This window comes from Sander lucioperca, chromosome 9, assembly GCF_008315115.2.
Source record: "Sander lucioperca isolate FBNREF2018 chromosome 9, SLUC_FBN_1.2, whole genome shotgun sequence".
In the NCBI taxonomy this organism is placed as follows: Eukaryota; Metazoa; Chordata; class Actinopteri; order Perciformes; family Percidae; genus Sander; species Sander lucioperca.
The window spans coordinates 10,223,402-10,339,057 of NC_050181.1; the positions used below are offsets into that span (position 1 = coordinate 10,223,402).

General features: G+C 40.3%; 1 protein-coding gene across 13 annotated transcripts; it reads left to right on the top strand.

The window, feature by feature from the left end:
• Window positions 1–9,210: 9,210 nt before the first annotated feature.
• On the top strand, window positions 9,211–96,691 carry LOC116046013 (adhesion G protein-coupled receptor L2-like). 13 transcript variants are annotated; one of them, XM_036005082.1, is made up of 24 exons: window positions 9,211–9,825; window positions 32,289–32,502; window positions 49,210–49,423; window positions 53,365–53,474; window positions 55,952–55,966; window positions 57,144–57,944; window positions 65,918–66,214; window positions 67,404–67,504; window positions 69,103–69,288; window positions 70,676–70,714; window positions 74,570–74,753; window positions 76,277–76,399; window positions 77,633–77,838; window positions 79,312–79,485; window positions 80,757–80,966; window positions 81,498–81,718; window positions 82,479–82,545; window positions 85,358–85,449; window positions 86,690–86,858; window positions 87,702–87,830; window positions 89,805–89,901; window positions 90,934–91,059; window positions 94,012–94,065; window positions 94,673–94,908. In XM_036005082.1, the coding sequence occupies exons 2-23, from the start codon at window positions 32,427–32,429 to the stop codon at window positions 94,047–94,049; spliced, it is 3,675 nt and encodes a 1,224-aa protein (XP_035860975.1). In that variant the 5' UTR covers window positions 9,211–9,825; window positions 32,289–32,426; the 3' UTR covers window positions 94,050–94,065; window positions 94,673–94,908. The 13 variants fall into 13 exon arrangements, with proteins under 13 accessions (XP_035860975.1, XP_035860976.1, XP_031149983.1 ...); XM_036005083.1 differs by having other exon boundaries at window positions 94,012–94,050; window positions 94,673–94,850; XM_031294123.2 differs by lacking the exon at window positions 94,012–94,065 and having other exon boundaries at window positions 94,673–95,535.
• Window positions 96,692–115,656: the final 18,965 nt, after the last annotated feature.

A 115,656-nucleotide genomic window follows, 5' to 3' on the forward strand; every position in this document is an offset into this window, starting at 1 on the left:
ATATTGACTAAATTTAAGTTAATTGATTTTATTTTATTTTTGTTGATTTAGTTCATTCCTAATATCTCTCAGTCGAAAATACAACTGGAATGTGATGACTTTTCCTACGTAGCTGCTCATAACCCTAACCTTGAACCATATGTGGGCTGGAAAGTAAGAATGGGATAGATCAGCGATCACATTTTTAGACAACTTAAGAGATAGTTGTATGATTGCAGAAATGGCCATGTGAGGGTTAAATTTGTGCATTGACAGTATGGGGTTATATACTGTAACTTGGGTTTAATTACCTTGAACAGTGGACATTGGCTGACCTTAAGCATTGGTTTGCTTTTTCAGACATTCAACACATTATTTAGCGTTTTTACGTGAATGGAAAGTGTATTGACAGAAACCTACATAATGCAGCGTATGACTCATGACAAATGTTATCATTTAAAGGCCCTGCCAAAGAACCACACCCACACACGCAGGTGTGCCTCTGTTCAGGTTTAAGTTGGGTGGAGCAATGCTGGTAATTACGTGAGTTTACTTAACCACCAAATAAAGGTAGTAAAGGTGTGATTCGTCCTACCTCAACAGGTGCAAGACAACTAACAGGTGAGCGAGGTAGATGTCTATTGATACTAACAAAGCCCTGAGAAAATGTGTTTTCAACCTCCCAGTGCTTCAGCTTTTCAGAAAAAAAAACAATTAAAGACACCATGAAAAGTATATTAGGTAAGTGGAACAGAAGCTAGCTTGAAATGGGGGAAGAACTACATTCAAATTCCCAAACCACCCTAAAGATTGCTTGTGTTCCACTAACATCTATTCCTCCATGTGTTTTTGCATAAAGGATTTATTTTACCCCATTCATCTTGTGAGCTGCTTTGCAAATGAATGACTTCCAACCAACCCTTGAAAGGATAATATCTTCCTGTTTGGTGGATTTATTATTTATTGCGTCTGTGTTTGTGTGAGGGTTAAAATGTATGGTATGCGTCTGAGCTCCAGGTGCTAAAAATAGAGGCAGTCCCAGAACTCCTACTTGAGTGACAGGATTCCTTTTACTGGCACGCAAAGATGACCCATTTCCTCTTTTCCTAAAACGTTAACCACCACCTACTGCATTATGTTATGCTATACATGTACTACTTCATTCAACTATGGTATTTTATGGCAGACCAGTTGTTTTTAGTACTATATAGTTTATTCTTCTGTCTGTATTTCTTCAAAGAAAGATCTGACTTGGCGGGTGAACAGTAACAGTGTGAAGAAAACTTAACTATCAGCTACCGTTGAATGGAATCATGAGATGCTGTAAATCTTTTTTCTTCTTTCGTCGTTTTTTTCTCTGCCTTTTCACGCTAGAACAATGAGCATCTGTTTCCAATGTGTCAGTGTTTCTGCCTCATATGTGGAAGAGGGTAGACTTGCTGCACAACAACAGAGGAACAACACTTATAACTACACTCTAAGATAAATATTCACCATTGGAAAGTAAGTTAAAACAAATGTTCCTAAATGCTTTACCAAGTGCTTTAAAATGCTCAAGTATAGATTAAGATGCATTCTTCAGATAAGCTTGTTTTCGGACTGAGACATGCTGTTATTTTTGGAGCAAATCGCACAGCTGGAAAGCAGTCACTCTAGTACATTACTTTTATTTGTTCGATGTTTTCCCCAATATAAGAGCATTTTTACAGATGTCTCAAGGACAGAGCAAAGACGAAGTTCTGTGAGCCAAAAAGATCTAGAGAGGAGACAAGTCTGGATCCACATTGCTTATCAGATTGTATCTATTGTAGAGAGTTCAATTCGCTTTCTATGCTTGATCTAACTTCTGTCAGCAGAGTCTGCAGTCGACACAAGTCTCATGGGGGGGAAATGGAGGACTAACTTCCAGAAGGGAGAATATACTTACGGTTCTGTAATTCAAAGCCACCTCCAAAGCAACTTTAAAGGACCAAATTAATAATTGAGTATGCTGTCTATACTGTATGACTAACTATGTACCTTCCAAATTAGCTTGCTTTTGCACTCTGCAAAACCAAATGCCTTTCGGGGGACAAATACAGTTAAAAGTTGAAGTTGTAGCTATTGTTTGAAAACATTTTTGTAAGAATATAGGCTAGTACTTATTTTACTGAACACAAGACATGTCGTTTAAGAAATAACAATTTTCTGTGTGTCTTTTAGGTAGCCCTAAGATTGGTTTCACCAATTATTTGTAAGTTCAAACTTGTAAACTAGTTTTTACTAAATGTTAACACACAGTAACTGCTAGATGTTACTGATGTTAGCTAAAACTAACCTAAGCTTGTGAGTGAGAAGTAAAATAAGCAATATGACATATGGTCAACATTCCTGATTTAAACCTTTGATTGAAAATATGTTAAAAAGCAATGTAAACTGGGACATTTTAAATTACATTTCACAAAAATAACACAATGTACCGCAAATTACAAAACATTAAGCTGATACCATCAGGCTAATTGTCAGATACGTTGGCATACTTAAATATTTTCCACTCATTCTAAAATGCATTCACTGCCAACTCTAAGACACAGATTTCTCCATGGATGCATGTATTATATAACAAAGTAATACTTATATCAAATTAATAAATTAAAACGAGTTGCGACACACAAAACAGTTCTCATGATTACTTCTTACTAAATATTTCTTCCAGTAACTGCCAGGAGTAACTGTTGTGTAACGTTAGCTAAAATTAACATTAGCTTGTGAGTGAGAAGTAAAAAAAGACAACATGAAATATGGTAAACATTTCTGACCTGACACTTTGGTTTAAATTTTATTTTGAAACAGTATAAACTGGGAAATTTTAAATTAGTTTTCACGAAAATAACACAATACTTCAAATTCAAAATCGTTAAGCTAATAACATCAGGCTAACTGTTACTTTTCCACTAATTCTAAAATACAGGAACACTACTAACTCTGAAACATACTTCTGGGTGCATGTTTGAAATATAACAAAGTAATTTACATTTATAATAGGTTGGCAGTTAGGTTTATTATATTCCTTGCCCCCAAAAACTGTTATATTAAGTAAGTAAATTACGTTATGTCTGTTGATTGTGAGGTACTACAGATGTTTCCTGGTAACTGATTTACACATTGTCGCTGACACATTCTTTATGTTTTTATTAGTGGAAACTAGCTGATTCAGTGAGTAAGTTTGAAACTATCTAGTAGTTCCTAAGAACTTAGGAAAGATATACACACAATTAAAGTAATGGATTTATGAATAGCTGGTGCAAACCAATCCTCCTGGTCCTCATTGGATTAAGTCATTGTCTTATCGTGAATGTGGTAGAGTTCACTTGTGGTTGAGCCTTTTAATTGAGCCCATTCCATCATGGGAACTGTCATTACAAGACCATCAAGATCATAATTCCCACCCTTTTTCATGCTGCCCTATGATTACAAAACTATAGAAAGCTACTCCATACAATATCGTGCTGGGAAATGGATGCCGCAAAGAATTAGCTTCCTCTCAATGCAGAAAGAACTGTGTTTCTGTCTGTGAGGAACAAGAGCATTTGTCAATTCCCATAGAGAATGCTAAAAAAAACTCAGTTTCGATCCTTTGATTTCTCTTTTTTCAATACCTTTTAAGCTCTGAGATTGCCTTTGAATTTGCGGCTTTTGATGTTAATGAGTAAAAACACCTAATAATTACTCGAGACATATTTACCGCAGCAATCCCAGCTACTCTCTTATTTACCACATGAATGTTTGTTGAAACACCCCACATTATTACATGAGGTTTTTGCCATAATGTGAATGGCACATTTGGAGGAAAAACACACACACACACACAACACACAACACACGAGAAGACAAAATCAAAAAGAACATGTAGAGGTGAAGGGACTTGAATTCTGACACTGTGTCTCTCTGTGAGGTCTCTGCGGCTGCAAAAATACCACAAAAACGCTACCCCCAAAAAATGTAATTATCACTCCTATAATCCAATTTAACATCTGAAGTTTGGATTCACAAGAAGTGGAGTTGACTTTGTGTTTGAAGGCATGTGGGATTTTCTTGTGTTTCTGGAGCTTATTTTCAAGTAAAAGAATCAGCAACAGTATTATAATTCCGACGCAAAAACTTAATAACCAATCAAATGAATAAACATCTGTATGTACATAACAACCTAACATAACCACAATGTATTCTCACAAATGTTGCATGTGTTGCTGAACAAGGTAAGCCAGTTTGTTTCTGTCCTACATTAAAGCAACACTAGAGAACTTTTTCCGCTTCGGTCCCCCTACAGGTTGGAAGCGGAATTGTCCATTACATTACATTATGCAAGTTCGCCAGATCGGGTAGCGGCTCTGTAGTTTGAATGAACTGGACAATGTAATGTAATGGACAATTCCGCTTCCAACCTGTAGGGGGACCGAAGCGGGAAAAGTTCTCTAGTGTTGCTTTAAGCTATAATGCAGAGAAAAGCATGAGCAATCACAGGTGAAGTAATGTTTATGCATGGATGGTATTTATTCTCCCTAATGTTAATTAACACAAATTGAGTCATCAAAAGCTATGGTCAAATGTGGAAGTTAAGCTTTGACAAAAACTGAGGGAAGTATACAGGAAAAAGGGAGCATTTTGTTTCGGCGCTGCTATAATTTCAATGTGGATTAAACTGGAGGCTCATAAAGACCTATGATTTACAGAATGGACTATGTTCTAATGATGAAGTCTGATCTCTCGCAGTGAAATTTATTTACTCTCTTTAGATGAGTCAGCAGCAAAAATGAGTCTTGCTTTTTAGCTTTTTTGTGCTATTACTAGGGGTTTTGATTGCACGATGAACGCAGACTAGAATGACAGGCTAAAAAACAAACCCAAAGCCAAGCATTTTCTGACAACTTCATCTGTCCTCAAAAAAAGAAAAGACGAAAAAACAGAGACAAGGGCCGGCTGTGTGTATTTACATATATACTGCATTGACCACAATGAATAAAACACCAGCAAGCCAGGCTCTCCTGGGTCAGTTCAAATGAAATAGAGAGTTTACACTTTCAGTAGTAGGCCATACATAAACATTGTTTCTCTAAATAAGAATATGTGCCAGGGGATCAGCATCATTACATCTGTTTTCTTTTTACTCTTCTATTCTTTATTATGTAAAACTACGCCTCAGAAAACATGCGAGCTCTGCACTAATCCTCTCACTTTCCACCTGGTGAATTTGACCCAAATTCACATTTCCCCTATGTGGCTAGGGGACTGTTTTTTATTGAAGCCACGTGTAACGGAGACCACTGACCCGACTATGTACTTTGGCTCATGAGAGGAAGAGAAGAGAACTGATATTTAGGACATTAATACTTCCACACTTGGAGATTTAGTGTTTGTTCTTAGGCATACTTTTCTCAAGCAAAATATGTCCTATGGCAGAATTTGCACCACTGAGGTAGCTCTTTTATTACAATGCTGAAAAGTAACAATCTAAAAATAGGCATATTGGGGAAGAATGAAAGCCTCTACTCACAGTATAATATCATGTTCAAAAGAAAGCTGCATGGGGTGGAACTTTAGAAACCTGAGGAAAATGTTACCATAAACCTGCTTCCAGCTGGGCAGATCATTTTCCTTCCAGTACATTGATTGTTGAGAAATGACAACAGAAACTTCACATGATATTTAGAGGTAAAATGACAGAGCTCAGACAGCATTAAACATTGCATTTCACATTGGCAGAAAGGCGTCAGTGCAGAGACATGCTCACAATGAGGACACAGCTGGTAGTACAGCACAGGTAGACATTACACCTTTCATGAACCATTAGTAAGCTGTGTTACTTTGGCTTATCGCAGGCGTAATGGTTTCTATGATAGCCTCAATGGGGTGACTGAATACATCAGAACATTATGAAATACATTTATTTCTTCATGTTTTTTTGTTCCAGTTATTCCAAGACAGAAAATATGTAGCCTGCAGCTGGCATATCCGGAGCAGTCAACAAATCAGGACTAAATAATTGGGGATCTGCCGTGCTTAAACACGCTGTTGTCCAGTTTGTCATTGAGATTATATCATATTTGTTCGCAAATGGCAATTTAATGCTAATGTTTTGCAGCTTACAGTAAAATCCTAATGGGCTTTCAGCTTTGAAGTGTAATTTCATCGACAAACCCAAATCATTTCCAGTCAACTCAGTTATAGTTGCATGTTTTTTGGGGTGCCAAGTCAGTTACAATTCTGGTCTCCATTCACAACCGTAATATCAGGATTCAATTTACCCCTTTTCCATTGTAACCAACAGAGCGCAAACAGAGTGTGCTTTAAAAATGATGGCAGAGTCAGTGCGACAAAATTCCTATTTGCATCATAAATGATTTATTCAGTTAAATACAAGCATCTGTGGAAACTGTGTCAATGTATTGCACATAAATATATCCATAATGGTATTTTTCCATTAAATAAAAAACACACTGACCAAAGATATAGAACCATAGTGTGAAAAAAAATCAATATTCTTTAAATATTCCTTTGAAGACTTGTAATGTGCCTGCAGGACAAGATATTGGCCCTTTTGCACTTGTGGTATTTTCTTTTATCTCCTAATTATCCTTACAATATTCAAATATGACATAATGCAGTTTATAGAAATGTCTGATCCACCAAGCCTTTTTAAAGAATAAATATTAGACACTCAACATCTTCCAGCTCAACTTCAATAGATATGAAGTAGGTTGTTTAGGATGTTTAAGTACATATTTATTACCTTACATAAAAGCATCACGTGAAATACAACCTGAATTTGGAACATGTTCTATTTCAACACATTTGGACACTATAATATTACAAAATGATATTTATTTTACCATTTACATGCCATGCTTTTCATGGATTTTCATATTTTAGCCCATTTACTACAAAAGCTGTACACTGTATATCAAAGCTAACCAATTTATAAACACGCTACTATATTTTAGAAATTTGAATGTATTCATTCAACCATTCCTGGCAGCCATTGTTTTTTATTCATATTCGTATAGAAGTCAGTAAATAAACTGAAGCTTTCTTTAGTTGTGCAACGCATCAGTTAACATTAAGACTGCAGACATTTTTTCCTTTACATCACATTATCGTTGAGTGGTAATTCACTTCAATGGCGGATTGATTTAAAAATCTGCACTACATTACCTCGCAAAAATAATATAACATTGGCAAAAATGAATACAGATTTGTTGTTGACTGTGATGGATTATTGCTCAAGCTAGGCTCAAGAGTTTGATACCATTCATAACGTACAGAAATGAATGGAAATCAATGGCTGCCTGAAACATTAGGAGAAATACAAACATGCATTGGAAAATTGTTTAAAGTTTACATGATTTGAACTTTAGGAAGTAAAACTTGCAAACACAGTGTGGTCTTTTACGTTTCCACATGTGAAACAAGTAGTCATGTTTATACGTAAATATACTGCAAAATGGGGGTATAATCGTGAAAATTATATTCATGAATGCATTTTATCTGTGAAGTGAAAAATACACTTCGATTTGATGCATAAAGAGAATTTTTAATATATAAAAAGCTGCGTGTTTCCAAAGAGTGTTTTTTGTGTTTTTTACATGACAACATTTCTAAAGGATTGTAAATTAAATGTATTTAAATATATCCATGAGATTTCAGTGGAGCATTGTGAAATTCCGTGGTCTAAAAATCAAAATTTTAAGTGAGGCACTGAGCATTGAAATGTCTTGCCATTAACATATGGATGAACACTGAATGTTTGAACACAACATGTATCAGCATCTGCTTCCGGATTGAATATCACTATATTCTGGAAGTTTAGGTGCATGTTTGTATGAATATGACTATTGGATTTATTTTGTGCAAGGTAAAGGTTGAGGGTTAAGCCTTGTGATTGTATTGCCGTTTTCCTTCAGCCAGTACTATTTACACTGTACATCTTACATACTTGCTTGCTGGTTATATTGTACATGCCATAGTTGGAGTCTTTCTACACATCACACTTACATTACTGACATACCGTAGCTGGATTAATTTGTTTCATATACTATGTTGGTTATTGTTTAGACTGTAACCTATATCACAGTTACATCCCTTCTCACTATCTCTCATTGGTTGATTGTGGTTGACATTTTCATTATCAACTAATCTTTTTTTTTTTTTTCTTACCAATCGAGGCATCATTTGATCTATGAAGAGAAAAATACTTTGCACATCTATTACATGAGACAGGTGTGTAGGAGAGGGACGAGTAGGTCAAAAGTTGCAAAGAAACTTCTGCACACTGTCTAATTTACAAAGATAATTTGGCATTTGCCTGATGAAGGTCTATGACCTAAACATTGCCATTAAATTTATCTTTGCAAGTTAGACCAAAAGCCCAATTTTAACACCTTGAAATTGCTTGCTTTGTCTGATCAACACTCCAAAACCCAAAGATATTCTGTTTAGTGTTAAATTAAGACAAAGAAAAGCTGCAAATCCTTACAAGTGATAAGCTGGAACAACAGAATGTTTGACTTTTAAAAAAAATATTTTTGTTGCACATTCATTTTTCTATCAATCGACTTCATCAATCAGCCGCTTTATATTTTCAGCTCTACTAAACTGTATATTCACTCATCGTTATATACGTATATCTCCGTACACTTTGCTGCTGTTGGCACCATCTGATTATATGCTAAACTTTTGTAGAATAGCTACAAGAAGAATTTCAAGTGCTGAGATGAGGATTACCCTATCTGGTAACAAGACCCTGTTACATATACCCCTTCCACACTGAGAGCTCAAATACTTTTTGTTACAGAAATACTTCTGATAAAAAGGTGATTTTCTTATCACCTTGATGCATTCTACTTTATCTGTGGACTCACCCAATTAAAAAAGTCTTATTTAAGCCTCATTATAGCAATGTTTTTATCATCATTATCAGTAACATGTTTTTGGTAGGCTAATGAATGGCCTTGCACTTTTTTTGCCTTCCTGATTAAACTTGGGGCATCCTGATTAAAATACTGTGCAACATGGGTTGGAGAAAACACACCAGAACGTGTTGTGCTTATGCACGAAATCTGACCACACGAGATAATATTAGCTTTAATACGGGCTGTCATAATTAGCATTAGGATCCAGTCCGTGCCTTGCCAGTAATCCGCTTCAGGTTTTGTGTGCTGCCCTCTACAGCCAGCTGCTGCAGAGCAGGGGACCGGTGCGCCGTTTCTCCTCGCCTTGTTTGCCTCCAGTCCGGCTGTAGCTCCGACTGTCTGCACGGCGTGTGGATGAGTCGCAGAGGTAACAACCGGGAGCGCACCGAAAGCTAGACTGAAGAAGTCATATTAGCCTATATCTCTTCGGGCTGTATATGTGAACCAGGCCGCTGGAGACCTGCAGACAGACTTGACGTACTCGGGGTTTGATTTTGTAGCGAGACTGGGGTGCATCTCGTCTCCTTCAAGTGCTCCTTTTTTAAGCAGTCTATCCGTAGCGCTCCCGTCCGAAGGAGCCTTGGTGCACGCACAAGAGGAAGGAGGGGGGGAGGTAACGATCATTACTTTTGGACAGACTCCTCGCCATGGAGCTGTTCGTCCGGTCTCGGGCGTTTTGGCTTGAAGAGGAACAGATACCTGCCACAGGAAACCCCACCATCTGTCCACTGTGAAGAAAGTGGAGCATGCAGCCGAGCCCCAGCCGTCATTGTGCGACCCGCTGCTTAGTTTCTGGGGGCCTCTTCTGAAAAAGGGAGAGGAGGGGGGCTCCTGGTGTTGATCTGAAATTTAGCCTACACTTCATACCGGGATCCATATTTTGGCACGGCGTACCACAGTAAGTAGCCTTTAAAAGCGGATGTTTTGAGTCTTTCAAGGGAGATGCTGGGTTATGCCTCTGCTAAATCAATACCATGTATTTACACTCAGGATATCGTAAGGCAAATGTCAGAAAACGGGCCCGCGGGCTCCTCCAGCAGTTCAAAACTGTTGTTATGAGATCAATACATAGTATATAAAGTGCATAGTATACGATGTTATTCTGTAGTGTCTGGAGCCTCAAGACTTTTGATTAACATGAAGTTGCTTGGCTATTAAGGTAATTCCATGTGGATTCAAGTATATCTCTATTTAATTTAAATTAAAAGCCCACTGAAGGATGTATTCTTTTGTACGTGATAAAAATGTGTGAAATGCTTATGTTATCTATATATTCAAGGTGTTTTCAGGTGTTACACATTTGATTATTTTGTATGTAAGATGAACACTCTGACAAGGAAAGTCCTGGATATGGATAAAAAGCAAAGCCAAATGGGAGTGGATTTATAAAATAATCAGCATGATAAAATGGTGAAAAAAAGTAGAGCTCACACAAACATCTCCACCCAGTTTCAGGACACCAGGAGCTAAGTAGTTGGATGTCAGTTACTGTCTTCCATTTACTGCTCCATTTTGCGGCTATAAAATAAGATCATTTCACAGAGCATGTATAATTCACAGAATTGAGCCAGCCATGTGTGATGATGACACACACACACACACACACACACACACACACACACACACACACACACACACACACACACACACACACGCACACACAGTTTTTACAGGCGAAGGGACCTTATCTCAGTCTCACATTAAGCTTTTAGAGATAGGGCCGCATAGACTTCAGCTAGAAACCCCAGGAGAGCATGACTGTGGCGGACTAAAATATTAAGGTTAAATAACATTTACACACAATCCATACTGTCAATGCCATATCAGGACAGTGGTGCAACCTTATATAAGCCATACTGGCAAGTTAGGAAACTGGGAGCTTCCCCCTGCATTTACTTATATAACAGCTTTCATGCAGGGAAGTATAGATGACGACTCTGTCCAAATCCAGTTGTTTTTGGACATCAAAGCAAACCAAAAGCATTTTTCTGTTCAGTTTTGATCTAAGAAAATGGCAACATTATTTAAGACATATGCACAGTGTGAGACATTTCCTCGCCACCACACAAATCCGAGCATTTTCTGACCGTGGCGGGGAAGTTTTTCTGTCATGCCAGCCATTTTGGAGGACTAGATAAAAAAAGTCTCCTTAGCTGGGATGATGTTGAATGTGGCTGCTTGATAATGAAACGCCTATCAGTGAGTCCTGACGATGAAAAGGTCCCCCTGCCAATAGGCCATAATAGGATGTTTTACTGGTGAATGTAGATGTTGCACTTTGAAAAAAATCCTCCTCTGCATTTCATCTAAGTCTATTTCTTGAAGCAAATGCTGGAATAGTGGATTTTAGGAATTCAAATAGAGGAGGGGGACAAATGTTCTCCCTCCCTCATCCTCCTTCTCCTCTCCACCCTCTCCACCTTCACTCCATCTCTCACCCGCCCCTCACCTGCTGGTTTGGTCCATTTGTCTGTGTTGTCTTGGGAGGAAGTGCCATCTCATCTCACATTGCGCAAATGGTTTCAATGCATGCTAGTGTGAATTCTAGCGGGTTTTTCTAGCTGCCAATTTCCATATCAAAGTGTCTGCATTTCAATAGGGAGAACTTGAGCTACCAGCCCCCTTCTTCTAAGCAGTTTTGTTGTGATAGTGTTGCTGGTGGTGGTGGTGGAGGCTTCTGACAGGATTGCTGGACACTGCAGTTGTTTGTGAGTGTGTGTGTGCGTGTGTGTGTGTGCGCGTGTGTGTCTGAGAAGCAAGTGTTTGTGTTGGAAGCAGATTTAGTGTGGATTGGTAGAATTTCTTGGCCATAATCTAACACCAGAAGCCATGTATTTAGCGGAAATGTTAGACGCCGTTCAGGGACGTGGTTATGTTAAGAAGATTTTGTCCTGTTAAAACATTTTCCCCAGTATTCCTCAGCAAGAGCATACAACATTAAAACAAAGAAAGGTCTGTAGTGTGTTATTTTCAAGAATGAGAACCCACCGCGTCCATGGCGGGAGAATAAAAAGCATAAATAACTTGATGAAAATCTGTTTACATGTTTTGACTGGTATTTTAGCCGCAGCATCTCAAATGCTCCAAAATAAATCATTCTTCAGGTGTAAAATAAATGACTTAATTCCACATTCAGTGAGTGTAGATGTAAAGACGCAGAGCATTCAAGCTTTGTGAGCGACTCTGAGTACCTAGCAGTGTCTGATTGTTTTTCTGTCGCAGAGATAATATTTATTCCCCATTCTGTGCAGCTGTTGTTTGTCAGTGAAAGAATGCGGCAAGACACTGCTTATTTTGGTTGTCTTGTGATACATGGCATAATATTCTCTGCAATTTTAGACAGGTTTAGTAGAAGAAAATAGTCATTTTGAGTGAGCACAAAGATAAACGAAGAATAAAAAGTGCTTTCTTGCTTTGTGTGTGCCCTTACTTTAGAAGTAGGATCAGCATAGGTTAATAGTGAAAGAAAGTGCAGCTTGTGACATGTTATTACACAAAGACAGGGAATGTAAATGCCATTGGGAGTGCAGTAGGGGTCGGTGGTGCCTTCATGGTCCTGCTCCTGCTCCTGGGTAATACCATGAGCCAACTGCTCCTCAACCTGCTAGAGAAGAGAGCTTGCTAACATCACAAAACTTAAAAAAGAGCCAAGAGTGTGAGTTTTGAACCCAGAGAGCAGGGAGGGGGAGAAAAAAAGAGGACTTCACCTGCCATCTTCACTCACCGCGGGTGGGTTTGACAGCTGTCTTGTTCAGTTCCTCTGACACGTTCACTCTGAAAAGTTGGACAAACAAATGGACAGAGACAGGGAGTGATGAATAATGGTAGATGAGACATGATGATTGCAATGGTCTTAGAGGAGAAATAGTGCATTTTCTGATGAATTGTGTAGGCCTAATTATTTTCCCTGTTGTACTGACTTTACAACAGTCTTCTCCTTCTCCTTCTGACAAAGTCAAGACAATAGGCCTCCTTCTGCATTGTGTATGTGTAGGAGGATAGGGCAGGAGCAATAGCAAGTGTGATAAGTATGTTGAGTCGAGAAAAAGTGAGTGGAAACCACGCTGTGGTGTGTTGGGCTGAGCCTGGTTGTTCAAATTATTAAAAAGCTGCTGAAGAGGAGATGTACATGCATTCTGCTCTGTCGAGGCTGCTATCAGTGCTGACATTGGCATCAGTGCTCCTACTAAGATGAATTTCTTCCTGGGTGAGTGCAAAATGGTCTAGAAGGTAGTCTGATTCCGGAGGGGCTGACACCAAACATGACATTTACCGGTGATGCTCTGAAGAGGCACCAACCTCCCAAAAAAATATTTTTGAAACATCGAAGCTGTTCACATTTGGCCTGATAGCCAGAGAAAGAAGAACAATACACAACAGAAAAAGTGAAAATGAAGCAAAGGGCATTTTGTTTATTTAACATAGTGCTTTGGGGTGAGTTTCTCATTTAACTGCAAAAAACCACCATAGCTATTTTGTGGCTTGCCTCAGAAATAAAGAGACAGATGACTGGAACGAATGATTATGCGTTTGGGTAGTTAACACGATGGATGGATATATGTTCTCGCTTCTTTTAGCTGAGAAAATACATCTGAGGGGGGGAAAATGTCTCCCGTACTACCACCTCCTGTGTTTAAAATGACAGTTAACTTTCCCCCACTGGTTTAAAATGGATGTTTAATGATCAACAGAGGCTTGGAGCTTAGGTCTAGCAGTCACGCTGGCTCTCATTGCAGAGCCTCTGCTTAGAAAGCTACCCTCTCTGTGTGGTTAAAGGACGCTGCTGCTCAAAAGGAGGCTGATTCTTGAGTGATGGATCATCAGAGGTCTCTTTGGGATGTGTGTTAACCCTTTGGTGTGTATAGATCTCTCCCAGTTGGGAGCCGTTGGCAGTGTGTGATGGATGTGTCCCGGGTCTTTAGGCTCCATATATCAGAAGATTAGCACTGACCTGTGAGTTGTCTGGGCCGCCCTCGTAGCTTCTTCTCCAACATTGGCTGACATTAGCATATGAGGACACTGCTCTGTCTCAGGGGGATACAAAGATAGTGTGCTTTATTTGGTTCTGTCATAGTATAGGTCACAGGAAGTGTGCAGATTAAAGGCTGAGGGCTTTGTGTTGGTATTAGGTGTATCTGACAGGTCATCTGTCTTCAACTGAGGAAATGCTTCTCTCTTCTTCAAATTCTTAAATAGTATCATATAATTCTCCAGAAATTGAGGTTCAGGCCATGCTTCACTGCAGAAAAATCTCTCCCTGTCCTCCCCCGTGCTATTCATGAATCACATAAAAATGCAAATCACTCTGCTGATGTGGTGTAACATTGTTATTTCTCATTTTGCATTGAAAAGAAAGAAATTGTGTAATGTAACAGGTATACACCCAAATTCACATTTTATTTTCCAAATCCGGAGGACCTCCGCTCAAATTTTTCTATTAAATGCCTACACATGAACAGCATAGGTACATTTGCTTCCTGAGGAACCAGTTATACGCTGTATTGAAAGGCTAAATTGAATATTTTTTAATTTTTACGGAAGATTCTCTAAAATTATCATAAAATCCTTCCACATTTAGTGCTCTCATGCACTGTCCACATACATATCCAACTGTATTGCCGCATTTGTTTAGTTGTGTATTTATGTGTATAAATAATACTTTTAATGCCAATTTTCAGAGAGCACTGTATAGTGCTCTCTGAGATCTCTGAGATCACCTGTAGTCTGCCACGTCTAATGGCTATTTGATGCCTGCTTGGTGTCACTTGGTGTCTTGCGATGAAGCCAATGTGTTTTCAAGGTGAACATATATTGTCAAAGCCCTTGAACGTTCCCTGGGCCTTGATTGGCAGGCGTTGTCACAAAAGATGAGAAGTGTTGGGAGTCACACAGCAAAAATAATCTATTACCTAGGATGGCAAGCCGTGCTTTCACAACGTGTCAGTGCAGTCAGCCATCTTGCTCTTTCTCTCTGTGGAATAGTCCCTCCTCGGCGCAGCGAGGGGACAGCTTTCAAGTTTAATTTTGGTGGCTGCCATAAGTAATTTTATTGATGTTTTATACTTCATACTATGATGAGTTATCATGTGAATCCAAAAACATTTAAGCGTTCATCAGCAGCGGTGTGTAATCCGTTTAAGATTGCTGGCAGTCAACATAAAACAAGGGCTTAATATTTCCACGCAAATGGCATCCTGGCAAAAAAAAGAAAAGCAATATATAGAACCAGGCTCAGCTGAGCCCTTCCTGGTATAGTTGTGCTGCTTTGCTCCCTTTCAAAAGCCTCCTTGAGAGAGAGAGAGAGAGAGAGAGAGAGAGAGAGAGAGAGAGAGAGAGAGAGAGAGAGAGAGAGAGAGAGAGAGAGAGAGAGAGAGAGAGAGAGAGAGAGAGAGAGAGAGAGAGAGAGAGAGAGAGAGAGAGAGAGAGAGAGAGAGAGAGAGAGAGAGAGAGAGAGAGAGAGGGCTCTGTGAGTTGCAGTGAGAGAAGCAAGCTTGTTGTTGATCAGCCAAGCAAATCAGATCTTGATATTTGAAGAGTGGAGTTGTGATTGCTAATCACTCTACTGCTGAGTTTTAATTAGGAGACTCATAAGCATTATGTCGTTTCTCAGCAGAGCATAGTCAAGCATCAGATGTACTTAAGAGAACAAATAATTTGTTTTCTTCCGAGTCAGGCCTAGAAAAACAGGCACAGGTTTCTTTAGTACTATAGATAAATTAGTTATTTATTTTATGTACTTCTGTAAATAATTAATAATATTGCAGCATAATAGTATTTAATGTGAGCTTGTGTACTTAATACATTATCTTAAATCATATCATGACCTTTAGGAATAAAAAAAAGACTGATTTTGATCACCACAGCCATTCATGAATGCTTTTTGCATGTCCAAAGAAAGCCCGAATCTAATCTCAGGCTACTTTCTTTGAGATGGTGCTATAGATTGGACTGAGCTTATTGTCAATGGGTAGGTTTCTGTCCTGTGCTCCTAAGACCTTTGTTAGGACATTTTAATTACAGCAGAGCTGGATGTAATTGATCTAGGCTTAGAGGGATTTCACTGTCAATGAGAATGAGCCTGGGCGTTAATACAGCCGAGCAAATGCTTCCACCTCTGTGCTGCACTCACACAGGGCCGGTCGAGGCGAGAGGAGATGTGCCTTCTTGTTTACTTTCCGAGGCGTCTGTCTTTTATGTATAATGGTTAAATCAGCCTCACAGGGCCAGCTGAAACGTCTTCCCTCTGCCTCCACTTCAACATATCTGTTGCCGACATTGTCGCCACCTGAAGTGTCCTCTTACGGAGCACTTTTTTCATGCTTCCGTGTTGTCACCCACCATGTTTAAATGTTTATGTTGCTGTTAGATAATGCTTCCCGATGAGGGTGAATTATTGATGGCCTTGTTCGTATGAGCGGGACAGGGCAGGCTTTTAACTCTCTGAGCTGCTGGTTCTCTTAACCGGTAACTAAGGGACACCGTACAAACACCCAAAGGAATGATGTACTGGAGGAGGAAAAAAAACGGAGGCGGGGGGCTGAAAATAAAATAAAAGAAGCATGCATCCTTTACACTACTGTTGGGCTGAGCCACACAGCACAAGGGAATCTTGGCAGCAGAGAAAGGCTTTGCATCTACTGAAGCATTTTCTCAGCTTTTGAAGCATCGGATATGGTATGGTGGCTGTGTCTTGGTTGCTTATATTTGTTGCTTTATATGGGGGTACACACATCACTCTGGCTCTGCTTTTTAATTTTGTACAGACAAATGTTTCAAGTAATGTGATGTGAAGCCGTCAGGTGATTTTGGCGTGTTTGAGTGGACAAATAAACTTTGTAGCCACTAAAACTGAAATGATTAGGTGATTTCTGCTTTTCTCTGTTTTGTATCACTGTAAACTGATATCTTTGAGGTCTGGACTGTTGTCACATTGCGCTCTGGGAACTTGTGACAGGCATTCTTCTCTGTTTTCTGACGTTTTGTACAGTAAAGGATTCATCAATTAACCGTAAAAAAGATCAACAGATTAATTGATAATGAAAATAATTAGGGATGTACTGATTCATCGGGCGAACATCGGTATCACCCGTATTCACCTCGTTGACTGCCATCGGCAGCAAATAAGATGACATTCACCAATGGCAGTGGCCGATTTTTTTTATCTGTGTCATTTTGTGTCTTTTTGCGATTGGACTCGGTTGCTAGCATATGCTTCTACTGCAGCTGCTGATTAGGAGAAAATGCACTGGCTAGATACAACTTTGGCATGACATAAGAGGGCAACGGGTGCCGTGTGCATGTTACAAATAAAAGTGAGAGAAAATGTCAGCGGTGTGAGAGTATTACACTGTCTCCGAGAAAAGATCAGTGACAAGAATGTGGCATTCTGTATGACAAATAAGTGAAAAGCGTTTTTTAATTGAATGATTATTTTTGTTGGGCTATGTAAGTAGGCCTACTGAACAATTATTCTCATGGAGTAGATAGTTAAATAGCAGGCAAAAAGAAGGTTTGGAAGTAGTTTTCAAAAAAAGAATCTTGAAAGAAGGTTATATTAAAGGTTTAATATTTTTTGTATGAATCAATTTGTGCTTATTCAAAGATAGTATAATGAAATGCTACTTTTTTTTATGATAAAGAGTCCTTGGTGAGTTGCAGCCCTATAGCGGTATTTTTTTTAAAATATGGAGTCTTTGTATTGTTATATCCTTGGCAGCATAAACAATATTTATGAACATTTCTTGAAAGAAAGAAAGAATACAGCCATGAGTCTTATCTGTTTTAAACAGTTTGACCCTCAAAGACAAAGAGTAAAACATGCTGCACACACAGTGACTGTCTAACACACATAGCTGCGTTTCAGTAAAATCTGTCCTTCACCACTAAATGTACGCCTGTACACCCTGACAGCTGTCCTGATTCTTATAGCGCGCACTTTCATCATTGTTCCAATTCAGTCTCTCTGCACTTGTATGGCCCTCCAGTTTGCATTACAATGGAGCGAGCAGAAAAACATTGTGGAAATGCTGGTAAAGCGTATAATTTGGCATGCTGAAATTCAGCGGTAATGTCCTTTTAGATACATTCTAGGTTCCATTTTAACATTCATTTTAGAGATGTAGATGTTTTTCTGCCTAAAATCGCTCCATTTGCCCCTGTAAACAGTCTGTGTTTTGCCAAAAACTTACACATTTGGTGCATTTATGACATGAAATCTGGCCAGTGTTGCATTCCAAGATTGTACCCAAATTTATGGAAACTTATCTAGTTGTTTGGAGGCTACGTTGTATAATTTTGTTGTATTTTTGACCATTCTGACTTGTTAAAGTTCAGGTTGCACCAGTGAGGAGTACGTAAGAAAAGTATGTTTCAGCTTTTTCTTTCAAAGCAGGGATCAATCTAACTGCTATGAAGGAAGAGATATTTTAAGCCCACCGGTAAACCTGCAGTGGTCCATCTTTCAAAATGAAAATTAAGTGTTACAGCTGAATCAGGGGTAGTAAGTCTTAAATAATAACCCTGAGACTGTCACAGGCAAGAAAGGAAGAGAACAAGAAAGTAATTATGGACAAAGAAACAAGAACAACAAGTCCAACCAGTTCCCATTTCCCACTGGAAATGCTGCAGATTGATGCCTTTGTCTTTGTTTCCAAAGGAACAGACTGAGTGGGTGGACAAATTAATAGAAACCAATACTGAGAAAAACGACTTTGAACTGAAAACAAGCATAAAACCCGTCCAGGCCTACAGCACATGTGTGCATATTAAGTCCATGGCTCACTTCCAACTCAATGCAGCCAAACTGTAGAGCTGGACAATATGGCTAAAGGATATTAGCTTGATATTTTAAGACTTGGTGAAATACTGTATCTCTACAAAAGGATGTTTCTAATCAGAGCTGTAATTCAGAATAATCTGCCTCTAATAAATGCTATTAGATTTGAACAGGACAGTATACACATGATTTCATTCAAGATTATAAAGCATTTTAATAATGTTTTGACAAATTGAATTACAATTAACATTTTAATGAAAATAACCAAGTTATGTGGCCAGGCCAGTCCCTCCAGGATCTCTGGGAGTTTTTTTGTGATTATTACAACCCGCAATACCTATACAAGACCCAGAAAATGGAACACATCTACTTATTTTCCTGCTTTCTCTACTGTATATTTATATTATTCATATTTTGAATGTTCCCCAATTCCCAAATAAGAGCACACACACTGACATTAGCTGCCACTACTCTACATGCCATTATTTTCCCTTTCATGATTGTCTTTTTTTTTTTTTTTTAAATGTAACTAAATTTCAGTTGCTTCTGTGGTGACTGTTGAAAAGTTGAATTATCAGATATCTGTCTGCTTCAAAAGTTATAAAATATTTAAAGTGTCAATCCTTAAGATTTCAGTCCTGGTTTATTGGCAACACCAGTGGTAACAGCAAATGTGGTTTAATACTACACGTCCCACAATACTGGGGGCAGCAAAACAAACTATTGTCGTTTTAATAAAGAAGTCAGGCAATAATTGGCCTTTTTCCATTGTTCTGTGACAAACTGTGATCTGATTTGATGCTGCACACGGCATGAGTCTGTGAACAGTGAAAGTGAAAGTTGGTTACCTCGCTGAGAAGTTAGGAGTGCAGCCATCGCCTGCAGCTCTTCAACAGCTTACTGTGGCGTCTCTTTCTTGTTCCATTACTCCCTGCCAAGCGACAACTTTCGGGCCTGAAAAGTGAAGCCAATGCAGAAGTCCTTTAAACTTGTATTTTATCAAATTTCCAGCAGGGGGTTACTCCACCGGTCGCATAAAGAAGTTAGATTGGACAGAAGTCTATGGGAAAATTACCCTTCTTTTCACTTGAATTATTACAGTATTATTACATTACTGAGTAAACATTTTCCTAACAAGTTTATGGTCTCAATCGCTAGTTTCAAGTCTTCTTCAATACAGCATGATCGTCATTTTGTAAATTATGGTCATTGGTTACACTTTGCTTAAAGGTATCTACTAGGGCTGTCAGCGTTAACGCGTTAAGGGCCGACGCGATGCGATTAATTTTTTTAACTTTTTTTTTTATCATAGCCATATGCACATTGTGTAAAGCCAAATTAAAATATCACGAAGCACGTCAAGCTTGAGCTACCATCTACGGAGCTAAGCATAGTAGTACAGTTAACGTGATGCTAGACCACCGGCCCTCGGGGGGCGGGGGAGAGATGAATGTTCGGAAATAAGCGGTTGCTGTGGCCCGCCGTACAGATTAGTTTGACCAGCGGGCAGCAGCGGTGGCCGGAGCGGGCAGCAGCGGTGGCCGGAACGAGCAGCAGTGTTGGCCGGAGCGAGCAGCTGCAGCGGCCGGAGCGGGCGATCACGGGAGGACATCCTCAGCGGTGAAACGCGAACGTGGGCTGGAGTATAACCTAGCTAGGTGGAAAGCTAACGCTAGCCGGCCACCTGTTCCATGAATCCTACTTGCAAGTGTCCGCTCATTAGACAAAAACTGGACTACATCCAACTTCAACGAAACTCCCAACGCGAGTTCAGAGACTGCTGTGTTTTTGTTGTTGTGGAAACAACAGTGTACCGGACTATCCAGCCTGTTTCTCTGTCGCTGGGTAAGAGTGGAGATGGGCTGTGTTAACACGGACTTGTGCAGAAATGAGCTCCTCATTAACCGGTGAGCACTGGACGTCAGTGAGTAATCAACGTTATTTAGGAGTTACTAAACACTATATTGACTCTAGTAAGGATAGGGATTTTTAGATTTTTAGTTAGGTACTTGGAGGAATTGTGCAATAATGACAGATTCACACATTTTTCTTTTGTTTACAGTAAATAATTACAAATCTTAAAATCAAGTTCATAAAGTAACTTTCTTTGCATTCATTTGATTCCCAAACAAGATACACTGGTAAAAATTGCTTTAGATTGTTAATATGTACTTAAAAACTGTTCTGAAATGCAAAATAATAGAATTTTAATCATGTGATAAAATATGCAATTAATCACGATTAACTATAGAACTTCAGCGATTAATCGCGATTAAAAAAAATTAATCGTTTGAAAGCCCTAGTATCTACATAAGAGTGACATGACACTGTCATGAACGTGTCATAAACGTTTATGACATAACGCTTCTTTTAGTGTCATTCGGTTTTTGTCATGACAAGTTATGGTTAGGGTTAGAGTTAGGGTTAGGGTTCATGTGTCATGACTGTGTCCTGACAGTGTCATGTGTTCATGACAGTGTCATGTCACTCCTATGTAGATACCTTCAAGTAAAATGTTACCCATTTATTTTTTAAAACGACAATAAAGCCGGGCATGCTTTAGGGCGTGGCTAAACACCAACCTGTTAATCAGGAAAGAGGCTTAGCGTATCTATGGCATTGTGTTCATTAAAATAGCCGTGAACTTGTTTGCGTGGTTTCATTTTCAAACCTTAAGCCTCTTACAATGTGTTTTCAGTACATGACAATTAATTGGACCATTTTGGTTGCCTAAAAATATCTTGTTTAGCATTCGGTAGCACCTGGCCAACCAAAGCTAGCTAGCTAGCGCTAGCTGGTGGTTTAAGGAAAAGTCTGCCAATTTTCAACCAGCTCAACACTCAGCAGTAGCATAACTGGCAAAAACAATACAACAGCCTCAGCTGAATAGCATTGCCATTACAAAGCATGCAGTTATCAATTAGGATGGAGCCCTTTAGAAAACACAGACAGAAATATACCTAGTTTTTAAGCAAAACACTGAGAAACTGAAAAAAATGAAATGGTGTTATGAGTTTTGTGCGCTTGTTCCTGCATCCTGCAGAAAACAAATGTCTGCTGTCTACTGTTAAACACAGTGGTGGGTCCAGAATAGCATTGGCAGCCATCTCATGGGACTCATTAGGATTGACAATTTCTCCACACCGTTGTGTAATAGCTAAGGTGTATGAGACAATTTTACTAATTTTACTGTAGCTGTAGCAGAACCACGTTTCACGGTGGTTTCATGAATTAAATTAAATTAAAATTTAAAAAAAATGTGGAGTTGATCTCCACCTCCTTCAGCTCTCACACAAGCAGGGACTTCTTCAAGAAAATTACACACTTCTTGTAGAGACTAAAGTCACCTAGGCTACTCGTTAGCATCTTGATATTTATATGTCAATAGGTTTTCACTCACTATAGAGCTTCCACATTGATCTTTAGGGTTCCCTTTCTTTTAAAGGCATTAATCATTTTTATTTACTATCTTAATGTGGTTGTTATGTATTGTGTGAATGCAAAGTGGAAAGTAGGTCTTGATAATAATGTAGTATAATCATATATTGACTTCGGTGAATTCTATAGGATATTGTGATACCATTTTACAATATTGTGTTACTAAATTAACGATTCCAGCCAAGTTTTAATTAAAAACTAATAAAATGAGTAGTGGACATTTTTGTTTTACATGCGTATATGTTATGTTGATGCATAATATTTTAAAAGTTAATTGACTTTAATAAACATTTGCTCATTTTATGACTGCAGCTCACGATTGTTTTCATTATTAGTTAATTTGCAGTTATTTTCTCGATTTACAGCTCTGTAAATTGTTAAAAAAATAGTCACAAATGATCATCACAATTTCCCAGGATCCAATGTGACGTGTTCAAATAGCTTGTCAGTCCATATCCAACAATATACAGTTTACAATATGAAACAGAGAAAAACAACAAACTTTAACGATTAATTCATCATCAAAGTAGTTGCCGATCAATGCTCTGTTGATTGACTAATTAAATCTAATTGATTCAGCTCTAGATTATTATTGTTTATTATTTTAAATCATCTTGCACTGGTATGCCAGGTAATATGCAAAATATCTTAACTCTATGATGGTTATAATTTGTTGTTATTGAAAAAGAGCTTAATTCAATGGTATGGTCATTTTAGAGGCTGTTGTGTGATTGTTGAATTGTGAATGTGTTTTCATGTCAACAACATATTTGTATTACTATTGTGATATTGATTTCAGCCCTTGTATGTAGTGATTTGTGCTTTACAACTTCACACAACAAACTTACGCTTACTTTATTTCACAAATTGTCCCTTGATTTTGTGTATGAGTGTAACACACAAGCAACAATTCAATATTGTCACCATGTTTCTGAGTGCACATTACAGTCCTGAACGAATGCACGTCAGGCACGAGTGAATAGAGACCACACAAACTGTCCACATTTAGAATGCAGCCCATGTGCTGACCATGTATAGGCAATGCAAAGCAGACTGGATCTGGGACAAAAATGTGCTATACGTTGGACAAAACCTTAAACTTTTCAATTAATCAACTTGAGGAAGGTGATAAAACCAGGGTGTCAGTGTACGTGAAGCAAGCCATAAAGTTGTCATTGTGGAAAAACAGTCACAGCATTGAATTCTTTCCAGCTGAAAGAAACCATATATAACTTTTAATAGCTTCTAAATCAATAAGATGCATTGAGTGTAAAGTAAGAGAGTAACTAAGTGTAAATCAGAATGTCAGGAGGGCCGCATCAGCTTGTTTATGTGATGCAAAATGTCTGATTAACAGTAATGTTCTTGTGATTAAAAAGAAAGTCTCCCTATATAACACAAGACATTAACTTAACAGCTGTGTGGCAGAATGTGGGAATGGAGGTGCTTCTACTACTGGCAGATCTGAGTTAATTGTATTAGGTGAGTTTTCTACGAAAAATAACTTGAGTCAAAACAATAGAAATTGTCTTATTTGTGTTCAGCAACGAGTGAGACTCTCTGATTGTTGGAGCTTGTACCTGCAGCCTAAGAGGAGGAGTGCAGGCACTACTCAAGCTGCACAGCAAACTCCTTTACAGTTCTTTTGGGTAAGAAACAATCAACAGTATATTTCCATTTAGCCCCCAGTCAATATTCTTAAAAAAGTGACAGTGAGAATGTGATGGGGCTGCAACTAACAATCATTTTCATCATCCGATTCATCTGCATATTATGTTCTTGAGTTAATTGAATAAATACTTGGCCTATACAAGATCAGAAAATAATGAAAAACCACATTAACTCACTTAAGTCGAATGTGTCCTCAGTCCACAACCCAAAGATCTTCAGTTTGTTAAATTGAATATAATCTGATTAATTATCAAAATAATAGATTAATTTCCTGCTGACCGACAAATCAATGAGTCGGCAAAAAGTTTCAGCTCTGTGAATGAGGTCCCTATCAGCAAAAACTAAATGTGATTTTCAATGTGGGGGATTTACGTATCATTTAATTAAATAAAAAATACCATTGATTTGGAAAGCTTAATAACAACTTTCATAATAATGTGTTATTTGCTAGATTGAAATAAATATATAGATACAGGGCCTTAGTTAATTTGCCCCTCACCCACTTCTGAAGCCAAATCTACTTCCTTGCATACAATTAAAAAAAATGGTTACACCATTGACTAAGTGCTCCCCTTAAGGATTAATGGTGTTTGCTCAATTTGCATATATTTCTCAGTAAAAAAAAAAACTAACTGCTCCTCGCTTTTGGCAACAACCATGTCACTTTGTCATTGTACCACTTTGTTCTAAACCCCATTTGGATGGGATTAGTTGTATGGGGGGGAGGAGGTGAAATGTAATCGAAACTGGAAGCATGTCTGTAAATTTTGGTCCCATCTGAATCTTGCCATGTCAGTAACTTGTGCAGATTAAGGCCGGCCTAATTTGGGACCACCCAAATAACCTCTGATAAAGCCTCAGCTAGTCCCATCCAAAATCACAACTCTAAGATAATTTGCAAATAATGTGTCATTTCTTGTGGGAGGTGGGAGGGACTCTGCACACTCGTCTGGCCTTAACCCCAAACTGACATCACTCTGGTCCAGATGCAACCTTTCGTCTCCTTTTTCTGTTTTGTCATTGTTTGAACAAGTTTGCTGTCAGTTGCGGAAATTATGTTTGATCATTATGATACATCTTTGTTGCGATGGCAGCCCATGAATGGAGACTGATGAAACACATTTGTCCTTGCCTGCGTGTTTTCATTAACACTAACACGTAATGTATTAGCAGTTACTTTATGTACATTTTGCTGAAAACTAATCCAGTCTGAATAGGGATACAGTGTGTAAACATTAAGCATGGTGTCAATGCATTTCCCCCTAATAAGGTGTGAACATCAACACATCACCTGCTGGAAACATGTTGAAGGAGTGAATTAATTTGTTGTAAGTTTAGGTTCGGGGTGATACTGCTGGGCCACTCATGGTTTCTTTTATAAAAATGTGTTTTTGACATTTGAGAGAGCTGGAGGTATGCAGTGGGTGTGTGAATGTGTTTGTGTGGGGAGTGCTAGAATCATGTGTGGAGGAGGCGAGAAGTGAGGCTGTCAGTGCATTTATAAAGAGACTGATTGAAGAAGAGAAACCTCTCTTTTCCATGTCAGTGTCGAGCTGCTCTCTGCTCCTCTCCGGTGACCCTACTGCTTAACCAACTGCTCTGAGGTCAGCCATATAATTTCAATGCCAGGCCGGACTGTCTACTGAGCTCGGAGTATTAACCTGTGGCCGACTATTAGAGATTGAAACAGACATTTTAGTCATTTTCACTCCACACATTTTCAAATTTGTACTTCATCTTTTTAGCAGAATACATCTTCAATAAGCCCAAGTACCCTTTGCAAAATGTTGAGGTGGAGAATCTAAAAATGAGTGTACTACCATAAAACATTTCTGCATCGCAATTGGTTTGTGTATGTCATGATTACCAATAACTAAGTCATATATATATATATATATATATATATATATGTGTGTATATATATATATATGTGTATATATATGTATATATATATACATATATATATATATATATATGTATATTAGGGCTGTCAAATGATTAATATTTTTTTTAATCGCGATTAATCGCTGAAGTTCTATAGTTAATTGCGATTAATCGCATATTTTATCACATGATTAAAATTCTATTATTTTGCATTTCAGAACAGTTTTTAAGTACATATTAACAATCGAAAGCAATTTTTACCAGTGTATCTTGATTGGGAATCAAATGAATGCAAAGAAAGTTACTTTATGAACTTGATTTTAAGATTTGTAATTATTTATTTACTGTAAACAAAAGAAAAATGTGTAAATATGTCATTATTGCACAATTCCTCCAAGTACCTAACTAAAAATCTAAAAATCCCTATCCTTACTAGAGTCAATATAGTGTTTAGTAACTCCTAAATAACGTTGATTACTCACTGACGTCCAGTGCTCACCGGTTAATGAGCAGCTCATTTCTGCACAAGTCCGTGTTAACACAGCCCATCTCCACTCTTACCCAGCGACAGAGAAACAGGCTGGATAGTCCGGTACACTGTTGTTTCCACAACAACAAAAACACAGCAGTCTCTGAACTTGCGTTGGGAGTTTCGTTGAAATTGGATGTAGTCCAGTTTTTGTCTAATGAGCGGACACTTGCAAGCAGGATTGATGGAACAGGTGGCCGGCTAGCGTTAGCTTTCCAACTCGCTAGGTTATACTCCAGCCCCCGTTCGCATTTCACCGCTGAGGATGTCTTCCCGTGATCGCCCGCTCCGGCCGCTGCCCGGTACGGCCGCTGCAGCTGCTCGCTCCGGCCGCCGCAGCTGCTGCTGCTTGCTCTGGCCACCGCTACTGCCCGCTCCGGTCACCGCAGCTGCTGCTGCCCTGTACGGCGGGCCACAGCAACCTCTTATTTCCGAACATTCATCTCTCCCCCGCCCCCCGAGGGCCGGTGGTCTAGCATCACGTTAACTGTACTACTATGCTTAGCTCCGTAGATGGTAGCTCAAGCTTGACGTGCTTCGTGATATTTTAATTCGGCTTTACACAATGTGCATATGGCTTTCGACTTGTCTACGAGCCGTCCGGGAGTTTTGGAAAATAAAATGCGCCATTCAGGATTTCATTGCTGCTGTCTTTCTCCATCATGCCTGCAGCCAGCAGAAAAATGAATCGCATCACGTCGGCCCTTAATCGCATCACGATTAACGCGTTAACGCTGACAGCCCTAATATATATATATATATATATATATATATATATATATATAAACTATTTTGATAATCATTTAAGTATTTTTTGAAGCAAAAATAACATTAAATCACTAGTTCCAATTTCTCAAGTGTGAATATTATCTTCAATAATACCAAAGTGTATATTTTAGGCTTTTGGATGATTTGAAGACATCACGTTGGAAAATGTTATAGACAAAGCAATTATACAAATAAACAACAGTTAAACCGATAATGAAAATAATGGTAAGTTGCAGCCCATAAGTCAATATTGCTTTTACTGGATGAAGTAGACAGAGATAATAATAGTAGTGAATTTCATTATTCAGTTGACAGGGGATTTCAACTACAAACCTTGACAGAAACATCCACTTTGTGCCTTTTTTCAAGTGCCTGCTCCTCCGCACGGCTCCTTTTTGAAGACAGTAACACCCCATCCTCTCTTCATTTGGCTTGACACTAACCTGGTTGTTCAGTCTGGGTCTTCTTTGTTCTCCTTACTTTACTAAGCTTCTTTGCTCACCCCTCTCTGTTTCACCATGTCCATCTGCCCGCTGGCACTCTATCTTATCTACTGCCTCAATCATTTGGCCAAGAGCTGCTGAACACACCAACTGTTTTGCTCTCTCTCTTTCAATAAAATAGTGAAGCACTGCACCTTTTAGGGGTTTTCTGTTTGGGCTTTTTGAGCTGCACTAAAGAACATTTTCTCTTTTCAGAGGTCTTCGTTTAATGTAGAGCCATTTATTCTGAAAACAAAGAAGACATAAAAGCTGCAATTAGAGTTTTGCATATTTAAATGTTACAGGAAGTCATTCTGACCCACACCTAAACAGAAGATGTAAGAAGTTCCGTGATCTATTAACCATCTTATAAATATCTGTTGACACAAATTATTTATAGGCACTGAATCAGGCTATAATTAAGAAGGAAAAAGTAGCACACACCGGCTCATAGGAAGTAATCCAAAGCCACATTTCCCTAAAAATAAAACTAGAGCTGAATTGATTAGCCAATTAATCGATTAGTCAGTTGTAAGAAAAATAACTGATAATCAATCGTTTCTGTCTGTTTTTTCTTTTTTTTCTTTAATAATACACTAAATATATATTTTGGACTGTTTGTCGGACAAAACAAGAGGTTTGAAGATGTCACCTTGGACTCTGGGAAAGTTTTTCACAGTTTTTGTACATTTTAATCCAAACAACTAATTGAGAAAATAATCTGTTGATTAACCAATAATGAAAATATTTTGTAAGTTGCAGCCCCAAAGCAAACCATGCAACAAAAACTGTACATCAAAATGCAGCAAAGCAACATAATTTGACATCTCTAATCACGTCTTTTTGTGTTGCTATGAAAAGAATCATTCAAAAAGCATAAAAAGGTTTGTTTCGGATATGTTTTTGCTTTCAAGTTAAGGATCACAATCAATAATCACAATTTTCCAAATTCCAAATGTAAATGTTCAAAGTGCTTGTTTTGTCCAGTCAACAGTTCAAAACCCATTTCTATATATATCCATTGACTCAAAACGACATTGATTATCCAACTAGTTGTTGATTGATTAATCGACTACTCATTGCAGATCTCCTGTCATCAAAAAAGCAAAAAAAACGGTTTGTTTAGGATATTGCGTTGCTCGTAAGAGTCAATTGGTCTATAAAATGTAATTTTGCTTAACAAAATGACTTAATTTTCTGTCGATCGTCGGTTGAGAAATCTTTATTCTTTTTTTGTGTGCTGTAAACCACAGTTTACAACCTGTTTATCGTAACATGCGTGTCTTATCAACTCTGTGTTGAGAAAACACTCTGCAGACTGAGCTCGGTGTCAGCCCATCTCTGTTTCTGGCAGTTAATGGCAAGTTCACTACATCTCTGGTGGAGCCAAGGAAATGACATCATGTCCCTGTAGGGGTTGAAAGCGCAGTCCTGACAGGACTGTCATGACAAAAGAGTTCCTTGGGAACATCAGGGTGCACCGAGGACAGAAAAAAAAGTGTCTGGAGGCTGTATTTTCTTAGTTCCTGTAGTTCCCGTCTCCCACTTCTAACCCATCAACCATTTTCTGATGTTTGAAATTCCCCTCTCACATGTGTGACTTTTTTACCCTGAATGTAGGGCATGGGGGCGGGGCAGAAAGTTCCCCAAATTAGCAGTTATTCAAAGAGTGGAAGAATAATCATTGTGTTGGCAAGTTCCAGCTCAACATCTCTATTTCACTTGTAGGTTTTCAGCTTACACTTGGACTTGCGCATTAGTTTTGTTTCAGCCTTACTTGATATGTATGTATGCGCTCTTTATTTCTCTCTTCTCGGCGTTGACAATTGAAAATAAATTAACATTCCTGGGCTTTATTTTTGTCTTTTCTAAGCCTGTGGAGAAAACTTGGAGGCGCACCCAGGAGGTCAGGCCATACTCACAGGCTGTCAATCCTCCGTGGTGACCCTACCGCCCCCCTTTTTTCTCCCCCTTCCATTCTTCTCCTCCTCTGCTCTCCTTCTCCCATCCATTTAGTCCCTCCCGGTTTAGAAACTCCCAAACTCCCCCCTTCTCTCACTCGCTCTTTCACTGGACGCCTCTCCAGCTTGAGTGAGGCAGACACAAGCTTTGTCAAAGGAGACTCACATTCATTCAGCCGGCTGTTGCATACAGCCTTGTATTTCATGTGAAGACATGTGGGCTGTCTCCGTCTATCCATTTATTTTAATTATGTTTTAATTGCTTTCCGTCCTTTTTTAAATGCTTGCTTATTATTTCTATCAGGCTGATGTGAAAAATTGGCTGTGGACTGTGATTCTCTCCATTATCTTAACTGATGATAGATTTCTCTCCTTGGGTTTCCACTGTGTATGTATGGCACACAAAAGAAAAACAGATGTCGCGAATGTTTGCGTATCATTTTTCATTTCATTGGTGGTTTTCCTGTGGTCTTGTTTCCAGAAAGACATACTGTTAATAGAGAGAGAAAACCTGAGGGAATATATACTTGTATTTCTTTTTTAGCAAGAGGAGCTGAAGGCGCAGATGAAAATGAATAACTTTTATTAAGTCAGTGGTCTTCTGGTGTATATTAAATGTTTGAACTCATTAGATTTAGTGTAGGTGGTGACAGTTAGTCATAACTGTGTACCTTTTTTTTTTTTCAACAAATCTGCCTCAGTGGAGCATAATGATCATTATGCGAAGATCGCTGGCCGAGAAACAAGTAACCTCAATTCCCAGGCTTGGGGTGGGGGGGTGGATAGTAGATAATTCCTCAGCACAATATCAGAGGGGTTAACGATGCCTCACTTACCTCTTAAAATCATTTTCTGCTTGAGAACATCTCAGCCCCCCACAACCATCAGCCCCCTATCCCCTGATGTGAAATCATGATACGTCTGTCAGTGCTTGTGTAAAACATCTTAACGTTAATCGCCTAATCCTTTTATCTCAAGTCCGGACTGATTCAGTGCAGAAATCCCACCAAACAAAACAGTGTTTTTAGGAAGATGAGCATGGCTGTGTCCTCCACCAGCTTAAGGGAGAAAGGAGACATGTTACTCAGCGGGGCAACGGCTGATCAGGAGAAAGAATCCCCGGGGTGGTGAGGGCAAGTCTGCATCTGCACGGCCTGGCAGGCTCTCGCCCCCTGGTGTCTGGAGGGGCTGAGTGGCTCAGCAGGCCCAGCAGGCCAGAATGGCAGGGGGATGTCCCCCCAACAGTTTCCAATCTCCTCCTGTCAACCACCATTATGGTTACCCCATGGCCCCAGGCCTAATATTTGCAGAAGATTAATGGCTAAGGAAGAAGTCATGTGTGTCTCTGGAGATTTTGTGCTCTGCCCAATATTAAACTGGTGGCAGTCTTGTTAGAAGGCTTGAGAGTGTGAGCAGCCTCAGTAGACGTGGTACGAGACTTCCCACACAGAAGAGGTTGTGTCCTTCAATTCGGTCTTATCTGATCTGCTATGGCGCCACTGGCAGACAAACAACTGGAAGACAAATATAACCACAATTCCTATAAAAACCACCCAAGTTGTACTGATAAATTATAAGTTAGGTGTATGTGTGTTTCCTTGGCACAGACTGTGCTGCACAACTGCTCGGCTAGGGTGACCGCAAATGAAAATAAACAATCTCAGCCTGCTAGGTGCAGATCCAGTGAGCCTTTTTTCAGCTATTATCCTCCGACCAGGCATCAGTGATCTATAGAATGAATCCCAAAGTGACTTAAATTATTACTCAGTATGCTAATGTGAAAGCTTCCCATGTTTTGTGGGTTCTCATGTTGCCAAAAATATCCAAGCGCATTAGTGGGGCTCGGAGAACGATCCGAGCAGACTGCTGTGCTGCTCAAATTTAGGTTCATTATAAAATAATCAGGGTAGCTGACAAGTGGCTCTAGAGGAGCGGCATTCAGAGACGGGAAACATTCACTCTCCTCTGCATAGCGACGGCTACCAAGTGACGGATCCCGTTTACAATTTGTATCTGTGTGTGTGTGTGTGTGTGTGTGTGTGTGCGTGCATTGGGGAAATGCTGGATGGGAAGCACATGGGACTAAACAAGATACAACATATTGGTGTGAGTGTGTGTGTTTACGTGTAAGTGTGTGGATGCTGTCTCTGCAAGTGTGTCCACGTCTTCAGAAGTGCGCATGTCATTGGAATGATGTTTGTGCATGTGTGTGTGTGTGTGTGTGTGTGTGTGTGTTGTGTATATGTGGCATTTCACATGACACAACACATCCCTCCTCGGTTTTTGACTTTGGTAAGCAGCTTATCTGTCTGGTGTGTTAGTCCGTCTCAGGCTCTAACCTTTTGCTGCTTTTGCAGACAAAGGGCTGTTTTTGCCACCCCTTGATAAGGAAGGAGACAAAAGTTGCTCTCAAAGCAGCTGTTTCTCTAATGGCGTCCTGTGTGAATGTGTTGCTAGAGCAACAAGCTTTCTCCTGCGGGATCCGGGAGTAAATGGGGAAGGTGGAACAGGGAAGATTGGGAGAATGAGGCAGTGTGAACATTGTATTGTAACACGTTGCAAAGTGCTGAGCAAGTGCCGAGAACCAGGCACCCTGTATGCTTTGTTTTAATGTCAAACATTTGTGAAGAAAGTTTTAATATTTCTGTGAAACGTTTGTGCTTTTGTTTTTTACATCAAACAGCAGTCAGGAATTTTGTTGTCACGGTGGTTACATTCGTGACTACATTTAATTTAGTGCAAAGCACACGTGTAGAATCCAGTTAAAAAATGGCACACCTGAGGCTGTATTGATACTAATGATAACCTTCCATTTCCTCAGTTTTTATGCTCTTTCTGCTCCCTTTTTTCCAGATAAGAAGATGACCTGTGATGCTTCTCCGAGAACTACTGATCGTTGACATCGCTCCAGATTTCCACTCTCCCACTGCAACGCACTGAAACACTATTATTAGCCAAAAGGCTCCCTGGATTGTCTGCATACAGCGCACAATGGCCTCTGCACTGTGGAGGTGTCCGATGTTTCGCTGCCTCTTCCTCCTTCTCTTTTGCTTTCACTGTTCACAAGGTGAGTAACCATGGAGTTGAGTGGCAGAAAGTGTTAATGTGATTCTCGTCATACTTTCAAAAAGCTCATTATTCAGCTTATGAATGTGTGGAATTTAATAGCACACATTCTTTAGTTCTTCTTCAGTGGTTTTACCCTTGGAGTGTGAAAAATGTGTTTCAAAGACTGTACTGAACTCATTGAATATCTCTGCCAACCCACGGGCACTATCTTCTAATATTCACTTCCAGAACAACACTTAACTATTGAGTCTGAGTGTACTTTGAGCTACTGGAGCTGCAGAGAATAGATGCATTTTATAATTTTTTCCTGAGCAGCCAGTGTACTTGAAAGCATCAAAAGCAATGCACTTGATTCAGTGCCAGACTCGGGAACTGGGAAAGTATGTGTCAGTGTTTTTAATTGTCTGCAATGAGATCCCAAGGCTTTTTTTTGGTTCCTTCCTTCACTTTTGATGAGTACATTTGGCTATAATTACAAGTATTGTCACAAAACACTCCCGTCTGTTACATGCCCATCAAAACCACTGATGTTGGTATGTCTGCTTAATGATAATCATTAAATTTTTTTCCCCATTCAGTCCCATTGTGCCGGGAAACAAAGTAACCCAAAATCACATGCTTGTGTGCCAAGCATTGATTACAGATAGATAGTTGAAGCACATTATTTTGGGGGCTTCCTTTTCAATTTGGATTTTGCCCTTTTTCTCCCTCTCGCTGTTTCTCTTCTAGTTGTATTTTAGGTCTGGCTGTGGTGTACAGTTTGTTAACAAATATAGATTGCTATGGAGCAGGCCATCCCTGCAGTCTTTCAAGCAGAAATGCATTTTGTAGATTAGCAATTTTAGATAATATATAAAAGGCATTTGAAGAATTGCCCTCTGATGTGGCCTGGCTTAGAAACTGAGTTGAATAGTCCTGTTGGATTTCATAAAGAGGAATACTGCTTTGGTATGCAGCAAGTTCAGGTTTTGGGTTTCATTGAATGCGAGGGCTCTCAGGCCTAAGAATGCATATTATTTGCCATCCATCAATAAAGGAATGCATGTGTGTGTGTGGGTCCCTCTGAAAACAATATCTGATTCTATCCACATGCCACTCACCTCCAGCCTGTCCAGCCCTGAGGGCCTGCATCCCAGCGCTTATGATCTACGCTTCCATCATAGTGCCAGCACCGAAAACTCTACTTGATAATTACCTCCTGTCCCTCACCAGGAGAGAGTATAATCAGGTTATAGCTTTCACCCAAAACATTCCTCATGCTATGAAAATGCTCATTGACATAGCTGAAAAGAAAGGTATTTTTCTCTCTCCTGGTATTGACTTTCCTGGCCAGTTGGAAAAATGAACACCAGTCGGGCCTCTGTTTTGGCAAACTTTATCAATTTGTGCAAAATCAAATGCTAGCCCAAAAAGGATTCCCCCATAGGCCACCATTCTAAAAGAGACATCTCTAAAACGTTTGACAAGGCACCTCAACCTGCAAACAAGGTCGGTTATGACTCTTTCTAGTCTGAATTTTTAAACCATGGATTTTTTATATTTGAAAACTTCCCTCTGAAAAAAGTTATTTAAAAACATGTGACGTCACCACAATGTAAAGTCTATGGGCTCATTGGGAACTCGCAGGTGGGGCCAGCAGGAGAAACACTACTGCGCATATTCAGTGGGCCGTATATATACCCGGAAGCTTAGAAACTTTTTTGCCGTATGTGCCACTGCCAGGCGAGCAACTCCGTTGAACTGAATAGGCGCTATTTTGGGATCCGGTTTCCAGTTAATATAATACATCCATGGTGGTAACATGGATTCTACAGTCCCTCTGCCTCACTCCCAGCTGGGAGATGGTTAGCTAGCTAGTCCATCTCCCGAGCTGTCATCTGCCTCTCGGCAAAGAAGTCTCTACAAAGGGACTGAGCAGACCGCTGTACCAGTTTTCAGCGAAAAAGCTCTAAAAACCCACTGTCGCTGCCTGCTCAGCACAAAACAGCAGACCGACACAGTTAGCGACTAGCTGGTGAACATAGTAGAGCATTTAGCAGCAAAAGAGACATATATTTCCCTCAGGAGTTGATAGTGGAAAAACAGAGCTAGAAAAGAGTAATTATTTGACTTAAATTCACCTTGTTGCCAGAAATAAGACTCTAAATGAATGTTAATGTTGTTCTGTAACTGCTGGAACTGTTTGCCATATCAACTTATACTTAAGTGATGGTGTGTTGTTGTAAAAGCAGCCCTGTGTTTTGCCATTTGAATGCTTTTAATGTGAAGTAGTAAGGTAGGAAATGTTCTGTTTGCAATGGCAGTAACTTACAGCTTTGATATGGGGTAAAGAAAGTGAGCAGTAAATAGTGATGTTGTTATCAATGAGATACAAGTAAAAACAGTAATGCTGCATTACAATCTTGCTTCGTTTTCCTGTTAAATCTTTTATGCGTGTGAAGGCAATTAGCCTGGGAAAACCCTGACAAACTTCCAGCAAATTTGAGATTTGCTCTGCAAGTCAGTCTGGCCAAGAGCCCATTCAAGTCCATTTCCAATTTTTCCAAATCGAGGCACCAATCACAACCGTTGAGGCGGGCTTTACACGATGACGATAGCGCAGTGACAGCAAGCAGCTTTTTGTTTACATTCAACATGACGGTCACCGAAGCGCAGCAACCCATTGATGCCTCTCTCGCTGCTACATCACCCTGATCGTTGGTCTGATTGGTTGAAAGACTATCCAATTGCGCCCAGAGACATTTGAGCGGCGTCCGTTGGTGATGCCGCTTTGGAATTGCGCTGTGAATGAAGCTTTCCCAGACCCACTCTGAGTTACAACTGAGAAGGGTCTGGTGTCAACCAGGCTAGAAGGCAATTTGAATCCAGAACGAATGTCGGAAATGGGGTTGGATGGCATGAAAATACTATCTAACTTTAAAGAATGTCAAATCTTAGTCCTTTTAATATTTTTGACTGGGTATAATGGTGCAGGGAAAACATCACAAGGACACTTCTAAATTCTCCGTATATGCTATTTCTTGTTCTCAATATTTGCACTCCATTTCTTCTTCATCCATGTGCTGTTATATAACAGGTATATAAAATGATGCTCCTGCTAGAGTAAACTAGGTCATGCAGGTATCAGATTTGTTTTAGATGTTTCAGACCGCCCAGTCTGCAGATATGAAAGAAGACGACCAGATTCAAAGGAAGCAGCCACAAAGGTGGGTCAAGTGCACAGGCACATACCTGCTGTGACTGAATGAGAGCTGTTATCTGAGTCTTTAAAGTAAAGAAAGCCAGATTTAGGGGGATTATGTCGTAAAGTCTACTGTCAACACTTTTAGTTGGCTGTTGTGTTTAAATGCCAAAGAGAGAGCAGGCACTTTGGTTTTCATATCTAAATATTACACAAAAGGAAAGTGTAAAAGATGAAATGGTTAGTCTCATATCTGCACAGACTGGGAACAGAGTGAAGAGGCAGTGTTTGTTTAGGTCCGAGAAAGTGTTCCAGCATGGGCAGAGTGGGCAAATGACGGACATTGATATGCAGTTTTTTGAATAATCAAGTCAGAAGAAACAGAATCATGTACACGGAAAAAGGCAAAAAGGAGCAATAGATTCCCTTAAAAAAAGATTTTCTGCTCTTGTTTTTTTTTCTTTTAGTTGTGAGCCCCCCCGCTGTTCTGGATAACACACTGCACATTTCTCTCTAAGGGAGATTGTGAAATATTCCTTGGTTGAACATACCAGCATGCTTGTGTTTCTCCCCAAAAGGTTGTAAAGGTTAACAATACGTCTCAGCACAACATTTGTCTCAAGCAGTGCCATACATTGTGCTAATGGAGGACCCTCCCTCGTGCCTCACTGGCATTTCCAGTCCTGGGGTTAACTGAATGGGGAAGCTATTGTGCTCTAACTCTTCTCTGGCCCCTGGCCATACACATCCAGTCTGTCATCCATTGATATGCATGGCTTGCCATTTTATAATTCATATTGAATGCTGCGGATCTATGGCAGGGCGATCATGAATTATCAGCTAAACCATGGAAGATTCACAGATGATGGTCAATCTATGTGTTAAGAACAAGCACAGAAGAAGAAAAAAAAAAATCTGATACTATATTAGTCTTGTATGGAAATTGCCAACTGGAAGTATGTCAAGAAATAAGGCAGGGGTTCATCATATGGATTGAATGGATTTTCTTGCCACATGGAGACAGATAAATCATCACATTTGTTATTTTTATCTTCGTTTTGTTGGCATTTTGCCACTATCCCTACAGTATGCAGCTTTCCAGTTTCTGTACTGAGCACCAGATATATTTTTGCATAGCATTGCACAACAATATACTGGTTTAATAATAACTGAGGACCTGGAAAGTTTTGAATCATGTGAGAACATGGAATTGAAATGAGCCAGAGTCACATGGATCTCCAGGATCAGTATTTCACTCAGAGGAAATGAAATACAATATCACCCTTGATGGGGTCATCCTAGATTTATTGCAACAGCGATTTCCTGAGTGCGTTTTTGGTAAAGTAAAAGCAGCAAGAAATGTTTCCATCCAATATGCGAATGTAGGAGCAAAGCTCTTTTCCCTTTAGGAGAAAAGCTTGTGCTTTATTGTGTGCTAAGACATGGTTGTTGCTATGTAGCCAGCTGATGAACAAACACTTAATTTAATGGGCGAGGAGCAACAGTTTTCTGACAGTTTGATTTCATTAGTTAAGCATGTTTTAAATCTCTCTTCCTTGGAGCACCTCGGAGCCATTCAATTCACACCCCTTATGGTAACAAATTGTATAAACATTGGAGCAGATGCCTACCTCACTCTTTCCTTTCGTGAATGATGTCCGCACTTGTTTTTTTTTTCTTCTCCAGGCAGCCTAATTCAAATAATAGATGAGTCCCGCTTACAACCACAAAGTAGTTTGCTTCAGGATCTAAACTTTTGGATTTGCTCGGTGTAAGTCTGCTTCACAGGAGGGTTCAGCTGTCATAACAAAGTAATGCATTTAATCTTGAGTGGAAGCAGAAGGGTTTCAAATAAAATCAAGTCTACACTATAGAAAGCTGTAGAGTTCCTTGTGTGTGGGGAGGCGTTTGCCAACCATATAAATCAGGATCGGAACAGAGACAAAAGTATTTACAGAGGCAACAAGAACCTGTCGGATCTCAGTGTGCTTCAGTGTTCACTCAATACTTTTAAATAGCTTGGAGGCATGTCAGAACTAATATAATTTGAACGAAAAGCACAAGCGCTAAACAAACATGTAAAAGCAAAAAGAGATATAACATTTAACACCAAAGGGAAATATTGCTAAGGCAATCAAAGCAGATTGTTGCTCTAAATAAATACCTGATAAATACCAAATTTTCTGTTTTAGCACAGCCTCTACAGCTGTTTTTTCTCTAATCGTGATATACATTTGTGAGCATTTATTTGTTAAAGAGAGCTTGATTTTGGAGAGACATCGTGTGTGTAAAAGAAGACAAAGGCCATTTGAACAAAAAGCTCCTTGCTGTTGCAAAAAGAAAAAGAGAGCAAAGCCTCAATTATATTTACTTGGTGTGAAAATCGTTCAAAAATGATGGGTTTCTCTCTACCTGTCCTCCTCCTCGCTCCGTATCAGAAATGTCACAACAGCTCAGGTCTCACATTTTTGATTCTGCTGGCTATAAGTTACACAGTAAAGGCTGGTGGTAACACTAATGTTGACAGCGGGGAAAGGATGGCATTCAATTAAAGAAATTCTGTGACTTGTGTGTGTGTGTGTGTGTGTGTGTGTGTGTGTTAGTGTGCACACCGTGTTTCCGAGAGGGAGAAAAACGTACAGAAAGGGACTGGTGTGTAAATATAAGATGAAACTGTTTCCACTTTGGTTCATCTACCAATGGTTTCTCTTTCATTCCACTCACTTTTGCATGGCATATGGTCATGTATGATTCAAACCAGTGTAATACTGTGTGTTGGGTCTCGCTCTTTGTGTCTGCCGGCTAGCTCTTACTACAGGCCATGAATGCAGCTCTGTTGCTTTCACTGTATTAGTAATCTCCTCAGGCTGAGAGGCTGTGCCATAGAGCATGACCACACATTTTTTGTCCAGGAATTAAATGTCACCTAAGGGTGGGTCACCTGCAAACAAAAGGCCACCAGCCGATTTGCAGGTCTAAACAGTCAAAGATAAGGAAGCCCTCTCCTGCCGTGCAGGAAATTGAATAAGTACGCAGCAAAAAAATAGTCTGAGAAACAGCAAAGCACAAAGAACGTTTTTGTTTGCCTTGCTCTATCGGTATTGACCCCCCTCTTGTAGCATATATATCCCCATTGAGTGCACAAGGCACAATGGCCTCATCAAAGATGAGGGGCAGGAAACTGTCTGTCATCAAGATCTCCCCATCTGTGCATCTCTTATCAGTGCCCCTGTTTTCAGCTCGCATTGACCGGAATGCTGGTGGAAGGAATGGGGCAAGGTCATCACGCTCAAGCCAATCAAAGTGGTCAGTGTTCCAGAGATAGCAGCGGGTTATTGCCAAGGAATGTGCCTGGATGTTTTTTTTTCATTGACTTTCCTGGTAAATCTCCGAGAGACTCCAAACAGAGCTGTATAAAAGCCCAGAAAGGCCTTGCCTGTTGCACCGTATGTAGGGTCGCATGTGTTGTATTCATACACAGTGTGCTGGCAATGTTTTTGTATGCGTGGGAGACTCTCAACGGACCCCTCCGACCTAAAAATCAAGGTTCACATGCAGAGTGGAGACGGCTATCTGTAGGCTACTTTTTGGTAGCCTACTACCATGGCTACTATGGTACAGGAAGGTAAACATGTGACAAAGCGCATACCAACTGTGCTTAATTTTTTTGTAAAAGTCTGTACAGCAAAGTAACACACAAAACACACAAAACACAAATCGTTGTTTAAATTCTTTTACCTCTGTTGAGTTTTGACGAATGGTGATGTGAACAATGCAAACAAATGTATGGTTACAATAGAAACAAACTTTTTAGCAAGGCAACCCCCTCCAATACCAATTTCTTAATTAATAATAATTCTTTAATCATAATTAATATTCATACAATATCACTTTGTCATTTTTATTATTTTTATTTTCTATTGTATTATTTATATTTGTATGATCACTGCCTGAGAACCAAGGATTTCATTGGTATGACTTCACTTTCACTGTAATTGTTTTGCACATGACAATAAAGCGTCAACTTGAACTTGAACTACTTGATCAGATTTTGAAAACCACATTGAAGGATGCCTTCAAAATAAATTATTTTCCACTTTCAGCATTACAGTTCCATTATCATATTATTTCTCAAATTGTTTGTATGGGTTGCTGTCCCCCAACAAAAAAGATTCTGCTGTTCCGAAGGACAAAGAGGTGACAGCTCAATGCCACTGAAGTAAATAGACAAACGTAATTTTCAATAATCTATTCCTACTAAAATGTTTTTCCTTCAACCTTTTATTCAGTGAAAGTCACAACACAAATCATCAAACCCACAGCCTGCTAGTTGTAATGCTAGCTAAGCTACCATCTGTCCCTTGCCTTGCAGTTTTCCCTAGACGCGTATATCGGCTCTATTTTCTTTGAAACTGGGGTGCAAGCGCAAATGGCTTTGACCAACACATTTTTGAATTTTGTTGACCAGAAGTCCAGTCCTGGTGCAGCATAGGCAGTCTAGAAAAAGGGGCTACAGGAGGATAAATATTGTTAGCAGGAGCTTAGGATGTGTCCTAAAGCCATTTCTGATAGGGATCATCCATTAATCTAAGCCAGCACAGATGCTGTCTGTTTAATGCTAGCATTAAAAAAAGCTGAATTAGTATGTGCAATTAAATGTGCAGATGAAAAACGTATGTTAAAATTAAGGAGGCAAAACAAAAAGTTTTTTTTGTCTGTGCACCAACTAAAGCCACGAAAAAATCTTGTCGGGATGAAACACAGAAACACAATTTAATGCCAGAACAAATACCAGAATTGCACTGCGCCACTTCATCTGCATAAACACAGCACCAACTACGCCACTTCATCTTCGGCACAAGTGGGTTTATTTGGAGACACGAAAGCACCAAAATGGACTTGTGCCCAGTGAAAGTGATAGCACCATGTGTTAAAGGCTACTTCAGGCTCTGCATAAAGATAAAGACTGTCTCCTATCAGAATTGTCTGTTCATTATCGTCTTGAGGCCCTGATCTCTGTTCCTAGTCATCCTTGTAGTCTGTGGCTCATTATTCATGTAATCCGTGTTCCAGTTGCAGCTTCTCCTGACACCCTGTCTATGTGATGTACTGAGTAAGCCTCCTGGGCTCGCTCTGTACAGGCAGGGCTGGGTGGAGGAGGGTTGATTAGGAGGGTGAAATGGGGAGACTCTGCCCCAGCAAACAAGAACAGAGACACAAGCATGTGATGGAGCCAAACCCACATCCTCCTCCTTTTCTTTCCCAACTTGATCCTCCCTTTTTTCACTCTCCATCTGCACCCTGAGGGAGGCACCTGACTTATTTTGAGACGTTTTCTTGAGCGGAAAATCCAGTGGGGGTTTAAGTGCAGGGGTAAAATATGGGCTTTAAGGGGAGTTAAGCATCACTCAGGGTAGATCAAACCTGTGAAACTATAGCCCTGCTGCACTTGGGAAGGTTTCTCTAACAGTTAGAAAGAGGTGTGTTAGAGTCTACCACACCTCTTTCTGCGTGTTTCATCAACTTCCCTGCAAAAAGAGATGCAATAATATGTTAGATATTGAACAAGCAATGAACTAATTCTGTCAAAATGGATCTCCCACAGGAGCACATAGGTTTTTCATCTTCCAAGTAGATTTTTTTTTTCTCTAAAATGTTTAGCCTTTGTGACAGTTATTTGTATCTTTATGAAAGGGCTGTTTTCTCAGTAGACTATGCAAGGTGTCGAATTATACTTTGCTTTAATCCAAGTGATGTGTCCATGGACCCGAACAAAAGAAGACATTACATCTGGTAATGTCTCTGCAACTGAATTACTCTTGTCAATGTGACTTATATTAAGCACCAACCCTCTTTACATTTAGAGGATTATATGTGTTAGTATTGTAATGATGCTTCCTTGCTGGTTTTCTTTGATGTGCGCCCACAGTGTCAGGGATCATTCAACTAATCGACAGGGGAGAAAACCTTTTTTCGATTCTTGTGGCCAAATTAATTATATTTATATAACTATTATTATAGTCATTATAGCTCTGCACTTTCTGGCTTTTTTTTTTTAACTTTAGTTCTCACTCCGTTGGGAGACATTTTTCATTTGCAGTCTTCTCTGTAGCTGAGCTGGCTGTTATGTTGAACCAAAGTAATCCACCGTGTCGACTGTGCATCAGTTGTGGAAAAATTTAAACATTTTCTGCAAGTTGCGTAATTTCAGTTGTCAAAATAGAAAAGCCTGTGCATTTCAAATATTTTGTGTACATTGTGGTATGTATGTTTAAAGGAAAATTCTGTTATTTTTCAAATTGGGTCTTATTCTTGTTCTGGGTCATCACTCTCGTAATTTTGACTAATGAGTCATGGTAATTTTACACCCGTTGTAGCGATTTAAGAAATGTGACTCCGACAAACAATATAGGCTATACTGGGGAACGAGCAGCACAAGCCTCCTAAAATAAAATTATTATTTTCAAATAATTTTTAACTTTACGCTAATTATTTCAAACGCTTGTCTTTCAGTCTGGCTAAAACACAGACAGTAGCCCTGTGGATTAGCTAGTGTAGCTAGCCAAGTAGTTAGTCAAGTTAAGCTAGCTGTTTTATTAGCCAACTAGCAACTTACCTTTTCATCTGCATTTATTACTGATCATATCATTATGATTCTACTTTCACAGAAAGAAACAGATATTACAAAACATCCTGAAGGTATTGCTCAGTAATGTAAAATGCAGTTAGATTGTGTTACCTTTGGACAGAGTTAGGCTAGCTGTATCCCGCTTTCCGTCTTTGCGCTAATTCAGGTAACTCCCTGCTAGTTTCATATACCGTACAGACATGAGAGAGGTATCAATCTCCTCATTTAACTCTCAGCAAAAAACTAAGCATATTACCCAAAATGTTAAAAGTATTCATTTTATATGATTTATGTGAAATTTAAGTTTACTTGGAAAGCTCAAGGAGACTTGTGCAGCTACTCTAATATAAATTGTTATGCCAGAGTTGTGTTCCCTGAATCTTTACAATGAAGTTGCAAAGTTAGCATGACCCAGTAGTGGGTAATAAACACAATTATGAGCATGGTGCCATTTGCTGGGGGGATGCATGGGATTTCTCCCTTTGTGGTCTATATATCCCTGGCCTCTGCAGAATTATTTTTATCCCTGATGAGGACAAAATGTATCCCCCCCTCAAAGTGATCAATGCTACTTCACCAATAGACCATATATTATATACCTAAAATAGAAGTGTTTTAAAGCGGGTGAACAGTATACAGTGCGAAATAACTGATATTGCGGCTAATTTACCTATTTAATCTGGTTCCATTAGCCTTGCTTCATGCACAGCTTTTCAGAATGTCACCAAGCACAATTAGGTATGTAATATTTAAGCGTGAAAACTATAGCTAGCTAACTGGGAAAAATGAAAAGGTTTATAGCAGCATAGCATCGTATTTTACAAGACCGTCACAAAAAATCCTAGAATTGCTAGAACTGAGCATTATACCACAGGTAGTATGAAGGGCAACATCCAGCCTCAGGGGAACTCACAGTCCCAGGTGGACTCAAATGAACAACCCAGAGTTACAGGCTAACGATTCGCATGGTATTGGAAGGGGGATGTAATTCTTGCATGTTTTGTTTTGTTTTGTATGATCACAGACCCTATGTGTCCGCATGAGGAAGTTGAAGATAGGCTATTAGAGTAAAAATATTAAATCTAAGTAAAAAATTGAGGACCCTCTGTGTGTGCATGTGTGTGTGTGTATGTTTGTCTTTCAAATATCTCGAGAACTGTTCATCCAATCTACTTCAAACTTGGCTTCCTGTAGTAGTACGTTTTCCTCTGAAGTAGAAGTACACAATAAAGCGGGATTTATGCTTCTGCAGAGGCTCCACACAGAGCTTTCGCTGTAGCCTACGTAAATAGCCTGAAGTTTGTACGTGTGCATTGGTGTGTGCATTGGTGTGTGCGTCGGTGTGTGCGTCGGTGTGTGCGTTGATCTCTTTAAGAGAATAGGAGGGCCGGCATTTGTGTATGCGTGGGGATTGTGTGGACTTTAGAGGCATAGTGGGACAAACAAGTGTCTCCCCTGTGCTTTCTTACCACGGTCGGAAATCTGTAGACGGAAAAGTTAACCCTCTCCTTGATTTCATGTTGTTTATGGAGGAGAACCAGGAAATGAGTAGGGGGAACTGCAACGCTACCAAGCCACAGCCAAGCGACATGCGACGTGCGACGCTGCGACGTGTAGTTAAAATTTTTTGAGAGGTGCACGTCAGGCAATGGTGTAGGGTCTGGCGTAGGGTCCGTATCTCCACGTACCTATGTACGTACCAACGGTGTCGATTTAACGCAGAAGCATAAACTGGCCTTTAGTCAGAAGTATACAGTGGGGTTGCATATTAAGTGTTTTGGGGGCCTTATGTAAGTTATTTTGGGGTAAAATAGTTCTGGAGAAAGCTACAAGCAGCAATGCCACAGGCCAAGCAATCGGCCCATTCTACACATGCCCGTTTTGAACGGGCACTGCACTAGCAAGAATAAATGTGAGTTTTATATATAATATTACTGCAAATGCAGTGAAGAAGTTCAAGTTCTGAAATTCGTGATTTATTTTCATTAATAAAAACGTCTTAAAACATCCCCCCCTCTGTTTTTTTCACAAATCGCACCCGGATTATGAGAATACTGGATTTCGCTTTAATTTCTTCCAGCTCACCTAAAAGAGAAAACTTCCACCGCTGCATCTGTGGTTATAGGATCAAGCTTTGTCTCAATTGTCCCACCTGAGGAGTTTAGAGGCAGCAGCAGGGTCTATCTCACTCGCAATATGACAAATCCTTACTCTTAAACCCCTTCAATAAGACATGCGTCAAGGTGGAGCATGTGATTCTCTCCTTCCACCTACTGTTTTTTTTGTAAGTCAAGAAACATTCAGGAGATGAATCAGAGAAAAGGTCATGGCCATGAATACAAATGTTTTCTTTGCAATGTGAAGTAGCTCTACTGAATTCATGTATCAGGAGAAAAGAGATATGACTCAGAGTGCTTCATTTAACCTCAAATGGACTCTATCTATGTGACTCCTATATTGCCAGTTTCTATTTTAGAATACTTATATCGTAATCAAGAGTGTCTGATAGCAGTTGTCTGGGAAAGGAGGGTGTAGCCCTGGGGTTTGTGGTCTTGCCTGACACCGTCTTTAGAAACAATTCCCAGCAAGGTGGACTAGAGCGGGGACTAAAGTGTCATGGGAAATGGTGCCATATGTCCAACTAGATTTCCAGTGTTTCACCGCTTTTTGACGGTTGAAATGAAATATGAGCCCTTGTGGCAGAGTAAGGGAGTTCTCAGGGTGTTGTCTGTATTTGAAAAGCAGGTGTTATTTTGTGAATCCCAAATCTCTTTTCTCATCTCCCACCTCTGTCCTATGTGACTCTCACTTCTGATGGGCGGTCATGTACTACATTTGTAAATGTTAGTCACACATTTTGAGCAGCAACATCGGATGCCTTACAAATTTAGGGATGTGGGAATGGAAATTTTGAGTGTTTTCTTTGTACATTGTAACCCAAATTAGTCCAAGTATTTGTTTTGTCAGTTGAAAGGCATGTGCATGGACAGTAAAGTGTACTTTTGATTTATTTAATACATAAAATGTTTACTGCAATGGTCTTTTGGATAAAAAAAAAAGTTAAGCTAATTTTATTCTTTGGCCAGCAAACAAAAAGTTCCACTGAACAGATTAGAAATACCGCAGTAAAGAACAAAGGAGCTGGAAAAAAGAGGTGAAACATTGATGATGCTTTGTTGCCGAATCTTAAGATTTAAAATGTGTGTTTCATGTTGTCATCATACTTTATGAATTCCCATTGAAAATCTTCACCAGAGCAAAACATGCTGTAAGACCGCTCTGTCACTACGGATATTGGATTACGGAGGCATCCCCCGCTGTTGGAGGAAAAGCTTGACTCTAAGATCTGCGCTTTCTTCCAAAGATGTTGGCTACCAGTAATATCGGGAATAAAACAACATAAAAAGACAAACAATCTTGAAGTACTCCTGCTGTGACCACGGTGGGGGAACTCTTATTTGACTAAAGGCTACACCCTCCTTTATGCTGCAGAGAAAGCGTCCCTGTCAAACTCAAGCCCAGAACAATGGGGGCCAGCCTTGGGGAAACAGGGCCATTTGCATGCAGCTGTTTGCCGTTTCCAGGACCACAAAGGCCAATCAAAAGAACCTTAATGGAGGATGACAAGCGTCAACCAACGCCTTTGCTCTCTGTCTGTGCCAGCTCTCGCCACTCTGTCTACCCTCCAAAAATGGCCCACTTTTTTTTTTCTTTTGGACTGATCAAACATTCCTCCAGTTCTTTCTCCCACCGTCGCAGTGGAGTTTGTAGGGTTAAAGGTCGGCCACAACTACTAACGCATAGAGCAGCAAAGATGAACCTTAACATGTGTGCTATGGTCTGGCGCATGCAGTACCCAAATGGCAATATCTTGACACCAAAACCTCAATTATCTTTTCGCTTCATCTCCAGGGTTTTAAAAGCCACCAAGTGTAACTCTGTGGATGGTTTCAGATGTGCCCATCTGAGCCACAGTAGCACTTCCAATTTCAAGGGTGTTGATAGAAAACAAAATATGTATTATGAGGGATTGTCGCCAGTGAATTAATAGGCTGTCAACTAAAGAAAAAAAAAAAAAGAAACTCCCAGAATGCAACATATTTCAGTTCAAAAGAAGGCTTAGCAGGCAGGTCAGGGGGAGGAATCTGAAAAGCTACTTTCCTCATAGTCACTTACTGACCAGAATGCATGATAAGGCTTCGTGTCAACAAGGCCAGGAATAGGGATCACAGCCAATTATGGCTAAGTCAAAGTGGTTACCATGGCAATTTGACTAAGTGGTCATATAAAACATTATTCAATTCCCTCACTGATTGTGTAATGTAAAGTTAATCCAAGGTACAGACACAGAGAGAGCAGGCCATTCTCTTCTTCTTTTTACACACACGTTGGATCGTGTTATGGATTCTTTCCTGCAGTTTTCCTGACACCGTTTTCCCTGCAGCTGGTGCCCTTCTGTCGCAGTCTTCAACTGCTGCAAAGTTGAGCAGTCAAACAAAGCACAGAACGCAAGATGAAAAGCTTTTCATACCTCCCCAAGACATTGACATTTGTGCACACAAACAATCTTCCTCTCTTTTCCAAAATCTCTCAAAACTTGTTTAAACCGAGAAAATCAACACAGAAGAATACCTACATCCAGAAATCTTTGTTGTCACGAGGTTTTTCTTTCTTAGCTGTGATTAAATCCTAAAATCTTAAGCAGCATCTAGTTAAGTAAACCAAAAATATATTCCCTTGAATTCAGCTCTCATCCTTCAGAGCGAAAAATCTCCTTTATATATATTTTAACTTTTTGGACAAATGTGTCATTACTTGCCCAATTACAAGTTGACAAGACAGTCATTAATGAGACCGAGACTATACGCAGTTTGGATAAAAAGCAATTTGTTCTGTAAGCTGCTAGTACAGTCGAGATACTCCCCATAATTGATGCAGTGTTAGCCTATGACCAGATACAGCATCTATACAGGCGAGGGAGAAGCAGGCCAGCAAGGCACAGGCCCGATCAATCGCTAGACCTCCATTGACAGCAGCATGCCATCATGGAAGGCAGCTGGCGTGTGCATGTGTGTGTCAGTGAGGGTGTTTTAGCCGGAAAACGGTCTCTCTCCGCTCAGAATTTTAAAACCCCATGAAATGCATTCTTTCTGTATGCTGCCGTGATAAACCCGTCACTCCTTCCATGAGGAATGGCAGGCGGGGCAATCATTAGTCTTCGCAGTAAAGCCGGTGACTCCACTCTGTGTTTTATCATCCACCATTCTGGACAGGTTTTCTGAAAGGTTTGGGTAATTGTAGTGGTTATTGGAATAGATGGAGTGACCCCACAGCCCTCCACTTATGGTTCGGCTACACTGACGTCTCCTAATGAGGTGATAAACAGTCAAGCTAAGCAGAATCTACTGGCCATTAGACAGATCATGGCACTGTAATGAAATGTCTAGTGGCCGAATGCCAGATAAATTATACCGTTAGTTTCATATTTTCTTATACTGCTACTACTACTAGTGCGTGCAGAAGTTTCTCCTAATATGAGATGACTCCAACATTATATTCTCAACAATGTTTCACAGATGTCTGTGTTTGCTAGTATGACATGTGCAGACTGACATAGAATATCATTATAAGTGAGCCAGGCACAGCAGGCTGAAATGACTAGCAGACATTTGGGTCGGGGGTTTTAGGGTAGGAATTTCAAGCCGGAACCACTTCAGCTTTGAGCAGTTCAAACAATGCTAATTGCGTCAGGCCCTGACTGTCAGAAGTGTGAGGATAATTAGAGTGAGGGGGCAAAGTGAACCCGGGGTGGTAAGTGTTAGTACATGACAATGCTCGGAAGCCAATGGGAGCATGGAAAAGGCAAGAGGCTGAAAGGAGGGCTAATTAGGAAAGAGCAGTGCAGAAAATACAAATGGTAGCTGCCCCCTCAGGGACCTACTAGTGCTGCAAACAACGGCGATTATTGACGGTTCATGCAGCGCTCTGTTTGCACTTCTTAAATGAAACACATTTGCATGTTCTACTTAGATAATACCTAATTGTTTTCTTAGAATTGCAGACCTTTCTTTCTTTTTTTTTGTTACTTTGGATCATTTTAACCTCAGATAATGGATTTCTTCTTTTCTTCAGTTTTTGTATTGCTTTTCTCTCTCTTTGCAAATCTGCATATCTGTAGTTCCACCTTATTTGTGACATGCCATTTTATTATTTAGAAAAAGGAAATACAGAAGAATAACCTATTTCATTGTAATTTGCTGAAAGTGGGTGGACAGATTTGAGCGAAATAGTTAATTTTCTCAAAAGTAGAGCTATTTGGCTGCGCTCCCATCTGCTGTGTTCTATGTATCGATTTTTCCTCCTGTGTGGACTCCAGACTCTTCGATCGCCGACACTGTAAAATGGATTATGTTACACTCCATTCTGCTGGGATTCTGAATTTTTCTCTATCTTTCTTTACAGAGCAAGTAAAGCAAAAGAAACAAATGAGGGGGCTTGCACGACTGTAAAACAAACTATTCTCGGTCCAGATAGGTTTGGCTCCGTGGTGGATGTTCTCTAGGTGGAGGCCTTCCTGATGCTCTGTAGCCTTAGTGTTTGCTCAAGAATTTATGAGGTTACCATTGGTCTCCAATGACTTCAATTTGATGTCTTAGCCAACATCCAAGACCACAGAGAGATGGAGAGATGAATTGTTTTGTCTTTCTCCATTCCTGTATCGCGTGTAATGGCTCGTCTGTTTAAAACTGTGGTAAACATTGGACTGCCGTTGCCTATTTATTTTGTGCCAGTGGATTTTTACCGCATGATGTGTGGTCTTATTGTATTGCAGCAGTGATCCTTTTAATTTTATTATTTCTCTAAAAGTTTTGTCTCTGTCTTTGTGCCTCTGCCAGGATTCATCCGTGCGGCCTTGCCTTTCGGGCTGGTCAGGAGGGAGCTCTCATGTGAAGGATATGCAATTGATCTCCGCTGCCCGGGGAGTGATGTCATTATGATCGAGACGGCCAACTACGGCCGAACCGATGACAAGATCTGTGACGCTGACCCATTCCAGATGGAGAACGTCAACTGCTACCTCCCCGATGCCTACAAGATCATATCACAAAGGTAAAACACTGGGGAGAGGAGAGATCTTATTTCACAAACATAACCAGGAGCTGGCGAAGTATAGACCTTTTTTTTTTTTTCTTCTGCTGCCTCTAACATATCTGCATACAAAAGAAACGTTTAAATTATCACCCTGCTTGTGCAGCCACGTACATACTGGACAATTAATCAACATCTCACACCTTTTCAATTTTGACTAAATTATGTAGGTGGCGTTTTGAAATTCTGGAAAAACTGGGGCGCAGCCGTGTGGCAGAGCTCTTCACACCAGCTGTGTGTTGTTGCTGCTGTTTAAGTCGTAATCAGTGTAGCTCAGAGAGACTGCAAGTCACATGAACACCCTCTTAAATCCCTATTTGGAACATTAGGCTGGCTTTGTTCAAATACTTGTACTGGATTGAAGTGACTTTTCCTCAGGTAGTGAGCAGTGCCCATCATGCCTTTTATCCTGGTTACCCTCTCACAGGATACTGCTTTGCTGTCAAATGACAGCACAGCAACACTTCAACTCAACTGCTGCCTACCCCTAGAGGGGTGTGTATTTTTAAAGGGCACTGGATGAACTATTCATAAATAGTAACCAGCACAGTTTATCTTCTAATGCACTGCTCTCCTAACCTAGCCCCCCTTAGGCTAGCTTCTGAGCATCACCACCCACCATTGTACTCCTTTGGGTTAAATCCCTCATTCATGTCTGTATTTACTCCCATGAGGTACATCACTACAGAATAGCCCAGGAATAGATCAAGTCCTCCTGTCTTACTCTGTCTTTCTGAATTTACAGCCGAGTCCCAGTACTCTCGTACAGTAACACGCCGCTGACAGTGTTCATGCCCCTTGGTTTGTCTGCAACCTACTACATTGTGCACCACATCTGTTGACAAGTCAGACACTCACTTGCTGGAGCTGAACTTCAAACTTATCTCCATGTAAGATTCCCTGGAGGCAGTGTGTGGATGAAAGCTTTGAGAAGACTCTGTACCACAAGCCCTCAGCTAGAATTATTCTAATGATTCAGATCAGAGGAAATGGGCTCCTGACCATAATTAAAGTTGATGTGATAACCAGGGATGTTAAAGCAGTCAAAAAGCTTTGGGAGGCCGTAATCAGTCCTCCTTCAGTCTGCAGCAAACTAAAACAAGGAGGATGTTTAACCGGCAAAACATTAAGACACAGCTCTCTGCCAATGTCGGGGAAGATTAACAAAAGGCAATAGCACCACGGACAGATAAAAAAACACATTAAACAAGATTGGGGAGATATAAACAGTGGGACGTCTGCCACACAGAGTGGCAGTTTTGTTGGTTTGGAAATTGCGACGTAAGTATTCATCAGCAACCCGTTTTTCACAACAAAAGCAGCTAGACAGGAATCAATTGGATTGATTTTCAACAACATGAAAGTGTTTTGTCAAGTAAAATGTTTGATTGTAGACAAAAACAAGTGTCTTGATGAAAAATGTATCAAGGAACTAATGGCAACGCAGGTTACTGGGGTTGTTTAATATTCTGGTGATAATTCTCTCAGAGATGTACTGTAAATGGACGACATGTCCGACATCCCTCTCTGCCGACCTTGTTCCCTCTCCCTCTCTGTTTTCTACTAGTCTAGGTTAAAAAAAAAACACAAGAAGATAATCTAAATAAGGCTGTTTTGCTGACTTACATGACCTCATTTCAATGGCCACCGATTCTCTGACTCAGTGAAACTAACTGAATAAAGGGTTTTTTTTCTGTTCAGAGGTGCAGCTCTTGGATAGAAAGGAAGCAGGATTCAAACACTTTACAACCATAAGATGTGCTCAGGGCAATAGAGATTACATGCAACGATTTCAGCGGCAGTTTAAAACAGAGGAAGCGTGACTAAATGCTTAGCAACAACACCTCCCTTTTCTCCAAAGCATCTAAAAATTGCAGTACAATAAATGCCAGAGTGAATTCTTGCAATGTGGAAAGATTAGCAGTGGCAGAATAATTATTTAGATTTTTTACTTAGATGCACTAATCAATATTTTCATATTAACACTTGCACCAATTTTATGCAAAATGTAAAAAATAACCAACACAACATTTAGCCAGCTCAAAATTGATGTGACACAACAGATAAACATTGCCATAAACGCTGCTATGGGTGAAGGTCATCTTATTTGACGATAGGCCGATGGCAGTCAACAAGGCGAATATCGGCCTTTGAATTGGTGCATCCCTATTAACAATGGCTGAAATTACCTTGTGTAGTAAAAATTGAAAGGGTCACTTGTAGTCACACACCCACAGAACATTATCAACCTACTCTGCAGACACAGCTTTAAATGTCTCTTAGCTCATTGTTTAGGCAACTGCTTCAGTGAAAAAGCTCTGATACACTGACTGTATGCTACCTGCTCAGCACCAGCAACATCAGACAAAGTTGGCGGCTAGCTGGTGAACATAGTGCAGCATTTAGCAGCTTAAGAGCCAGATATTTCCTTCAGGAGTTGGTAGATACCAAAACAGGGCTAAGAAGAGAGTGAATATATTGGACTTACAGTCATCACTAGGCCAGAAACAGAACTCCACATAAACACTAAAATTGCTCTGTATCTTCTGGATGTGTAAATAGGTAATTATTTGCAAACACATTAGCCACATCAACTTAAGAGGTGATAATGTGTCAGTGTTATGTTTTTTTTAAATGTGAGTTTAAGTTAAAGTAGCAAAATAATGAATTCCATTACAAGTAAAAAACCCTGCATTAAAAGTTGTACTTAATTAAAAACACTTAAGTATTAATAGTCAAAATTAAAAGCAACTATAATGCCGAATGGCTTCATTTAAGGTCTGTATTATTATATGAATTTTATTATTATCACTGATGCATCAACATGTAAGCAGCAATTTAATATTGTAGCTGGTTGAAGTGAAGCAAATATATATAAATCTCATCATAATAATACATAAGAATGCATTATAATAAATAACTAATATAAAATATGTATGTTAAATGTTAAGTAAATGACAAGTATCCGAAAATTGTACACAAGTACAGTACTTTCTTCTGCAGCACAATCCCATTTGGCAGCGACAAAAAGCCTCTTGAATTACTAATGATTCTTTGAAAGTCATGTCCAATGTTGAAATGGATGTCCAACTTGCATGACTGCTACTGACCTTCTGAAATATTTATCTCAGGCTTGCAAATTGTTGAATGTCCTATTTTGGTGCCAATTTCTTCTTGTTTGCTTCTGTTACTGCTGACATTATTCTCAATCCCTCGGCCTCAAGAGAACTTGATTGAAGTGGAGCCAGTTTCACCCTATACAGTATTTAAACAAACTCAGTCGTCTGCTGTTCTCCTCCTCCCTCTCCCTCTATACAGTACTTGATTCTGTTAGCAACCAGAAACATCTACACACACACACACACACACACACACACACACACACACACACACACACACACACACACACACACACACACACACACACACACTAACTTTGCAATTCACACATCCGACTGTTAATTAACAGAGGGACATTATTTCGTACAATAACCTCACAGAGGAGCTGCTCCGTTTCACCAGGGGCCACCATTCCAGTCCACACGCATGTCACCGCCACCTGTTTTATGTGCTTTAATGAACGTCTTCCCTTTCAATAGTGGTATGAAGACGCTCTTAAGGAAATGCCATCGCTAGTTCCTTACATGCCTTTATCTGCTCGCTTAGTCATTATCACATTCATTTATATTATTTATACGTCCTTAATGCTTTCATTCCTTTCTCTATTTGCCAAGGTTTAAACTAGAATGCATATGTGACAGTCCTGGCTGGGATTTCATCAATTTCTTTGTAGCTGTAACTATGCACTTTCCCCCCCACTCTGTGCTGTTAATGTTGTCTTTGCCGAGTGCTCTTGCTGTGGGTAGTCATGATGAAATCTCTGGTCAATCTTTTTTTTCTAGGTGCAACAACCGTACGCAGTGTGTGGTTGTCACTGGCTCTGATGTCTTTCCTGATCCATGCCCTGGCACCTACAAGTACTTAGAGGTCCAGTATGAGTGTGTTCCCTATAGTAAGTATCGCCATCCAAATCTCATGCTGAACTCTTATTGTGTGTTTTTAAGTGTCTGTAGACTAGACAGATGAGCTGTAACCACAGTCTGTATACTCTTCAGTTGCAAGTGTATTTTCTTTTTTTTTTTTTTTTTTTTTTTTACAGATGATACTTCAACCGGAAGACTAGCATTAATAATGATAAATTAAGTTGATGCATTGAAGGGTTGCAGTCATTAAAAAGGGTTGGTTCACCTAAATTACAAAAAAAGAAGTCTCAATTGCCTCCAGTGGAATCCAGCCATGCAGATAGTTTTGGTTTAATTTGGGCAGGTTTTGAGATATCCGTCTTTAGGTTTGGGTGTTGATAGCTGCTTCCTTTTTTGATCTAGTTCCCGGTTGGCTATTTACCCAAGACATTCTTATTGGACCGTATTATTAATAATAATAATACTAATAAGAATAATGTGTACTTTATAAATCCTGCAATGGGAAATTACATTTTATATTGTTATTAATGTTTTAAATCAAACTTCTGGTTGTTTTCGTTAATGTGCTCTTTACAAGCTAGTGTCAGCCAAAGATTGTTTGTGAGGGAGAAGAATCATCACCCTTTGACTGCGAGTAGACTAGATGTTTTTGTAGTTCAACAAAACCAACTTCGATCATCAGGAAGGGTTCTCCAGTTGTAAAAATAAGGTGTAAAATAAAGTAGGATACACCGGTTATACAATAAAACTGTAGTGTTTTAGTGTAAGTGATAACAGATTTAAATCAAATCTTTGAGTTTAAGTTATACATAACTTTAGTTATTTCAAAATGTTGAAAGCTAAACCTAATCAGATTTGGAAAGGGATTAGAAATCATTCAAATATAAGATGATTCAATACTGCATTTGCATTTAATACAAGATACAAGGTGTGAGATGTGAGATGCCTGCCCCGAGCACAATAGAAGTAAATGGAATTTGTGGTTTATAGTATGCGGTGGCCACGACATTAGAAAATTGAAATTCTCAATGAATCTCAACAGCAACATCTTCTTCAGAAACAGTGTTCCTGTTACTCTGGATAATCCAAAGGACTCTCGTAAAAAAATGATTGGAACAACTTTCTATTTAAGAACTCGTCCCTATATTTGTTTGTGCTGTGAGCAGCACAAACAAAATTCCATTCACCTCTATTGTATTTGGGTGGTGGAAGAAATCTCAGAGGCAGATATTTCCAAACCTGGGCAAATACAACCAAAACTATCTGCATGACTAGAGAGCACTAGGGGTGAACTGACCCTTTCTATAGCTTTAATAACAATTTGTTGCATTTTGCTGACATAATAAAGAATAGATTACAAAGAAATGGGTACATTTTAAGCCTTAGTTTAGTAAAAGTACATTGTGTTCACTAATGTCCTGTGGAAACATACTACAGAGACTTGTAAAACAGCATAAGTGATAATAATCATAAAAGTTTAACCAAATTCCTGTAGTCTGTCACAGATCAGCTTTAGTGTTTCTCTGTGAACATGATTTAATTAAATGTACTGTAGAGTTGGTTAAAACTGGCACTATATTAAACCCTGTCTTTGGTATGTGATATGAGTTAATCTACTTTAAAAGGGTGTTTTAGAGTAGTTTGTAAGAGCAGCTTTAGGCTTCATTCCTGTCTGTGAAAGTACTTAGTATTTAAATTGATGAATTGTAAACATTTTCAGAAATATTCACCCTTTTTTTCCTCTTCTTTCAAACAGACCTCCCTTTCACCTCCTGTCCCCGACTAACCTCTGTGCTCTCATTTTTTTCCAACTTCTAATCTTTCACATATTGTCTCCAGCCTCTCCCCCACTCCACCCAGAGTTTATGCGGCTTCAACAGTCCACTAAAGAAACTCCATATTAGGCCGACTGCTCATCAGTCATCTCGTGTGCTGTTGCGCTCTTTGGCTCATTTAAGAGTTTGTAACATTAGCACCGTGTCAGGTTTTACGTGTGTGGCCGAGCAAGTTTGGAATCGAGTTTTGATTTGTGTTTATAAAGTTTGAATAAACTCCACCCTCAGTCAATACATGCCAAAAATAACTCCAGTGATGTTTCTCTAAGAATGTTATCCATCTAAATATGACCAGGAGATGTTTTTTTTTCTTGCCACTTAGGAGAAGCATTTTTAGAGGGATTTATACTGCTTTTACATCAGCCAATGCATTATTTTGTTGGCAGTTAAAGACTGAGCACTAAGAAGGAATCAAAAGTTAAATGCACTAGAATTCATGGCACATAGCCTGTCTCCAGCCATAACTTGTCTGTTTTTATATCCTAGGATGAGCGGCCGTTTCACTAACAAACACTTTTTTTCCGAGCTCTTCTTCCCAAAGCAGCCCTGCAGTTCATCTCATGGTCATATCCTCCAGCTAATTCTTCTTTTTGTACCTGGTAGTTGACTCATGATAACCTTTCTCTCCCTTTTGCACTCTTTTATGCTTTCTTTTCCAATGCCTGAAATAGAAGTGGAGCAAAAAGGTAAATGAGTGGTCTGGTCCTCCCCCCCCCCTCTGGCTCCTTGTTCTGTGGTGTTGAGTACAGCTCCCCTCACATCTCCTCCCCCTCCTGATTGCCTCTCCTGTCAATTCCTAAACCCATAGGAGGATTGTTTGCACCCATGGAGTCCAAATGAATTTCAGAACAGAATTTCAAATGACATCCACGGTCAACGGATGTAGTTTTTTCCTTGCAATTTGAAAGAAAACACCAACTGTTCGCTGTTAATTTGTTCCAGGGACTCTTGCCTAGCACTTTTGTTAACCCTTGAAGAATGATTAGTTATGTGTATATATTCTTATTTGGCAGTCTTAGTTTGCTTGGCCCAACTTCTGCTGCACCCATAGCACGTGATGTGAAATAGCAGTGATGGCTGAGTGAGATTGGCACAGACAAAAAGAAAAGTTTGAAAGGAAAACAAGAATTCATTGTGTCCCTTTTTAGCCAGTACCAATTAATTTAAAACCGTCTAAATGGGAACAGTGCCACGGCCTCCCTCACCCATCAGTGGTTACTCTTGTGTTCTGCCATAGAAGTAGCCTAGTGAAAATCCTTTACCAATGTTGTTCGATCTATTCCCCAACCTCCACGTTCATTTTACCTCTGCTTTGCTGCCGCCACCACCATTGACAACCTGTTGTTCGTTCTTATCACAAGAGGTGAAGTCTGTTCCCTTTTCATTTTGGTTTATGACCTCAGTCATGTTAGAATGCATGTGCTGTGTGTCCATATACCCAGCTGTTCATGTGGCATTTGACGTCAGAGACAGGCTGGTATTTAAGTTGTGAACTCTACTTCCCCCATTTCCCATGTCTTTTATTTGCAGGATTTTTTACCCTTTCTGTTCACATTTTGTTTTGTTTTGTCCCTGTTAGGATGTAGCAGCAGACCCTTGAGATGCAAGTTCTCTTAACGTCACACACATTTCTCATTCCGAATAATCACTATGACACGTCCGTTTATTTAATTTTTTCCCTATCCACTAGCAATAGTACAAAAGCACTAGTTAAAACATTCCTCCAAATTCACAATCCCTGATCTTTTTTTTATCCCGTACTGTTGTTGTACAGCAGCAAGAATGATGCGTGTCAAATGTGTCACGTACGTTTGAAACATTTTACCTTACTGTATTTTCTTTCACTCTCTTCTTTGTCACTAGTTTTCATTTGTCCCGGGACTCTGAAGGGTGTAGGAGACGCCACCTTCCTGTTTGAGGCAGAGCAGCAAGCGGGATCGTGGTGCAAAGACCCACTGCAGGCCGGTGACAAAGTCTTCTTCATGCCCTGGACTCCGTACCGCACTGACACCCTCATCGAGTACGCCTCTCTAGAGGACTTCAAAAATGGTCGCCAGACCACCACCTATAAACTGCCGCACCGTGTTGACGGAACAGGCTTCGTGGCCTACGATGGGGCTATCTTCTTCAACAAGGAACGCACTCGCAACATTGTCAAGTTTGACCTGCGCACTCGCATCAAAAGCGGCGAGGCTATTGTTAATAATGCCAACTATCACGACACCTCACCTTACCGCTGGGGTGGCAAGACGGACATTGACCTAGCAGTAGACGAGAGGGGCTTATGGGTAATCTACGCCACGGAGCAGAACAATGGGCGCATTGTAGTGAGCCAGCTCAACCCATACACTCTCCGCTTTGAGGCCACATGGGAGACAGCGTACGACAAGCGCTCTGCCTCTAACGCCTTTATGGTGTGCGGTGTGCTCCACGTGGTGCGCTCGACCTACGAAGAGAACGAAAGCGAGGCCAGCAGGAGCCAAATTGATTACATCTACAATACCAAGCTGAGCCAGGGCGAGTACACTGACATCCTCTTCCCTAACCAGTACCAGTACATCACTGCTGTGGATTACAACCCCAGAGACAACCAGCTATATGTGTGGAATAACTTTTACATCCTGCGCTACGACCTGGACTTCGGGCCACCGGATCCTGCTGAAGGTGAGAGCTGCTCCCATTTTTGGTTTCATTCACTTTCTTCTTTTTTCTAATTGATGTATTGTTTGGTTGCAGCATGGCATGTCACAGATGGCTGCCTTTTAATTTTGGATGCAATTCAGAGGTGATAGAGAAAAGGGGGTTGTGTTAGTCTTGGGGAACGGGCTCATTTGCAGACAGAAATTCCAGGTTCACCTTGGAATGAGGGATAGCTCCTAGTGGGACTGCTCCTCTTCAGAAACCCGTTTCTTTATTACCATGAGGCAAGCTCAGGCACTCACTCCAGCTGAAGCTTGGACCCTATCAAATCCTTTAATCTCTGGCTTTATCTGAAACCATTATGAATATATACATTTTTTTTTTCTTTTTTTTTTTTTACAATAGTTAAGGAGGAAAATAGCCATCCTGTTGTGGCCGGATATTTTTAAAGCACCTGGCTGAAGTGTGTGAGTTGTGTACCACATGGTGAATCAGTGTAGAAGAGTAGCTGGAAAGAGAGATCAATTACAGTGAAGAATTGTGTCAGGCAGTTCGAGAGCTTACATTAATCTGTGAAGTGTTGAGAGGTGACATATATGTCATCAGACAGGGACCTTACATTAAGATGATAATGGGCTTAATTACCTGACTGCAGCCACCTTATCCCACAGAGAGTCTCCTGTGTGAAGTGGGGGAACAAGGATCTTGACTTGATCTCTAGTTATGTTAGAAGCTCAGGTTGCCCCCAAGCGCTGGTCTGAAAAACGTTATGATTTTTAACTTCTGGATATTCGGGAGGGGTGGCCAGGGGGAAATCTGATTCTTGACTTGAGCTGTTGAAGGGGGGTTAACATTGATGTCTCAATGGCGGCTGTGTGCTTCTGAACTCTAACCTCTTGTCAACAAGTCTGTTTGTTTTCCTGCCATTCCCTGGAATCTCCCCAGCACGATAACTCGATACCCAAGGGGTGGGGGGGTCTGTTTGTTAGAACAGATGAGTTTGTGTCTGTTCTGCTGAACAACCAAAGCCTCAATTAAGAGTATGTTAGAGGAGATATGAAAATTACTCAAACTTTAATGAGTTCTCCATGCATCCAAACTGCCTGCTCAACTGTTCACGTCCTGATGTATGTTAATGTAATTAACAACTGAATTATCATAATTACCCTCCTTGTCTCAAAAGAGGCTCAGGGAGAGGAGGAAAGTGGCCATCACAGAGCATTTTCAATGAATGGTTTAATGTGCTCTCAGCTAGCGTAAAGCCTCGGTAAACATTAATGCCACATAGGCTTAGCGTTGCCACTTGCATCAGGAACAGTGCGTTTAATCAAGGAACCCAACAGAACATAGTTGTTGATTTCACTAATTATTCTAAATACCCGTTTTCGTCCGCTGTTCTGTTATTGGGATCTAATCAGAAATGCGTCCTTGCAGCAGAACTTGTCATGGTGTATAATTAAGTGTATGGGACAATTTGAACTGCTGTGATCTCAAGAAGGAGAGATGAGTCATGACTAGATGCCACGTCCAGCAGTAGCACACCAGGCTTTGTGAATGGCACTTGAAAATAATTGGTTCTTGTTTATTAGTTTTTTTTTTTCAGATCTACACCTTAAACGTCTTTACTGTGTAGCTATTAGAATTTATTGCTGCCTATGATATGGCGTTGAATTAAACAACCTATTCTGCAGGGTAATCTAATGGTGCTGAAATAATGTCTCTCTCTCTGAAACTGAGGGGCACTTGAGGCGTAAAGGAAATTAATTGTGCCCATTAAGATTCATCGACCACAGAGAGTGTTACCTCGAACACCAAACCCAGTGTATTTCTCTCCTTTGTAGAACTTGTGTAACACAATGAGTGTCTGTGTCCTTTTCTGTCAGAAGCATCAACCTTGGCTGTAATGCTCATCCAGAGAGGTGCTAAAGTGTCTGCAGGATTAGGGGTTTATAAGGGAGTTTTAGCAAAGTGATCAAAGCAGAAAATAATTGACCTTAGCAACTTGTCTGCAGTTTCCTTTACCTTGTGTACAGTGTTTGTAACACTGCAGGTGTCTTAATTCTGGCCCTGGTTGAGGTGATTAGCTAAGATCTTTTCCCATATTGATCTTTCTGCTTATTGTTCCAAACAATTCACACGCATTTAAAGAAAATGTCTACGCCCTGCTAATGCATTGTGAACACAAAACAGCAATGATCAATACTTAAAGAGTTCACCTCCTTAGAGGTGCATGCCAATAAAAAGCACACCAAAGCGCCCGGCGTTACAAAACTTAGAAAGACGTCAGTAATGTATTCTCTGTGATGTGCAAAGGCATTAACTGGTTTCAGTCCAATGAATTAAAAACAAAAACAATCAGAGGAGCCGGCAATCACCAAGAGCATTTCAAACTAACAAGGAGTGAAAGGAGAAAATTAATTTGTATTTGAGGTAGTATTGATCTGAGGTCTTAAAGACAAGGGGCATAAAATGAATGGCTTTGTCCAAAAGGCTTTGCCCACTGCCGTAATCCAGTAGCAGTGAGCACAAGTGGGCTCTACGCTGAATTGAAATGTGAAGCAAAACCACTATTTCATATCCTGCATGCCACATGATAGATATCTATCATCACAGCACAGTTTTTTGCTCAGCCATTTTGTGGCTAAACTCAGCTGTGCACCTCGCTGCACTTTGGCATGCTTTTATATCCCTGAACAACGTCTCCAGGTGAGCCGTCAAGACAGAGGACATTTATGGATGTATCATGCACTAAGCCTGTGTTCCACCCTCTGAAGCATGATGTTCGGCAGCAGAAATAGAGGCTGAAGTAATGGAGTCAGGAGATTTGCAAGAGCTCTAATTGTTCTGCTTCTCGCCATGCATCAACGCTGGCAAGATTATGGCAGGAAATTATTTAAATTAGACGTTATAGGCCTAGACGACAGAGTTTTAGGGTGTTTTTGCTCTGTATATTTCCTTATTTCGGAGTGTATTTCTGTCTGCACATATATGTTTCTGTCTGCATGCATGTGTCTTTATTGTGAGCCACCTTCCTCTGACTCAGACCGTCTAGTTGTGACTATGCTATGTTTGCTGCTCCACAGTACCCAGTTTCAGGCCTCATAAATTAACCGCACAGGCACAGGATATGTCCGGCAGAGGTTTTTCTATCTACTGCTCTTTAAAGAACAAATGTCAATTAAGCAGTGAGGCCTGCAACAATTTCTCAGCGGCTTGAGTTTTTTTCATTAAGCAGAAATAAAGACATATTCCACAGCTTTGGATAAGAAACGGCAGATGAAGTGTCTTGTGGCCCTGCACCTTCCATGCCAAGCCTTGTACTCCTATCACGTAGGCCTGGATGAAGCAGAACAGCATGAGCGCATATAAACAGCCTAATGTAAAATTCATGTCTTCTGGGACTTTCCCTGTCATTAATTACTAGCACTGGCTCTAGGTAAAGAGGCAAAAAAGACCAACTGTAGCTCTCACACAGTTCTTATCCTCTGATACAGTCTTGTTATTAAGTCAAGCTCAAATGCACAATGAATAAAGATATATGAAGACCCACACACATGGAGTCACACCATGTCTTTACTTATTGTGGTATATCGGGAACCGTCAGCATGGCAACATGCCTATTTGTTTGGTTAAAGCAAAAGTTTTGGACATTTTGGTAAATACGTTTATTTGCTTTCTAGGGGAGAGTTCAATGAGAGGCTCAATAAAACTCTCATGTCTGGACAGTACATATGAAGGTACCAGCAGCTTAGCACAAAGGTAACAAAATCAATTTACCAGAACCTAAAGCTCACTAATTAACAGTGTAGGGCAGTATTTGATAACTCAGTAATGTGTATGTCGTGATTACTTTTTTAAGGTACAGTTACAGTTAACATTTAAGATAGGTGTTCATGGTCAGTAAATACCTCCAAAATGTAGACTATTTGTTAAACTGTGTTTTTTATTTTTATTTCTACACATAATGTAACGATTACTTTAGCTTTTGAGTAATTAGTATTAATTAGTTTTTCAATGAGTAATAAGTAATTGATTACATTTTTCAAGTAACTTGCCCAACACCTTAATTAACACGTTATATCTTGCTTGTTTAATCCGTCCAAAAAACGTAGTGCAACAACCACAATTCACTGTTATACTGGGGGTTATGTTCCGGATGTTTTCTTAGCTCTGAGCAGTTGCCAGGCAACCACACTACAGGAAGAAACTGGGCCTGGCCAGGAAAGTTTACGGCACATAACCCACCATAAAACGCTAAATTGTCATTTTTACACTTTTTGTACGCAATAAACAAACAAGATATAACGTGAGTTTTAGAGGTACTGATACTTGGATTTTGTTATCTTTGGACAGAGCCAGGCTAGCTGTTTCCCCGTTTCCTGTCTTTATGTTAAGCTAAGCTAACCAGTTGCTGGCTATAGCCTTATATTTTCCATACAGTATATTTACCTTGCTCTATTGTTGTTCCTGCATTTGGTCAAGTTCACAGTATGATGAAAAAAAGAAAAACTGTCACAGCTGTGTTTTTTCTTTTTAATGTGGATCGACAATAGGAAGTTCGCTCACCATTTCATACAGTTTAGATAGTATGCAGCTCACTCTGGTGCTTTTCAGTTCGAGGACAAATTCCAAAGGAAAAGAAAGGGGACTGTAGCGCACATTGATTGATTGATTGATTTTCACCCTTTAATAACTGAGCTATGCTTATTCGATATTTCCTTTCAACTATATGTGTCTATTTGTCATTTTACTGGGAGAATTAGCCTTGTAGGTGATTTATCTTCAAAAATGTAAACCAATTAAGAGCAGCTTGATTTGGCTGGTATTAGACGGCTTATGATCCATTTATCCTGGCGTTTAAATGGACAGTTAAATAATGTTTACTGCTCTGACTGTGTGTGTCATTTGAGATAAAATGTTCTTTTAGTGCAGCAGTGTAAGCTGCAAAAGCAAGGACAAACAGAATATCTAGACTTCCAATCATCTGATTATGGTTTAATATTTTTTTGTCATCTTCCTTGCAGATGACTCTGGGGGCTATGAAGTGATAAAGCTAATTCTGCTTCATCTCTGATGTCTTGATTGATGATCTTGCATAATGGTTTTCCTTTCTTTTAGTTCTGTTTTAATTTACACACTCTGGTTTCGACTCTGGTGACAGCCATTTGTCAAGTGTTTAATCTCAAACTCTTCCATTATTTACAAGAGGTATTATTCAGCATATGGCAACAATATGCCTTTGGTGTCAGATTGCCCATAAAGAGTGACTTCACTGCCTCTTGAGAGAAATGGCAGCTAATTGGTGCAGCCCTCTCTTGGTTGAGTGCCATCAGAGGACACAAGGATCTCACTGGAGGGGAATTTGCTTTTCGCAATCAAAAGTAAATTGTAGCACGCATGGTGCAGAGACATCAAATAAACCCACATATGCTTCGACATCTGACAAGCACATTACTTGATGTAGTATTAAATAAATATGATGTTCTCGATGGCTTTAACAATCACACTCTGATAACCCAAGACATGCTGACTGTAAAAAGCCACAAAGATTGTATCTGGTCTTAAAACAATCATCGACCTAATTAAATTGATATGATTTCATGATTCTGCATATTTAAAAATCAGAATTTTTCAAAAACTAAAATGATCATATAGAATATAAAGCTCATTAGGTTTTATCTCCATTGGATTGTGTGAGTGATTAAGATTAACTACTATTTATGCTTTGGTTTAATTTAAATATTTTCTCAATCAGTATATTATTCTAAAATGTCAGAAAATAGTGAAAAATGCCTACCACAACATCCCAGAAACCCAAGGCGATGTCTTTAAATTATTGTTATTTTCATTATCAACAGTCTAAAACAGAAAAAAAGCTGAAAAATTGTCATCCGATTGTTAAAGCTAGAAGAGGAGAATTTTTTGGGGGGTTTTAGACTCTTGTTGATGAAAACGGTCATTTTAAAGATGTCTCATTGGGCTCTGGGAAACTATGGTTGACATTGTACACAATTCTGTGACATGTTATAGACTAAATGACTAATCAATAAAATAATCGTCAGATTAATTGATAATGAAAGTAGTAATTTGTTGCAGCCCTAACATGTACTGCAGCATCTCTGAAGTAATTGAACTGCTAATTTTAATATATGCAACAAAAAAAAAGCGTTTGCAGAGACAAAAAATGCCAAGACAGAACAAAATGTGTCTCTGTACAGTATGATAATTTATGCTGAAGTGTGGGTGGTAGAGGGCTTTGAGCTCATGAGTTAAAGCAATGTGGTCTCAGGAGCAGGTTATTCAGGTGATGCAAATTAGGGCTCATATTAGCCAGTGAAAAAGCAGGAGTTTGCTCAGGTATGGAGAGGTTTAATATTCTCAAACCCAATTACACTTGCCCTTGTATTGCATTATATGCGTATATTGAATCAACAGAGTCAGCCTATGAATCATCTCTTTTTTTCCTGATTCAATAAAAAATCTTCACTGGCAATACACAACAAATTTGAATATATATATATTTTTTAGAATATTTTTTGGGCATTTCCGGCCTTTATTTGACAGGACAGCTGAAGACATGAAAGGGAAGAGAGAGGGGGAATCACACGCAGCAAAGGGTTGCAGGTCGGAGTCGACAGCGGCCGCAGTGTCAAGGAGTAAACCTCTATATTTAGGCACCCGCTCTACCAACTGAGCTATCCGGGCACCCATATTTGAATATTTAAAAAAAAAAAAAAGCGACATTTTTTGTTTGTTTTAATCTTTAATTTTTAAACTTTATAAATATTCCTACTCGTGAAAACCGCCCATGTCAGCTGTTACTTATGCAACCATGCTGGCCAACCTGTGAATGTGTGGGTGACAGAAACACAATGACTTGAGTGTAAGTTAATTAGCTAGGGTTCCTGCCAGGGGAAAAGGTCATTGAGTAAAATGTCACAACTACAGCCAACACTGTAGGGTGGTTTGGAGTTTATTTTTTTTTATAGTAAGCATCACAGGAACACTGTTTCCTCCCTGCTGTGGCCTCCAGACCTCATCGCCAGATATCAGCTTTGTAATAAACACAGATATTTCACTGGAATGAAAAAGCAAAGATTTTCATGACTGGCTGATTAGTGTGAAACATGAAATGCGGGCTTGTGTCACCGTTTTCTCTCAGGAAATGGAGAGATATGTGTTGGATGATGGAGTGTCAGATAGGATGATATTGCATTTTCCCAGAAGCACCCAGGGAATGTGAACACTATAGTGCCTTTCACAACAGTAGACCTCATTGTTGAAAGCTGCTTTTATCTCTAAATACAAGCAGGTGGTTGTGAGTAAAAATGTATGATCATTCATACAGAAGAGCACATACAAACATTCACTGTGTTTTCTTTTTGTATTCACATTGGCTATTTATACTGTATAAAATATAGATAGATTATATAGATAGATATAGATTTCCTATTTCTGCTCTCATTTCCTAGTTATATCCAGGCTCTCTGCAGCAGCTATCCATCTGTGCATACCCAGTGGTTTTAAGCAGGAACACACCTGAGCAATGGAGCAAACACAAGCACTTACACACGTCCATGTGCATCGCTCGGAGCAGTGCAGTTCTCCTTCTGCACACTAGCTTTATCAAAGTGCGAGAGATGAACTAGGTAGAAAAAAGTTAAACACAGACAGGCTTTGTCTTCATTGTTGACATTTAATCAGCCCATGGTACTGATTCTGTTAGAAGGTAATCAGTGTTTTGTCAAAGGATGCCCGACCACCACTGCTTGTCTTATTTAGGGGCTTAAGTAAACTAAAACTAGCAAGAGATAGATGTGTCGAGCTGCACGAAGCTTTTAATTTCCAGGAATTATGGGCAGCAGTAACTCTAGCAATACCAACAAGCCACGGGACTCCAAACAGTTGCAGTTCCCCTACTGCTGAAAACAATGGGAGTTCAAGGCAAGGACATTTATGACTCAGGCTCTAACAGCTTCACTCTTCTTTCACTCTAGTGCCAACCAGTGAAGATTTCTCGTTCTCGTCATCCATACCCAAGACTGTTGTGGTCACCACCACCGCTGTGTCCACTGTGAAGAGTCAGGGCGACACCACTGTAGCAGGAGCAGATCCAAGAGATGGGAGGGACCCGTTTGAGGACAATCGTGGCTCAGGTACAGCAGAGCCCACCGTCCCTGAGCTGCCACCAACACCCAGACGCTTCTGTGAGACAACCCGTAGGAGAGCCATCGACTGGCCCCAGACCCACACTGGAAGCACTGTGGAGAGGCCCTGCCCCAAAGGGACCAGAGGTAAGCCCACTATCTGTGTGTTAGTGTTTGTTATTACACGGCTTGGTTGAATACTTAATTCTGAATCAATCACGGCATTCTGCCATCTGCTAATTCTGTAAAACCGACCGTTGCTAAGCATAACAGACAGTTGTCATGTATAGCAGAGCATTGCCATGGGCGCAGTTCTGATCACTCTGGAGGACATCCATCAATCGGTAAAAAGAAGTCTGGTTAATTTATCAGCTGTGTAGGGAAAACCCCATGTCGGGGTCCTGCATCACCCTGTTGGGGTTGTATTCGCTGTAATGACCGCCTCGCTCTACATTATCCCTTACAAACATATTAATGTTATAACTTTATGTAAAATGTTCTTTAAACTTACACTGTATTCCATTAAACCTAAATGTAAACCTTTTCTACCCACTGTTCTGCCTGCAGGATGCTATATATATTCTATATAGAACATCCATGGACTGCTTATACTACAGCTTCTGTCGTTGTCATTTTCAAAAACAGTGGCGTGTCATAAAAATATAGTACCAACGTCCACTGTTTACTTATTGTCTGAATTATATTCAGACAGTATATTCACAGTTATGTCTGACATTTAATATAACTTCTGGAAGTGTAGGAAGTCAGCAGTAAGGGGAGCATTGTGCTGTTATACCCCTTCAGTTGACAATGATACTCACACAGGAATCTCTCATGAGATACCTTAACACCTCATCACAGAGACTGACAGAACTGTCAAAATATAAAGCGGGGCTATTGGAGGAGGAAAGCTTAAAAGAGACAATGTTTTGACTGTGGGGGTGAAAAGGGAACACATCTTGGATTACATACAGTACATTATGTTGTTGCTGTTGTCAGTGGGGGGGGGGCCTTCTATTTTTTATTTAGACATACATGCATAGCATTAAAAATGTTTCCAGACAATAACAAACCAGAGTCCACTGTTTTGTTTTTGTCAGTTTTGTCCAAACTATGTAGGAACCTGACAGTGTTATAGTATGCCTTCTATAATTTGTTTTGTTTTATTTGTGTTAATTGTACAAAGCAGCCTTTCAGATTGTTAGAAGTGGTTGTTCCTGCCAAACAGTTTCCTGCACCAAAGAGTCGATGTGAATGAGGGATCAGCAGAAAGAATTGTATTTGAGCAAGGTTTTGGCTTCTCTCCAACTGTTGTGTTTATTGTGTGGTACTGCAGGCATCGCCTCCTTCCTCTGCACTGTGACAGGGACCTGGTGCTCCAAAGGCCCAGACCTCAGCAATTGCACCTCCCACTGGGTGACTCAAGTGGCACAAAAGGTAAAACAGTAATGTGTCAATTACAAAATATAGCAGCAAACAAACATGTTACACGCCTCAAATCAAACATCTAATAGCAATGTTTTACCCGTTTGCTTGCTCAGTTTATTTTTCTTATACCAGCAGAGAACTGGTCAAGGGTAAATATCCGAGAGAGAAATGACTTAGAAATCTAATGGACGCACACAGATAACAGTTTCAGAAGGCTGAAAGGACCGTAATGCAACACAAACGCACAACATATTGAATTTTAAGGAAATGATTTCTCTTGAACTGAAAAAGGGATTGCACATGCAGCAGGTTCAGAGAGGGTTTCTGGGTGCTCGCAGTGGGCATTTTGGATAATGTAGATGTGACAAACTCAAGAACTATGCCTCAATTCCATACACTACTGATTATATGCAGGTTTTTTGAAAAAGTCTGAAACATTCTAAAGAAACAGGCAGTATCCACAGCAAATCAGCTTGCTTTTTGAGTGTGTGGTTAACATTATTTTCATATAGAAGCTATTCAGAGATGCAAAACATTCAAATAAATTGATGTAAATAGATTAAATTGATCGTGATCATACAGCTTCAGAATGATCTTAAAAAGTAATAATTTATTCTTTGAAAACACATCTATGCTGCATCCATTCCATGTTGGCACAATGGGAAGAATGGGAAAATCTCATGTTATTCCAATTTAGGAATGCTCAGTTGTTATTCCAAGTTGGTTACACCCATTGCTAGCCTTGTAGTGGCAGAAGAGAAATATAGTCATATGTTTTTATTTCTACATATTTGCTGCTCATTAACAAGTGAAACCAGATTCAAAACGGTATACTTGGCTGAATTGAGTGTATTAGCACTGATACTGAATTTTATTTAGATGTTATTGCCAACATTGGTGGTGTTGCAGCCATTATTCCACTTGACACTTCTGTAGTCCTTTTTTCGCTGAGTTGGAGATATCACAGCTGCCAAAAATGTCTGATATATCCGACTCGGAATTACACTTTGGAATCTGAATGGTATGCATGTTGTCCCACTTAGTAACTCGTAATTATGTATGTTATGACATACCTATACCTATTTTGGTTGGTGTGCGTGTGCGTGTGCGTGTGCGTGTGCGTGTGCGTGTGCGTGCATGCATTGCTTCATTTCCTCTGAGTACAAAATGGACAAGTTAATTGATTGGTACATGGTATGATTGAAGCATCATACCATGAATATAAGTATATATAGTATACAGTATACTGTCTATACTAATGATTAGTATGTAGTATGCTCAGCTCAGTTAAGGCAGGTTGGGGGGGGTGGCAACACTTGAAAATAACTGGTGGAATATACTGATCACACATGAGAATACAAACACTGACAGCTTATCGTTTCAGAGTTTCTTCAGCTTGTGTGTTACAGTTATGCTATTGTGTTCAATCCCAGTGTTTATATTCATTCTGCACACAATGCCTTTCTTTCCTTCTAAACAAGCAATGGATTATGACTCTGTGGTGTGTGTGGGATTCATTATTTTAGCTTCAGCTTGCAGAAGCATCTTAGGCCTTCTTCAATGACGCTTCACTGACACCCCCTTGTTTTCCCCGTTGCTGTTTTTAGATTCGAAGTGGCGAAAATGCTGCTAATTTAGCCAATGAGCTGGCACGCCACACACAGGGCCCGGTGTTTGCCGGAGACGTCAGCTCCTCGGTGCGCCTGATGGAGCAGCTCGTTGATATCCTGGATGCTCAGCTGCAGGAGCTCAGGCCCAGCGAGAAGGACTCAGCTGGTCGCAGCTTCAACAAGGTACTGTGAAATCCCTGTCTAGCGTAAACTTCATCCCCCTTTTGCCCCAACTCTGTGTCAGCATGACTCAGAACATTCATTAGCAGGACACCTACCAATACACACAAACCTGCACATGTAATCACACACACACACACACATTCATGGACACACACAGTCTCAGGGGCTAGGGAGGCAGGTCTAGCCCTGAGGGGAAGCTCATTCCTCTGCAGCTCCCTGGTAATTACCGGCTTTGGAAACACAGACTCACCTGGCAGTTCTACCTTAAAGGAGCTAATGGCCATGAGCCTCCCGCCAACACAAAGAATAACTCTTCATTGTTGACAAGTGTGGAACTTCTGCAGGCATTTGTCAAGAAAAGAGTAGGCCCAAGACTTACTTACATCTCTCAGCTGCAGGCAGTCTCACGGAGAGATGAGTGACAGTTTGAAAAATTATATTATTATTCAGACTTTCTTGACAGCAGTTGTTCTGTAAACAAGGTTATTTTCACCGAAATGACGCCCGTTGTTTGTGCCTTTTTGTTCAAGACAGCTACATTGCTGTTACGCATATGAAGATAAGAGCTTCCAGGTTTCTCACTGAGTTGTACATCACAACAACAACAGCGTGCGATTGGCTGATGACAAACAGCAATGACAGAAGTTAAAGCACCATACCCGTGGCTTTGCAAGTTTTATTGTCTTTACTAGAAATCATACACACATGATTTGTTCAAGGAGCTAAAACACTGGTATGGTTCTTAAAGTTGCACGCAGCCCTTTCCCACAAATTGACAAGTGGTAAATGGTGGTGTCCATGGCAGCAATCTTGTCTTGGTTGAAGAAACATTTTCCTGTGTGTGTTTGCAGGAGGTGCTTAAGATGTGGCGGTTGTAATCTGGATACAAAGAACATTTTATCTCTTTGTTGTGAGACTTACAGTATGTGATTTTCTCCACTTTGACTCTTATTAGGTAGGAGAAGGTAACTTATTTAGTGCCAAGACACAGACAAAGGGTTCTACAAAATAGCTACTATATTTTGCTCTTCATGCCATGCAATACAAATGACCTTATCCCTCATTGTTTATCTTCTCATTGTATTTTAAAGCATCGCTAATGGGGAGCATCAGAATCTAGTCTCAGCATTTTTTCCTCCACACTACTGTGCATTTCTCATCCCTTCCCCTCACTATTATGTGATCCATATTCATATTTAGAATTCCCCTGAAAAGCATTTAGAGCTGTCGGATCATTTCACGGTTGTAGTTTATAGACCTGTGCCTTTCCTTCTTTTCATTAATTCTGTACTTTATGGTAAGTGGCATGATTTAATGCTTCCTGTATTCTTACCACCTTTTTCTACAATCTGTCTTTTGTGCTTGATCCTCTTGTTTTGTGGAAAAGCTTCAAAAAAGAGAGAAGACATGCAGGGCGTACATGAAGGTATAACTACTACTGTAGGCTTTCCGTGTTGCTTTTGTACCCTGATCCCTAACGCCTGACCGGCAGCATGCAGCACTGTCTGTCTCTATGTCCATGATTGTCTTCTTACAGTATGTGCCTGGTGAACTGCTTATACAAGATGTGGCTGCTTCCTCGTCTGACTCGCTGTCTGTTCTCCCGTCATTCAGTCTGTCTGAGGATGCCACCGTTAATATCACTCTGTCTTTGTCTTGTTTCCCCTCCTCTGTGTGCTATCACTTGTACATCTTTCTTTCATTTTTCCCTCTTCTCCTCTTCTTCCTCCCCCACTCTTCCTCTCTCTCTGTCTCTCTTGTCGGCTCTTCATACGTTGTGTGAATAATTGCCTTCCCACGGTCGTAATTGCGTCTCCCTGTCAGCCAGAAGTGTGATCAAAGTGGCAGTGTGCTTAATTTTCACTTGCTTACATTGTACAATTTCTAGTCTCCCTTGTCCCCTTAGCAAAAAAAAAAGTCTCCTCACCCCTTGCAGTCGTGTTTTATCTGTGAGATTAATTTCTGAGCCCATTAATATGTTTGTGTTCCATTCAGATTTTTCAGTCTTTCCTCCAGACATTTTGCTTTTCCTCTGTTGTGCTGAGTATATTTCCTCAGCTAGGTTCTACTCAAAGACAAGGCCATGGTGTTAACACTGGGGAGGAGATGCCTTGCATGGCATAACACAATTCAGTGGCTCATGGGGCTCCCTATAAAGTTGAGTTGTTTTCACTTTAGGTCTCATTTTACTGAAAGAAAAGGGTGTTGCATTTCCCTCAGCTGATTTAAAGAATGTCTGTTTAGCTGTGTTAGCAGCATGGCTCTATGGATGGTCATGTCGGCCAGTCTGTCAGTACACCACTTTGGTCCAGACTGAGATATCTCAACAACTGTAGGATGTATTGACATTCAATTTTATACAGACATTCATGGTGCCCAGAGGATGAATCCTAATGTATTTATGATGCCCTTACTTTTCCTCTAGCACCACCATGAGGTTGACATTTGTGGTTTTAAAAGAGTGCTATAACTATAACATGTGTACTATAACACAGTAGTCACAAAAAAACCAATACCAAAAGTATCAAAACCAATGCAGCAGAACTAGAACCATCATCTTTTTATTCCATGCATTTTTCTTCCTCGGCAAAACCTGGCACCTACATTACCCACAATGCTCAACAGTTAATGCAGAGATTTGGGCATATTATGCAAGTAGCGGCTAATAGTAGCTGCCTGAGGCAGATATGAGGAGCGGGCTACAAAGGTCTGCCCCAACTGATAGTGACTCAAGTGACATCATGTGAGGTAATTTGTCAAGCTTTGCGCCACTCCCTCTGGAGACACAAATGCTTTGTACAAATTATTTCAGATATGCAGTAGTACTCCCCAAGACCTGTAAACAGACTTTGATGTGTAAAATTGGTGGAGTTCCCCTTAGCGTAAAATATCTTAACTATTGGACGGATTTCCATAAAATGTGGTGCAGACATTCACGTCCCCCTCAGGATGAGTTGTAACTTTGAACAATAACCCTTAACTGCTCATCCAGTGCCATAATTAGGTAAAAATAATCCAATTAATTTGTCCAAACTGCAAAACGAATGACTTTCCATCAGCCTCAGCTGCATAGATATATCTACGTAGATACCACATCCGGCTTGTGAGATGCGTCTCTGCCACCACTGCCATCTTGGTGAGGAGAAAGACCCGTTCTGACCATAAAGACTCATAGAAAAGCATAGACTTTTGTCCTGCTTTTGGATGTTCATGCGAAAGAAAAGCCAAAACTAAGCAACAGCGATGAGTTAATCCCCATAAAGCCCTGTCTTAAAAAAATCATAAATAGCATTTCTAACAAACCAAAAAATCATTTAAAAATTTTGTGAGAAATTATGATTTTAATTGTGGATAGACCACTTGCTTTGATAGACAAACATGCATTAGGAGGTGCGGCTACTCTGGACCAATATGGCGGCCACATTGATCGCTTCATTGAACAGCAGCCGTCAGTGGGGTATCTACGTATATATGTCTATGCCTCAGTTGTACCTTGTGTTTAGTGCTAATTAGCAAATGTTAGCGTGCTAACAAGCCACACTACGATGGTGAACACGGTAAACGTTACACTTTCCAAACATCAGGATTTTGTTCACTGCTGTGCCTACATTTAAGCTGTGGTAGGCACTTTTTTTTGGCGTTGTTGGGCAAAACATCCATAATAACCTTTCAGCATATTGTAATTCAAGTGGTATGAGAGAAAACTAGACTTCTGCACCTCCTCTTGGCTCTGTTGTCAGGTTTCAGATAATCTAGATGTGACGGGAGATCTGCTGTTGCTCTTGAAGTCAGAGCTGTTCACCAAGCTCATTTCATTTCTTTAACTAAAGTAAGCTATGGGGGCTCCTCTAGTAGCAAGAGGAAAGTAAAGTGACCTCCACCCAGGCAAGAATTAAAGAGGATTCAGTTCGAACACAGATTCTTTCTGTGCTACACAAATTAGAGACAGACGACCTTTTATTCTCCTTTTGGATTCATGGGTCCTTTGAGGATGGCTCACCGGGGTGTTGGAAGACCATTTAGTGTCTGTCTGGTTGTAATGGTTACAACCCTGTAATGGCCACTGCCCTCTGTCCTGCACAGAGAGAGAGAGAGAGAGAGAGAGAGAGAGAGAGAGACACTTACTTCCCATCATAGTCACAGCTCACAGGCTTCCAGTTGCCTGCAAGGTCAGGGCCACAGAGATTGATTTCTGTGCTCGGGCCGAGATATAAAGACACGCTGAGAGCCCTGTGTCTGGATACAGTCATCATCGCTGTGGTTGATATGAGCTCAGTGGTCAAATGTTGCGGTTAATCATATATTGGTGCAGACTTTGGTTGATCCCCTTTCTTATTATTCCAGGCGCACAGATAATCCTGTCTGTAGTCAATTAGTGTTTTGGATAATCACAGCTGTGGCTAATTGGTACAGTGAGTAAGGGCTTGTTGTGGTTAATTACCGTTATTGTGGTGGGCATTGCTGTGGTTAATGGCACCTATGGTTAAATTGTCACTCTGATTTACCACACCAAGGGTTGAGCTAGATTCTGAATCTTACAACTGTCGACGTTGTGGTTGTTGTGTCAGGCAGGAGTCATGAACTCTTCCAGGGTCAAAGGAAACTGTTATTTTATCAACATATGATACTTGTGTGGGTTTTGTGGAATGTTTTGCTTACTTACTGCTTATCAGAAAGCAGGAAATGAAAGGATTGCCATTGAAAACAAGCAGAAATGTTCCCCCATCTTGACTCAAACTGCCACTCTGGACATGGATTTCATGACAATGCCCACTTTCCTCCAGGAGAATAGTGTCCAAGGCCATTGTGGGCAGATCATGTTAGGAAAATAAGACTATTGTTCATGGTGGTAATTGTTCTCTTGGAAAATCAAAACCAGGAATTGAGAAAGCATCATTGTATACAATTTAATCCAGTGAAGGGAAAAAACATTTGGTTTGTATTTCCTTTTCCCCTAAAGCATTTTTACATAATTCAAAAAAGAAATTGGTCCAAAAGAGACTTCCTTTGATTAGGCTTATTTTTCGTAAACAGAATATTAAACGATACATAATGCATTTTTTATCATCATTATTATTTTAGTTACCCTTGACTTTCTTGAACCCTTGTGACTTAGTCAGAGTGATCTTGATATTTCAGTGTAAGTTGTTGTTGCTGCTGTCACTGTTGGCCATGCATGTCCTTTTTATCATTTGCTGCCTGGTCCCCGCTTTTTTATTAAACTGAAGTTATGATGGGAGGAAACAGCACGCTGACATTTTACGTGTCTCCATGGATACAGGCAATTGTGGACACTGTTGACAACCTCCTGAGGCCAGAAGCTCTGAAATCATGGAAAGACATGAATTCCACGGAACAAACGCATGCCGCCACAATGCTACTGGATACCCTGGAGGAAGGGGCGTTTGTCCTTGCAGAAAACCTGATCGAGCCGGCGATCGTAAAAGTGCCCGCAGAGAATATCAGTAAGTTTCTTTCCAATAACTATAAAACAAACCAAAACTACAGGTACACGTCTGTCAGTGACAATTTATGATGCTGATGGTTATTTTTCTTTTTGTCTGTGCACCACCTCAGTAAAATTGTTTCAAACTGGTACATTTGTCTTCAGGGTAATTCTTTTTTAGCTATTCCCCAAGAAGAATATGATTTCAGAAATGGCCACATCTTGCTAATGTCACAATAAAAGATTTATCTAAAAAAAAAAGCAAATATGTCCACAAATACATATTCTCACAGGCAGATATTAGCAACATGATTGATTATCATTCATTTAAGTCACCTTGGTGCTGTGACTTGTCATATTTCTACTCATAGCTCTTTGTTGCTATGGTTATGGTCTCCTACTCACCCTTTTTGTCTTATACCTCATTGATTTTTAATCTTTTTCTTGCATAGTAAAGTCACCTCATTGAATGTGTGCTTCAAGATGAACTGTCTAGACCTCTGGGAGAAAACAAAGAAACCAATTGAATGCCATTGTTCCATTCATACAGCACTCTATCTGTTCTCTCTGAGCCTTTCCCATTAAGTGGTAGTTAGCTAAGCTGATAAGGACTAGTTGCTCCGTCTCTACCAAAAGAACTGATTATTACATTGTATAATACGCTGTATATTGGCTACTTAATCACTGCATTGAGGCAGTTGTTATGAGCTTGTCAAACTCTTGCTTATCTGCGCATTAGAGATAATATTCCAGCAGAGAAACATGAAAACAGCCATATGAAGAAACATACAACCTGACCTCCCTTGAAGGGTTGGAAAAAATGTGAAAGTGATTGTTGCTCCTAATTAGCAGTTTGTCGAAGCCAAAACGGCACCTCCAGGCGAGCAACAAGGCCAAGACGAAGGCATGGGCAGGAAGAGCAAAGAGAGAGCTTGAAACTAGACAGGGGAACAATTCCTCATCTCCGTCTGTCAGAAGCCATCTATCTGAGGAAGTGAGGCCGTTTCTGACAGGAGGGAGTGTGCTGATACGTGTGTCCTCCTGACCCTTCAGTAATTTCACACATCAAAGGGAGCACCACCCGGCAGCTGGCAAACCGGCGAGAGGGGCTGCTGGAATTTGAAAGATTTTTAGAGATTTGCTCGTCGAGCCCAGAGTTATCTGAACCCACAGGGGAGAGAAAAAGTAAAAGCTCAATGATATTTTTGATCCTATGCATATTTGACATTCATGCTGCAGTAGGCTGCATGCTTGCATTTACTCATCTTCTGTCACCACCTTTGTTGTTATTTCTTCTTTTGCTCTCGCCTAGGAGGCTTTCACAATGCTAACCAACAGCTTAGTGACATGTTTTTTTTAAGTAAATGACACTCTACGGGGCCTTGCCAATAAGATTAGATTCTGTTTCTGGTACAATGAACCTCAGGTCTTTACACATACCCTGCTGGGCCTTAGCGGTAGAGCGCCATTAAACACTATGTACCGCCAATGAGTAATACATCTCTCTATTTCTGTCTCTCTCTCATTCCCCTCATCTCTCAGTGTTGGATGTGTACGTGTTAAGCACCGACGGTCAAGTGCAAGACTTCAGGTTTCCTCAGACAAGCAAGGGTGCAGCGTCTCTTCAGCTTTCCTCCAACACGGTCAAAGTCAACAGCAAAAATGGTGAGAAAAACAGTTGCTACAAAAACATTTAATCCTGATTAATTTTCAGCTTTTGTTTTCCTTTTTGGGTTGTTTCAGCAATTGACTGGTGAGGTAAAAAATGTTTAGTTAGTTGTCTTTTGTGCAATAAAGGTGAGGGCTGTCACATCAGATATTTCTAATGGAGAAGTTTGGGAAACGCGCCTTTTCGCTTTCTTACTGAGAGTTAAATGAGAAGATCGATACCACTCTCATATCTATACGTTAATTATACAACCAAACGCGTGGGGTGATTAGCTTAGCTTAAAGACTGGAAGCAGGGGAAAACAACTAGCCTGGCTCTGTCAAAAGTTAAAATATTATGCTAATTAACATGATGTATTTTTTGTTTGCAGATTCTGTACACAAAAAGAAATGTAAAAACACAGAACAAAGTTACCAAATGTAACTGGCATACTGCGTCCAGCGCAATGCACCAGGCTCACGAAACTCAGATGAAACTGTCAAACTAGGCAGTTCTGATTGAATGAGAATCAGGATTCTGTTACTGTATTGCATATTTATGCCTCAGTGTTTAGCTTTAATTTGAGAAAGTTTGTGACCCGGCCACCATTTATTTTTCTGCTTCAAAACGTACCAAGCACCGCCTCAACTTCCATGTGTCACTCAGTGCTTTGTCGTTTCGTTGCTCTGATGGTTGTAGGTCTATTCAGAGGCCTTTGGGTCTGTGCTGTTGATAATGCCCCTTGGAAATCGAAAATGACCTGAAAGGTTCCAGACTAATACATAATTGCGAATAAGTCTGGCAATGCCAGGGTACCGCAATTGGCTACTGAGAAAAAAATGGCAGCAAGGCATCCATATCCAGGACTGCAAATTCATAATGGGCTCAATGCTGCCCCTATAGAAAAACAGCTTTTACATCTGTGGCCTTCGGCAAAAAATAGAGCAACTTGTTTATCATTTTATGGAAACAGGGGGCAGCAATGAGTTCATTAAAGGAACATTTTGGTAAAATACATTTGGGATATACACTTATTCTAAAGTTAAAAAAATATAGGAAAGTGGTATCAACCTTTGCATCTAACTCAAGAAAGTCTGTGAACGTTGTTCTCATAATAAGGAACTATTCCTTTAAGGTTTGTGCATTCATACATTGAATAAAGATGTTAATTTTCACTAAATAGATTATTTGTAATTCACTTGTTTATGCTCCCTCTGTATGTCTGATGATTGTATAATTGCCATTTGCAGGTGTGGCCAAGCTAGTATTTGTGCTCTACAAACACCTGGGTCAGTTCCTCAGCACCGAGAATGCCACACTGAGGGGAATGGGGGATCTAAACAAACGCAACCTCTCTCTCACAGTCAACTCGCACATCCTGTCAGCTTCTATCACCAAGGAGTCCAGCCGTGTGTTTGTGGCCGACCCTGTGATCTTCACACTGGAGCACCTGGATGTAAGCCTCCTCCTGAGATTCACCCAGACCACACTGTAGAGCCAGGCTGTTAAAATACTGAAACGGCTGCACAAGCTTTTGTAGTGCAGGGCAATTGCATCGCTTTGATGGATCATTGTTGTAGAAAAACTGTTGGAGTAAAGAGATGGCATCTATATATTGCCGGTGTATCATAGGTGGTGGCGAGACTACTAGATTTAGAGAAGCAAGTTGAGCTTTTTATGTGCTTGGAAACTGCCATAGCAACCCTTCTCACATTTCAACATATTAAGATTCTGTTTTATTTCTTTTTTTTTTATCTCCTTCATGTATTCAAGCAACTTTACTTGCACAAATACTAATTGGTAAAGGACACATACGCACAGTCTACACATCAGGTACATAGACATCCTGTTTCTTGCAGTTAGACAGACATGTATAAAGTACTACAGACTCATACTTGAGTAAAAGTACAAGTGCTCTATCAAAAAAGTGACTTGAGTAGAAGTTGAAGTGCTCTTTAAGCACCACACTTAAGTAGAAATACTAAAGTATTCAACATTTTTTGTACTTAAGTATTGCAAGTAGTTTATTTTAAAATGTAGTGTAGTATTGTGTTATGTAGTTATTAAAGAAAGGAATCAAAAGTTTGAATATCATATTGTTTATATTATGTCAAATGTTTAGGCAAGGCTGTAGCCAAAGGAATTAACAAATATTAAATATATAATATATTATATTAAAAATAACAAATATTAACACATACTGAAATAAAATGTACAATTATCACACTGTGCAAGTAAAATGAACATCCTCTCCAGCACAGTAATGATTAAAGCCCTAAAAAACATATCACACACTAGCTAGTAACATGTGTGATGAACAGGAAAGTTAGCAAGCTAGCAAAATACAGATAAACTAACAGCTTCACATCACAGGGTAAAACGGTTAACATTCAGTACTCATTGCAGACTGAAACAACTCAGGAATAGCTTAACAATAGCTAAATAGAAAGAGTACAAACTTACATCGTCTCTGACTTCTGAACAGGCAACCATAATGAAAAGAAACACAAAGCGATCTCTGGGATTTCTTACGTAACTAACGTAGCTGTAACTACACACACTGTAACCTACACAGTCTCCGTAGCGTGAGGAATTCACAACAGTAACGAGTAACGATGCAGCACATAAAAAATGTATCGGAGTAAAAGTATTAAACTCAACGAAAATATGTACTCAAGTAAAAGTGGAAGTAGGCGAAAAAAATAATACTCCAGTAGAGTACAGATACAGCCTTTTAGTACTTAAGTACAGTAGTGAAGTAGTTCTACTTCGTTACTATACATCTCTGCAGTTAGAGATATGAAATATACAAGGTGTGTTTGTTTACAATCAAGCATTTTGTTGCACATGTTATATATATATATATATATATATACTTACACAGTATGTTTAAGCATCTTTTTCTCTGTGCGTGTGTGTGTTTTTGTAGAAGGAGCACTACTACAATCCCAACTGTTCCTTCTGGAATTACTCAGAGCGGAGCATGATGGGATATTGGTCCACTCAGGGCTGTAAACTGCTGGAAACCAACAAGAGCCACACCACTTGCTCCTGCAGTCATTTGACCAACTTCGCCATCCTCATGGCTCATCGGGGAAATGTGGTAGGTGACCCACTCCTTGTGGTTTGCACAAGCTATTTTTGTGTCTCAGTTACCTGTTCTTCCGTCTCGCTGACAGATTTGTGCACTCACGGCAAGAACAAGAATGCCATTTCAGTGGAGATAATTAGATTATTGCTGGAGGAGAAGGTAAAGGTGGGGGAGGAGGTGGAGAAAAGGGTTGAGGGCTGTCACTTTAAAAGAGCGAGATTGTGGATCAGGATAGGAAGTGCCGTACCATCATCGGAGGTAATTATATTTTACCTATGGTCCGTGTCTAATATTCCTTCATGCGTATGTCCCTGAGAATTATGGGAAACAGTCTAACCTCAGCTTTAACTTGTGTTTCCATCCCTCTTGAAGTGGTGTAGGATCCATTTGGTCGCGAAAATGCAATTACAATCCAATTACATGATAAATAGCATATGTAGCGAGGACCTAGCCGGTAATAAATGTGGAGGATAAGTTTGTGGTTTGTTTAATACTATGTCCCATTTCATGAACTCTGTCCCTGTCATCTGTCTTAACCTCAACCTTAACCACAGCTTGAAACCAGAGCCCAGAGGCTAGGCTTACCCTCACACCAATTCCCTGCACAACACCTCAACTGCAACTCCTGCCCTCAATAAAATTACAAATATCACAGGAGGAATTGCCTCACTTTCAGGCCACCATGTCCTTGAGTGATATTTTGTATGGTCAAGTCTGCTATTTTCACATTTGCCTGGTGCCCATCTTGAAACACGCTCAGTTTTAGATCTTCGGAAACAGCGTGATTTGACCTCAAAAAGGGGAACCCACATCACACGATTGTGGTTCTTTGTGGAAGATTTTTAAGCTGATGTCGCTTTCTGCCACATGGGCCCCATAATGTGATCTAAGCATGTTCAGTTTCAGCGCGAAATCTCATCAGGTACGATCAGGATAAAGGAAAGGTTCCCTGAAGCTAATATGAGGCTTAAACAGTCTGAGTTAGTCAAGTCAAGTGGATATCTTCCAAATATATTGTCTACTTATTACTATCCTTCCACTGCAGCTCAACAGGGAAACACACAGAGGGATTTTGTGCCAAAAAGACTAAAATATTGTAAAAATATTTATACGTCTCACATAAACTGTGTTTTTTTGTCCCCCATCTCTTCCATTGAAAGTGCCTTAGGATGGGTTTTTTTAAATGCCCAATATGAACAGGAGGAATGATCACATCGAGCAAAATTTGCTTTAATGTCCATATAGGAATGTGGCTATTTCAGACAATGTCTGTTTCTCTCTAGGGGGAGGGGAGCGTCCACGACCTTCTTCTCACCGTTATCACACGGATGGGTATCGCCGTGTCTCTCGTCTGCCTGGCCATCAGCCTCTTCACCTTCTGCTTCTTCAGAGGTCTGCAAAGCGACCGCAATACCATTCACAAAAACCTCTGCCTCAACCTCTTCATCGGCGAACTCATCTACCTCGTGGGCATCAACATGACAGAACCAAAGGTACCGTGGAAATTGTACTGCAGAGGGTTTTAACCTTTATACTGCTGATGGATGGCCTCATCTGCTGTGGTTAACCTTTAAATACTTCGATGTATCCTTCAATTTTCCTTTAACTGGCTGCACAGTTAGCAAAAAATCAAAATTAGATTAAAATACCTAATAAATATTCTGTATCTGCTACAGTTTTTTTTAACGTTAACATTTTTACCATATATGCATTTTCACATATACTGTAATCTCATTCCTGAATTGTTGGGGAAATTAATGATGCAATAAATATGTTTAAAAAATGTCATTTTATCACCTATTAAAGGTGTTATGGCAATCATGATTGCAGTTGCCTTTTTACACATCCAGCAGACACAAAGCAACGTTAGCATTCATTTGGAGCAGTGTTTCTGTCTACCTGATGATAATGATAATATTATTATTATTATTATTATTATTATTATTATTATTAATTAAACAACCCCAAACTATGCATAGGAACAACCCTTACCTTCATAATGTTTGCATGTGTCTTCCTGTCAGCTGGTGTGCTCCATCATTGCCGGCGTTCTCCACTTCTGCTTCCTGGCTGCGTTCGCCTGGATGTGTCTGGAGGGCGTGCAGCTGTACCTCATGCTGGTTGAGGTTTTCGAGAGCGAGTTCTCACGCAGGAAGTACTACTACGTTTCCGGGTACCTTATTCCGGCAGTGGTTGTGGGCATCTCAGCAGCCATCGACTACAGAAGCTACGGCACACAGCGGGCGTAAGTGTGACATCTTTGTAGAGATTCTTCTTTTGTGGGATAAAAATGAGGAGCATTAGGCATCCCTTCTCTCCATCAGCATGCATGTATGTGCTAATGATAGTAATATCACAAAGAGTAGTCCACCTCTGCCCCTGGTAAATTTAAACCCTGTCACTGAAATTTCAAGAGGCTGTGAGCAAAGCTGCAGCATTAATGAATGCGCTGGCTAGCTGCACTGACCTGCTGGGTTTTTATTCTTTGCATGTAGATAATTGCCGCCCTTGTCAGTTCGAAGTTTATACAGTTATCCGCTGGTCTTCATCCAAGCAGCAAGCTTTATGCTTTGTAAAACTGCAGTCCTCTAATTTATGGAATTTAAGTCAATGCTTTTTTCAAACTCCATTTTATTGCTGTAGTTTTCACTTCATTTCTGTTTCCTGGTGATAAACGCAGACCGAGGTGCAATTCATTCTTAAACTGTCTACAATACATTGTTTACTGTTCAGAGTCTAAGGTATACACAGTCAGACATCCCACATTTGTAGACTGTGAAGTCATGAGTCCAATAACCGCTGCTTTTTAGACTGCAGCTTCTCATGGCACGGGGCCAGCGCTCCCTCATGGTCGGGTTTTCTTCTCTGTGGTCAGGAGTCTCTATTCTGTTGCTGTGGCGTATTATCATCCAGCCAGCCCTGCTGGGCCCTGATCGATGTGACACAACTTTGTTTTGGCAATGAGATGATTTAATGAGCTGCATATCATCTTTTGCACCCTGTAGGTGCTGGCTGAGGGTTGATAACCATTTCATCTGGAGCTTCATTGGACCTGTAACCTTCATAATTGTGGTAAGTTGTAATGTTGTGCACGTGTGTGATAACTTTTTTTGTTTTCTTCAAAGAAACTCTTTATAGAAAACAGTTTATGGATTTTCTCTCACTCTGAACTGGCAGCCTCTTAGCTCTGCTTTCTCAGATCAATTTGCATGAAAGGAAAGTGGTCCCATTATAGCTGACATGAGGACATCAGTGTCCACTCAGCTATGAAATCCTCTGAAATCAGAATTGGTGTACAGACACAGCTTAAAGCTGTTTGGTCCTTTCTGTACATCTAGAGAATACTCCCCTCTCGCAATCAGGAGGAGAAATCATCTCAGGCATGAAGGTCATTTGCTGTGATGGTGGTGGGGGGGTGAACATGAAGTAATGAGTGGGTGGGCCAGACAACCATTACCACAGCTCATAGCCCTGCTGAGGATCATGACACGTCCCCAGCCAATCCCAGCACGCGGACATCTCCATCTTCACCTTTTAATATTTTATGTGGTGCACTGGGTGTTCTCAATGCACACTCACAACACATACATACATGCGGGAATGCATGCACACAGCCCTGAACAAACACTCACTGCGTTTCCATATTGGTGTATATGGCAACACACATGTAAATCTGTCCATAGACTGTAAATACATGCAGAAACTGGGATAAATGCTGCGTCGGCAGCGCTGGTTTTTTGTGCTGTATTTGGCAGAGAAGTGAGAGACCTACATATTGTGGTGGATGGCCCCTTGAAGACCAGGCATGAGGCGGGAGTCCATATGTAGTTTGCCTCAGTTTTCTGCAGAGTGCCTCCCTGCCTGTCCGTCCGTCTGTCTCATTGGATCTGTGTCATCACTTGCGGCTGTGTTAAATGCGTCTCAAGCCACTCGACTCATACGGACGTAAATCGGCCCAAGTGGCTGAGAGACAAAACTCGGCATTACTCTAAGCTGTGATCTAAAAGCCTCTTTCTGTCTTCTTAGCCACTCCTTTTTCTTCCATCTTTCCCTTGCCGTTGTTAGTTTCCATCTGCTTTCCACTCACACTCTTATTTGTTTCCATTAAAAGACATTTTTTTTTCTGTTGCCTTGCAGTGTTTCAAAATGCATCCATATGGGGTAATAATCAGGATCCTTTTGCTTATTTGTGAATGAAGAATTTAAAAGGAAGTATTTGATCAACTGAGACTACATGGAGACCATTACACTTTGTTTTCTTGCCAACTCATACTTTTGTTGTATATTTTCCTTCATGTACAGTCAATTGGCCACGCTTTCAAAATGCACGCTCAGAGCAGATACGGGATAGAAGTTTTTAATAACATAAAAATCTGGACGTATACTTGTTTTTCATTTCAAAGGTTTAATATGGTATCAGGGCAAACTGAAGCACATCTCTTCCCTTTCCTTCGGTGGCGACAGGCCCTCTGGTGCTTAAAAGAGACATCCTGAAAGAATGTAAACCTCTCTGGGTGTACTATGTGGCTTGAATCACTTAAATGTGTTTCCTGGCTTCAGTAAAACTTGTTTCTAATATGGCACTGAGCTCCGTTCTTTCCTTTCTGTATTTTCTGGGGGTTTTGTCCACAGTACATCAGGTCTGTTTGGCCTCCATCTTGTATACTATGAGGATTTGCACTTTGGGATAGACTGTAATGTCAAACAAGATAAGAAACTTTCAATGCAGCTAATGTTGAAGGCCAAAGCTGTATGAAGTAGGCCAAAGAAGTTAACCTCTCTATGTTGTTTTTCTCTTTTTGGAAGTCGGTGTACTTGTAAGATCTGCACCAAGGCAATACATTTTTATATTCCTCCCGGTAAAGGTATGCTGGTATTGAAGCTCACTATAGAGTCTGTAGATTAATCAATATTTTTAGTCAATAAAACATAACCACAGGTGGTAGCAACAAGTGGTGGAATGTAACCAAGTACATTTACACGAGTGCTGTAGGTACACGAGGTACCATTTTCTACTACTCCACTACATTTCAGAGGGGAAATATTGTACATATTGTACATTGTACAAATTAAAAACACATGAAGATCTTATAGAATATGATCATGTTATTGATTGAACTACCCAACATTCTGTACAAGTAGAGCCGAAATGACTTAATCAATTAGTCAATGAATCGATTAATTGATTAGTTTATTGATAGATTTCATTATAGTTTAAGGCATTTTTCATGCAGAAATTCCAGACATTTCATAGAACCTGATTCTCAAATGTGAATACTTGCTGATTTTCCTTTCAATTATTTAAATAATTAATTTAAAAACATATACACGTTTGAGGTTTGAGGGAGACTGGGCTTTTCAGAAGGTGGCTTAAAGAGACAGGCACTAAAACGGAGCATTTCTGATAGACACGTTTATATTTAGACAGACAGTATGAGAAAAATAATGTGATTTTTGAACATTAAAGCATGTAAACATGTTCTCATAGAAACGTATGAATCTGAAAATGAGCATGTCTCCTTTAAATAAAATGATTAGAAATGAGCTCTACCTCAACCAAACTACACCAGTAAAATGTTGCTTACCCATTAATGAATGAATGATAATAATGTAATGATATAATATATAATAGTATGACAGTCACATGAGACATTTTTCTACATTGAGTTTTATTTAATTTCTCTTAATACTTCGCATTTTCTTGATTATACTTTCGCATTTAAATGCTGGACTTTTACTTGTAATGGAGTATTTATTCAGTGTGGAATTAGTACTTTTACTTAAGTAAAGAATCTGAGTACTTCCTCCACCCGCTGTCAGCAACAGGAATTGGATGCCTTTCTAAGTGCAGGCTGTTAACTCTGATATGCATCTGTTTTGACAGGTCAATGTCATCTTCCTGGTGGTGACGATGTTCAAGATGGTGAAGCACTCCACCTCCATGAAACCCGACTCGTCCAGGCTGGGGGGTATCAGGTGAGGGGTGTCACTCTGGGAGATTAGGTGGCCGCACTGTGGTTTGCTTGCTCTGAGACTGTGTGGGTGTGTTTAGTAGGGGGTGGGGGTAATATGCACCATTACGTCTTTTGCTTCCCTCCTGGAATTGTAAAATCCTCATTTGACCAAGACATTTATTTGATTTCCTCTTCTCCTAACCCCGACAGGACCAATATTTATCCCGTTTAGATTTGATTTCTCTCCGTATACGTATTTTATGATTTCACTATTTGAACTACGCAGCGTTGCATTGCCTTTTTTACTTCTTCACAACTGCATTTGTGACCTTTTGGTATTTTTTTGCTTCTATGCTTGTATAGTTTACAGGCTTTCTTGGAAGACGGCTTTAACCACATGCCTCGTAGATTTTTAGATGGTAAAAATGGAAAAAAGCCCCCTCCCTCATCTTTCCGCTTCAAGTGGGCTGCATTTGCTCGCTAAAAAGACAGGTCCTCTGTCCATTTCTGTGTCTGGATTCTTATTCAACAATGTGTTTGAGGGCAGGCCAAAATATATTATGTGGGATTTTTAGGCAGACATTCTGTTTCTGGTGCAAAACAAGGCATTGAATTGGCTTTCTGGTTGTTGTTTTTTAGCACACAGAAAGCCCACATTTGTGGATGCTGGATTTCACACATTATCTTAAAAAGTCAAAACTCATTTACTGACATAAATGAGAGTCTACCTCAAATCTGCTATGTATTTAGTTTCTGTGTCAAATGGCAACTCGTGAAAAAAAGGTGAAATAATTGGTTGCTCTTTGTGTGATTAATAAGAAAAAAAATTGACACTTGTTTAAAAAGCAAGTCTAATCAGCCATCACTCTCATTTTTCTGTGGATCCTCTCTCAGTGACAAGCTGTTGTCCCATTTCTTCCCTCCTCACCGTGGCTCACTTCTCTCTTGTGAATCAATAACGAATAGCCATCGTCATTGAAACTGACTGTGAAGTTATCTTATTTCCTCTAGGCTTTCCTGGAAGCCTCCAGGGAAAAACCTGCTGTGTTTGCAGTCTCTTTAGCCAACCACTCCAAGGAAGACCAAGGAAACATTTTTTGACTCAGTGTCAAATACAGAATGCACATTCATCCTAAAACCAAAATATTTTTTTTAACAAGCTGCTGTCCTGGAGCATAGAAACATCAAACCATGCAAAGATAAAATCGACTGTAACTTTGTTAGTTTCACTAGTTAATATCACTCTTCTTTCTCTTTCGCAGGTCGTGGGTGTTGGGAGCGTTTGCCCTACTTTGTCTGATGGGGCTCACATGGTCCTTTGGCTTGTTCTTCCTCAATGAATCGTCCATTGTTATGGCTTACCTCTTCACCATCTTCAACACTCTGCAAGGGATGTTCATCTTCATCTTTCACTGCCTCCTCCAGAAAAAGGTAAGATTTCGTCCTGCGCCACACATTATTAGTTGTTTAATTGAACAACAGATTTTAAATGAAGAATTAATCAACAAGTTGTTCATTAAGCAAAATGCAAAAACAAATAGCTTCTTCCAGCTTCTTAAATGTCACACACCTGAGAAATTTACAATTTTCTCAAATTTTATTGATTAAACAATTAATAAATTAATAATTAAAAAAAAGATTGATCTACAGTGTAATGGGGCCGATAAATCAATTAGTCAATAGACAGAAAATTATTCAGCATCTATTTTCGTATTTAAATTAATCACTGAAGCCACACACTTTCTGCATTTCTTTGCCTTTTAGTAAATTGAGGTTTTGGGGTTTTAGATGTTTTGGTTTAACAAAACAAGACATTTGAAGATATCACATAACATTTGGCTAAGGATCTTTTTTTTTTTTTTTTTTTTTTTTTTTTACATTTTACAGACAAAACAATTAATCGATTCAAAGAAATCGTGAAAGACAAAATAATCTGTAGATTAATTGATAATGAAAACTATCATTAGTTGCAGCCTTACTATCATAACATTCTATAATGGCACTGCCAAGAATTTCCTATTTCTTTCCAAATCTATCTGTAATTAATTATACTGCAACATTTTGAAATTTTACATGAGGCATTTCACGATATTTTATACATTTTTACTTGGCAAAACTAACATCACAGTGCTTCCTCTCTACAACATTTCAACATGTTATCATAGTTATCCCTTTTGGCATTTAAACAGCTGTCAGCTGGATGGCATTTGATAAAGATTTGTTGGGGGGGGTGCCTGTGTGCTCAGTGGGTCCTGATCTTTTGTTCATCTGCAGGTCCGCAAAGAGTACAGCAAATGTTTCCGTCAGTCCCAGTGCTGCGGCACGCTGCCGCCTGAGGGCCCCCACAGTGCAGCCAAAACAGCCACGTCTCGATCCACGGCCCGCTACTCATCTGCAACACAGGTATGTGTGTACCCCGCCGGGAATCCAATATATTGGGGTTTAGGATTTTCAAAAATTATGTGTGAAAAGGTTTGGATGTAATAATTATTATTAATTCCAGCAGCCCCCTCACTCTGAAATCTCCCCATTTGTGAATGTATAGGTCCTGAGCATGTGTATGTGTATTTCAAGCCTGTGTGTAATGTGTGTTCTAACAACAGAGTGAACATTTTTTTTAATTTCCCTTGAGGGATTAATAAGTATGTTTAAAAAAAGAAAAAAACTGATCTAATGTAGCTTCTTCTTCTGTGCCATAGAGCTTCGTTATTGTTCAAAAACGTTTCTTCATTATCATCTGCACTGTAGTTTATTTTGAGTCTATCCCATTTATACAAAATTGGTGTCAAAACACTCACTAGAGCACCAGATGTGTATTACTTTGCAGCGGAAAATAGTCCCCAATTAATGCACCATTTACTCCTACTTTAGTAATGTTTGTTAAAAACTACAGTGCCCAGATGTTTTAGGAAATGACTGAACATTGAGAATGAGTATATATTCATGACCCGTCTTTAAAGATTTGTCCTTAGAAACAAATGGCCTTGTGGCTGAGAGCCACAGAGAGCTGGGGGAAGCTGGAGAGTATTAATAAATAAGAAACCAACACGTTGGTTTTGGTCTTTGCACAGGATTTGTTGACAGTAAGAAAAGTATAGGATGTCAGCCTTACCCTTTAGTAAAGACTCAAAACAACACACTCTGCTCCGCCTAGGTTACAAAATGAAAATAAATATATTCATTAAGTGCCTTTTTATTGGGCATCAACCTCATGCTTACGCACGTATTGTCAAATTTCTTTGATGTGAAGCGCAAATAAACGCTTCAGGTTGCGGCTACGCTTGTGAGACGCGAGCCTGCACGAAGACAGCTGCATAGATAAAAATGAGAGCATATTTTAGAAGCGTTTTTGATGTCCGTCACTCGCCTGTCTCATCCTTCCATTTTATTAAATTCACACAACACCCCGCAGCGTGTTTTTGTACCGTTTACCTATATTTTAGTCGCGTTTAGTGAAGTGTAATCTGCATAGACAACTGTTTAAATTACACAATAATCCCGCTGTATATGTGATTTGATCTTATTAACCAGATCTACATTGATTGATGAAGACTCCCAGTCTGTCTCTGTGAGTCTGATTCACTACAGGCAGATTCCCCTCACTCGCTATGGTGGGCTGGGAAATAAAATCAATGAATCAATACAAACACTATTGATTTCTTCCCATGCAGCCAACATGAAAACTAATTTGGTCGAGTACATTACTGCTGTCAGTCAGCCTGGCGAAGGCAGGTTAGCCAGCCACTGTTCACTCAGCTCCAGGAGCTGCTGCTGACAGACGGCTGATATCCTTGCGGTCGAGACACCGAGCAACTGAAAGATTTTTCCTCTAGAAGCCCTCGAACATAGGATGGAAGACAGTCAATAATGATAACTAAATGCACACCTGTAGCTTTCACTAGCAAAAAAAATATGGAATCCAAAAAACGAAAAGAAATGCGGAAGCATCACATGAGCGCGGTGTTGTTGTGATGCGGTTATCGTCACAGCCCTACACAGATCTCTAATCTCTTCTATTGTGACTTTGTCAGATCTATTTTAAGAGCACTTTTTGGAATTTGTTGCCGGCTTCTGCTCAAACTATCCTAAAAAAAACAACAGCTGCTCTGGGCCGATCTCTCAAATTACAAGCTGTAAGAACCTTGGAGTATCCATTTTTGGTATTGGTTGGACCAATAGCACGTGCAGGTCTTTGTTTTACCTTAGCAAGACGTGTTGATGTCATCAAGCAGGGGGTTAGTTGAATCTTGACTCTTCTTGTATACAAGTGTAGGGTCACAAAACCCACGTAGCTACTCAATCCTCAGGGCCAGACGTCTTGAATAACAGCAGCACCATGTTGAGTCTTGATCAATGGCTGCTTTTCTCTCTACCCAGAGCCGCATCAGGCGGATGTGGAACGACACTGTGAGGAAGCAGTCGGAGTCCTCCTTCATCTCAGGAGACATAAACAGCACCTCCACCCTCAACCAGGGTAAGCAACCGTTTCTTCCGCCGCCACTAGAAGAGACACATACGACGTTCTATTTGTGATGAAGCTCTGAATTCACAATAAACACTTCAATGGATGCAGCTTACATGGCTCTGTGGCAGCTGGGAAAGATAAGACCCGATTTTATGTTGCATTTCTCTTAGTGTTAAGCAAAAAAAAAAAAATGCTGCCTGTGTACAAAAGTTCACAGCATTTCTCCTGCACTTTCCTGCTCACTGGGATCACGTATAAGGCGAGGAACAGAGATTGAAGAGGTGTGATATTTAGTGTGGAACAAAATGTTGCTTATGAGGACTTGAGTTGAAATCCCAGCAACTCTGTTCGCCAGCCTCCCTAACTCGTTTTCACCTCAGAGTGATTGTCAGGATGAAAATAGAGGAGATGAGCAAAGTCAGGCTGAGGTCAGAGCAGGTTTTGGGAGTGATCCCAGCATCTCAGGCTGCACACTGTGCCAGCGCAGATTTGGCTGTAGTCATGAGTTAGTTTCATTTTTTTCTAAAAAAACAACAAACCATGCCAGCGCAAAGTTTCTCAGGGCTCCAACCAAATGACTGAGGATAGTTATTACATTCTTGAGATTAACACAAGCATGCTCAGGATGATAGGGATACTGTATTATTCATGGAAGGCCAGTTAGACATGGTTTGTCTAGTGTCTCGACTGGATGAGTTTGTTTAGATGGATTTGTTTCACGTAAACACTGGAGTTGATTGTGTTGCTATGCTTTGGTCAACACTTGTCGTGATAATATTGTTTGTCAGTTACATCAGCTGACTGTTTGGATATTGTCTTGCTTTGACCAATTTTTCTATGGCAGCTTTGTGTCCATAATAGAAGGCAGACGGATCATTGGTCATAAATCTTTCGCGGTGTCAGATTTTGGACAGTATATGTCAGTGTTTGTTTATGTCGACAGCTACCCAGCACACAACCACAGACCATGAAGTACAGTATCTCAAGCTCTTTTTCCTCAACTGTTTTGTTTCCTCTCTCTCTCTCTTCCTGTTATTTCAGGGATGACTGGCAACTACCTCCTAACTAACCCTCTCCTTCGAACCCACGACACTAACCCTTATAACAACCTGCTGGCAGAAACAGTGGTGTGCAACACCCCCTCTCCACCGGCCTTTCACTCCCCAGGTGCACATCCACCCTCCACTTTTATTCTTACATTGATTTGTGTGTGTGTGTGTGTGTGTGTGTGTGTGTGTGTGTGTGTGTGTGTGTGTGTGTGTGTGTGTGTGTGTGTGTGTGTTTTTAAGGTAAAAGTTTGGAACAGTTTGGAAAATACACTTATTTGCTTTCTCGGGGAGAGTAAGATGAGACGATCAATACCACACGTCTGTTAAATACTGTACAAGGCTACAGCCAGATAGCTTAGCTTAGCATAAAGACTAGACAGCTAGCCTGGCTCTGTCCAAAGGTAAAAAAATGTGCCTGCCAGCACCACAATAATTAACACATTATATCTTCTTGTTTAATGCATACAAAAACAAGAATTTTCCATTTTACGTAGGGGGTTATATGCTGGACTATTTCTTGGCTCTGAGCAGTTGCTTGGCAACCAACAGAAACTCAAGGACATTACTGGTCATGGCCAAGAAATAGTCCAGCACATAATCCCCTGTAAAATGGCGAATTATCATTTTTACACTTCATTTTCTTGTACAGATTAAATAAACAAGATATAACGTGTTTCTTAGTGGCCAGGTGTTTCCCCCTGTTTCCAGTCTTTGTGCTAAACTAAGCTAACCGGCGGCTGGCTGTTGCTTCATAGTAAACAGACAGATATGAAAGTGGTCTAAATCTTCTCATTTAACTCTCACTTTTAAGTGTGTTAGATGTATTAAATACATGAAAAATCTCAAGGTTATGGCTCTGACACAGCATGCATTATGCTGAGAGTAATTTTCTCTAGATTTACGATTTTTTTCTTCTTCATTCACACCTCTGTATTTCCACTAGGTCTTATCTAAGCTAGTTTCTCCTTTCTAAACACAGAATGAGATAAACCTACGTCAATGCTATCTTATCTCTTCTACTGAGCAGTCATATGAGAATTCCTCTCTGTTGAATATGAGCTTTACACGTCGGTCCGGATCATTTATGCTGTTTCCTTTAGTTCATGGATGATATCTTTACAACATGTTTAAATTGTCTTTAGCTTACTGCCAATAAGATCCATTTAAATCACGTCAGTGCTTATGCTGACCTAGTTCACTAGCAGAGCAAAAGAAACCCAATCACAGAAGAAGAAAAAAAACAAGCTCATGATGCAATGCGGGCAGAGTCATAGCCCTCAGATATTCCCAGGCATTTGATGATAAAAGAGAATTTACAAAAACAGCAGTATGGCAAAAGTGTGTAAGGAGAGGATATGCAGTAATGTATAGCTTTAACCCACTGCGGTCTTCACGGTCTTGTTTTGTGCTGCGAGCTCGCTTACAGCACAATGGGAGCACTTCACACTCAGAGATAATGAAGCAGGGTTGGGACCAAACAATGTCTGCAAAGAAAATCAAAGACTTCTTTTTTTCTGTCTGTGAGCTCAGCAGCAGGCGAGCGGCTCAGATGCAGAAGTCAGTGTGTGTGCTCAGACAGCTTGTGCTTTATTGCCCTAACATGTTTACCTGCGTAATCATTGTACTAATTACATGTTAACATTGGAGTATCAGAGACAGATAAAAGAAAAGTGGTGATATTTAATTAGCACGTAATATGAAATGTCAGCATAAATACCTCCTTTACCTACAGAAATACTTATTCTCCCCACGAGACAAGCCACTGTGGAAGCAGTGACAACCAGGAAAAAAAAGTAAAGATTTAACATATGGAAACTAGTTTGAGGATAGCAGGCAACAGCATGACACACAAATGTCAAAAACTGGTGTGAAGATCACCAACCAAGTATGAAATAAGCACAGAGAGACTCTGTCAAGTTTAACATGAGCTTTTTTTTAAATGTTGCCTGCTATAGTCATTACATTTAGCTCCTGGAAAAGGATGAGCGTGTCTTCTATTGTAAGTGTATTAATACTAAGTAATGCTCTGCAGATGTTCATGTGATGCAGTAAAATCGGTAAGGAGAACATCTTGGATGAATCTCTGCTGGAACGCTTCCCAGAGTGCAGCTGTCGCCGCGTCCAGTTGAATTCTGTTCACATCATTTCCCCCCTCTCCCGGTAGACAGTACCTGTCTGTAATAACTGCCAGCGCATAAACAAATGCAAATTTGGAAGTAGAGTCTATTCAGAGAGGTGTCTAATAATCTCTCCCCCCCACTCTCCTTTTTTTGCCCTTTTGCTCTCTGGGCTCTTTTCACACTTTTTAGAAATGACTTTGATGTTGTTTTTGGAGCTTTTTTCCTACGTTGTTATCATGCGTTTTCTGACAAGTTCATTTGAAACGAAAATACTACAGTTTCCTCATGTTTTTTTTCTGCCTGTGACTGACAACATCCCCCTCACGCTACAAAATGTCAGCCTTTTACTTACAGGCTCATAGTGTACCCAGTAAATGAAATCATCATATCAAATCAAAACAAGATCCCTTAACTGTCATCCTGCTGCTTGAGCTTAGACATCGGGCTGCACAAAATTAGAGTACTCCACTGTGTGTGTGTGTGTGTGTGTGTGTGTGTGTGTGTGTGTGTGTGTGTGTGTGTGTGTGTGTTTGTGTTTTGTTGACATAAAATGTATGTACACTTTAAAAAGGGAAAACTAATGGGCATTCAGAAAGAAATATTTTCATTAGGAAATGTTCCTTCTTTTACTGTAGACTTTTTTTTCTAAAAACACCTTGCTTGCTGCCCTTTCACCTGCTGAGTCCAGGATTCAGTTGTCCTTGATTTAGTCCTTTAGCTCTCTCCAACTGTTAAACACAGACCATTGCTGTCATTCTCCATCCACCTACAGTAATTTGAACAATGCATCACATGGGCTAAATTATAATTAATAGCAAGGACACAAAGAGTTGGATTGACTGAATCCAGGCTGGATGTTACAAGCTTTCCACTTTGGTCTTATTTCAGTGATTTTGTTGTTTCTGCTGCAATTGAAAAAAAGCATCTCTTTTACTTTTTTTGCACATCAGCTGTTCTTAGGCCAGATAGCCTGAGCAGACACACTTGATGTGAGTGTTGGCAAAGTGAGTCATTGCACCGTGCCTGTCTGTCGTGGTGTGTGGGGGTTGTTGCTGTGCTTGTGGGGCCCGAGTGCAGAGAGGTGGCTGGCCATCTGTGTTTGACATTACTCTTTTGTCTTGCCTTCTTTTAACAGGTGGAATGTTTTATCCATTGTTAATGTCGCAACACTTTCTCATCAGCTTGTATTAATTTATTTATTTTACTCTCATCCTATCTTGTTGCTTTTTGTATGCTGCTGTGTTGTTACCTGGTCATCAGCTACTTTATAGCGTGTTGCTGTTCTATATTTTTAAGTTTCAACTTTCAAGTCATCTTTTGTTCTCATTTCTCCAATATTGTTCAGGATAATCTCTAAGATTGGCTTTGATGATATTCAGCCATAATGAGGATGGACATAGTGGGGAGCTGATTGGGGTTTCCTTTGAATTTTAAAACTTTTTGTATTTGCATTAAATTAAAATTAACCCAGAGATCAAAGAGCACAAGAGTGAAGTGTCCTGAGCAGTATCAAGTTGTATGTGGATGGTGTAGTGGACGCTGTATTCTTCTACACAAAAGGCAAAAAAAAAAAATCATAATCTCACGCACTCTTTTTGCCTTTCCTTGCAGGACAGCACTCTCTGAGCAACAGCAGGGACATCACTGCCATGGACACCCTCCCCCTCAATGGCAATTTCAACAACAGCTACTCCCTGCGAGACGACGACTATGAGACTGTAGGCGTTAGAGCCCCGGGTGACCTAGGGGGCCTCAACCTGGATGATGTCGCCTTTGAGAAGATGATCATATCTGAGATTGTCCACAATAACCTAAGGCCCCGCGTCGGACCCAAAGGTCGCGACGCCCCGAGGGAGCACGACAGAGCCTTGCCTCCGCAGACCAGAGTGACAGTGGACCGCGGTGGGGGTGGGAGCGGCAGCGAGGATGACGCCATCGTGGCGGATCACGCCGAGGCCTCATCCCCCCAGAGAGGAAGTGGAAGAGGAGGCCACGCCACCTTGGAGCTGCTCTTGCACCCCCACCACAAGGAGGCGCTGGAGGCCCCCCTCCTGCCCCAGAGGACTCACTCCCTGCTCTACAGCGCCCAGAAGGCCCCCAGGCGCCTGGAGCAGCAGGGCGGCCATGGCTCTGAGACTGTTACTGCAGTGGAGGACATGGGCTCCCATTCACCCAACAATAATAGAGACTCCCTTTATACCAGCATGCCAAACTTGAGAGACTCACCCTCGCCCCCAGCTTCGCCATACCCCCAAGAGGAGGAGGAGGAGCTCTCCCCCTCAACTCGAAGCGAGAGCGAGGACGCGTATCATAAAAGCATGCCTGAGCTCGGCGATGCGCCGCCGCCCCTGTCCTACTACCACATAAACCGAGGCACCAGCGACGGATGCATCCTCCCACCCAACAATGAAGACAGCGCACAGGAAGGAGAGGCACCCAGCGACGGACAAATGCAGCTTATTACCAGCCTCTGAGCCGGCCCTCTTTGTTTGCACAGGTTTTAACAGATGGGTACTTTCAGTTGATGTCAAGAGAGCCGGCAAGTCTGGCTGCACACTCCACATGCCCTTCCTGTTAGGACAGGAAGTGAAATGTTGTTGGGTGGGAAAAGGAATGAAGAAATGACTTTTGCACACAAATCCCATTAACACACAAAACACATCCATCCTAAGCCAGACAAATGTGGACTGTGAAAGCTCTGCAGTTGGACTAAAGAGGTGCAGAGAATAACACACAGGCCGCTGTGTCAGAAACAAGTCTGGCATTTCCATTGTACTGTGCTGTTGAAGAATAAGGGATGAAAAATACTCCAAGCAAAGAACTATGAAACTCCTGACATATTCTTTGGGGGCCTTTGCAGAACCAGGGTCTTTTTAGTCATGAAGTACAGAACAAGAACTAGTGTGGCTCCACTACACAGTCAGGACTGTAAAGTAAAGAAACCACTAATTCAGACTCAGGCCTTATATTTTCTCTATTGCACATTTAACTGTTGTTAAAGTAACAGCTAAAGAAAATATATTTTGCTGTACCACTAGTGTAAAAAGTAAAAAAAAAGTAAGAAAAAAAAGAAGAAAAGAAACGGCAACCATTCAGTAGTTAAGCCCTTTCAATGTTAATAAGATTCTTCAGACAAGTTTAATCAAAATGGTGGAAATGTGCTTTTTCCTCTCACAATTGACTTGTTGTAGTATGTTTGAATATGAAAAAAAAGTTTTGAGAGATATCAGTCCATATGAAATCATGCTCACATCTCTGCTTGTGAAGTGCTTTTGCTTTCATGAATGATGAGTTTTTGCCAGTAGTATATTCCTTAACACCAGGCCATGCACAGATTTGGAGTGAATTCGAAACTTGTGTAATTTATTTTACTTGAAAGAAATTGTCAGGTTTAAAGACTTATGTGTGCGTCAATGCGATATTGCAGTTTGTGCGGACATATTTCATCCTTTGACACTAATTAATTTATTAACTGAACTATACAGAAAAAAAAAACATGGTTGGAAAGTGTGAAACGTTGTTGCAGCACTGATTAGGTTCATTTTATTTCTTTTGTAAGAGCCCATCATCAGCTGATATTTAATTCAACTCCTGTTTGATATCAAATAAATGTGAAATTTTTTCTTGTTCGCAGATGTCTGGCTGCTTATTCACATTTTGCATAAAGATCTGCTATGATCTAAACATGTGGGGAAATGGCGATAATGAATGTTTTTGTTAGAGTCAACAAAATCTCATAAAAAGACCAAAACTAACAATGTGTTTGTCTGTCCCGACTTTCCCCAAACTCACCCGTTCCTAATGAATACGTTGATCTTTAAAAACTGGCCACCAATACATACTTACATTAAAAAAAAACATTTATTTTCTCAACAGTTTGTTTTTTCGCAAACTTTACACAAACAGGAATAGTGTTTTTGTTGGGGAATATTTTTAGCTGCGCTAGTGAGGATTTACAGCAGCAGGATAAAATCAAAATAAACTACATGTTTATTGTAATGAAGGAAAATATCACACCATGTAATACTGCACAACACTTAATTTCTAATAACTTCCATCACTGCTACAAAAACAAAATGCCTCTTAATCATTGCTTAAGTCAAGGCGGTCAAATGTCAAAGGAACTGTCAGTACGAAGTTGCTTTGTGTCAATTCTCCTTGAGATTTTAACACAATAATAACGTCAAATATTCTCTACAGCTGATGAATGATGTTAAATAAGGAAATAGAAAATGAACAGAAAGGCCTCATCCTTTAACTGCCATTGTACGAACACACTATGACAGTAATTATGCAAGTTTAACAAGATGTACCCTAATCGTTTCTGATCGGTGTCTAAATCATTTCATGTGCTGAACTGTAAGCACATCATCCAAAAAGGAGGCAGAGTGGATGAGACTGACATCAGCGATTTAGCAGATTTAGCGCTTGATATGTCTTTCTTCCGTGGCTTTCCAGGAGTGTCCCACTCCAACTGACCACACACATTCAGCAGACAGTACAGTACATGCAGGCGCTGTAGGATCTGGGTGGTGCACTTTATTAGTTGGAGCTGGGTGCCAGTTTGCTGTCAAGAGACTTGACGCAGAGGCCAAGGCAAAACCCTGAGTCCACTATGGCTGTCTGCCTTGTTGTTTGAACATCAGCCTCTCGGTTTACACAGAGCCATCCAAAAAGCCCAGAGAGACACCAAACCGGACTGTAAATTATACGGAAACTTGGCTTCTGTTCAGATATAAATCAACTATAATGCAAAGTTGATGACCCGCTCACGCTTCACTGGGAATGGGCCAGGCATTGTCTGTGAAAGCTTCTTTATTATAAACACTGGAGAATCGACATGGCGGCTCACAATCGGCTTCACGTGAGACTATCCCTTCGGGGGCGTGTGTGATGTTACTGCGAAGAGGGGAAGTTTCTCCGTCTGCTTTTTCATAACAGACAAAATCGTGATAAATGAATGTGCTGAGCTCCTTTTTCAAGCATAAGGATCGGTTTTGCATGATGCATATATATTGGTTCATTATCGCTAAGTCACCTGTGCTCTGTATTAGCTCTCTCACCATATTATCTTGAAGAACATTGGAGTCCGACATTAAACAATATATAGATGATCACCTCCTTTCCCCCAATAAGACTGTAGGGGTTCTTGATATAAAGATCAGCATATCTCGTGCTCTCCTTATTCTGCTGTGATGATTTCCGTCCTCATCCTCTTCAAAAGATACTCCCTCCTCCACCTTTGACTTTTCATTGGGTTGCTGAATTATCATCTGTGATTATGTGATTATATTATGATGCAGCATATTACCCATGCAGTGTTTGCACTGCGAATGAAAAAGTTGTCAAAGTTTGTTGGAGATGAAAGTGCCTCATTTATCAGCTCATATTGTATCTGTGCTCAGTCAAAGCCCAACTTCCATGAGGCAGTGGCAAATGAAGGCGCAATAAGGCGCAGTCCGAGAAGACATTACCGTGTTTTCATTTGAATCTGTTTGATGTTCCAGCCTCTGGTGATTTGGACATTATTTCATGTCCATCATCAAAAAGACATCAAACAAGATGCTGCATTCAAAATCAGATCACAGAGCCTCAGCCAAAATGTGGTGTGTGTTTGTGTGTGTGTGTGTGTGTGCACCTGAGCTATACATATTTTTTTTCCATATGAATTATCCTAAATTTTGCTCAAAACTGGAATGAATATTATGTTTACATAATCAGCTTTTTGACCTGCTCCACCTAGGTCTTGCTTAGAAAAAAAATACATAATTATAATATTATTATTAAAATGAAAAGGCGTTCTTGCAGACAATGTTTATGTTCTTAGATGGCAATCTTTTCTTTAGCTAGTGCAGGATCTGTGCATAATTACATTAGCTTAGCCACAATGAGGGAGTATTATATTCCCTCAGGGCCTCTGTAAATGTACAGCTCACATTCCTCTACTTTTCACTCTGCAGCAGGAAGATAAAGAACATCTGAATCGCTCCTGCTCTGCTGCCACCGTCCCACCAAACAACACTGCACCGCTTTGGCTGACTCGGTTTCTCACTGTGTATTTAAAGTTCAAGCAAAAAAAGAGAATTCCTGCCTGCAAAACAAGCCAAAATCTGGCTCCCTCATATTTTTACAGCTGTGGCGCATAATGGGTAGCACTTATAGACTGTGTTATAGTATGTATGTAAATGTGTGAGCATGTATGTTGAGGAAATGTTGCACAAAGTAACCGCATTATGTTGCCCTGAAAATCCTGCTGCACTGTTAGAATTAGCTTTGTGTTTTTGTTGCATAATCTCCCCGTGCAATTACTGCAATTTAACTGTGCAGCAACAATTTTAATTTTTAGCCTTATGGCATTTGTAGTTTGTTTTACTGGAATGCTTGTTAGGATATCACAACAACTAGCCTCCTCCAACATCAACAGAGGGCTGTTTAAAAAGAAATATGGGCTTCCTCCAACTTCCACAAAGAGGCCTATTATGAGAGATTAAGACTTCAGGCTTAGAATATGCTCAAGAGTCCTCTTTGAGTCCGGCTGAGAAAGACTTGATATCATTTATTGCCTGTGTGTGTGTGTGTGTGTGTGTGTGTGTGTGTGTGTGTGTGTGTGTGTGTGTGTGTGTGTGTGTGTGTGTGTGTGTGCGCGCGCGTGTGCGCGCGCGCGTGTGTGTGCGCGTGTGCGTGCGTGCGTGCGTGCGTGCGCGCGCGAGTGTGTGTGCGAGGAAATGAAAGAAAGAAAAGGCAAGTGTTTCAGATAGAGAGGCAGAAGTGGAGAAAGTGTGAGAAAGAGAAGTGGAGAGATTGTGAGACAGACTGAGAGTAGCAGCAGTCATAGATGTCAGAAACAATCCGAGTCTGAGCCCCTGTAGTTGTAAAACTGTCATACCTCGTAGAAAACACCAGCAGTGACCTCAGAATTGAGCTAAGGTAGCCTGTCACACCCATTACACAGTAAACACTCAACAGAGGTCCGTGTTTTTGTTGGGTTGTCTCTGTTAAAATAATCGCAATGCATTCCCCTGAGACACAAACATAACATACTAGTGCCATTAGTCAAAAGCTCAGGAGAGAAATTTTCCCTTATTTAAGCAATTGGTCCCACAGTTTTTGGCCATTTCAGACAAAACGTAATGATTGTAATTTTAAAGTTGCAGGACTGGGAGAAAAAAAGGTGAATGTGAGAATAAATTCCTGTCAGGCATAGCCAACGACTTCAAAAATACATTTGAACATCATATATGGTCATTTTTACTGTATATCCCACTTCAAAGCACCTTTTGATATTCCAATTCAGAGAGACAGTATTGTCAAAAACAGCTTGGACAGTAAAATCTTTGATCAATAAAGAAGAGATGTATCTTGTCCTGGCTGAAACTTGTATAGTATAGAATATAAATGTTTTATTCAGTGGTGCTTTAGAATGATAATTACAGATCATTCTCACAGATGTTTATCATATATCTCTAAAACTGCATACCCATTATTTTCACGGAAAACCCACCTATATATATATATAGGCCAGGGCTCACTTGTAAAAGAGATTTTAATCTCAATGTGATTTTTCCCTGGTAAAATAAAGGTTAAAAAAAAAAATATATATATATATATATATATATATATACAAACACATCTGTACCTATTTTAGGTTTTCAACTTATCACAAAAAAGGACAGAAAAGAGACAAAACCTCGAAATGAGGCATTGACTGCTGATTTGATTTTTTTTGTAATATACTGCTTCAAATTTAAAAAGCAAAACCGAAAGCTAAATGTTATATCAGTTTTGTTGCAGGAGTAGCACATAAGTTATTTCCTGTCTGGCAGTGTCGCTCTTTGTACTTTTGTTGTGTTGCCACCGACTTCACTGTTGGATCACTGTGAAAATGTATAGCATTAAACTGCAGGTAGTCTTCGACTAATGCCTGATTTAAAAGGCTTTTGTTCACAGCTAATTTACTTACAGTTATTATAATCCCTGGCCCAGGATATACAGAGTGTCTGAATGTGAAGTACAGCAGTAAAGTAGCATGTGGAGATAATTATGAAGCTAAGATAATCAATGTCATGCCTGAAGTTGCATTCAAAAGAAGCCCAAAGCAATGTTTTCTTGGGCCGTTGGTTAGAAAATCAAAGTGACGGGTTCTAAAAAAAGAAAAAAGAAATAAAGTTGAGTAAAGGTTTCACTTTAGCTTTTAAAACCGTGATGAACTGAGCTACTACAAATGGTGACATGTTTTATTATTGCTTTCTTGTAGTTGCTAAATGACCTCTACTACAGACAAATCAACAGAGGTTCATATTTCATCAAAATATTTGGTTTAGGAGTTAAGACAGACACATGCTCCAAACCACCCACACATATACAAAAACAAAAGAAAAACTAGAATAAAATAACTAAAATGTTTCATTGTGACATTTGTTTTGGGAAGGATTTTGCTATCTAAACAATGTTAGAAGAAAAGAAAAAAACGGTCAAAAAAGACATTAACGGTCTCATTCTGACTCATCTACACTAAATATGCTTTACTTTTACACTCTGGAAAAATTCCTGACACTTTTACAGAGGTGGAGATCAAATTTCAGAAAGAAGCTCTTCAGCTGTTTCAACTTCCTACTATCAGCGTGTCCTGAAGGCATCTTTCCAAGAAAGGTCCAACTGGGGACCGAACCTCACATCTAGGAACCCCAGGTCTGTGAGCCAATGGGAAGAGAGAAGTTTCCCCAGAAGTAAGATGTGTCACTTCCCTTTCTCACACAAAACTACAAGTAGGCTACTTGTTTTATGGTTAATTTAAATCATTTTAGCTCAGAACAAGAGTGTTACAGTATCTTCTGTTGTTAAAACTCTGCTTTAGGGGAAATACAAGTCAAAGAATGCCACACAAAGAGTGAAATGTTATCAGATATAACTTCATCTTTAGGCTTTCATAAAGATGTTTGTAACTAAAGCCAGGCATTAAAAAAAATAGATCCAACATAATGCTGATATTAAATGCTCTAAGTCAGCTAAGGTACTTTTAAAGATTAGCTTGTTGCATTTGATAATTTTGTGGTTGTCAATGAAGTAATCGTGAGTTACCTTTTTATGCTGAGCAGGATGGCATTAAAAAATACGTTACTTTATTTTAATATTTTGTGTATATGTTTAGAAGACAGTAAAAGTTAAAGCACAGATACTTTTAATAAAATCATTGTCACTAACAACACAAAATGTTCTTTTTTTATTTCAGAGGTATAGTATATTACAATCTCTTCACATGGTTTTATAGGGCTAACACAAATGTTAGCTTCTCCAAGAGGCTAATATTACCTGCATGTTATGTTGCAACCTGGTACGCTATTTTTCGACATACTAGACGTACTATGACTTTTTTATCACTTTTTTGACTTACTATACTATGATTTTTTTGGTCATACTATACCATGACATTTTTCGACATACTATCCTGTGACATTTTCGACATACTAAACTGACATTTTTTGACATACTATACTATAACTTTTTATCAAATTTTTCTACATACTATACTATGACTTTTTTATCACCTTTTTCAACATGCTATACTATGACCTTTTCGACATACTATACTATGACTTTTTTATCACTTTTTTCAACATGCTATACTATGACCTTTTTCGACATACTATGCTATGACTTTTTACGACATACAATATATTATGACTTTTTTCGACACATTAAACAATGACTGTTTTTGACCTCTCCGGGAACCATCACCTTATCGTGGTGGAGAGGTTTGTGTGTCCCTATGAACCTGAGGGCTGTGTTGTCTGGAGTTTTGTACTCCTGGTAGGGTCTCCCAAGGCAAAGTGGTCTCAGGTGAGGGGCCAGACAAAGAATGGTTAAAAAACCCTATGAAAAAACGAGGTAGAGATGATGTGACCCTGCCCGGACGAAGCCCGGGGCCCCCGTCTGGAGCCAGGCCCAGATGGAGGGCCCGTCAGCGAGCGCCTGGTGGCCGGGTTTGCCACGGAGCCCGGCCGGGCACAGCCCGAAAAAGTTACGTGGCACATCTTTCTCCAACCCATGGGCCCACCACCTGTGGGAGGAACCGCTGGGGTCGGGTGCGCTGCCACATGGGTGGCAGTGAAGGTCAGGGGCCTCGACGGACCAGACCCGGGCAGCAGACGCTGGCTCTGGGGACGTGGAACGTCACCTCTCTGTGGGGGAAGGAGCCGGAACTTGTGCGGGAGGTGGAGCGCTTCCAGTTGGATCTGGTGGGGCTTACCTCTACGCACAGTCTCGGTTCTGGAACCATACTCCTGGATAGGGGTTGGACTCTTTTCTTCTCCGGAGTTGCCCAGGGTGTGAGGCACCGGGCGGGTGTGGGGATACTCACAAGCCCCCGGCTGAGCGCCGCTACGTTGGAGTTTACCCCAGTGGACGAGAGTGTCGCCTCCCTATGCCTGCGGGTTGTGGGGGGGAAAACTCTGACTGTTGTTTGTGCGTATGCACCAAACAAGAGCTCGGAGTATTCGGCCTTCTTGGAGACCTTGAATGGAGTCCTGTATGGGGCTCCAGTGGGGGAATCCATAGTTCTGCTGGGGGACTTCAACGTGCACGTGGGCAATGATGGAGACACATGGAGAGGCGTGATTGGGAGGAATGGCCTCCCTGATCTAAACCAGAGTGGTTGTTTGTTGTTGGACTTCTGTGCTAGTCATGGATTGTCTATAACGAACACCATGTTCGAGCATAGGGATGCTCATAAGTGTACTTGGTACCAGAGCACCCTAGGCCAAAGGTCAATGATCGATTTTATAATCGTTTCATCTGATCTGAGGCTGTATGTTTTGGACACTTGGGTGAAGAGAGGGGCGGAGCTGTCAACCGATCACCATCTGGTGGTGAGTTGGGTCAGAGGGTGGGGAAAGACTCTGGACAGACCTGTTAAACCCAAACGGGTAGTGCGGGTGAATTGGGAACGTCTGGAGGAGGCCCCTGTCCGACAGACTTTCAACTCACACCTCCGGCGGAGCTTTTCGTGCATCCCTGTGGAGGCTGGGGGCATTGAACATGAGTGGACAATGTTCAAAGTTTCCATTGCTGAAGCTGCGGCGGGGAGCTGTGGTCTTAGGGTCTTAGGTGCCTCAAGGGGCGGTAACCCACGAACACCGTGGTGGACACCGGTGGTCAGGGAAGCCGTCCGACTGAAGAAGGAGTCTTTCCGGGATATGTTATCCCAGAGGACTCCGGAGGCAGTTGCAAGGTACCGAAGGGCCCGAAGGGCTGCAGCCTCTGCCATGAAAGAGGCAAAGCAGCATTTCCCTGGTGGAAGTTGCTGAGGTAGTTAAACAACTCCACAGTGGCAAAGCCCCAGGGATTGATGAGATCCGTCCAGAAATGCTTAAAGCTCTGGGTGTGGAGGGGTTGTCTTGGTTGACACGCCTCTTCAACACTGCGTGGAAGTCGGGGACGCTGCCTAAGGAGTGGCAGACCGGGGTGGTGGTTCCCCTTTTCAAAAAGGGGAACCAGAGGGTGTGTGCCAATTACAGGGGTATCACACTTCTCAGCCTCCCCGGTAAAGTCTACTCCAAGGTGCTGGAAAGGAGGGTTCGGTCGATAGACGAACCTCAGGTTGAAGAGGAACAATGCGGATTCCGTCCTGGTCATGGAACAACGGACCAGATCTTTACTCTTGCAAGGATCCTGGAGGGAGCCTGGGAGTATGCCCAACCGGTCTACATGTGCTTTGTGGATCTGGAGAAGGCGTATGACCAGGTCCCCCGGGAGATACTGTGGGAGGTGCTGCGGGAGTATGGGGTGAGGGGGTCCCTTCTCAGGGCCATCCAGTCTCTGTACGACCAAAGCGAGAGCTGTGTCCGGGTTCTCGGCAGTAAGTCGGACTCGTTTCAGGTGAGGGTTGGCCTTCGCCAGGGCTGCGCTTTGTCACCAATCCTGTTTGTAGTATTTATGGACAGGATATCGAGGCGTAGTCGGGGGGGAGAGGGGTTGCAGTTTGGTGAGCTGGGGATCTCATCGCTGCTTTTTGCGGATGATGTGGTCCTGATGGCATCATCGGCCTGTGACCTTCAACACTCACTGGATCGGTTCGCAGCCGAGTGTGAAGCGGCTGGGATGAGGATCAGCACCTCTAAATCGGAGGCCATGGTTCTCAGCAGGAAACCGATGGAGTGCCTTCTCCAGGTAGGGAATGAGTCCTTACCCCAAGTGAAGGAGTTCAAGTACCTTGGGGTCTTGTTCGCGAGTGAGGGGACAATGGAGGGGGAGATTGGTCGGAGAATCGGCGCAGCGGGTGCGGTATTACATTCAATTTATCGCACCGTTGTGACAAAAAGAGAGCTGAGCCAGAAGGCAAAGCTCTCAATCTACCGGTCAGTTTTCGTTCCTACCCTCACCTATGGTCATGAAGGCTGGGTCATGACCGAAAGAACAAGATCCAGGGTACAAGCGGCCAAAATGGGTTTCCTCAGGAGGGTGGCTGGCGTCTCCCTTAGAGATAGGGTGAGAAGCTCAGTCATCCGTGAGGAGCTCGGAGTAGAGCCGCTGCTCCTTCGCGTCGAAAGGAGCCAGTTGAGGTGGTTCGGGCATCTGGTAAGGATGCCCCCTGGGCGCCTCCCTAGGGAGGTGTTCCAGGCACGTCCAGCTGGGAGGAGGCCTCGGGGAAGACCCAGGACTAGGTGGAGGGATTATATCTCCAACCTGGCATGGGAACGCCTCGGGATCCCCCAGTCGGAGCTGGTTAATGTGGCTTGGGAAAGGGAAGTTTGGGGTCCCCTGCTGGAGCTGCTACCCCCGCGACCCGTTACCGGATAAGCGGACAAAGATGGATAGATGGATGTTTTTGACATACTATACTATGGCTTGTTCTTTAGCTCAGTCTGTTGGAAGACTGGTTGGGGTATCTTAGGTTGGGAGATAGATTCCCAACATTTGCTTATCTTTTAAAAAAAATCTGATGTCCAGAGGAAAGTCACACTATACTATGACTTTTTCATGACGTTTTTTTCGACATACTATACTATGGCATTTTTATGCCTATTTACAACATAATATACTATGACTTTTTTTATGACTTTTTTCGACATAATATACTATGACTTTTTTGACATACTATAGTATGACTTTTTCATGATTTTTTTCGACATAGCATACTTGACTTGTTCTTTAGCTCAGTCTCTTTAGAAGACTGGTTGGGATGTTTTAGGTTGGGACTTTGATTCCCATCAAGTTGTTCAGTCTTTTTTTATAAGTCAGATGTCAAGAGGAAAGTCACACTATACTATGACTTTTTTGTGACTATTTTCAACATACTATACAATTAGTTTTTTATGACTTTTTTTCGACATACTATACTATGACTTTTTCATGACTGTTTTCAACACATCTTACTATTACCCTTAGCTCAGTCTGTTAAGAGACTGGTTGGGGTATTTTAGGTTGGGAGTTTGATTCCCATCAAGTGGTTTTCTTTTCCTAAGTCAGAGGTCCACAGAAAAGTGACACTATAATATTACTTTTTTCGACACACTACACTATGACTTTTCTTTCTTTTTTCAAAATATTATACTTTGATTTGTTCTTTAGCTCAGTCTGTTAGAAGACTGGTAGGGGTGTTTTATGTTGGAAGTTTGATTCCCATCAAGTCATCCAATTCTTTTTTTAAGTCAGATGTCCACAGGAAAGTCACACTATACTATGATTTTTTTCAACATTCTAGACTATGAATTCTTTCTGATTTTTTTGACATACTTTACTATGACATTTTTTTGACACACTATACTATGACTTTTTTATGACAATTATTGACAAACTATACTATGACTTTTTTTTTCTACATACTATACTATGACTTTTTATTCTACTATTTTCGACATAATATACTATGACTTGCTCTTTAGTTCAGTCTGTTAGAAGACTGGTGGGGGTGTCTTAGGTTAGGTTAGGTCGACATTATACAATAAGAATAAAAATCTGTGTTAAAGTTTACCCTCAGAGGTTTAACAATAAAATGAATGACAATTTATGTGGTTCATAGTGGGATTTGTAATATCGTGCCCCGAATAGAACGTTGAGGTTAGGACAACGTGAAATACATTTATTAATCACATAATATTATGCTGTGTTAAAAATCCATGACTTTTCCAATACTTTCTGGGTCTTTTTATGTTTCCAAAACCTTTCCAGGCCTGGAATTAGCATTTTTTTAATTCCATAACTTTTCCAGGTTTTTTCAAAACATATGAATCCTGAATGAAATTCATACTAATTGAAACCATTCCCACTTTTTTAACTATTCTCACTTCTTCACCTTCAATTATGATGCCAGCAATCCAGTTCAGCTTTAGCAATTTAGCTTTTCAGCATTCACAAGCTTTTTCTGCAGGAAATGCATTTTCTATTTATAATTTTTGTTGTGAAACAATCCGATCAGGATTGTTTTGTGGTTCAAATCCTATCATCTACTGGCTTGACCCCTGGGGGTTGATTCTGATAGCAGTGGCAAGATCTCAGAGAACAAAAGACACAAAGCAGGGTTCAGTTCACAATGTTCTGAAGGTTTACTGAGACACACAAGGATATACATATTCTCTAACAATCGCTTCGTTCATTTAGTTGAGGTGTAGTAAGATAAGAGAGTCAGGATGGGAGGAAGGATTGTCTCAAGGACTGTATGTACACAGATAAGAAAACAGTGTTGCACTCTAGAATACATAAAATGGATGAGAACAACTTTCTTCAAACTTCTTACAGAATGGAATGTAACATTATTCACAACAATCATCATCAACAAATAGTTCACGTATTGGAGGGATACCCTGTCCCCCACAACGATTTTGCACTTCACACTTTTTCACCCATTAACAAACTTCTTTAGAAGGTGCATTTTAAGAAACTCATATCTTCATCTATCTATCTATCTATCTATATATATATATATATATATATATTTTTTTTTTTTTTTTTCTTTGGGTTTATACCCATAATAAAAAAAGATAAAGACCTTTAGGTGAAAGCATTTTCTCTGAGGTGTAAGAAGAAATGAACCTCTTCTAACAGTTCTAAAACAAAATACAGGCCTAGCTTTCTGCCTTCTGCCCATTACAGAAAAACTAAGTAAGTCTTTGCTGCTATAATTATATGTTGTTTTTAGTGTTTATTAGTCCGGTGCGACACAAGTTTATTAGCAAATGTTAGCATGCTAACACTTTTAGCTGTACTTTGTGTTTAGTTAATGTCTTTAGTTAGTTAATAAACTAAGATGACGATTAATTAATGGTTCAAAACACAATATAATGTAGTTGTAGCTTGATGTTAGTGTTAATTAATGGCTATAATAGTAACAGTTGTAATAATATACAATATGGCTTCATAAGAGGTTTCAATTGCTGACAAATACTGTACATTAATAAACATGTAAAAATGACCTCATAGCATAAAGTGTCAAAGTGCACGCCTACTTTCTTGATGACTTGGAGGGGTTGAAATAATCTTTTTCCTAACTAAGATGGCCTTAGAAGTACAGTATATCTGTTTTTTTCTCTTTGCACATCCAAACTAAAAAACAACAAAAAAAGACTGAATAGTCCAAAGGATTGTTCTTGACCCTCCCATGATTTTCAAACGCCATTTCTTGTTTTCCCTGGTGACTTTTCTGGGAGCGGGGGGGTATCCGTAGTTTAATGCACCGTTAAAAGGCTGCAGCTGGAAAAGTGAACAGGAACATTTTTAACAACCTCACAAAGCCCCTAAAGCCCAAACCCAGAGCTGTCTGTGACCACCTCACGCAAAAGAGGAAGCAGTCCTTCAAACCGCAGACTCCAACTGCTGCATGTCACTCTTTAACATCGGGCAGATGCAATGGTTATTTCACTTTCGTCTCTCTGACCAAGCCTATCAAGTATTGATTTTAAAAGCATCTCCTGACCACGGTTGAATTGTAATAAACATAATTCAGATTTTGGACTGGGACGTGTGAAATATAGTTGAGACCTTGAAGGCATCCAGGAGAAATGGTGAGGACAGGGCTTGTGTTGTAGCTTATTTCCAGACGGAGGAAAGAGGAATCTGTCCTGGATGTACTGGACATGTATTTCCTGGAGAAGCAGCAAATCTTGAAGGAGAAGTCATAGTCAAAAAAGATTAATTTCATCATAAAGAGGATATACAGCCAGGCTGTGTCCTGGAGTTGTACAATTCGATAATGTATGTGTCTGAAATTTTGTTTTTCTATTACTTGTCCTTTGGTATGCTATGCACATATAATCTGTGTGTAGGACATCAGTCTGTAGAATTAAGGATTGAGCAAGTGAATAAAACATGCACACACACATGCACACAACTTAGTAAAAAAAAAGTGTAAGTACGTCATGAAAGAAGACAACGGGGTAATCTGCACAACAAGGGATGCCAACGTTCATATTAGATCCAGGCCCTTGGGCGTCATTGTGTGTTATGAGTTCAGCATTAATTGCTGCCTTTGGGAACGTTTGTTCTTGACGTAATTACTTGTCAGAGGGAACCCTGACTTTCGATGGCGCTGCGGAGGAGCACGTTTTGTGACAAATAATTCAGGTTTTTAACAAGACAGAGCTGATTCCCAACACTGTAAAGAGCAAATGTGTCCCTCTGTTACTGGTGCTTATACAGTAATTGCAGCTCCAGTATAGGTTACACCATTAAATAATTCTTTTTTATTTAATATGAATGTTATTTCATACATTTCTGCCTCTTAGAGCTGCAATGAGAAGTTGATTGAAATCAAAAATTCTCTGGTTGATGCTTCTCATTTGTGAGGATTTTCTTCCTTTCATGTGATAGAACATCTTTCAATTTTGTGAGAGTACGTTGGTCAGACAAAACAAGATATCTGAAGATCTCACTTTTCGAGTCTGGCAAACTGTGATGTGCATTTCTTTTACTATTTTCTGACATTTTATAGGCCCAACTAATAATCAATTAATAAAAATAAAAAAGTATTTTTACATTGCATCATATGTATTCAATACATGCCTTTGTCTAAAACTGACCTAAATTTGAACATAATAAGTTTTAGATTTCAGATTTCAGTGTCACTTTTCACATGTATTGCTCTGCTTGACCGTTTGACATACACCAACACTGTGGAACATGCACTCATACACATGCACCCACCACACACATACACGCACACATATACACGCACGCGCGCACGCACACACACACACACACACGCACAAACGCACGCACGCACGCACGCACGCACGCACGCACGCACACACACACACACACACACACACACACACACACACACACACACACTCAGGCACACATGCCCTGTTGGACTTCGAAGCCTTGCGACCGTCATGTCCATCTTTTCAAACACTGTCCAGACAGGAGAAAAAACCTTGGCCATCAGCTCTCCTCTCTGAACCTGTCCATCACTGTCACTCTGGATCAGTGGTGCAGAACTCATCCTTCCTCTCCCGCTGGTCCCCGCTGGACTGGACTTGCTCAGTCTAGAGCCTCATATCGCTGTCAGGACTCCCAACTGACAGCCTGCTGCTGCAGCTGATTCCAGTTTGTTGGCCCTGCTACGGGCCGATGCCAGCAATCTGTGCTTTGGCAGTGGGTGGCCCTCTGGTAAAGGAAAAGCTTTGATAGGTACAATGATGAAGTTATTCATATGGGCATCTAAGTAACACGCCAAAAGCACTATCATATGTATGAAATACCAGCATGTTGGAATGGCAATCCCTGACTTTGATGTAAGAAAGCTCAAATCCTGCAGTTCACAGAGAGAGATGGCGATGTGGGTAAAACACGCACACATGTCTCAACTGCTCGAGCAGACCGGATGTCACAGCAGTCCTGCGTCTATGCATGAGCACAGGCCTTTTCTTTCTCTCTCTGCACCACATGTGTGAATTCTATCGTAATGGCTGGGGTTTCCAGAGAAGTCTGGATCTTTCAAACAAACCACAACAGGCGGTAAACCCAGCTTCTCAACCTCCCACAGAGACAGGGACAGTCAGCGGAGAAGTGAGAGTGGGGATTGGAATTTAATTACAGCCTTAAAGCCCTCAGAGTCCAATATGAGAGAGAGGGATGAGACATAAATCTACAGGGGTGCCTTTGTTTGTACGGTGGCTACAACAAGAAAATCATTCAAAACCCACTGCGGAGACACAAATGTCTGCAGAACAGCAGTTCAAAGTTTGACGGATGAACAACTGGGCTTTCAAAGACTAACATCGTCACTCGCTCATTCTTCCCAGCTTTCTTTAATTAAAGTGTCCATTCTAGTTCTTTTATGGAAAACTGTGCTTCAATAACAGACTGGAAGTAACAAAGACAAATATAGCTTTGATTACACACCCTGGCCGGGTATGCCAGTGAGTATATTTGACTGTATATTGAAATTATGGTATAATTTCAACCAATTTTATTTTATTTTAACGGTTTTCAAGCCACAGGACGCCGGGGAGTTCCCTGATTAACTTTTTAGAAGGTTTACTAAACTATCTATGTCTTGTAATAAATAACTTTTGGAGCTGAGATTCATGGCTAAAATCAATCTGTCTTTTTCCACATTGCTGACCATAAACGCAATTCCCCTGTGTCTAAGTGAATGAACATGGATGCATTATTACAAGGGAACCTATGGCCTTATGATTGGATTCAAAGCTGCTTTGGCCGACACATCAAGGGGATTTTTTGGGCTGCAGATTGGCCAGACTGGCGGCAGAGCGTAGAATCTGCAGAGCGAGTTAAAAGTCACAGGCCTGCTCCCAATCCATTGTATTTCAGCCAGAGTGGGGCACTGAGGATGAAAACCAGATTGGGTGTTCCACATACTGTTTCTCATACAGCATGAAAAATAAGGCCCGAAGGACGCTTTCTGTCTCCTTTTGATTTTATCTTCACATTTGTAACAGAGATCCGGCGAGGAAGTGTTGTTTTAGCACTTTACTGGACTCTGCTCTGATAGGTGTGACAGGGAATATTGAAGGGTTACATTCACAACAGTGTGGCTTGAAGTGTACTCGGAAAAAGAGAGAAAAATCAGGCCTGTGGCTCTGTGAGAGGCTGACAGGGGGTGGGGCACTCTCTAGTGCAGAAATCCAGATGTAGGTCACTGCCAAAAAATTCCAAAATCCTGATGTTCTGGCCAACAGGGAGGCTGCAAAACCTTCTCCATGTAAATAACGTCAGCAAATCACCCCTTCCAATCCCTTCCATAAAGAATCTGGAGACATTTAAGCTGAGACAGCCATGAGAATACCAACCGCATGTCTTCTTCTGTTAGGGTTTCTTAAATCACCTCAGCTCTGTTAAAACAAAATATCAGGGTGCAATTTGACAGGGACACGTCAGGCAACAGAAGGGGGGCATGGCATTCGTTGAGCTTACATAGGAAAGAAGTTGGGATATCCAACATGTCAGCCATGATTGTTTTGGCATCAATATCATGCTAATATACCTATTCAAATTGACTAGGCTTGCTCAACAAATTGCTGCAAAATATTGCCGTTGTTTTGTTTGTCTGGACAAAATTCTTTTGGCATCTATTTGAGGGATTGAAAAGAGTAATGTGCTGAACTTTCCACTGCTATAACTAGCCTTGTTCCAGGTCTAGGTCTCAATCTCAGCGTTTGAACTAAGAGGATGAGCCTGGTATGAGAAACTGCTATGCATTCAGTGGGAAAGCTACATAAAGGCTCTGCAGCCTAAGAAAGCATATGTGAATTCTTTGTCCACAACCAACCAAAAAAGAGGGATTCTTCTCAAAGAAAGTTGGTTGAGAAACAGCCTGCAAAAAAATCAGCTCTAGCTAAATTGAGTGTCTCTAGTGGGTGCATGCCGATTCCACCTGTTTTCTATTCATTTGTGTAATCGCAGCCATGCAAGTATCATTTCAGTTTGAGGTTCATTCCATCAACTTTATATCCATTTTTCTGACACATGCAATCTCTTTCAACAAATGTGATGACTTTTTTTCTTTCGCCAGGAGCTGGGAGGTGTTACCCACCAGATGTTTCATTCTTAGTCCACTCATGGAGATGTTTAGATTCAGCTTTTATCTTGTCGAAATGTAGCTATGTGTGTGATGGTTGTGAGAAACATGGACATTTTCCAAACCGGGAGAGTGAACCACATAAATGTCTGCGTCGCACTGTGGATTTAATAGTTACTTTGGGCTGCCACCTTTTAGCTTGACATTTTCTCCCCATAAAATCACAGCAAAATTACATCTGGACTTCATGCAGCAAACCAATGTAATACTTCAAACATCAGGGTGGTTTTTACTACCTATCTGCATTAAAACTGCTCTCCAACAGAGTAAGGTAATAATGTCACTTACCATTCTAGTAAATAGTTCTCAAATAAGACTGCAATTAACAATTATTTACATTAGCAATTCATTTACTAGTTCAAGTATTTGGTCTATAAAATGTCAGAAACTAGTAAAAACCCCAGAACTCAAGTTGACACATTTAAATGTCATGTTTCATCCGACAAACAGGTCCAAAGTGGACAAACTGTGAAAAGTATTAATTGTTAACTATGAGTTGAGTCTTGAAAAAGAAGATCCCGCACACTGCTCTTTGTAAGCAAGTGTACAGGATATTTAATTGACAAACTTTAAACCATGGCATGTCATGCACTAAGAAGTCTTAGGAATTTGTAGATCTACGGTACACTCAAGATACAAGTAGTGCACAACTTTGAATGACTTATGAAAGCTGCAAGGCCGATTTGTTCATACATCCATCCATTCATCAAATATCCAATTTCTGTAAATATTCTTTTAAATGGACTTTATATTTTGATGCATTTGTGACTTTTTCTCTCCCCCTGCCCCGCCTTCAGACCCCTTTCTGTGTTCCGGGAACTCCTGATTTACACATGAAGCTCTGAATATAACACCAAACTCACACAGTAATGTAAACACCATTCCCCAGTCTAGAATATGCTATTTAATTTGTTTCTCCCCAACCATCTGGCGACCTCCAGAAATTATCTCGCGACCACGTTAGGTGTCCCAACCCCCAGGTTGAGAACCACTGATCTAGAGTATTGGGACACTGTTTCTGGAAAGATGGAAGATGTTGCTTTTTAATATTTCAAATGCAATTTTTTTAATGCTGTTAGCACCACAAACAAATCTGCTTCAACTCCATTATATTGATGTGGTGGCAGAAACCTCAAAACCTGGGAATGTACTGTAAAAAAAACTAACTCCATGGCTAATTACCACTGTAGGGAGGTGACAAAATAAGTTGTTTTGTCATTTGGTTGAACTTTCCCTTTACGTCAAAAATGAGTAAAAAACAGAGAGACTTCTGGTATGTTTGCATAGCATTACGGCTATGCACCATTTTCCCCTCCTTGACGAAAATACCCTGTGAACTCAGCTCTAAACAAAGTGTTAAGACTGGCAGTATACACATGACATGTATGTACTGTGACATGTCAACATGACTGGTTGTATTTATCTCAGCACAGGTTGCGACTGACCAGCCACGCATGACTGCTGTACCAGTCACTAAGGTTAATTAACTATCTGGAAACTATTTCGGCCCAGCCAAGTTTGTGTCACTTCAGGTATGTCTCCATTTAATGTCTTCCGTTCTAAGTATAGGTGGCTGGCACCGGCTCAGAGTAGTTTTCCGTTGTGTGGAATTATAATGACAGGACAGAGAATGCAATAATATGGGCAAAGGTTCAAAAAGGTTTCACTCACAGGTTCCCCAAAATGTTAGGACAAACATTCATAAAGACCCTCTTCTCTTTTTGCAATAGTATCCAATCCAACATACTGTTACATCAATACTGCCCTTCAAAGGCGAAATGCCGTAAGCCTATCCACATATTTGGTCAAAATTCAGTTAAGACCTGAATCTTACTTTTTGACATTTGTTTTAGCCTTTTATATTAAAAAACAAAACACACACAATATACCAGGCCAAACCACAGTAAAAACAGTTAAAGCAAAAAGTGCTATAAGCAAAAGCTAGTTGGTGAGATAGCCACAACAAAATTAACGCATTGATTTTTCCTAGCTCTTATCTGTAGACCTACTTTACATTTTTATGAACTTGGTTAGTTAGTTATTCCACATAACTAAACAAGTAAATTAAAATGACTAGATCCAATCACTGTGGAGAAAAAAAATAACCCTATCTTAACTAGCTTAGCAAATCTCAGTGACACTCAGTGAGTCTAGTTGAATTCATTTGGTTTGGTTAGACCGTTTAATTACATAGGCAATTTATGGATTAAATTATCTGAATTCATTATAAATATTAATAGTAGTTGGACAAACCTTCACCTAGCAAAATAGTGATAGGCCATTTAATTCATATAAGCTATGAACAACATAGGCTTATAAAAATAAAAAATGCCTAAAAAAGAACCTTTTAGAAGAAGGACCTATACACATGCATTATGTACGAAGAGATGTCAGAACGAGGGAGCTGCCCATGGACAGGCATCCAGAGCAGTTAGGGGTGCCTTGCTCAAGGGAGCTACTGTTGTTAGCCGCAACTTCACTGCTTTTGCAGGCACTGCTCTGCCTTTGTATAGAATAGTACTACAGCTTGTACTTTCCCATCAGGGGTTTTAAAATCAAT

What these genes read in the sequence shown, in the direction of transcription:
- LOC116046013 (XM_031294123.2), top strand. Translation starts at nt 32,427, where the DNA reads ATGGCCTCTGCACTGTGGAGGTGTCCGATGTTTCGCTGCCTCTTCCTC. An exon ending in GCCACCGGATCCTGCTGAAG is followed by an intron (nt 57,945 to 65,917) that starts GTGAGAGCTGCT and finishes CTTTCACTCTAG; the next exon opens with TGCCAACCAGTGAAGATTTC. An exon ending in CAAAGTCAACAGCAAAAATG is followed by an intron (nt 76,400 to 77,632) that starts GTGAGAAAAACA and finishes TGCCATTTGCAG; the next exon opens with GTGTGGCCAAGCTAGTATTT.